This window comes from Beta vulgaris, chromosome 7 (genome assembly GCF_026745355.1).
Source record: "Beta vulgaris subsp. vulgaris cultivar EL10 chromosome 7, EL10.2, whole genome shotgun sequence".
NCBI lineage: Eukaryota > Viridiplantae > Streptophyta > Magnoliopsida > Caryophyllales > Amaranthaceae > Beta > Beta vulgaris.
This window is the reverse complement of record NC_079208.1, coordinates 49,525,273-49,629,088: the sequence shown is the minus strand read 5'-3', so window position 1 is coordinate 49,629,088 and position 103,816 is coordinate 49,525,273. Positions and strand designations below refer to the sequence as shown.

At 35.6% G+C, this 103,816-nt stretch overlaps 11 protein-coding genes and 1 long non-coding RNA gene across 23 annotated transcripts; 6 read left to right on the top strand and 6 right to left on the bottom strand.

Annotated features, from left to right (window-relative positions):
• Positions 1 to 7,137: 7,137 nt before the first annotated feature.
• LOC104907277 (uncharacterized) lies at positions 7,138 to 10,316 on the top strand. 3 transcript variants are annotated; one of them, XM_010696189.4, is made up of 4 exons: positions 7,140 to 7,552; positions 8,206 to 8,358; positions 9,529 to 9,795; positions 9,902 to 10,316. In XM_010696189.4, the coding sequence occupies exons 2-3, from the start codon at positions 8,211 to 8,213 to the stop codon at positions 9,792 to 9,794; spliced, it is 414 nt and encodes a 137-aa protein (XP_010694491.1). In that variant the 5' UTR covers positions 7,140 to 7,552; positions 8,206 to 8,210; the 3' UTR covers position 9,795; positions 9,902 to 10,316. The 3 variants fall into 3 exon arrangements, with proteins under 3 accessions (XP_010694492.1, XP_010694491.1, XP_010694490.1); XM_010696190.4 differs by having other exon boundaries at positions 7,138 to 7,552; positions 8,210 to 8,358; positions 9,529 to 10,316; XM_010696188.4 differs by having other exon boundaries at positions 9,529 to 10,316.
• Positions 10,317 to 15,430: 5,114 nt separating this feature from the next.
• LOC104907276 (hypothetical protein) lies at positions 15,431 to 16,415 on the top strand. The gene has a single exon (XM_010696186.4). The coding sequence runs from the start codon at positions 15,540 to 15,542 to the stop codon at positions 16,341 to 16,343; it is 804 nt and encodes a 267-aa protein (XP_010694488.2). The 5' UTR covers positions 15,431 to 15,539; the 3' UTR covers positions 16,344 to 16,415.
• A 146-nt stretch (positions 16,416 to 16,561) lies between these two features.
• LOC104907275 (DNA-dependent metalloprotease WSS1) lies at positions 16,562 to 20,183 on the bottom strand. 3 transcript variants are annotated; one of them, XM_010696184.4, is made up of 5 exons: positions 20,027 to 20,183; positions 18,433 to 18,615; positions 18,149 to 18,344; positions 17,302 to 17,736; positions 16,562 to 16,982 (listed from the first exon to the last, which is right to left on the bottom strand). In XM_010696184.4, exons 2-5 carry the CDS (start codon positions 18,591 to 18,593, stop codon positions 16,791 to 16,793), a joined length of 984 nt encoding a protein of 327 aa, XP_010694486.1. In that variant the 5' UTR covers positions 18,594 to 18,615; positions 20,027 to 20,183; the 3' UTR covers positions 16,562 to 16,790. The 3 variants fall into 3 exon arrangements, with proteins under 3 accessions (XP_010694486.1, XP_010694487.1, XP_019108113.1); XM_010696185.4 differs by having other exon boundaries at positions 18,433 to 18,602; positions 20,027 to 20,169; XM_019252568.2 differs by lacking the exon at positions 20,027 to 20,183 and having other exon boundaries at positions 18,433 to 20,004.
• Positions 20,184 to 22,475: 2,292 nt separating this feature from the next.
• Positions 22,476 to 26,262, top strand: LOC104907273 (hypothetical protein). 3 transcript variants are annotated; one of them, XM_010696182.3, is made up of 5 exons: positions 22,476 to 22,590; positions 24,430 to 24,685; positions 25,134 to 25,285; positions 25,530 to 25,666; positions 25,787 to 26,262. In XM_010696182.3, exons 2-5 carry the CDS (start codon positions 24,438 to 24,440, stop codon positions 25,952 to 25,954), a joined length of 705 nt encoding a protein of 234 aa, XP_010694484.2. In that variant the 5' UTR covers positions 22,476 to 22,590; positions 24,430 to 24,437; the 3' UTR covers positions 25,955 to 26,262. The 3 variants fall into 3 exon arrangements, with proteins under 3 accessions (XP_010694484.2, XP_048503962.1, XP_019108114.2); XM_048648005.2 differs by lacking the exon at positions 22,476 to 22,590 and adding an exon at positions 22,603 to 22,799; XM_019252569.3 differs by lacking the exon at positions 22,476 to 22,590 and having other exon boundaries at positions 22,815 to 24,685.
• Positions 26,263 to 28,421: 2,159 nt separating this feature from the next.
• LOC104907272 (uncharacterized) lies at positions 28,422 to 33,142 on the top strand. Of its 3 annotated transcripts, none has more exons than XM_010696179.4 (5): positions 28,422 to 28,847; positions 29,471 to 30,123; positions 30,961 to 31,365; positions 31,445 to 31,668; positions 32,600 to 33,142. In XM_010696179.4, exons 2-5 carry the CDS (start codon positions 29,700 to 29,702, stop codon positions 32,840 to 32,842), a joined length of 1,296 nt encoding a protein of 431 aa, XP_010694481.2. In that variant the 5' UTR covers positions 28,422 to 28,847; positions 29,471 to 29,699; the 3' UTR covers positions 32,843 to 33,142. The 3 variants fall into 3 exon arrangements, with proteins under 3 accessions (XP_010694481.2, XP_010694482.2, XP_019108112.2); XM_010696180.4 differs by having other exon boundaries at positions 28,422 to 29,045; XM_019252567.3 differs by having other exon boundaries at positions 28,424 to 29,045; positions 31,463 to 31,668.
• Positions 33,143 to 34,352: 1,210 nt separating this feature from the next.
• LOC104907271 (pumilio homolog 5) lies at positions 34,353 to 42,879 on the top strand. Of its 3 annotated transcripts, XM_010696177.4 has the most exons (10): positions 34,353 to 34,611; positions 35,724 to 36,370; positions 36,939 to 38,140; positions 38,225 to 38,366; positions 38,479 to 38,586; positions 39,581 to 39,793; positions 39,878 to 39,988; positions 40,693 to 40,887; positions 41,132 to 41,297; positions 42,485 to 42,879. In XM_010696177.4, exons 2-10 carry the CDS (start codon positions 35,792 to 35,794, stop codon positions 42,550 to 42,552), a joined length of 2,784 nt encoding a protein of 927 aa, XP_010694479.2. In that variant the 5' UTR covers positions 34,353 to 34,611; positions 35,724 to 35,791; the 3' UTR covers positions 42,553 to 42,879. The 3 variants fall into 3 exon arrangements, with proteins under 3 accessions (XP_010694479.2, XP_010694478.2, XP_057246655.1); XM_010696176.4 differs by lacking the exon at positions 34,353 to 34,611 and having other exon boundaries at positions 34,625 to 36,370; XM_057390672.1 differs by lacking the exon at positions 34,353 to 34,611 and having other exon boundaries at positions 36,227 to 36,365; positions 42,485 to 42,878.
• A 906-nt stretch (positions 42,880 to 43,785) lies between these two features.
• On the bottom strand, positions 43,786 to 49,632 carry LOC125492029 (uncharacterized). The gene is made up of 8 exons (XM_057390857.1): positions 49,431 to 49,632; positions 47,746 to 47,861; positions 47,593 to 47,596; positions 47,207 to 47,448; positions 46,890 to 47,102; positions 46,710 to 46,802; positions 44,404 to 44,508; positions 43,786 to 44,316 (listed from the first exon to the last, which is right to left on the bottom strand). Exons 1-8 carry the CDS (start codon positions 49,630 to 49,632, stop codon positions 43,786 to 43,788), a joined length of 1,506 nt encoding a protein of 501 aa, XP_057246840.1.
• A 4,177-nt stretch (positions 49,633 to 53,809) lies between these two features.
• On the top strand, positions 53,810 to 56,359 carry LOC104906411 (uncharacterized). Of its 2 annotated transcripts, none has more exons than XR_008967083.1 (4): positions 53,810 to 54,390; positions 55,700 to 55,756; positions 56,002 to 56,125; positions 56,250 to 56,359. It is a non-coding gene; the product is annotated as an uncharacterized LOC104906411 (long non-coding RNA). The 2 variants fall into 2 exon arrangements; XR_008967082.1 differs by having other exon boundaries at positions 53,814 to 54,039.
• Positions 56,360 to 58,446: 2,087 nt separating this feature from the next.
• On the bottom strand, positions 58,447 to 66,567 carry LOC130589563 (uncharacterized). The gene is made up of 3 exons (XM_057390856.1): positions 64,770 to 66,567; positions 60,378 to 60,432; positions 58,447 to 59,858 (listed from the first exon to the last, which is right to left on the bottom strand). The coding sequence occupies exons 1-3, from the start codon at positions 66,396 to 66,398 to the stop codon at positions 58,447 to 58,449; spliced, it is 3,096 nt and encodes a 1,031-aa protein (XP_057246839.1). The 5' UTR covers positions 66,399 to 66,567.
• Positions 66,568 to 79,800: 13,233 nt separating this feature from the next.
• LOC104907286 (GDSL esterase/lipase At4g10955-like) lies at positions 79,801 to 81,887 on the bottom strand. Its single transcript, XM_010696199.3, has 2 exons — positions 81,814 to 81,887; positions 79,801 to 80,858 (listed from the first exon to the last, which is right to left on the bottom strand). The coding sequence occupies exons 1-2, from the start codon at positions 81,885 to 81,887 to the stop codon at positions 79,907 to 79,909; spliced, it is 1,026 nt and encodes a 341-aa protein (XP_010694501.2). The 3' UTR covers positions 79,801 to 79,906.
• A 16,995-nt stretch (positions 81,888 to 98,882) lies between these two features.
• LOC125492026 (uncharacterized) lies at positions 98,883 to 99,490 on the bottom strand. The gene is made up of 3 exons (XM_048634120.2): positions 99,223 to 99,490; positions 99,017 to 99,140; positions 98,883 to 98,939 (listed from the first exon to the last, which is right to left on the bottom strand). The coding sequence occupies exons 1-3, from the start codon at positions 99,483 to 99,485 to the stop codon at positions 98,883 to 98,885; spliced, it is 444 nt and encodes a 147-aa protein (XP_048490077.2). The 5' UTR covers positions 99,486 to 99,490.
• A 1,247-nt stretch (positions 99,491 to 100,737) lies between these two features.
• LOC125492025 (uncharacterized) lies at positions 100,738 to 102,430 on the bottom strand. Its single transcript, XM_057390855.1, has 2 exons — positions 101,067 to 102,430; positions 100,738 to 100,987 (listed from the first exon to the last, which is right to left on the bottom strand). Exons 1-2 carry the CDS (start codon positions 102,428 to 102,430, stop codon positions 100,738 to 100,740), a joined length of 1,614 nt encoding a protein of 537 aa, XP_057246838.1.
• Positions 102,431 to 103,816: the final 1,386 nt, after the last annotated feature.

Sequence of the window (103,816 nt, the reverse complement as noted above, 5' to 3'; positions counted from 1 at the left end):
AAATTATTTTTAACAAAGATAAATTACTTGACATGATAATGAGGATCGTATTTCTCATTGCAAGTTGGTATCATAAACCCATAACTAAATGACAATAAATAAATGTTAGCTCTTATGTGTAGTTTGATAAACTAATAAAAAAAGCTGGATAAATGCTTTTAGTTAGATAAATTATTTTTAACAAGGATAAATTACTTGACATGATAATGAGGGTCGTATTTCTCATTGCAAGTTGGTATTATAAACCCATAAATAAATGACAATAAATAAATGTTAGCTATTATCTGAAAAGAAAATATAATTAATTTAACTGTTAATATGAGATCTAATTACACACAATTAATTTAAGAGCATTGTTAAACATCGCCCCCAAAATTACTTAAAATCGCCCAAAATTTATTTTATAGACCATTTTACCCTTTTCTCCTTTCCACACCACCCACCCCCTCCACCACCACCACCTACCCAAACAACAACAACAACAGCAGATCCACCAACAAGAACAACAGATCCACCAACAACAGCATTTTAAAAGACAAAAATTATTACCATGCTCTGTAAGGTGAAAATTCCTCCTTATCAGCAAAAGAATTTGTTTATGCAAATAGGTGACTTGATATTCATGGCTCGAAGATGGCATATATCTTCCTTTCTATTAAATTCTCAAGCTTGTTTATCATAGGTAATAAAGTATTCACCCTTCTTTTGGAATTTACTGTGCTGTAGATAAACTCACATGTAGGCTCCGTTTGGTAGGGCGTAAAATATTTTCAGTGTAAAATGATTTTCATGGAAAATAATTTACAATGGAAAACACAATTCCAAATTTAGTTTTCCGTTGTTTGGTTCGATGTAAAAAAAATGATGAAATGAAAGGAAAATGAAAGGGAAAGTAAGAAGGTAGTGAGAGGAATGTACAAGAGAAAGAAGGAAAATAGTTTTCCCTTCATTTTGAAAGGAAAATGGTTTTCCATCCTTGGGAGAGTAATTTTACCCCAAGGGAAAATGGTTTTACACTCTTTTGCCAACCAAACAATGTAAAACTGAAAATAGAGGAAAACAGTTTTCCGGGAAAACGTTTTACGCCCTACCAAACGGAGCCGTAGATTCATTATCAAAGCCTTGGGCAACCATCTATCATGACTAAACTTGGAGCATAAATCTTGAGATAATCAAAACTTCTTTCACCCCTTCTTTCCCACGTATTCCCAATGATAAACAAGTTATAAAGTATAAACCAAACACAAACACCATAGATAGCAGCCATTGTTGGGGAGAACAGGCAGGTGAAATTTTTTTATGCCATGGGCGATCGTCCGTGGTGGACGTTCCACCCATGGACCGAACGTCTGGCCTGGACGTTCAGGCCATGGGTGGAACGTCCACCACGGACGATCGCCCCATAGCCCGAACGTCCAAGCCAGACGTTCGGGCCATGGGTGGAACGTCCACCGCGGACGTTCGCCCATGGCATAAAAAAATTTCGCCTGCATTTGCGCGACCAAAGCAGCGGTGGTGGAGGCAGATTGTGGTGGTGGCAGCTTGGCAGGAGGTGGGTGGTGGTGGCAGCCTGGCATGAGGTGAGTGGTGGTGGTAGCTTGACAGGAGGGGATGGTGGTGATTTAAGGGAAAAAAAGAAAAGGTTATAAGTGTAATTTCATTTTTTTTTGGGCGATTTTAAGTAATTATGGGGCGATGTATAGAAGTTCAGTTAATTTAACTGTTAATATAATTTCGCACGCATAGCGTGCATATAAGACTAGTATAGAATAGAGATAATCTAGGAAGGGTAAAATAGGGCTTTCATTATTTTGGTGTCCCCCTCTCTTCCCATATAGAATAGAGATATAGTCAACAGTAACTTTTTTAGTTTTGTAATAACTAGATTACTAAAAATGTAATACAAATCAATATTTCAATGAAACTGATATTTTTTGGTTGATCCATGAGTACGAACTTGTATAAAGATTGAGAATGAATTATGTTAACCTATCTAGGTTAACCTTGATATATATAGGTTTACTACATACCTAAGACTAATATAATATCTTTCTATCGTATGTACCTAGAATATAACAATAATAAAACTATTAAAAAAATATCAACATTCTTTCTAAAAATTTGTCTTTTTCCTTTTTTTTCATATTGTTCAAACTACTGGATGTTCTTTTTTTATGTCAGGTGTTTGTTATTTTTAATTTCATATCATGTTCTTTGAAATCTCCATTATAATTACACCCTAATTGCTACCGTGACTCTACTATTAAGAAGAAAAATAGGAAACATTTAGTTAGCTAGTTATGTTAAGTGAGATCCATTAAAATAAAAAGGTAAAAACATTAAAACCTAATTACTAACCTAACTAGGTAAACTCATTTACTCTCCTCTTCATTGTTACTGCTCAAAATACGAAAACAAAACAAAAACCCATCGAAAATCCTCTTCTTTCTCCTTTGTTTTGTTTTCTTGGTTGGTCTGGGACTATTCTGCACCACCATCGAAGACCAACAAGTATACATTTTATCCCCTTTAGGATCTTTAGAGTCACAAAGTAAACAACTCTATTTAATTCTCTTTGAATCACCAAACAAAGCAATGTTAGATTCTAAGTAAAATTCTAATTTAATGCTTTAGTATTTGTGTTTTGGCAATTGTTGTGATTATGGAAATTGTATTTCCAGAATACTCCGTTTCTATATTTTCCGTTTTCATGTTATATGGGTTTTGATTTTAGATGTGATCGATTTCTTTTAATACTGTTTTCACTATGATTTACTTTTAATGTTCATAAGTGCTACAGTTTCATATTTTTTGGCAGAAGGACAGTAGTAGTCACCTGAAAGATATTGATTTCTTTGCACTATTTGGAAGTTATAACTTATAGTTCCAAAGCTTGTGGTGCCTTTTCAGCTAATTAAGGTCATATCTTTCTTGTTGCATGAAGTTTTACTGTTGAGTCTAAGTGGATGTCACTCAAAGAGAGATTTAATGGATGTCACTCAAAGGAAGATTCAATTTGACTTATGTCAATTAGATAAAGCTCATAATCTTGACAGTAGGCTAAATATGTTTTAGATTTTTGAGGGAAGAACACATTTAAAAGGAACGAATGTGAAATGAGGGAGGGAAGTTAGTTTATTAGTTAAACTAAGCTAACTTAACATTTTCTAACTTCTTGCTAACAGTTAATCGCTGTTTCTTTTATAATATTACTTTGTATTGATACAACTTAAATTTGCTTATTTGCTGCAGCACATCTTCCTGAGCCATACATAGCCCCACATCGAAGAACGCCTCAATCTTCCCTTCATTCTGCAACTACTTTTCATTCTCGTCACCGTCTTCTCCGTCCTTCACTACCTCTTTCTCAACCTCAACCACCACCTCAACCACCATCTCAAGCACCCTCTCCAGCACCCTCTCCAGCACCACCTACACCACCACCTCACCTCAACCACCACTTCAACCACCTCCTTCGTATCTTGAGAAGTTGAACACTTCAATTAATGGAAGTATGTTGATGTTTACAATTGCCGGCGTCATCTTATCAAGCTTTTCATACCATCAAGAAGTTGTGATTTTTGTTTGGACCTTTATTTTAGTAGCCTTAGGTACATTTTTTTTACATTTTTTTGGCTTTTTCAGTAGTTAGTCACGCTAAGGATATTAATCTATTACGTTTGTTAAGAAACCATACTTATTTTCTAAAAAAGTCAGTAAAACTCTTTTTTGCTTAACTTTGAAAAAATGTTTTGTTTTAAAACTTCAATTTTGAAAATTAAGAAAGGAGGGGTTTTCATAATAATTTTGGTTTGAAAAATATATTAGTGAAGATTTAAAATGGAAAGAAGAAAAAAAAAACAAAAACAGAGGAATTAGTGGAGGGAGAAGAAGGAAAGAAAGAAAAAGAAGAGAGAAAGACATTTAACTATATTACGTACCATCAACCACAAATCATTCAAGGTTCATAAACCCTCTAACATTCTAATATAGTGGGGTTCTTAGAATGTGATTTTAACAAGTGGCTCGAAGTCAAAAGTTACAAATAAGCCGCAAATGTTTGAGATTTTTTTCTGGGTCCTGTTCAAAACAAGGAGAAAAATAGTAATATTTTGATAGGGGTTTATTGGTATAAATGAAATCGTGAAAGTAGTAAATCAAGAAATTGCAGGCAAGAACAACGAATTATATACACCAATTTAATTGCTAAAAACTGAGATAATATAATTCTCTAAAAAAAACTGATAATAGAAGACATATCTATGTATATTATTATGGAGGCTATGGATGAACTGAGGTGAGAGAAGATAAAATGGTTATTATATACTGTGTAATTTTTTGGGGGGAGAATTATATGTGAGAGGGAGAAAATAACTTAATGGAGGGAAGTAAAATTTGGGAAAAGATAAATCAATTTTTAATTAATTATCTCTTTCCTCTCAAATTCCTCCAGTTTTGGGAGGAAAGATAAGGGGAGATTTATAAGGTTTTCTTTCCCCCACTTCCTTTTCTATTAAATCCCTTGTTATTTTTTTTTTACCAAACATAGATAAGTCTTTTTTTTTTCTTTCTAGTTCCTTTCTTTTCCATCCAATTCCTCTATACCAAACACACTGTTAAAAAATTTCGTTATATAAAACATAGATATAAGATGAGTAGATATAAATTGTGAAGTTTGACACATTATGTTATGTAGAAAAAAAATACTATGTCACAAAATGGAAATTTCATCATACATGATAAACTAATGTGAGAAAGACTAATTACGTAAAAAATAAAAAATAAACGATCACTATGATAGATATTAACTGTATACTATAACTTCAATTTTTTTAAAAAACTACTATAGAGTATGGACCCCATAACAATTGTCAGAGAATTTCAAACAAGAAAAGTTCTAAAACTAGATAATACCCAATCAAAGCGCAAATTAGATCCTACACCGAGGTGTAGGATGATCATCCTACACCTTGTCCATGTGGCTGACTTTTGGCAGTATTTTTGAAAGTGGGCCAGCTCTTTCTCTCTCATCACGTGAAACAATTTTTTTAATGTACAGATGCATATGGTTTGGTGTACAATAATCTACGAGTGTACATTTGGGAATTTTCAGTGATCGAAGCAATGACCATCAATGTACATTGTGATTTTATTGAATTTCGGTATGAGATTGTAATTGTACATATTGAATTTCATTAGTGAACAAACATCAAACACACCAGTGTACAAAGAATGGAAATTACTCACTTGACATATTTCGGTATGGGACTGTAATTGTACATATTGAATTTCATTACTGAACAGACATCAACACACCCAGTGTACAAAGATTGCAAATTACTCACTTGACATCAACTTCATGAATTGGGTTACTTTCAGCTGGAGGGTTGTCATTGTATATTTTGATTTTATTAATGAACAACCACGAAGCGAAGGATGTACAAGGAGGTTGAGTGTGGAAAAGAGAGAAGTGGTGAATTTTCGTATGAGACTGTAATTGTACATATTGAATTGCATTAGTGAACAAACATCAACACACCCAGTGTACAAAGATTGCAAATTAACTCATTGAAGCTTCAGGAATTGGGTTACTTTCAGCTGGGGGGCAGTCATTGTACATTTTGATTTTGTTAATGAACAACCACGAAGCCAAGAATGTACAAGGAGGTCGAGTGTGGAAAAGAGAGAAGTGGTGAACAATATATGGGGGGACATCAAATCAGTTATTAAATGGTGAACAGTAACTGTCAATATCAGTTATTTTTGTATTTTTGACATGTACACTGGATGTAATGGAAATGTACATTAGCTGTCAAATCAATTATTTTTTGCATGTTGAATGGTGTGTTTCATTCTTATTGTCTTGCGTTTTGGAGCTGGTGTAGGATGCTCATCCTACACCTTGGTCCATGATCTACTAATTGCAGTCAAAGTGGTTAAATGAAACTTCATAGATAAGACTAGTTAGGGATTAAAAAGACTACGAAAAATCTCATTGCAGTGATGATAATAGTAGTTAATTAGCTAGTATGCTTAAAAGATGATATTTTTGAAACTGTTATTGTTAGGTTGACATAAATGAGTAGTAAAAAATACAAACAAAGAGCTTTTCGAGAAACAACACTATATCTTCAGTGAAGCGTAGGATGAATTTTGATCCTAATGGAATGCGCATATTCTTAAATAAAAACAGAAACATTGAGGTATTTTTTTTGAGAAGGTATTGTGTCACAATATAACTGGTCAGACCACTTCAGTTAGAAACACTTGGGTTTCAGTTGGTCTTCATTTTTTTTAGTTAGTTTCTAATTTTTTTCAGTTAGTCTTCATTTTTTTTCCAGTTAGAGTATGGTGATGGAATATACGGAGGCGAACCCCTGTTTCTTCCCAGGGATGCAAATTCCTAGAGAGAAGATGATGGGTATATATACTCGCATTCGTGCACGATGAAATCAATTGGGAATCAGAGCTGATTGTTAATGCAATCACTTTAGAGTTGGTTGCAACTGTGAAGCTGCCTTCAAGAGTTCCATATGGTTTTCATGGTACTTTCATCAATGCTAAAGATTTAATGGCACAAGCTTAGAAATGCTGCAGTCATACACAGCAGTAAATTATAGGTGAAAATATTTACCAGTTGCAGTAATTTACCCTTAGTGAAGATGTCTACCAGAGGGATAGTTGCAGATATGTCCCCGGAGAATATTCCTCCTTTGCTAAGAGCTATAATTCTTTTTTTATAAGGAATTTTAAGCTCCTCTTTTTTTTCATTTAGTTGATGTTTTTCAGTTGGTTATTGTTTTTGTTTCAGTTAGAAGTACTTGAGTTTCAGTTAGTCTTCGTTTTTGTTAAGTTGGTTTCAAATCTTAAGCTGAAAGAATTTAGACACCAACTGAAAGAACACAGAAGGCCAAATGAAAAAAAAACAACACAAACTGAAAGAATTTAAACACCAACTGAAAGAACACAAAAGACCAAATGAAAGAAAAACAACACAAGCTGAAAGAATTTACACACCAACTGAAAGAACACAGAAGACAAATGAAAAAAAAACAACACAAGCTAAAAGAATTTAAACACCAACTAAAAAAACACAGGAAACCAAATGAAAGAAAAATCGTATAACAAGAAGAAAAGTATTATCTTCTTCTGATTACTCATTCTCTCTCTCCTCCTTCCAAAAACCCAAGATTGCAAATTTCACAGCAAAAACCTTGTCGTTGGAGGGAAGTTCTCAAATATTTTCTTTTGAGTGGAATTCTTGAATTTAACAAACAGATAAGGAGAAAATAAAAAGAAAATACCCGTCCAAAGCAAGAAACAAAATAAACGTCGTATCTAAACCCTAACCCTCGATTACGATTTACAACTTTCTTTAGATTCGTTCATTTCAGCTTTCCATCTGATAATTTAACGAATTATCACACAAATTTCCGATTTTCCAGCATCAAATTACCGAGGTAACTGATAAGAACAGTGAGAGAAAAAGATTGCGCGCAAATAAAACTTTTTTCGACGAAACCGGAATCTTGGATCTTCCGATAATTTGGAGGTTTGTTTTAGGATTAGTTCTAATATAAGTTTTAAGATTTCAATTGTTTATCTTATTCATATTTGAGCAGAATTCAGAATTTATTTATACATCTTAGTTTTTGCATTGATGGAGGGTAATGAACCCCCAAATTTAGGGTTTCCAGTTGAATTCTTTTTGGGTTTTATCTAGGTCATAGTTGATGAGATTTGACCATCATAATCCAATGTGCTAATGAAATTAAGGAAGTATGACGACAATTATGTAGAGATGGATTTTATTTTTGTTTTGAGAAGTGCTGTAAATGTATTCCATTGAGTGTTGGATGACTGGTGTTTAATAGATATTAGATACTTTTTGGTTCTCTTTCTTGCTGGTGGTTTTGTCGATATGTAAAGCTCATTGATTCGTCTCTTAGTTGGATAGGTGATATTTTGGTATGAATTATTTCTTTTGTGCTGTGTGAAGTATGGACTAAGGAGTCTGTGACGTATGTGATTGCGAGCGAGAAATAAAGATAGTTATAGTGTTTAGATTCCAACAGCTACTAGTTTGCAGATCTGATGCAATGTTTCTACATTGTCTCATTATGGATACTTTCGACAAAAACATAGGTTTTTTTTAAAAAAAAATTTTGAATGCTTGAATTTGATGTATGGCTGACCTGCTTTCAGATAGAATGTCAGCATATGACAATGTAGTTGGTGGTAAGCTGAAACTGAAAGGAAAAGCCTTGGATGTGAAGAGTGGAGGTGTAAAGAAGAAGAAGAAACAAAAGAAACAGTTTGATGAAGTTTCAGAAACAAAAGAAGAGGAGAAGTTTGATGGTTAGTTGATATTCTAGTATAGAACATATTGCTTATGTTTGTGATTTGTTTGACGTCTTGAATTATGCAATTCATGTATGTAAAAGATCATTGCCTTTGCAGCTATTTTAGTTAGGAGCTGTATGATACTTTTGTGTCATTCATTTGAATCTGAGATATCTTGTGTTGCATATAGTTGCCCACTTTTTGCAGTAATGTGATATTCACAGTGTGTAACATTTACGTGCCTTCTTTTTAAAATTACAAATTTACAAGGCTGAAATTGTCATAGCAGATATCTCTCATGCTAAATTTGAAGTAGCCACTAACTAGTTTATCTGTTTGTTTAGTTCCATCCTTTAATGTAGGAGGGGTTTTCACTTCAACTTTCCATTCATCCTATATGGTTGTGGCCTTTGTTAATTGCTAACTTCTTAAATGCTGCTTGGGACTGTATTCTTGTTGTCCGATTCAGAGCCTAGTACCATGTCCTGCAATGATACCCTGAGAGCTGCCTTTCCAATAATTGTCCTATTGCTATAGGCAAGATACGATTACTCAGTCATATCCACATCACAACCGTCTCGTAAAGGTTTTTGAGCTTGCCATTAGACTGAGTCAGATGCATACCACACCCGCATGACCTATGAAAGTCGTTAGTGAACATCATCCCGATGAATACCACATCCGAGATGTGAAATCTTGGCTGCTGTTCGAAACCTAGCAGTATAGTAACTTGTTTCGATAAAGATAAACAAGCTCTGCAACTTAGTTGGGTATGTTGATCATGTCCTTGGCCTTACTTTGGCAGTGGCCTTTTGTTTTGAGATGCCATTTGTCTATTAGTTTTTCTGGTTCTGTTGTGTGTATTGGCTGGGTAACAGTTTGTTGACTGCTATTATTCTGAGTTCTTTAATGGCTTCTGATTATCTGTTTTGAGTAACAAGACAAATCAGTTTATGAGACTGTTCAATTACCTCCTGCCTATAAAAATCTTGAAGTGAACCCTTCATAATTGTTACATCACAAACTTTCTCAGAACTTCCTGCATATAAATATCTTGAGTGTACTGCAGCTTCCACAATTGTTGACATAATTTTCCATCTTCTATTTATGATTAAGCTTTAGTGATTTGTGCGATTGGAGAAATTATTCATGGATTTTATCAACTTAATTTGGCTGTTGGTGTAGGTGAAAATTTAGAATCATCAACTCTTGCTAATGAAGAAGACAACAACAATGAATCAGACAAGTCAAGTAGGAAAGGGAAGGCCCCAAACTTTGCTGATCATCTGACACCAGCTGAAAAACGATACATAGAGCAGAGAGAGCAGCTTGATGTCCATAAGTATGCAAAAATGTCCAAGAATTCTCACCGTGATCGTCTAGATGATTTCAATCAGTACCTAGCCGACTTAAGTGAGCATTATGACATTCCAAAAGTTGGCCCTGGCTAAGGTCAAGTAACCTTAAGACTCTCACAGCAGTTAATTGTTGAGTCTTTGTACACTTGTCAGTTAATCTTTTCAGATTTCTGGTCACGAAGGTATTGCGTTTCTTTCAGGAATCCGAATTCACAATTGTCCTATAACCCGAGCTTGTAGGTTTGTACCATATCTTGTCAGGAATTCTACTCCTGTTATTACTCTCATTATTCTACTGTAATACTGTATCGTTATTCTATGGATATGAGACCATGATCCAGAACCAGAACCATTAGAAATTTCGAACATACAGCTAAAAACTTTGATCAAATTAGTTCCATTGTTAGGTGTTTCGGAACATTGCATTGCATCTTGGATGATCTTAGGATTTCTGTTCCCATATGCGCAAGAACTACGGGTGATGGATATGAGGCTTTTCAACTTAGGATTTGCCATGATTTACATTATTTTGTTTGTAAGGGAAGGGTAATGTGTAAACAAAGTTCTATATTTAGGGTTTGAAGATCTCTAAAATTAGTTTGCAGACTTGTAGTACTGCATCCGTCCTCAATATTATTGTAGACTTGTAGTACTCCATCCGTTCTCAATGTTTTTGTATTAACTCTGTATGGTTTGATTTGATCAATGTCATCTAATTCATTCAAAGAATTTGTTTACATGCGTACATTCATGTGCGTGTTCAATGTCAATAGAATAGCAAAAAAAAACCTGTTAAAAACGCTATAAAATGCAATTACAGTTTTCTGATCAGTAACAACCCAACTACCCACTATTGGCGATGGAGAAAATACACAAAATTTCCTTAAGGATTGAACATATGTCTCTGGTACTGATTTGGATGTATCACTTCAAAAAGCGGAACCAACTAATTTAGAAGATAACATTAAATATTTCATTGTCTCTACCGTCCTAGTTGCTACAAAATTGACAAATTTTAAGCATTCATTAGATTTTTAGTTCGATGTTCCCCAATTCAATAGGCAAAGCAATCAACAAAACCTTTTTGTCATAGATATATCATCGAAAAGCCAATGAGCAGTGATGGAAGCAGGATCTATCTTCCTTACTCAACTCAACACCCTAAATTATCTTAAACAATTTCAATCCTTGTAAGTTGGAATTGCGTATATGCATCATTCAACTATAATAGAGATAAGATGACAATGCAAATATAGAACTTCATAATACATTCTAAGCATGAGGTTCAAATAAGCAGTTTCTTACACTTTACCGCGCCGTCAAACAAAAATAGAAAAGCCTCCTTGGACTTTTGAGCATACAATTAGTGTAATTTTACATGCCAAAATTATATATCTTAATTATATTTGGATCCCTAATTTAATTAGGATTGACTATTGTATTTTCTCATTATGTGCACGTTAGGAATCATATTATCCTCATATGCTTCATATATATATATTTTCGTATTTCCTTATTATGTTTGGATTGCTAATTTAATTAGGATTGACTATGTGTAATCCTAGTATATATAGATCAATTTTTAACTCTCCAGTCGAGGAATTACACAATCTGTAACATTAATATCTAGCAATTCAAAAATTAAGAACAAAATCAATGGATGTTCAATGGAGCAGAAAAGAAAATCAAGAGATAAAAATCGACCAAGAAGAAGAAAGGCAAAAGTGAACTGAAGAAATTAGTCATCATATATTCAATAAGTTACCTCTCAAATCTCTTGCTCATTGCAAGTTAACATGCAAGACATGAAATTCTTTAATAATCTCGGATTCTCAATTCATGCAACGACATCCTTAAGCGTGTGTTAGAAGATAATCACCTAATCTTCCTCGAACCGAAAACCCTAAAGTTTTATACGCGCACCTGTGATCATCATCACATACACAATAATGAAACAGTGATTAGGCAAACTCATAATCCTCCTTCAAAAGTAATTAGTCGATCTATACTCATTGGCTCATGCAATGGTTTGGTAGCCTTACTATATGATTATCGAATATATATTTTGTGAAACCCTTTGACGGGTTACCATAGTACTCCCTCCGTCCCAAAATATAGTTCCCATTTTCCTTTTTTCATGGTAATTTATGCAAGTAGAATCTAAGAGAGATAGTAAAGATTTTTTGTTTATTTAAATAAATGTTGTATGGGAAAAGATGATTTTAGGAGAGAGAAGGGAGAATAATTGGTGAAAGAGCATTAATTGTAACACTTGGATTGAATCAACAAAGCAAAAAACCAAATTCAAGAAACAAATAAATGATGGGACACGGTATCCTAGACAAATTATGGAAAAATGTGGAACTAAATATGAAAATGGGAACTATATTTTGGGACACCCAAAATGGAAATGGTAACTATATTTTGGGACGGAGGGAGTACTATATTTGGGGATCGGGCTCACTATCTTGAAGATCTTAAAAATTTAAAAGTTGGACTTTGTTATGATGCATCTTGTGATTAATACACCACGGTAGTAGGTTACAATCAATTTGTTGAGATCATAAACTTTAAGGATGGAACGTGTAGTTCAAATTATTCTCCTAAACTTCTTGCCAAAGGAGTAGGGAAGATTGTACATGATGTCCCACATTGGATGAATACGAAGAGATCAAAGAGGGGATTATTTACTTCGATTTGAAACAGAAGAAATTTAAGGGAACCGAATGACCAAATCGTACTAATACCAATGAATTTTTCGGTTTGACAGCTATGGACGGACCACATCAACTTGGTATAGTTCTTTTCCATATTTTTTCATTATCTTTGGAGATTTGGGTGATGGAAAAGTATATGGATTTTGGATAATGCACTAAGCTGTTTATAATTCCATACAAGAATAGTGTAGCAAGTATAGGTTTATAGGATATGGATGTGTTGGGAGGCATGCCAACTACGGAAATTTTAATTAATACGAGATTTGAAAGATTATGGGCATGTGATCTTCAATAGAAAAGTTTAAGGCCAATTTAATTTATTTTGAAGCCCACTCCACATTATTCTGTTACTACCATATTTGAGCATAATCTAACTTAATTACCACCTATATCCAAAAGAAAAAAAAAAAAAGAACAAGAGAACCAAGAATTGAAGATTGTAATAAAGTGATTGTATAGACGATAATTTTATACTCTATTATAATGTTATAGTTACCAAAAACACACATGAATAAAGTAGTGATTTAATTTGTTAATTATTAGTTTTAGATTTGAAACAAAGGAGTTCAGTGGATTTGCATTGGCTTCTGTAGATTAGTAGTAACAAGCTAAGGGCGCTTTCTCTTCACCTAGCCAAAATAATTTCGATATGATAAGTTTAGATAAGATTAGTTCCAATAATTATAGATTAGTTTTTGTAAAATATAACACCATATCAACTAAGTTTTAATAAGCTCATATAAGTTGTACAATTTAAGGAAGCAAAAGCAATCTAATTCTAATGTGTAGACTTATTTCTAAGATTTTTAATGTTTCCAGTTTGAACTAATGGTTGCATCCGATTAATTGTAATGGCAAATCATTTAAAAAGTAGACTTAGTTTATTTGTAAGATCGGAAACTTGTAAATTTTTATATGATAGGTTTGTTGGCCACATAGTTTTTACTTCCTCAGTTCCGAATTAAATACAACAATTCCATTTTTTCACTATTCACACTTTTGACTTTGACTAAGGTTTGTGACTTGTACATAAGGAAAAACATAATGAAGTGGGACATTGTTAGATTCGTCTCGTGACATACTTTCATAAAATGTAATTTTTATAATTTTTTACTTTTGTGTAATTATAAATATTTGTGGTCAAAATTATGTCCCAGCATGCGTAAAAGTAAATTTGTTGCATTTAATACGAAATGGAGGAAGTATAAGGTGGGAGTTACTGAACATCTTCCGAATCCATTTTGGATCCGACTAATCCGGATTCGAGGCGGGTCAGGTCCCAATTGGGGGGAAAGCTCTCCCAACACACACTGCTGCCTTCCCAGGACTCGAACCCGAGACCTCTGGTTAAGCTAGAAGCTCTCCCTGTGTTATTTGATGGTCAAAATGCTTATAGTGAAAATCATTGTCCTGTGCGACTTTGTATCATTATAAAACAATTTTTTTTGAGTTGTAAAACTTTTTTTTTGACATCGCGAAAGCTTACAATAAAGTAACAAAATAACAAATTAACTAGAAACAAACAATCGGAAGTTGCCCCCGTCGGACATGAGTAGCAAGATCATGGACCAGCTGAACTTGCGAACGATTAACCTTTGTGATCTAACACCATTGAAATTGTCGTCCGAGTGATAGAATGTCATTGATGGTCCATGTAATAGAAAAGGGTTGTGTCGCCGGGTTAAGTAAACTCCGTACCACAAGCTCAGAATCAGTACTAACCGCTATTCGATGATAGCCTTGGCCGTTTGCCCAGACCATGGCCCCCATGCATGCTTGAGCTTCGGCCAGTAGTGCTGATTGTGCAGGAATGCATTTACCCTGCCCTTCCCTAGCCTTGGTGATGACATGTTCAGCCACCCAGGCAATACCAGCCAGTGGAGAGGTATCCTTCCATGAACCATCCACTTGTATATGTACCTGAGGAACACCGCAAAATGAGGAACCAAGATGTGCCATAAGAATCCCTGGGGGCGCCGGGGGCTCTCTCAAAAGTCGAGGGTAGGGAGGGGGACTGGCTAGAAACGTGACATGTTGCTGAATGAATTGCTGCGCAAGAGAGCGAATGAGTTCATGATCCGGTGTTATATTGTTGAAAATCTTGTTATTCCGACACCGTCAAATAGCCCATAAGGTGGCAATAAAAAGAGGTAGACGATCTCAAGTGAACCCATCCTGTCGGTAAAAGTAAAAAATCCAGACAATGAGCCAAATTGGTTAAGTAAACTTTTCATATCAATTTTACATTGCTAAAGTTATCTTTGAGAAGTCTTTTACATATGGTTTGTCATTTACTTCTTTATCCAAAAAAATTGGTTAAGTATGATATTTATAAGTGAAGAAATTGTTATCATTAAATGGAGTAAAATATTGTGACAATTTAACAGAAATCATGGACCACTTAAATTTAAGACAGAGAGATGACTGGTAAAATTAAGTTGTAATTTTAGTTAGGGTTTTTCTAACCTATGCACCTAGAATAAAAGTTAAGCCTTATCTATTCAATAATTTAATTAACTAAAAATATAATATCCTTCCCAAAATTATGCTAAATATATATAATATATTAATGATAATTTTGATTTGATTAAAAGAAAAAATAAAATATATATCGATAAGGAAACTAACTATTTAACATAATTATAGAGAAGATATTCTATTTTAATTAATCAATTTGTTTAATAGATAAGGTTTAACCTTTACACTAGGTGCATAGGTTAGAAAAACCTCTTTAGTTATACAGGTTTACACAATACGACTTTTAGTTTTTCACATAGTGAATTAATAATAGAACATATCTATTTTTACGATGATACATTAACATAAATAGAAATATCGGTAAAATCAACAAGGTTTTATCACAAAAGTCAATTTTTGTTTTTAGAAAAGAGAGGAAAATAAAAGGCACATTTGAAAAGGTGTCATGGTACAAAAATTGCAAGTGGGTGTTTATAATAGACAATGAATTTGGTCTTTGCCCTTTGGAACTGCTGAAACTTGAAATTGCATTAAAAAAAATTGTCTTGATGTTGCCTAAGGAGTAAGGATAAGGCATCCAACAAGTATTACCCACTTTCTCAGGCCCCCAACACACAGCTCTCTCTATCTTCACTCTCTCAACATGACTTCTTTCCTAGGAAACAACTCACTGCATACATTTCTCAGCTCTTCTAAGCTGCCAAACTCTCAAAACTCAAAATGCTTAAGATACAAAGTCACCTATGCATCACTTCCAGCAAGAGACAAAACCATAGACTTTGGAAAATACAAGGGCAGAATGCTAGGAACACTGCCCTCAACTTACTTAAAATGGGTGTCCAGCAACCTTAGAGCCAGGGACTTTGAAGAGTGGGCTCAACTAGCTGATCAAGTCCTCGAAGACCCGGTTTATAAAGACCGTATGGAGTGGGAGTCAGCTCAAAAACTCCTCAACGGCGATGTTTTGAATGTTAACTCTAAGCCTGAAGGTGTGGTTGCTGAGCTGCTAGAGGTGAGCCAGAGGTTTGGATGGGATAATGAAGATAAAGTTGGGTGGAGTAAGATTGATTTTCAGCTGCTTGGGACTTCTAAAGGTGGGAGAATACCAAGGGTGAAGGAGAAGCGAGGTGAGGAGTTGGCAAGCATGAAGAGAGTTGAGGTTGAAGAGCGCGAAAGATGGAGGGACGAGAGGAGTGAAGGTGGCAGTGGCAAGGTTGGAGTAAGAGAGCGGCGAGATGAGAGAAGAGACAGGTTGAGAATGAAGAGAGGGATGCTCAACATGAATAAGAATAACAGGTTTGGCAATGCAGTTGAGGAAGAGAATGAAGGGAATAAGTATAGGAGGAACAAAGAGAGTTCTGATTCAAATGGTGCAGACGTTTACAGTCCATTTCCTGGAAGAGAGACGCTATTAAATAAGGTTCTCAATCGGAGAAGGGTTGTGTAGTTATTTTTACTTCAGTCTGTTGTATCATGTATGGATGTTCAAAGTTCAAATGATAAATTTTGACTGAGACAAGCTATAATCTTCCAAAATTTTCTGTATAGAGCATGATTTCAGAATACAGTACTCAAAACTCACAGATATTTATAAAATTAACATAACCATTGGCCAGAATAGCTACATGTCTGATAGAGCTGAAAATTTGGGTTAATGGGTTCGGGTTGGTTCCAGTACGTGCTCATATAATATATGAAATTCAATGAGAAATGCTATATTATTACAAAATACGATAAGTGGGTGAAATTCAGGTTTCTGGCCGGATAATCTAATCGGGTTAAAGATTGCCTGCCCTAATTTTTGTAGTGTTACAAATTGGTTCTGTACAACGGATAGTATTTTGTACTACATGTATAATGTATTAACTTTCCTGCAAGAATCAGAGCCCTCATATCAAGTGCCAACATGAGGTGTATAACCGCTAGCAGGAGGGCCATATGAATATCTCCATTCCCCACAAGCTGAACATTTTTCTAGTCCGCTGTCATTGATCAGGGTACAAAATTTACAGGACCAGTTTCTGAACGTCGACTCAACTTCCTTGCTTCTTAGCGTTTGGCATGCTTCACATGCAAGAGCTAGTGGCTGCAAATCATAGTCATCAACAATGGATGAGTTTCTGTAAATCTAGTGTAATTATATAATACTTCTGCAAGCTAATAGAAGAGATTGCAAATATAACTCAATTTAGTTTTCTCAGGAGAGAGAATATATACTTCTATATCAAATTCCAACTTTAGCAATTTAGACTTTTAGAGCCAACTCACTCTCATCTCTTTTTGCCTTTTTCTAAATAATCTTCCTCCTACCTTTATTGGTAAAAAGAAGATTTCCCCTTTTACACTCCCTATTTCACCATATGGACCAAAAAGGAGGAAAGAAGTGGGATTCAGAGGTTGTTTACCTTATTGATCAAAGTACAGATAGAGCATTGCCATGTGTCCTGACTTTCTATTTTCCCATGAGGTGGCTGAAATTGTACACTCGAAATGGGCATTCGAGAGTCCATTGAGGAGGATGCATTGTTGTTTGCTCTTTCTCCATGGGTTCCTAAGGTTTGGGACCCACACCATACATCATCATGGAGTCTTCTTTCTGCAGCCATCGCAGCAGCTTGAGTTGGGCTTAGAGCAGTCTTGATACTACCATCACCACCTATGTACCTAGGCCCTGCTGGCATCAAAGTTCCACGCTGTGCTCTTCTTTCAGCAGCAGCCAATGCACTTTGGCGGAGCAGCGGCAAAGGTGCCGGCTGTGAGAACCCACCTAAACGTCTTCCTGGTACATCAAATCCTCTCCCAGTGCCTGTAATTCCTTTAGCCATTAATTCTTCACACTCCTTAAGATACACAAGATTTGAGAGTCAGTCACTTGGTAAAGTAGAAAAATATCTTTTTGTCAGATATCAATCATGGTAGTAACCCGGGCACTTAGGATGCAGTCTCTTCACCATAAAAAGAAAAAAAAAGTAAGTTTCAGGAAATATAAGTTCAGACAGGCTCAGTAAGTTGAGAAAACTTCAGATAAGTTCCAAAAGTTATAAAAATAAGCAATAAATGTTCAAATAAGTTTCAATAAATTCGGATAAGTTGAATAAATTCAGCAAAATTCAGGTGCTGAGAATGCACCCTTAGATGTGAGTATATACCATGTCAGCAGAAAAGCTCTTCACAAAATAAACAAAAGCCAGAGAAACAGCAGATAGTTTTGCTCTAATGTGGGAAGAACAAGAAGGTAGCAAAGTTACTAACCAGTCTAAGTTCATCCAAGAGTTTGTAGAAATCAGCATTATGCGGACCATGCTGGTTGTGGCACAATTCATGCAGCATAGTATCGAGAATCTGCTCATAGGGAAAGAAATCCCACTGTCTTTCTGGTCTCCTCAATCTTATCTTAATCTCAGAGCCGCCTCCTATGTTCAATCCCATGAGGGATGGATTAGATGGACTGTGAAGGGAACATTATCAATTTCATCAGCAGATATTTACATAAACGGTTTGGAAACGAAAACTAGTTAAATTTATGAAATTCATACCAGAATTCAGATAGGACCTGAACTTTCCATTTATGCTTATGCATGATTGGCTGCACCTGTTTCGCTACGTTGTCCAGAATTTTCCGAGCCTCATTTTCACCGGTCATCTTGAGAGGCTTAACTTCCCAGACCTTGTTAAAATCACTTAGGTCCATCTGCATGTCTCAGAACTACAGCAAGCAGCTGATAGAGTTTTGTTAGCCACAGACATCAAAGTCGAAACAGTAATGAGGTTTGAGTAAACAAAATTTCCCGATCTACAATCACAATTGACCAAACTAATTCCCAAATTAATATGTATGTGTAATAAAGAGCCAAAAAGCAGTAGATCATCTAATTACCTAAACACTGACCATGTCTCATAAAAGTCATCTGATTGTTTAGGCGGATAGGAACTACCAAAAGTATAATAGGGCTCGTAACTACAACTAACAACTGCAACTGCAACTGCAAGCATGTACTATAAGTCTATAACTCAAGCACCGGTGCAAATGGACGTAATATAACCAGCAAGTTTAGCGGATTGGATCAATAGCGAAGCTTCCTTATACCATATGAATCACCTAATTTAGAGCACCCACTATCCACAACACAACTGAACATGAGCTAATTCTTCAATGACTGATTAGACTATTCATCTGAAAATGTCCGCTGATGCAAAGAAACACTCGAGGTTCCCAAATTACTGTACAGCAACTCAAGAGAGTTACAGGCAGAAACTCATATATATGTATAAATAAGTGGTGCCAAGAAGGGATTCTCTGATGTAGAAAAACATCTCCAACTACAGATGTTTCTCTTCACCCAATTTTCACTTATAATAAACTAATCTAGACTAGTTTGAACTTATGTTAACTTATCATCTTTGAACTTATATGAACTTATTGGCCTTGAAATTCACCCATCTAAACTTACTTTACCTAAAAAAAGCGAAATAAGGTGCAGAGAACAAAGCCTAACGTCACAAACTTCCGATGCTTATTAAAAAAAATGAGGGGAAGCACCAAAATACTTCAGACGAATTTCTCTAAAGACACTATTGGGAGGTTGGCCTTTCTTTTCGATTTTCTTTGCAGCAATCATCATATAGTTCAAGTTTGAAACCACATAAAAACTCCATAATAATATTTTTCTTCAAATTCTCAATTTTCCTGCATTTTCTTCTGGAACAGCCAATTAAATCAAGTAAATTTGGAAACACCAGCATCGCACTCTTAAAATACCAGCTTCAGAAACATCTATTAAAATCCCCAAATGTTTCAGTAAATGATCATATTAAGCAGAAACAAATGGTGATTAACAACCAAATTCTACTGTGATTTCATATCAAATCATGATTTTGAACAATCCCCAAATTAAATATATAAACTAAATGGTCAACCCAATTCAATTATGCTTTTGATATATGTAAAGTTTGTTTCTTTAACATAGGAAATTGTGAGTTAAATTTCATTGATAAATTAGGCGAAATATAGTAAACTAAAAACGCTACTTTCATAGCTAAAGAAAAACAAGATTTTATGATATAAAAGTCAGTTAATAGACATGGAGGAAGCAGGGGAGGAGGAGAGAGAAAGGTAGCGTGCATACATACCTGAAGAAGAAGAAGCAAATAGAAAGCAGAGGAAGTATCAATGATATTGACGAATCCCCTTTAAATGGAACCATTGAACATTTGAATTTGATGCCTTTTTTCACTAATCTTACCAAACAAGAAAGTGAATTTTGTTTTAGACTTTTGGCCTTTGGGCTATGATTACGAGCCCAAAAGAGGAATTAAGGCAAACGAACTCTTTACACGAAACTGTTGTGTTCTCAATTCCTATATTTCCCCCGTCTCATTTTAAATGCAACAAATGAGTATTGTGTGTGAGATATAAAATATTCATCTGTTGCATTTAAAACGAAATAGAAGAAGTATAACTTTGCCAGAGATGAAGTACAACCTTTGTTAGGTTATTAGCTTATAAAGCACACCAGTTCATGAGTTCGGTATAAAGTCAACATCCTAAAAACCGATAGGCTTAAAAATTCGTTGCCACCATAAAAGGAAAATTCTCCAATTTCATGTTGAAATGAGAATTCAGACTCTAGATAATGCCCTAAAATTCAAGGTGGTGCTTCACTAACTTACCACCTCTTCCTCTCCGATATGACAAATGACAACTTTAAGCAGCGATTTCTATATATATATACTTCCTCCGTTTCAAAATAGATGCTACATTGTTGACTTTTCCACTATTCATGAATGAGGTTTGACCATGCATTATTTACTATTAGGTAAAATCAAATGTTATAATGTAATATGTTGTTGGATTTGTCTTAATGTATATTTTCAGAAAATCAAAATTTTATACTTTACTCTAATGCATAATTAAAGATATTAGTAGTCAAAGTAGTGCATCGACAAGCGTTTTAGTCAACAATGTAGCATCTATTTTGAAACGGACGAAGTATAATTATTCGGAAAAAATGAATTGTTCGAGCCTATGTGCCCGAGCCTTTGTAATGTATTTTATAGAGACGGATAAAAGAAAATTTATATGACTGTGTTTTATAATATATTACAAACATCGCATTTTTATAAGTTATATAATATATTATCTAAGATATTTATGACATAACACGTGCATATTAAATATTAAAGAAAAGAAACAAGAATATATATTTGGAACAGGAGGGATACCATTTTCTAACAAACATAACATTATAGAATTTCAAGAAACAAAGTTGAAAACGGTTATGGCCAGGTGACTCAGGTCCAAACACTTTGACCCGAAAAACCGATCGCACAGTACTAATTATGTTGGGTATTCAATGTTTTTTCTCACCTCTCCAGGTACAAGACTTTTGTTGCCCCTTTGCATTTTGATATGTAGAAAGTACTCCCTCCGTCTCTAAATAGATTGTCCATTTCTTTTAGGCACAAGTATTAAGAAGAAATAATGTGTCGGATCTTAGTTGTATTAAGAGATAATTAAATATAGAAGTTAGTATACGTTTTATGAATTGTTTATTAAAGAGAGAGAAATATGGGTCATATGGGGAATTGGATGATATTATAAAAATTAAAAACAAAATAATATAATATTCGGTTTTTTAACCAGGTACCCCGTACCCCTAAGGTTTCTTAATATTCACCCGCTACCCTCGCGTTTTTCAAAATTCACCAGGTATCCTGTGGTTTGGAAAAATCATCAGAATACCCTTAATGACTAATGGCCATCAACTCCGTTAGTCATTAAGGCTAAATCAACGAAATTAACCCCTAACTAACCTATTTAATCCTTATTAACTCTAACTAAATCTAGTTAATATTTTTGAACCCTAATCAACCTATCTCTCTCCCTAACCCCTAATCCCTAACCCCTAGCCCCACCACTTTCCCCCACCTCACCCCTAATGTCCTAACCGCCCAAAACCCACCATCCCACCAACCCTGCCCCTTCCCATCGCGCAGCGCCTCCCTCCACCCCACCCTTCGCAACCCCTCCCTCCACCCCATGAGTTGATTTCCTCTTTCCCTTTTCGAATTTCGCGCAGCGCCTCCCCTGAGTCGATTTTGACATTTTTAATGCTCCCTTTATCTTGCAATAATTGAAATAACTTTTACAAGGGGTAGGGTGGGGTGGGGTGGGGCGAGGGGAGGCGTTGCGTGAGGGGTGGGGGTGGGGCTGCGGTGGTGAGGGGCAGGGGTGGTGGGAGGGTTTAGGATTAGGGTTAGGGGTTAGGGTTGGAAGTTAGGGTTAATTAAGTTTTTTAGGGTTATATTTAACAGAAAGTTGACGGTATGATCATGTCAGTTATTTTTCCAAACCACATGGGTACCTGTTGAATTTTGGAAAACGCGAGTGTACCAGGTGAATGTTAACAAACTTCAGGAGTACCTAGTGAAAAAACCGTATAATAATTTAATGGGTGGATCCCTATCAAATAAGGAAATGAGATTTGTAGATAGGACAAACATAAATAGAAAAATGACACTTTATTTAGAAACAGATGAAATATTAATTAATTATATTCTGCTTTCTTTTTAGGTCCACGTCGTCTTACAGTAGTAGCCTAGTAGGAATCTAATCAGCTGTGCGGAAGAGAAGACCTCCCACCTAACTGCTTATAATTCTTTACCAGACATTCTCCTTCTGCTCTCCTAAACAGGTATAGTATAATTCCTCTTTTTTTCTTACTAGAACTTTTAATCTTTTGCTTATAATCTGCTTAAATTTCTGCAAATTTTTTCAGTTTATTTGTGATGTCAATTTGTATGGATTCTTGAAGAGTGGCAATTCAATTGGTTGTTTGAACTTAAATTCTATCTGAATTTTGCTCTTGCATTCGTAATTATGTCGTGTATTCGAGCCAAAAAGGTGATTTCTTTGGTTAATTGAACATTTTAATGAGAAACCAATAAAGATAGGTTTTATACATGGATGTTTAAGTTTAACCCCTGAAAAAATTGTATCTACAGATACTTTATAATGAACAAAATTACAATTTCATGCTCTCTTCAATTTTCCGTGTACATACCGTTGTTCTTGCTTGAATTGTAATCAAGGCTTAGGAAATTTGGCAGCTTGGGTAAAGGGTTTTTCACTTAGGGTCCATTTAATAGGGCGTAAAACATTTTCCTCGGAAATTGTTTTCCTCTATTTTCAATTTTACATCCTTTGGTTCGCAAAGGAGTGTAAAACCATTTTCTCTTGAAGTAAATTACTCTTCCAATGATGGAAAACCATTTTCCTTTCCAAATGAAGAGAAAACTATTTTCCTTCATTTTCCTTATTTCTCTTGTACACTCCTCTAATTACCTCATTACTTTCCATTTCATTTTTCTTTCACGTCATCATTTATCTTACATATAACCAAACAACGGAAAACTAATTTTGGAATTGTATTTTTCATTGTAAATTGTTTTCCACTGTAAATGTTCTACGCCCAACCAAACGGAGCCTTAGATTGCCAAGTTGTTAGTTTTTATAAATTTTGAACTTATTGGAGTGTTCTATGTGAGCATTGACTTATTTCTAATCGTTATAAGTTATAACTAGGGATTTTCGGAACAAACTTAGGGGGACAAATAGGGGTTTTTGGAAAAAAGGGTAAGAAATGTGAATGTTTGTATATGTTATAACTTATAGTAGTTATAAATTATGAGTTTATTGTCCTATGCTGATGCATTCTTTGTGAAATCATAAAGAGGAGAATAGAGTACTACGGTTTTGGTTTATGTCGAAAATTGGTGGGAATCATAGACTTGGATTCTAGATAGAGGCATTAGGGAGTCATTTTTGTAAATCTTGTCACGTTATCGTAATTGTTAGGCAAATGTAGTTTTTTCATCGTAGTTGTTAGTTGCCATAGAAGCTGTAAAATCTGTTCTTGGGTGAACTATTATCTTACCTCAAAAACTACCTCTACTGGAAATGTAGTTCTTTCAAAACACTACATCATCTACTGAAAGCTACCATAGAACTTTACTTCACCAAACACACTCACCCCACGAGCATTAGTATAGTTGTGCATTGGTCAAACCTCTAAAAGCTGCTTGAAAAGCGGTTGCCTCACATACCCAGAAGCTTCAACTTAAAGTGGTGGAGGTAAGCGGGAACTTTGAGCATTGTCTGACCATAGATTGATACATGTTTCTAATTGCTAAGGTATAAAGTACAATATACATGTATTTGCACTTTAGTCTCTTTTTTCCTTGGAAAACGGCAACCAAGACAACAAAGATCTCCAAAACTATTCATGACCGTTATGGAAATATGGCCACTGAAGGGAAGGCATATATATCTCAGACCAATAGTCCCTGGTTCTACCTTCTGGTGCTTCATTTATATTAGTTCTGGTTCTGAATTTCAAACTTTTAACTGGTCCTTTTGTTGAGTGATGATCTTTCTTTTAAGTACTTCCCCTTCATTCTTTCTCTTCAATATTTCTACTCGTGTGCTCCTATTTTTATACATCATTGGCCTCTTGATGTTGACTCTTCTGCAGAAATACCAATGACGAATGCTTGCGAAATTGCAACGTCATACGATAATCCACTTGGGAAGCTTCCTGATCATTTGCTAGTTGAGATATTTATTCGAGTTCCTGTGACTGACTGGGCGAAAGTATCTTGCGTTAAGAAACACTGGGCTGATTTGTTTAAAGAAGAGTGTCTGTGGCATGCTGCTCTTGTGAAAACATATCCTTTTGCTGGTCTTGCAAAAAGATGGCCGGGACCAATTCCTCGAGGAATAAGTAAAAGGTATCCATCTCTATAGGATAATTGACTATGAAATTAGTTTCAGTCATCAGGCATACGGTGTATTTGTCTGCAGACATAAAGCTCTAGGTGCCAAATTACAGCTTAATATCTTTGAATAACTAACCTTCAACTAAAGGACTTGTAAAGTATCTTATGTTTGTAAATTACTTATCCAGTTATTCTGAGGCTGCATCCTATCGATATGACATCTTGAGCTTAAATTGAGACCTTAGAATTGAGAAGGAGAGTTTCTCTCTAGTCCTTTTTGGAGTGAGAGAGAAACATTTTTGGCCTTTCATTTTGGAAATGGCCTTAGCGAGGAATTTCTTGTTGATATCAAGATGCTATATTTTATAGCATATTTTGGTGTGGCAAGTTGGCAACTCTTGCAAGTATGATAGTAATGGCATCATATGTTATCTTTTATTGATTCAGCTTACATGTGCAGGCGATTCACATCTTTGTATATCAGTAGACACATCTTTGTTCTTGACGATGGGATGGATGAGATTGTGGGTCATACGTACCTTTTCCTGAAGGAACAACTTGAAATTTCTACTATGCCACCCCCGTCTACAATACTTCACGGGACAATAATAGGTGCACATCGGAATTTGGAGCATTATCTTTCTTTTAGTTCATAGTCAAGTTTTTTATTTGTCCGATATTATAAGGTCAACGATCTCCGGTTTAAGATTAAAAGCCTGTACATAACTAAGCTCTTTCAAAGTAGACTAACTGTTGGTAGGTTGATGTAATTGGGTCTTATGTGCTAAAAAAGTTTATGAACTTGACTGTCGATATGCGCTGACTATGTAAAACTCTCTTGTTAATACCTCACCAGACCAGTTCATAGCTTGCGGGAAATCAAGGGAAAGGGCACATGAGCTAGCTTCTTTGATCTGGCTTGCTGTCATTGATAATTTAGAGGAAGACGAGAGGACATTTCATCTATTGAAGCGCTTGGCTCTAGAAGGAAATGTAAGAAATCACCTCTACTCAATGTTCCAAATCTATATCCTTAATTTTTGTAACATGGACAAATTAACTCCCTGCGATGAAATATTCTGTTTATCAATTCCACTTTTATTCTACGTCCAGGTATTTCTTCCATTCCCATATTCGAGGTCAAGCAAGGTGCTCTGGAGGATATTTGAGAAGCTTTTCACAGATTTTCGTGACTGCTTGAATCATGTCGACTACTATGACCTTGTGGCAAGTGCTAAGTCCAGATTTCAGCCTATACCATCTACTTGGTTAGGTTACTAATCCCTGCTTTACCTGATTAGAAGTTAGAAGTGTATATGTAGATACACTTGTCTCATTTGGGGCCTTTCCGTGGCTATACCGCCGATGTTGTTGCTTTTACATAAAGGAAATGTATATTTTCATGTTAATATGAAGTTACTGGGTAATCACTATTCACAGGTCATAAAGTCACCATATTGATAGGATTGTAAAATAGACGCTCTTGAATCTTGATGTCTCCATATTAATGTAATTCTTACAGGTGCCAGCAAAATTATGAAAATGTGAGCCCATGGTATGTGATGATCAGTTCATGGAATTTGGCTAAATTCATCTTTTTGTGGAGTTGGCACATCAATATTGTGTTTTCCTCAACGTTTGTGAAGACATGTTTTCTGAGAATTCCGTTTAGTTCCATCCTACATAGTTGAGCTTGGGCACATGATAAAACAATAGGACTCACGAGGTAACATGACCAAATAATGTAGGGATCGACCCACATCACTTGTTTGATTCTTTTGTCAATAATTATATGGACTCAAATTTTGGTCATGTTGATGTTGCTGCACTACTTATATAAGTGTGATTCCCGGTGGTAGAGGTGGTAAGTGGGCGACCAATGAACTAGACTCGACTTGAAAATGTTTCGTCTCAAATTCGATCAATGGCTTGATTTGAACTAAAAAAGACATGATTTAAAACTTATTGTGTTTAAACATCTTCGACTAACCTTTCTAATGGAAAGATTGATGACCCAAGTTCCTAAAAGAATTTCTAACTGAGTCAAATTATTATTCGAGTTTGAGATTGAGTTGAGTTTTGAAGTTTGAGTAACTAGTTTATTTGTTTGGTTGATTAAACATACTTGGCAAATTGAAACTTACAATGAATAATTATCTATAAGGTCATTTTTTAAACTAGTGCAAAAAATGCTTCAGTTTTCTTGTAGTAAGTGATTAAAATCCAACCTTTTCTTTGCATAACGGGTCGTTATGTAACGAATGTTGGATTTGTTGTTATGTGAGGCTCTGTTACATAATGTTACAATAAAATCACGTCCTTCTCATTATGTCATCCCTCACTTATGTAACAACATGGAAATATAGTGTTTTCCTTATATTCTTAAATATCGTCAAACATTTTAGATAAAACAAGACCATAATGACAAAAATCAGATCAATTAATAAATTTAGACACGAGTTTGTTTTGTTCAATTTTTTTTTTTTAGTTTATGTTTGTTTTATAATATTTCTTCCTATCTAATTTTCTAAAACTAATTCTACGTTGGTTTACATGTAAGATAAAATATATAGATTATGTTAAGAAATAAAAGATAGTACTTCGATAAAGAAAACGAAGTGACATCTATTTAACTATTTTACTGAGAGCATTCACAATGTAAGCTACAACCATTTGTAGCTTGTTGTGTCGCATTAGATTTTCAAACTACAACAATTTCAAGCCGCAACTTCTCAAATGTAAAACCACAAGCACTTGTACCTTTTAATTTGTAGGTCATACTTGCCAAAATGTGTCCAAACAATAGTAATAAAAAATATATGTATATCTATACAATATATTAAAAGGCGTGCGCAAACAAGAAACGGTGCCACGTGGCGCTCTCCTTAAGGGAGTTTTACTCCATGTAATCCACAACAATAAAAAAGATTGGGAATTTCATAGTATACGATTTGATCTCGAGACCTCAATAACATATACTTAAGTCTTAACCACTAGACCAAATGACATTTATTGTTATCATCTTAAATTATAATATTAATAAATGGATTTTTTTCTTACCGGGGCGTAGCCCGGGCATAATAACTAGTATTATTGTGAAACGATGTAGATTTGCGCTACTACAAGGTTATTCCAAATTAAAACCGCTTACTCCATCTTTTATATATTTGCAAGCTGATCCCTCCCTTCCACTATTATAGATGCACTAAAATTTAACTTTAGAATCTTACTGAAGATTACATCTTCTATTACACTTTTTTCCTTCTTCAATTAGATCCCAAACCTCAAAAGTGAATCACGCTACAAAGGAGGACAATTATGATGCTTGCATATGAGAAGGTGACATAAAGCACTGTGAGATTTGTGAACTCATTATTCATTAACCTTCACATTCATATGCAATCTTTTTGTGTTAGAGAAATAGATTTGACTACTTTGACCATCATAAATACTCCCATATTACAATAACAAAATTTTGGGATCTAAGATGTGGGTCCCATCTCTCACACACTCAGATCAGAAATTCAGAAAATAAATGGGATCCAAAGTAACCAATTTTTATTATTTTAAAAAATGGTTACACATCCACTAAATTCCAAAATTCATGCATGGTACTACATCACTCAATATAAAAAATGAATAAAATTTCCAAACATGTCTAACAAGGGTAGAAATGTAATTTCACTAGTTCCTTACTCGAAAAACCTCTGCTTTCGCGGCCTTTCTGTATCAACAGTAGCATTGGTTTCTCTGACAATATTCCCTGCACTTCATGATAGAGAGATAAACTAGAGAGATAAAGTTGAAAGATAATGGCATTGATTGTTTCTTAATTCTAGGGTTTCTCAATAAAATGTCAAAATCTTACTCTTTTTTCAAAAAAAATTCACAGTTTTAAGCTTCCAAAACATCAAACAAACAACATTAGTAATAAGTCAATTAGAAAGAAATTAACTAGAAAAAAACACATTAGTTGAGTACAAAAAAGGGTTTATAACTAGAAACAAAGTTCTTGTACTTGTTAAGTTATACTACTACACTACATTTTTCACGAGAAAATTGAGAAAAAAAAGTGAAGAAAAAAGTTAAATGAGAGAAATTGGGAAATGGGTTTAAATTGTAACTTTTAATGCTTCATCTATCTAAGTTACCCACCAAGTTGCTCACACATTTGGTACTTGCTCAACTTCTTTCTCTCTGTTTTCTTTCTCTCTCCTCTTTCTTAATATCAAACACAGTACTGTAGATTTTAGGGTTTTGTTTGAGCTTTCTGGGTGTCTCAGATTTTGGTGATTTCATGTTGTTTTACTTTTGTGCAACATGAATGTTGGGTTTTTTGTGCAGTTTCTGGGTTTGATCTTCTGATTACTATGTAAGTTCTTTGCTGTTTAAGTGTTTTTTTGCCCTTAGTTATGTTACTTTTTCAAAATGTAGCACATTTTGTTTGTTAGTTTTGAACTTCTATATCTTTTGTGGGTTTCTAGTTTCTAAAGTTTTGTTCTTGAAGTAGCAAAATTTTATTTCTGGGTAGTTTAAAGATGGAATCTTTACTGTCAGTTTCCCTGTATCTCTATGTGAAACTTGTTCTTATTTTTTTGTTTTTGTTTTGGGTGCCATTGCCCATTTTAAAACTTTTTGATGAGTAATAATTAGTATTTGATGTTTGTTTGTAAGGATATGGGTGGAGAAACATATATGTTTGATAGATCTTCAACATTTTCTTGTTTTAGTTAAAATTTATGTTGGGAATGTGTACTGATTCAATGGTATTTGTTTTTTTTTTGTTTTTTTTTGTAGTGTTCAAACCAAGTGAGCTGCAGTTATGAGTATTGAGTACTGAGTATCTGTGATTGGAAGTTGATATACATATTGGATAACCTATGCATTGTGATTAAGTACATGTATTTCAGAGATCACTCTCTACAGGATTTTATGGGATAGGAAATTTGGTTGCTTTTTAAGTTGAGAGTCTTGTTGTTGCCGTTGAAAGAGGGACCATCTTGTGATTGTTGTTGTATCATTGGTTATGGATTTCTTTAAAGTAAGAAGGTTTAAGAAAGCTCGTAAGCCGAAATCACAGGAAGATCTAGAGGAGAAGCCGATTCCCCACCCAGAGGAACCGAACAATGAGAGTAATAATGTTTCTGGAAAATCAGTTGCTATGGATGCTCCGACAGATATAGACGATGACGATGATGATTTCATCACAAATGAGGTGAAGAGGAGATTGAAAGAATTGAGGAGAAACAGCTTTATGGTGCTCATACCAGAAGAGGATGGTGCTGAAGAAGAGGAGGAAGAGGAAGGTGAGACAAGCTCAAGTGAGGGAAGAGACATTGGAACTCAAGTTGAACATTTATATTGTGATTTTGAATCTATATTTGAAAAGTATTGTGAGCGGATGCTGTTCTTTGATCGAATGAGTGCTCAGCAGCTGAATGAAACTGGTGGTATGTGGTGTTATTTGTTGCTTGATTCCTTTTTCCTTTGCAAGGGTTCCATCAAGAGCTTTTTGACTGTTTGTCATGTTTTCAGAGTGTCTTTGGTGTCTTATACTATTATCTTAGCTGAAAGTTTAAACACAACGTTGTATTGCCCACTATATTACTCAGACTTTTCATTTTACCTCACGTACCTTTGTTTGATCCTTTATACTCCAACATGACATGCATGCACAATTTGGTACTTCATTTTGGGCCAAATTATGAAGTATGTTCATATATTTGTCGAGTTGGACCCTTGGACGTGTACATGTATCCGACCCGAGTATCCAAGTTCAAGTAACGTTTACCTACCAAAACAAATATCAGAAATTTCCTTTCTGCACGATTATGTTGCTGGAAACCGATTGGATATAGATTGAACTCTGAAATGTAAGATCATGCTATAAATCATGTTGGGTTTGAGTTGACACGGATATTAAGGCCTTAAGGCGTTCAATGCTGTCTCAAAAGATTGGTATTAGTTCCATTTTACCTTCTAACCTGTTTTAAGAGGGAGTTATCTGAGCTGCAGGAGGAAGTAAACCCTTTTTTGCCCAGTGTAACTAGTAATGACATGAAATTGAGTAATTAGATTCCCACTGACTATGCATATAATATTCCTGCAATTAAGTTTGTGGCTTCTGTGCTTGCTATCGTCTAACCTTGTTGGGAATTTCTAGTTAAAACCTTGCCCTTGTATATGACATGGATAAAAACTCTGTTTCAACTTTTTGAAGTTTTTACCTGAAGTATTAGCTCTATAACCAAAGGCTGAACTGGACTCATGCTGTTCTTGTGATGTAGGGCCCATGAGTCCTTCAACACCATCTCCAAGAGCTGCATCTAGGAAGTTTGTATCTTCTTTCCGATGTCTCTCGATGAAAAAGATTGAAGAACCTGATAGTGAAACTGAGCAACTGCAGCAACCAGATGAAAGTCCTTGTCTGGACCTCGAAACAGCATATGTAGCTCACATTTGTTTGACGTGGGAAGCTCTTCACAGCCAATACACCCAGTTGAGCCAGAAGATATCCTGTCAGCCTGAGAATTCTACTTGTTATAACCAGTGTGCACAGCAATATCAGCAGTTTGAGGTGTTATTGCAGAGATTTATCGAAAATGAGCCTTTTCAGCAAGGTTCAAGAGTCGAAAAATATGCTCGAAGCAGAAATTCTTTGTCGAAATTACTACAAGTTCCAAAGGTGCAAGGTAAGATCTTGTTTGATAGAATCTGGATATGTCATTTCTTGCCTTTATATGTGTTTATATGATTTATAATCAGATATAGTCATGCTGAATGGTTCAGGTGCCTATGAGAATGTGGTCGATGCTGAGGAATCAGATTACAAGATTCTTGCCCCTGATCTTCTCAAGTTGATTGAGACATCAATCTTAACTTTCTACACGTTCTTGAGGCTGGATAAGAAAAAATTTGGTGGGGTACGCAACTTGTTCGGAAGCCAGAATCATATGGCTACACCTCTTCAACATGTTCAGTTAGTTGCCGAAAAGGTATTGGTTCTTATCTCAAATTCAGTCCTTTCCCAGCATGCAGTGAAAGCATATATAGTTAAGTTGTAGATATGCAATGTCCCTTTTACCAAAAATTAAAACAATATTTGCAATGTCCATTGAGTATTGGGCCTAACCAAACCTGGAACATACATCGTTTTCTAGATTGATTAAACTTGGATATTCTTCCGTGCTTGATATGACTTAAATGAATCAATCTGAAGAAAGACATAATATGCGAGGTTTTGATAAAGCTAATGAACCACACATAGTTTCTTCCACTTGATTCCATATGTCATTATGCATTTAGGGTGTGCTCGATTGAACTGAATTTGACTAATTTGAAGGTAGCATAGTTTCTTCCACTTGATTCCATATATCATTATGCATTTAGGGTGTGCTCAATTGAACTGAATTTGACTAATTTGAAGATATCTGAACTTACTGAAAATAATTGTAGTTGTAGATTGAACTTATCTGAACTTTGACTAGAATAAGTTAAAATAAGCTGAAAAAGTCACATCTTTAGTATGCATCTCTAGCACACATCTCCTTTCTCAATTTGATCCTGGCCTGTGGCCATGATTGAGTTTGCTTTATGACACAAGTGATGTAGAAATATAACCTTATAGGGCTTTGTTTGATTAAGTCATTTTTCAGGGAAAAAATAGAAACACCTATATATTTTTTTTCTCAAGTTTTGAAGAGGAATCAAATAAAGAAAAATCAAGTTTGAAAACCTGACTTCTAATGAAATATACTTTCCTCTATGAACATAATTAGCTAAAAGTGTTTTCCATTTGAACCAAACACAGCCTTTATAGAAATTCTTCGTCTATTTTAGGGTGGGTGAGGGGAGTGTCGAAAGTACATTATAGGTTGAAGGAAAAAAAGTTAACCTAAAGCATTATCATTGGTACTTTCATTGCAGAAAGGGATAAAACTGAAGGAATTGCGCAAGAAGAAAAGCTTGAAAAAGAAGTCATGGCCTTCTACACACGAAGAAGTGGACATGCTTTTAAGCCTCATCGATGCTAAAGTTGTATCCAGGGTACTAAAAATGGTTAAGATCACCAAAGACCAATTGCTCTGGTGCGAAGATAAGTTGAGAAAACTTGCTTTGACAGAAGGAAAGCTTCATAGAGACCCATCTCCCATTCTCTTTCCTTGTTGATGGCTCCATTCTTCCTTCGCCAATATGTTCGTATATAGCCTAGCCTCTTTCAATTCCTTCGACACACAATGAGGTGGAGATTTTGTCGAATGCTGCAAGTCGTGACTAAGTTAGAAGTTATGTTCTACCGGTCATTGTGAAGCTGATTAATTCTGTGGTGTGTGAAAAATAATGGCTGAAAAACATTGCTTTCTGACTTGTCATATGTTTGAAAAGCCATTAATATATGCCACCCTTGACTAATTATGTATCCGGGCAAAACAATATTTGGTGATTAGCTACTTGCAATTTCAGAATTAATGGCTATGATCTCTTCACTTCTTAAAGCGTTGACAGGTTCTTGAGTGTATGGATTGCAGTTTTGGAGTGGAGGACTTCAACCTTTTAATTTTATTTTTTAAAGAATACATATCCAAATTGAGATATGAGAAATTTTAATTTCTAGTAGCAATCTAGGAGTAGTTTGGTTCAGATTGTTGCATAATTAATAGTTCATACCAACCAAAAGGTTATACTTTACCCCTTCTAAAATAAATGAAATATTTGTCATTTTAGTCCGTTTCAAAATAAATGGAACGTTATTAGATTTGGTAATTTTCTCCATTCTCTTAATCACATCAATCCTTTTTCTTTCTCTTTTATCTTTCTCGTCTCCTAAATACCTGTGCCAAGACTCTACATTTCATTTAAAACAAAACGGAGGAAGTATGTAGAATCAAGCAATCTATATATATATATATGTGATCTTATGCAATGCACCTCTAAAAACTATATTTTATAACAATATATCATCATTCATTTGTTCTTATTTTATCACTCTAAAGTCTCACAAAAGTCTTTACACATAAAATAGTATGCTAAAGTAACCTTCATGATGTTTCTTCAATCTTTGAAATAACCTATTACAATACTTTTGCCTCAAAGTATTCCGTGCTAGACAACTTTGAACATCGTTTGAACTACTCATTAGTTGGATGTGATAAATTTGTCTTAATATTGTGAATTAATACACTAAACCGTTAAAAATGCTATTATCAAAGAAAATGATGAGAAATTGAGAATCTCAACTCAACGATTACGCACAATCCTTGTAAAGTGAGGAAAAAAATAAAGAGAATCCCAACTCGACGATGTAATTATGTTTCGTAATTACCAGGAATCAAGGATTTAGTAGGTAAATGACCCCTTTTTGTCTCTTAGCGTGAACAACTGAAAAAGGCACAAATGAGTTTTGCATACGACGACAGTATACAAGATTTTATTATTTGGAAATTAATGTATAACATGGGCCTAGTCGGGCCAATTCTACATCAAGAGAAAAAGCTTTTGTAGTACGATGCGACAAACAATATGTTGACATTTTGATTTATGATCATTTCTTCTTCTTCTTTTGCCCTTTTTTCCATCAAAAATAATAATAATATTAATACCAATGGCAATGCTGCAATTTCGTGACGTGAAAGACTTGAAGAATAAATTACTAATAGTACTACTCTTCTACTCTTCAAATATAAATTTATAATCTAATATTTTAATTAATTTTTATTGCACCTACCTGCAAAAGTGTTGATAATCTATGATTCTTTCTCAAACAACATTTGGATATTGATCAGAAATATTCAGAATTCATTTCCAACTTCTTATGCTTATATTCTGTTATCTGATACAAAAACCCAGGTGCTCTTCTTTACAAAATTCCCAGAAAGTTGGGATTTTTGACAGTCTGTTAAAAGGGTTTTACTTTCTGCCTCTTTCTTTTTAGTGTGCAGGTAAAGTTTCTTTCTTTCTTTTGTCAACCCTTTTTTTTTTAACAAATTTTAAGCTTACATTTTTGGAAAAAAAGGGGTTGACAAAAAAACCTGAAAATAATTGCCAGTTCTTCATTTATGTTCTTGTTTGTTGTGTAATTTTGAAGTGTTCTTCAATTTTTTTTTTTTCATGTAATAATTGGATTATTGTGGATGTATGTGCTTAATTTTTGCTTGTTGATGATAAAAAGAGATAGTACCCTTTTTCTTTTTTCCTACCATATAACTCTGATTGTTGGTTTTCTCTGTATTTTTCCTTGGGTGGTTGTTTTGATGTTGGATATTAGCTTAAAAAGAAAAAAAGCATGGACTAAAATGTATCTTTGGTGCTATAAAAGCATGGGGCTAAAATGTATGGTGTTGGTACTAAAATTTTTGAGTCAAAAGAAGGTGTATAGCTACTTTTGAATCATTTAGAATGGGGCTATGAATGGAAATAATTCTGGGTCCAATGGCTTTGAAAGAACCAAAGAGGGGATTGAAGAATGGCAAAGTTAGGAACCTAGATTTATTATTAAAGCATATATGTAATAATTATGGATGGCCCATAATCAATTGGGGAAATTATTTTGGGGGTGATTATTGCAAACTTTTTTCATGTATAAATTGAGAAGTTTGCATCTGTCAATTGTAATTAGTCCCTGCTTTCTGAATTCGCAACGATCAATCATCTTTATTTGGTCTTTCGCCTTGCTGTTTAGGGCATCACAATCTTTATGCTGTTGATAAAGCACTACCTTCGTTTTTTTAGTTGCAATGTTTTGAATTTTGTAGTATCATATATTGATATTAGAACAAATATTAGTATGTACAATGTTGTTGGATTTATCTCAATGTATTGTTTTAGAACATCAGCTTTTAGTGACTTTTACTAATAGATAATTAAGGATATTAATGGTCAAAGTTTTGTGCTGACAAGCGTGAAAAGCAAAGTGTTGCCAACTAATAGAAGTTGGAAAGAGTATTTTTCATACTTATGATGCAAAATTTTGTCACATACAGTTCATAGTTTGATAAATATCTAACTACTTATATGTTAACCTTTTGTGCTCTGGTGAAATGTGGCCATAAAGAGGCAGGCTGCATTATTGGAATTGGAGTTTCCAAGGGCTGAGGAAGCTGCTCGTTTAGTTTGGGAAGGATGGCAACCGAGAGTCCAATTAGAATGTTAGAGAGTGATGAGTCCAAAAAGTGGCTACCTTCTATGGATTCTATGTTGTTTTCTTCACCTTTCAGTAACGTTTCTGGTCAAGAAGGAGTAAGCAAAGTTTTAAAAGACAGTTTTGTCCTCGACGAACAAACTCGTATGGTGCCTAATAGAAGTGGTAGTGCTCCACCTACTATTGAGGGTTCCATTGCTGCCTTTCGGTCTTTTATGGACCAGAGGCACTCTTCTTCAACTATCTCTAGCAATGAGTTTTTGGACAGTCATGAGTCTGAAGAACAGATGCGAACTGATCCATCATACATTGCATATTACTATGCTAATGTTAACATGAATCCAAGGCTTCCTCCTCCTCTAATCTCACGAGAGAATCGTCATCTAGTGCGACTTATGGGAGTTTTTTCTGGTAAAAAGAATTCTGTTACTGAAGGTTTGCTGGGTACTCATAAGGAAGAACCTGAAGAAGCTGTGTCACCACGTGAAACTTATGGTGATCAGAAGGAAATTTTTCTGCATGGTACAACAACATTTTTAGCGGGAAATAATGGAAGTAAGGTAATGGAGCTCTGTTACTTGTGTCTTGGTCATGCTTGTAGAAATTGATTTGAACAAAATTTGTGCTATATGCTCTGTTTTGTTGGACAGGAATTTCAATGGTTTCCAAAGGAAAACACAAGTGCAAATTAGTTTTCTTTTGTTTCGTTCTTTGCAAGAATAGTTAAAGACAAAAAGAAAAATGAATGAGGGGAGGGGGTCAATGTCAAAAGAGAAAAAATAAGGTATGGAATAGGGAGAAAAATAAGGCATTCCGTATTCCATCTTTGGGAAAACTGCTTACCATCCTCAGGAAAACTATTTCATTCCCTTCACGAGCCAAACAAAGATAACTGGGATAACACTTCTCCAGGAAAATGTTTTCCTTCCAACCGAACACTCTCTTATGATGTTAAAATTATTAACTATTATTAATGTTGCACATTTACTGTTTACATATTTCAACAGTTGTTATACTTATATTGGGTCATGGTTTTCTAGAGCTTCTTCATTTACAATTTTAGCTAGCATCTTTCGTGCATGTTTTCATGCATGGCTCATGGTTTCCTTCTTTTTCTTGGTGCTTTAGGGAGACCTCATTCAGGTTCCATCTTCTGTATCTAGTGCAGCTTTCGAAGGAGAAAAAGATCATGACTTTGGCACAGTTTCAACAACTGATCACATTAAAATGCAGGAGTCATGCTTAGGTTCGGTTGGCACCAATTCTTCCATATCAACTGCTTCTTACTACAGAAAAACTGATGTAGAGGATTTTGCATCTAACCAGAGTAATATTGGCTCAGATACTTCGGTAGTAGAATCTAGAATGAAATTATTGGATGTTTCAAGCGAATTAATCAGAGAGGATGACCAAAAGAGACATGGCAATCTATACTTGCATGATGAGAATAGGCTTCTTCCTCATCCTTCACAAGACCGGACTTATCAGATGCCTGGGTTCCAAACTTATGCTATTCCCCGAGGAATGTATGCTGTCCACCAGAAGCTGTTACCCGTACATCAGCCATTTATGCCTAATGCAGGACTTGTACCACCATTATATGCGTCAACAGCTGCTCAAATGAATTCAGGAAACCTTTTTTATCCAGGTGTACCACCAGGCTTCCCTAGTCCACAACATTCTCTAGGTGGATATAGTGTAAATTCAGTTTTTCATCCTCATTTTGGCGGATTTCTTCACGACAATGCATTTCCATTACCAATTAATGCATATCCCAAAGCAGCCTTAAATTTATCTGGTGATATGAACCCGTATACTAGTCAAATTCTACGGCCTTCTTTTGGCGGTCCTCTTCAAGGGCAATGCTTTCAACCACTGTATGAAGATGCTCAAAGAAGAGTTGTTCAGCATCAACTGGGTGTTCTTGCATCACGAAACTCTGATGCAACTTCTTTGTTAGGTGATATGGAACTTAATCATCCTGGAATAGACAAAGCAAGCATATCCTCTCCAATAAGTGGGACTCGCGTTAGTGCTACCTTCTATGGATATCCTCCTAGCTTAGGGGAGTCACAATTTGCAGCCCCATCACCTTTATTACCAGGATCTTCCTTATCTAGGAATATTCATCAAGGGCTAGGCAATGATTTGAGTCCTTCACAACAATCACCAAAAAGTACAGCTGCATCTTATGGATGGAAAGGACAAAGAGGAGCTGAGAATATTGATACTCATATTCCTAAAAGGCATTCTTTTCTTGAATTACTCAAATCCTACAGTTCCAGGATGCTCGAACTGTCAGATATTTCAGGCCAGATTGTCGAGTTTAGGTAGTTTCATAGAACCTCTTTCCCCATTATGTAGGTACTTTTTAAAATATTTATTTATTGATGTTGTTAACTGGTCACCTGCAGCACTGATCAACATGGTAGTCGATTCATTCAACAAAAGTTGGAGAACTGTGGCAGTGATGAGAAGGAATCTGTTTTCAATGAAGTTCTTCCACAAGCTTCAAAGTTGATGACTGATGTCTTTGGAAATTATGTAGTTCAAAAGGTGCAGTTTCAATATCCCAGGTTCTATGTTTTATGAGACGAGTTATTGGTATTTGAATTGATTTTCGTTGGATATTGTGAACTGCTGAATTGTGTTACATCTGTCATTATAGTTCTTTGAGCATGGAACTGCTGAACAGAGGAGAAAACTTGCCCAGCAACTTACTGGACAGGTTTTGACCTTAAGTTTGCAAATGTATGGCTGTCGCGTGATCCAAAAGGTATATTATTTCATATTGTTTATATAGTGTTCATAAGTACTGAAGCATCCTATTCGGACAATGATAAATAGATTGGCAATTCCAATACTATGAAGGAACCAACACTTTGTTCTTCTAGACCAGTCTCTGACGAAGAGTGACATACATTATACTCCCTCCGTCCTTTATTAGTTTACTCCTTTTGACTTTTCACATTTATCGATGAAAAACTTTGAGTGATAATATCTCTAATTATGTATTTGTAAAAATTATAAAAATTTAATATTCCAAAACTAAATATTGAGACGAATCAAACAATATCACACATGATTATATTTTCCTTACATATAAAGTACAAATGACGGTCAAAGTAATAAAGATGAATAGTGTTATAAGTCAAAGTGGGTAAACTAATAAAGGACGGAGGTAGTATATGGATCTCTTAAGCCTGATAGTTGGAAATTTGGAATTGCATGTAACCTTTTCCTTCTAATAAGTACAAGCCTTTCATAAATGTAAATTTGGTCAAATTAAAACCCGACTCTGTTTGGTTGGACGGAAAATCCTTTTCCATTATAGGGAAAAACAATTATAAATTAGTTATCTGGTTCTAAGGTAGAAGGAAGAATGCAAATGGTAGGGAGATGATGTATGAAAGGATGGTAAAGATAAGAAGAAAATTATGGAATTCTTTCCTTCAAAGAGGAAAATGTTTTTCACTGTCTTTCAAAAAGCAAGAATCATGAGGCTTATGTAGATTACATCAACTGACAAGACCTTTATGATGAAAAAAGTGCATATAATCTGTTTCACAGGGAAACCCAAAAAATTCTGTAGATTCGCAGGACTTGTAGTAGATTGCTGGGTCATAAGCCCGCTAATATTGCTTTTGTTGTACGAGTACTTATAACTTGATCAATAACTATACTGGGAAACTGTTTCTACAATCTTTCTTGTTGACCAGAGAGCTAATTGAGCGGCCATTTTTGCATATTAACTCTATTCATGGCTGTAGGCACTTGAGGTCATTAAGCTTGATCAGAAGGTGGAGCTTGTAAAGGAGCTTGATGGGCATGTTTTGAGATGTGTGCATGACCAAAATGGAAACCATGTGATACAGAAATGTATTGAATCTATCCCGACAGAGAAAATTAAATTTATCATTTCTTCGTTTTCTGGTCACATTGCAACTCTTTCTTGTCACCCATATGGTTGTCGTGTCATTCAGGTATCTCTGAACTTCAGCTATGTGAATTTTATCTTGATTCGTCATTTTTTTCCTCCCTAAAAAGATCTTAATTCATTTGTGTAGAGAGTTTTGGAGCATTGTTCAGAAGAACAGATAAGTCAGAGGATAGTTGATGAAATCCTTGAATCTACGTCTACTCTTGCTCAAGACCCGTATGGTAACTATGTTACTCAGGTATTGATGCCTACCACTATTAGGAATCTGTCCTTGCTGCTTGTTTTCAATTTTTGTGTTTGGGAGATTGTAGAGCTGGGCACAGGTTGCGCTGTATGGGACAGTAGGCCTTGTACTTGCCAAGTTTCCAAAAGAGGGACCGATGCCTGGCCCCTATAGAACTAGCTCCTCTTTTGGATTAAAAATGAGCGAGTTGGCCCATCGTGCTCATGCCAGACTCAAATATTCATGCATGGATCGCGTGCCTCTGATGTTGGCCTGGCTGAAACAACTTTTGCAAGTAGTACTTATAGAGGCGGGACAACCACTGATGGATAACATGACGCTCTCTTCGGGGGTCGTGGGCGGTGGGGCGTGGCGAACATGTTCCAAAATCTCTTTTAATTCGGTTATTTTTCTATATGTGCTTCAATGTGACCACAAGTACATTCATACTCTTGGAAGATACAAATCTTCTAGTACTACTGAATATTGATACTGAATTTTCTCCATTATTATTGTTTCCTGTCTAAAGAATTTGGCTTTTCAGTTAATTGTAAATATGCCAAAGGATGAATTATTTTCCAAGATTGTCCGGGTTTCATATGTGGCTTCTACTCTATTTCAGGATTTGGGGTATCTAAATCTCTATGTTTATTAATTGAAAATCATCCTCTTCAATCTTCTGTTATTATATCACTCAGATTAACTTGGTTTCCTTGCAGCATATTATGGAGATGGGGAAGCCCCATCAAAGAAGCCAAATCATTCACAAGTTAGCTGGTCAATTTGTACGGTTAAGTCAGCATAAATTTGCATCCAATGTTATTGAAAAATGCATAAAATACAGCAATGCTTTGGAACGAGATCTAATAATCCAGGAAATCCTTGCACAATCTGGTAACAATGAAGCAATATTGGTAAGTTGGTGAAGATACTTATCTATAATTCAGAAATTAATGCTCCTTGCAATTTGCACAGAATTGGTATACTACTGTAAGATTCACATACCTTGTTTGCCAAATTTTTTCTCGTTTGATGCATCAAATTTGCACATCACGAGATAGAGAGCGTAAATGTATGAGTGTTTATAAGAATGTTTCATGGAAATTTGGCTTCCTGTAGCTCCTTTCTTTACTCTTCTCTTGAACTATGTTATTTCAGATGATGATGAAGGACCAATATGCAAATTATGTAGTCCAAAAGATTTTTGAGATTGGTTCTGAGAAGCAAAAGGATACATTACGAAATTGTGTGCAATTACATCTTCCTGATTTGAAAAAGGTCTCTTATGCAAAGCACATTGTGTCTCGCTATGAGCAATTAGCAGGTGGAGTTCCTCTGTCTCTAGTTCTTGGCTTTTTAAGTGGTTCAATGCTTCATATTTCTAAGCATATGCATTTATTGTTTTTTACCAAGGATGTTTTGGCCTAGTGGTTAAGATTGAGGTGCTGTGAACGATAGGTCACAGGTTCGAATCCCCCCTCTCCTTCTTTGTACTGCCTTCGTGGCTCATATGGATACAAAAAAAAAAAACAATTGTTTTTCTTCTACTAATTATTATGTTGTCACACTACTGTCCCAGGCCAGTAATGTGTTCTGAAAAAATATTTACATATGTTAATCTACACAAAATATCTGATATAGCTCAATCTGTAAGATGTTGAAGTAGGACATTAACTAATGAAACATGATACAGTAAAATATTAAATACTCTTTAAATGCTTTGGTTACTCGTACATTGTTATGGTGTACATAGTAACTAAAAGCTATCTCATTCGGACTCTTCATATCACGTCAAGTATCCGTGTAGGATCTTTTCGACACTCGGACATGGGTAGGACACTTAAACACTTCATTTTGGGCCAAAATCATGAAATTGTTTCAAAAATAGACAAGTCGAATTTTTGGACATGTACCAGAGTCCGAGTAGCTTAGATAAAAGTGTGCATATTTATTTTGGATCCCACGAGATAATCCTCAATTGTCAACCTTCTATCAGAGCAAAGTGTAAGCTAGAAATTGTCAGAAGCACAGGTAGCTCAAGTGCTCAACTTAGATGGGGTACATTGCATCTTATGTTCAATGAGGCATTTACTTTAGAGTTTGGTTGGATGGAAAACATTTTCCCGACAAACTGGTTTGCTCATTTTCGTTGAAAGTTTGTAATAATGGAAAATGGTTTTCTAAATGGTGGAAATTATAATAGCTCTCATATGGGTGGAAAAGATTTTCCTTCATAAATGAAGATCATAGTTTTCTTCCTATTCTTCACCTCTGTTTCCCTTCCTCCCATCTACGTTCCCCCGCCTTTTACATTTTTCATCGTTCCTCTCTTTTCATGCAAAGAACCAAACAAAGAAAACTAATTAATCTATTACTGTGCTTATCCTTGGAAATGTCATTACATGGAATATACATCCACTGGAAATGTATTCTATCCAACAGATGGATTCTTACTAACGATTCGATTCCTGTTAGTCTTGCGTCATGTTAGCCTCGATTTTTGAATTGCAGAGGACTCTGAACAGGAGCGGAAACAGTGTGCGAAGATGGCGGACAGCATACCGAGCACCTCTGGATGAGCTACTTATATCTCATATGCTAACTTAATTGAGACGGAAGCCCTTGATCATATCTTCTGGTGCTAACATAATGCATAGGATCCATGATTTTCGTCAAGTAAAGATACTAATGTTGTTTGATTAATGTACAGAGTACATCCAACCATTTTTTTTCTTTCTGATTTTCTTCTTTAACCTCCAGACCTGTATCTATTTTCAATCGCCTATCCTAACTCGTTCTATTTCTTTCGAACTTTCCATCATTGTAAAATTATTCTTGCCAACCACAGTGTATAATTTATAAACTAGTGAGTGTCCCGGGCGATGCTCCGGATTGTTTCTTTTCGTAATTTTTTGTCTTGTGAGGAAAAAATTGACGTCATAATTTGAAGAATACAAGAAATTGGAGTAAGAGTTTATGTCTACTATCATTACCATCACTACTAGAAAAAGAGTGTTTTCTCAACGCTTTTCCTCAATATTCTAGACGGAAAAATGCGTTGAGAAATTGATTCTCAACGCTTTGCAAAAGCGTCGAGATTTTAGGCGTGGAGAATTCTCGACGCTTTCTTGCGTTGAGATTCTCAACGCAAAGACGCGTCCAGAATGACTTGCGACGCTTTTTTGTGTTGAGTTTCTCAACGCTTTTCTGCGACTTGAAATGTGTGTGACGCTGTCTTGTGTTGGGTTTCTCAACGCTTTTTTGCGTCGCGCAATATGCTCTAGACACATTCTAACGTCAAGATTATTTTACCTCCACAAATAAATTTTTAGAGCCAAAATAACTCTTAACACGAAAAAGTGTCGAGATTTTAGCCTAGAAAAAACATCTAATAATAATAACCATTATTTAATTGGATATGGATCAAATATAATATATTATAAGCAATTTTCCAATAAAAAATACTTAAGTAGAAATGACCAATAATATATATAATAATATTAATATCTGTCTTAATTAACTAATACACACTAAAATATTTTGTTCGATCACAAATAAGTCAATTAGATAATGTCTACTATATAAACTTCTTAAAACCTTACAAAAAAAACATAACAAAAGAAATATATCTTTTACAAGACCTTTTCAAATCATTAATAACTTTACGAGTTGTACTACTTTAATGGATCCTTGGCTTCTTTTCCTTCACCATCATCTTGATCCTTGAAAAAAAAACAAAGAATGACATAATAAGTAATCTTATATAATGTGATATATTATAGTGATGGTCAATTATAAAAGATGTAAAAAAGTTAGTTAATGACAAAAGAAAAGAATAGGTAACTAGATGGTGCAACTTGATTTTGATAATTCAAATGAAACAATGAATGATAATAATATAACAATACCTCTCTAGTAATCAAATGCATAGCTGACTTTGCAGCATCTATAAGTTGAGTAGAAGCTTTTCCATCACGCACCGCATCCAACACTAGAGAAAAATGTGTAGCAACGGTCTTCATCATCTTAGTATGCTCATCAAATTTGTTAGTCATCTCTTTGTTTTGTTTTTCAAGTTCCTCATTTCTCTTCTTCAATAAAGATGTTTCCACAATGTTTTCAAGTTCCACATGTCTCCTTTTAAGTTTTTCATAACCTTCTTTTCTAAGTTCACCACGCACCCCATAAATATCACTTTTTTTCACCCCAAATCCATATCTCTGGGGTCGTTCAGGTACTTCATCTCCATTCATGACAGCTTGAAAGGCTTCATTTTCAACGTCAACACGAGACATAGTAGGATTACAAAGTTTTAATGAATCAACCTTTGCCTTTGCATCCTCCTGCACAATTTTTTAGGGAATAAATTATGTAAATCTGATGATAGAAAAATAGAATGCAAAAATAGACTAATGTGTTAGACCAAGTACCAAAAAGTCCGAAGTGTCTGTGCCTTCAAGATAGGTTCCATCCTTCCTCTTATGAGTTGCTTCACAAAGTTCAATCAAGCTCATTTCTTCTCCATGCTCATCTTCCTATAAATAATTAGTTACCTTGTAGTAAGTCTAAAATAAGCATGCAACTTAATATTATAGTTCTCGTTAATCTAAAATTTAGGTAGACACACTATAGGGCATGGAGTTACACAGTTCTGGTAAAGCAAACCCAAAAAGTACAGAAGGGTACTAAATTTTCAAACTGAAGTAGAAGTGCTTAGCCACCTTTACATTATAGTCAAATTGACACAATTCACCTATGCGACACTAGCAGAAGCGAGCAAGGTAAAGCAAATGTCCAGATCTTTGATGTAGACATCAGTCGAAGGAAACAAAACAATTGAATTTTACATAGTCATGGGAAACACAATGAGCAAACGCAATTACCTCTTTCCTGACAAGTTGGAAATTTGTAATTATATGACAGGTATCACAATTGTAGTCAACATTTTTGTAAAAGGAAGAGCTAGAAACAACTTAGGGTGCGTTCTATTCAACTTATTGGACCTGAATTTATTGGAACTTATCTGAACTGAACTTATTGAACCTGAACTGAACTTATTGGAACTTATTAAACCTGATTGGACCTGATTGCACCTGATTCAACTTATTGGACCTGATTGAACCTGATTGGAACTTATTGGACCTGATTGACCTTATTGGACCTTATTGGAACTTATTGACCCTGATTGAAACTTATTAGACCTTATTGTACATGATTGAAACTTATTAGACCTTATTGAACCTGATTGAAAATTATTTGACCTTATTAGACAAAAACATTGACCATGAATAACATAAATATTACCACTAACGTAAATACTACCCCTCAAAATTTTTTATGGAATAATAATTATTATAATTCGTCCTTTAAAAATAATGATTATTAATTATCTCTTATGATAATTAATTTAACAAAAAAATTACTATTTATATATTTGCCTATACATAACTTTTATCACTAATATATCTAATAGTGTTGTTTTAATTTTATAAAACACTAGTAGAAAATCAAAAAATTAATAATCATTATTATTATTGTTAACCTTAATTATTATTATTATTATTATTATTATTATTATTATTATTATTTATTATTATTATTATTATTATTATTATTATATTATTATTATTATTATTATTATTATTATTATTATTATTATTATTATATTGTTAACCTTAATTATTTGACCATGATTATAATTATTGTTAACCTTAATTATTATTATGTAATTATTATTATTATTATTATTATTATTATTATTATTATTATTATTATATGTAATTATTATCATTATTATTAACCTTAATTATTTGACCATGATTATAATATTATTCAATAGCAATATGAATAATCAAATAATAGACAATAATACAAGTATAATACTATACATTGTGGTACTTTAATAAAAAATTCTAATAATAACATAATCAGCTAATAGTAATATGAATAATAAAATAATAGACATAATACAAATAAATAATAAAATAATAGACATAATACAAATAAATAATAAAATAATAGACACTAATACAAGTATAATACTATATAATCATTGTGGTACTTTAATTATAATTCTAATAATAACATAATCCGCTAATAGTGATATGAAATTATGAATAACAAAATAGTGGACAATAATACAAATGTTTATTAAACATTGACTATTTGGACCTTATTGGACCTTATTAGACCTGATTGGAACTTATTGAACCTTATTAGACCTGATTGGAACTTATTGCACCTGATTGGAACTTATTGGACCTTATTAGACCTTATTGGAACTTATTGCACTTGTTAGACCTTATTGCAACTTATCTGAACTTATCTGAACGTATCTGAACTTATCTGAACTTATTGGACCTGAAACTTAATTTTTTAAGTTGAACAGAACGCACCCTTAGTCAAGCAAAACTCGAGCATTTCATGCATATGAGATAATAATACAAATAGAAAATGATAATAATGAACTCGTTACTAGTCTATGCTGACAGAAGATCCCAGAAGTTTGTCCCACTAATGAGTCTGACAAATGAAGTTAGACCACTGACAGGAGAAGAATGCATACTAAAAAAAAAAAAAGACCATGAAAAGCCAGATTCAAATCAAGCATATGCAATAAGCTCCATGACTGATGCAGGTTTCATAATACAGATACAAACGTCTTAATAACGAATCTTGATCACTAAAGATAAAATAAACTTGATTTTGAAACTTTGAGTGAAAATTTATTCCTTACATAATCAACTCGTATATTAGCGTAACTAGTAGAACCCAATGTATGAACTTGATTTTGAGCTGCTCGTGCCGCTTTTCCAAGTTGAGACAATTGCTACACTCGCAATGGAAGTTTTAGTTAATATTGTAGAAGTAAGATGTATCACACATTATAATAATAAATCGAAAAAAAGAGAAGTACCTGTCCTTTGTGTGAGAACCAATACTGAACCAATGGTTTCCATTCAGAACGAGTATGTCCACTAGGCACAATATCATAATGTTCTTCCTCTGTGAGCTTATCGGGTTTGAAGAATGTCAATTTAAGTGAGTGTTTATAGTGCCTCCAACATTTGTCAACACGTTGCAGAGCTAATGTATTATAGACCTCATCCTCAGGAATCACAAAATGTTCCTTCAACGAAAAAAGAAAAAAATAATGCAAGATCAATAAGACATAGCTAATAAGAAACATATATATATATTTATAACAATTTTAGTTTGAACTTGTATGCATACTCTCATCTTCATAACAATCTTAGTTTTGAGTTTCACGTCAACATGATGCCAATTCTTTTCTCCAATTGGACAATAGGTCCCATCCTTTGCTACACTTCCTAGAAATCGCACCAAGATATGCCCACCTTTCCTAATTGGTTGGTTGAACTCATTAAATTGCACATGGTACCTAACACCACGACTGTGCCAAACGTCTATGGGCTGAATTGAACCGCTCATCAACTGAAGTTCACCCTTAGAATCTGCCAAAGAATATATGAAACCATGAAAAAATGGGATAAAGGAGTCAATTCTTTTATAAGCTATGCCTTAATTGAAGCTTTAACATAGTCATAATTGGTTACATATTCTCGTATACAAGCTAAATTTGATTAACTATTTTCTACCTGCCTGCAACATTATTAGCTTACACACATAGAAAGAGTTGATAAATCAAACATATAGCTATGCATTCTGCCTTAGTAAAGAACATGAAAGATAGGATCAGAGATAAGGTTAATGCAGCTATACGACAGTTTATCCTCCCTGAAAAGACTCACTTGTAAGTACCAATCATTTTCCAGATCCTGTACAAGGGAAGTAGGAACACCATGATGCTCAAATTTTAGTTCAAAATGCAGTGCCTTATTCTTTTCCTCATTTTCTTTTTCATTTTCTGTTGATTTTTTAGGAACACAGCTCATTTACCAGACTAACTTCACCTTAAATGCAGATCCTGGTGATTTTTTGTGGGCCTCAGCTGGTCAAGGTGAACACAATACGTGGAATTGGAGCTCAGATTGTTAACAGAGAAAGTTTGAGTGGCTTAATACTGGTATTGCAAAGTAAAATAACAAATCAAGCTCAGAAATATGTTGATCTATTCCAATTTAAAGTTGAGATATTTCAAGTAAGTTTGTTTTCTCCGTGCTCTATATGCTTTTCTGCTGCATGTAATCTCGTTAGCAGAGGTTCTTAATAGAAAATAATAATGCTATATGCGAGTTTTCACCCTTTGAGTGTCTTCATAACAGGAGTTAGACTAAGGTAGAAACACTCTTCACTTTGGCAGTAGCTAGGGGTTGGCAGAAAGGGGGAGGGGGCAGCAGCTAGCAGGGTTGGCGGAAAGAGGGAGGGGAGGTACAGGCGGAGGGTAGTATCTAGGACACATACTCTTGCATCTTTTCAATAATGATCCCTCTACACATAGAAGTCACTTGTAAACTGTGTACAGTTCTATTTTTCTCAATAATTATAGGTCATATTTTGATATGAAAATAAGATGAACAGAGAATGTAATCCTGCTCCACCCTTCAACCATGTAATCACATTCTAATAACCAGGGTGCCCCAAGAGCAGATCAGAGACCCAAAATAGCAAACCATGCACCACAACTAATATTAAACAAGGTGAATGGACAAACACTAATAGCACATATTGAAAGAGAAGTAAGAAGAACAATGTGCATCCCAGCAAGATTATAATTATTTTCCTGATGTAAAGCTCGCTGATTGGTTTTCAACAGCAGAAAAGTTCCATATAAAACACAAGATCAAAATGTGCAGGTCCTGCATCCTGAGTTCCAAACTCCCGTCATCAAAATTTAGAGAAAATTCAGCCATTCATTGAGCTACCTCCTTTTAACCCCGTAATACATAATTAACATACTGAACTAAAGCTGGAAAACAAGAGTAGGATTCTTGTCTTAACTTTCAAACAAATAACCACAGGACAAAACAGGGCAAGAAAATTAGGGGAAAGAAAACAGAAATGCTATGCACTGTTCCTAAGCAAATATTTTGTGCACCCAACTCATTTAATACTACACGAAGGTCTCAATAGCAAGAGTATTATGCATAGTTCACAGCAATGCAACAACAACATCAAAACCTTAATCTTGATATCATGGGATTGTTTCGTGAGTCAATTTTTATCTCTACCATAGTCCATATAAATCCTATGCCTCTACTCAACATTGTCAAGTGCTAAATGTGCAGAGGGATCATTATTGAAAAGTATGGGCAGGTTGGCAGTAGCTAGGGGTTGGCAGAAAGGGGGAGGGGGGCAGCAGCTAGCAGGGTTGCCAGAAAGAGGGAGGGGAGGTAAGGGGAGGGCAGTACCTAGGAGAGGGGTGGCAGTAGCCATAACAATACTCTATTCAGATGACATGAGAATCCAAAACACCATAACTTGATGAGAATCATTGATAGAAAAGAGTCACATAATAAAATTCATGAGTTCATACCTGTGATTAGAACCTCCTCCTTTGCATCAAATTTCACATTGGTTGGCCATCCCGAGTCGGAATTGGGAAGTCGAGATTTAGCCGAATTTGTTTTGTTTGAAATATTATGGATACTCCTTTTTTGCTCCACATGCTTGTTTTGATCAAGCTCAATATTCCTATTCTTTTTTTTCCCTTGACAAGCTTTCGGTTTGAACATCATCGTGTTCGTTTGAGTGATTCACAACTGGAGTACCAACGGGGTTATTTACGAATCGGGTTTAGGTAGTTGTCTCTCAGCTCTAACACTAGCCTTGTTCACATCTTTAGCATTAGGACGATGAAGTTGTTGTGATGACTCAGATTGCAAGTTTTTATGCGGAAGAAAGATAGGAGGGGTTTTCCATATCCCACTATCACCACTTACTTTTGTTGAAGGTTTTGGTAATGCTGCACTAGTTGGCGGACCAAATGGTCCCCATTTACTTGGATTTTGAGATGCTGATGATGGTCTTATAAGTGAAGGGTTTGAAGGAAGCTCTGATGCATTGGTACCTTGTGCTCTGTTTTGGAGTACAGAGTCAATCACAGTAGGTCTTGAAGATTGTGAGGATATGTGAGATTGTGGCCTTTTGCATGACTTCACTACATTATGACCCATGGGGTTAATTTTAGGTACCTTACTAGTAGTCTTTGACTGTAGAATAATAAGAGGATGAGTCTTTTTTGCAGCTTCTGGGGTATTCGAACCCATGGGTTTTAGTGGAGGTAACATCTCACATGCTAAAGGATCTTTCTGAGGTAGAGTAGAAGTTGCTCCTCTTGACTGTGGAATCATGGCAGCAGATGCTAAAAGTTTTTGCCGAGATATAGTACAAGTTGTAGCTCTTGACTGTGGAATCGTGGCTGGAGGAAATGAAGCAGATGCTGAAGGTTTGTGTTGAGGTAGAGTAGTAGTTGTACTTGAATGTGGAGTAATAGTGGGTTGAAGTGTTTGTCCTGCTTGTGAGTTATTCAAACCCATAGGCTTCATCTCAGGTATCATGGCAGGAGAACGTGAAGTAGTTGCTGCAGCGGCATCTGAAGCAACATCATTAGATACTGAAGCAGCAGCAACTCGTGTCCTTTTGCTACGATAGGTCATAATAACACTGTCACAATTCCTACAAAACAAAACATATAAATACTTTTCGATCACATAAAAAAGCCAAAGTACACAGATTTTAAATCCATCTTACACAGATTCGATGATATTACTTCTCTTACGAATCAATTATTTTGATATCCACATCTAAAATGAGCTTAACTTGCAAACAATGCAGGTTCACCATGATTTAGTGTTGCAGGGTGATTTGAAGTGCAAAGGCGCGAATAAGAAGTTAGGTCGGTCGCAAAGGAATAGAGGGATGGTTCTTTTTCGAGTTTCATAAGAGAATATTAGTTATGAATCTTGTTTAGATTGAGACTTTGTATTAGGGGATAATAGAAAAAAGCAGAAGAGAGAGTACCGGTAGACTCCTAGCAGGGAATAATATTATATGTAGGAACGCCTCACTACGACCAAAAGCAGATGGGCCTAAAAGTACTCCTCCCTGTTAAATCAAGACAAAAATGACATTGAAATCTCACTGTCAGTTGAAGATTACACTATAAAAGTTCAAATTAGCCATTTATCACATCTAGTTTTATAATATAAGTATGCACACTTTACGTATTTATTTCCCTCCATCATATTTGCAGTTACAGCATAAATCACAAACTTCGGCAACAGCATATCTTGAGTGCAGATGCAAGCAATACCATGGAAGAGGTTAAAGTGTATTATTAAAAATTTGCTTCCAAATCTCTGTGGTGCATCAAGTGTTCTGTTTACATCACAAATAGTGCTGTTTTGTGCAGTCGCATGAGATTTATGCATTCTGCAGATTGTAATCCTACACTTAGTTATATGCTGTTGAAGTGTTTATTGTTGCATCTTTCGAGGTGGTTTACCTTGGTGCGCTTTGTGTTTAGCTGTGACTAACATGGGCCCATATGGAAGACATCAAAATAGGTAGTTTTGAAAGATGACATGTAAAAGGTATAATGGTACGTACAATTAACTAAGAGCAATAGCACTTTTATAAACACTTCTCGATCACATGAAAAAAGCCAAAGTACAAAGAATCTCGTTTTTTGTATGATAGAAAAATTTGCAAACTCTACTAGAAAAACATAACAACAAACTAATTAAGCCCATCATAGCCTACTTCAAACAAGTCCCTAGGCTTGGTTCTAATAACATGAAACCATCCTTTTTGCATCTCATCCTCAACATAAAATACTTGTTTTGCTTGAGATGAGAAAAATAAATGGATCGTCATACAAATACCGACCAGTATGCATCAACTTAGAGAAGTTCACACACACACTTCCATTTGCATTTGTCTTTAAACCCCTGTGAATGTCTACCCAATCACAACGAAATATTACAACCTTGTAGGAACCATAGTAATTCAACTCATAAATTGCTTTCAGCTTTCCAAAGTACTCTTGGCCTTCAGCTTCAACCATAATTCCAGAATTTTGTGTCTTTCGATGTCGTTCACGATCCATGACATCAAATTTACAACCACTAATTAGAAAACCTTTCACCCTTTTCACACGATTTAATGGACCACGTGCTAAAGAGCTCTTCTCACCTTTCCTTGTATACTACTATCATCTATATTGTGAACCTATGAATAAAAATAGTATAGGTTAAATGATGTAGGTCATAACTTAAAAAAGGAATACAATGATCAAATTTAGAAGGCTTAAAACCTGGTTTTGCAACCATTATGAGAATTCATAGATTATCCATTCATTTTGAAGGGTGTCGTTCGACTGATTTTCCGTAATTTGAGTCTCTTCTCGCTTTTGACGTACAAATTCATTAAAAACAAGCCAAGATGCAATGTTATCTGACGATTTTTATGAATTTGATGAACTCTTATAATATAACTCATTATGCTACTTACTGAATGACAGGTTTCATCTCATCTGAGTGAAGCAAGACATAACGATGTGCTTGCCTTAAACTTCTATCATCAAGACGAACATTTTGTGTCATCCCAATAACACGACCCCAGAGTTATAAAGATATGCATCTAAGTCTAGAATGCCATCATCATTCCTTTTAGGTCTATTTAATACGGTCTCCACACCTTCCAAGTATCTCGAACAAAATGTAAGAGTCTCCCTCAGCAAGTATCCTTCAGCAATTGACCCCTCGGGCTGGGCCTTATTACTTACGTGAGATTTCAGATAGGCTAAGTACCTTCAAGTAATGTAATTATGTTAGTGTAACAGGGAAAAAAATTGTCTAAAAACAATTTTTGAAAATACCGACCTTTCAATGGGATACATCCATCTATAATGAACGGGTCCACCGAGTTTGACCTCTTCACCCAAATGAATTAGTAGATGAACCATTATTGTGAAAAAAGTTGGCAAAAACTCCTTCTCCATCTTACAAAGAGTAAGTTCTACCTTCGATTGAACGTCATCTAATTCATCTGGATCAAGCACATTGGAGCATAATTTCTTGAAGAAGTAAGATAACTCGTCAAGCAAATCGATCACTTTTGTAGCCTTCGCTGCTCTTAACGCAACGGGAAGGATATCTTGCATCATGACATGATTGTCATGACTTTTCATATTAATAAGCTTCCGTTGTTTCACATTGACACACCTGTACAAGTTTGATCCATATCCGTCAGGAACTTTCAGCTTTTTCAGAACTCTTAAAAATCGATCTTTCTCTATTAAAGACATGGTGTATGAAGCTGGAGGCATGTACGATACTCTATTCGCATGAGGTTGAAGCCAAAGATGTGGCCTTATCCCCAACTCTTTAAGAGCTTTTCTAGCATTTTCATCATCTCTCCTCTTATCCATGTCTAAAAGAGTTCCCAATAGATTATCACACACATTCTTTTCAATATGCATGACATCTAAGCTATGCCTTAAAAGAGTGTGCTCCCAATACTCCAAGTCAAAAAATGCGCTTCTTTTACTCCAAAGAACTTCATTAACATCATCCTCACAAGGACCATCGTTAACTTCATCAGCAGACGCGCCAACTTGTCCTCTCCCTCTTTTTTTCCGACTCTTCTTAGAAGATATGTTAGTCTTTCCGTAAACATGTATGATCCCTTCTTGTTGCTTCCACAACAAGAATCCGCGCTTTTAGCGTCTGAATTTACCATCCGGCCTCATCAGACGCAACTTAGCGTCCGTTATTGTAAAATTAGTGTCCGTTTTGAACGGACGCTAATTAGCGTCCATTTTTGTAAAATTAGCGTCCGTCTTCGGAGCGGACTCTAATTAGCGTCCGTTTTTCAAGTTTATCGTCTAACTTGACGTTAATTAAAAAAACACGACCCTTCCAACCCCATCTCTATCTATCCTTATTGCTTATTCTCTCACCTCACAACCGTCCTCTTTCTTCTTCTTTCTCTCACCTCACATCACAACGGGATTCAATGGACGGTATTTTTTTCTCTCTCACCGTCGACGGTATTCAATGCTCCGCTACCACACTTTCTCTGATGTGAAGGAGGTTCGATCGATTTCTGAGCCAATCACCGTCGCAGGTTTTCGTTTTAGGGTTAGTGATTTTTTGGGGTTTTTTATGTGGGTTGTTTCAGATCTAGTTTTTTTTTGTTAATTTCTCAATTCTCCTTCAAAACCTTTTTTCGATTTTTATTTGCGAATCCTTTTTTCGTATATTTTTTTCGTTTTCTCGATTTTTGTTTCAGATCTGGTTTTTTCTTATTTTTTCGTCGGGTTTTTGTCCTAATTATTTCGAGGTTTTTTCTTCTTCTCATCAGATGTGTGGTTTTTTGGGGATTATATATGATTTTGTGTCGAATTTTTAATCTGGTGTTTTGATATGTTGCCTTTTTCTTATCTGAAAGTTAGTTTCAGTTTTTCTGGCGTGCGATAATTTTTCACTTTGGTGAGTTTTGATTTTCACTTCACTTTCCTACCGTTTCCAGTATTTCTTGCCTTCCTCTTTCTATGAATTGGTAGCTTTCTTTAGTTGTCACCCAAATCAAGATGCTTCCAATGTTCTTTTGATTGCATGCTCAGCAGGTTTATCATGATTTTCTTGTTGATTTTGATGTAGTGGACGAATACATGATATATTATGAGTTTGGTATGTTTAGTTTGGTAACATCTCACAGTATATCAAACACAGTATATCAGACACTTCAAGATAGTATGTATGGTAGCTCTTAGTTAGTATCTAGCTGAGAGAATTAATAAAGGTCATATATGAGAGGTGACGATTAGCATGATTCATATGGTTTTTGCTAAACAGCTTTAAGACTTTCTCCTTTGCTGATCGTTTTAGTTTAGCTTGTATATACAGTAACGAGATAAACTTTGCATGTATAATCAAATTCGATAGAGCGTGTTGTGATCACCTTGCTGCCTTGACTATTGTTATTATCATCAGGCTAATCATGCCTTATGATTCTGCTATAGAGTTGGCAGTGAATAGGGGTGAGTGAAGGAGTTTTTCTAGAGTGAACACTTTACCTGCAGAGAAGTTAAATTCTGATAAACTAGAGCCTGATTTGATCAATCCTAAGTTGGATCATAAACCTGAAGTGTGATTCATTATTCTTTCTAATAATTAACATTAGTCTAAGTGTTACTGATTTCCTAGTAATTTGTGCTTTTAATGTAAACTCTGATCTGGTTTACATCTAATATAAACCTGAACACTTTAATGTTAAGAGCAGTCGAGGACTCGAGGTGGACTAAGGATTACATGGATAAAAGGATTAAAGAGGATAGGTAATAATTGGGTATACAGGTTCATATTGCAGTGAATAGGGGTGAGTGAAGGAAGATGATTTATGCGAATGACTGATGGGGTGACATGTGGAGAGAATGCTCTTGCTGGTTGTTGATCATCTGTTATATTTCTTACTTGTGATCACTAATCTAATTGGTGTTTCCTATGGAGACCATTTTTGTTTATAGCTGTTGGTCCGGTGCATTGAGCCTTGTGCAGCCACTTTGTGCATAATGCGTTTTGGTTGTGGTGCTATGATCTGTACTATCTAGTAGAAGTCAAAATGTGGGGATTTTAAAAACTTGGTTGCCCTTTAGTACCAAGTTTCACCATATCCCTTTCCTTTTATTTTATTTTTGTCTGTCATGAGTGTTTTAATTGGTAGTGTTTTAATTAGTACCAAATTTGTGCTTTTGTTCACAACCAAACATTGAGGTCTCGTTTCTTTGTCTTTGTGTAGGATCATTGTTGCTGTACTTTCAGTATGTGAGAGGTTTGGAGATATATTCATTTCTTGGTAAGTACAAATCTCTCATCACAGATTTTATAGACCACATTTTACGGAGAGCTGAAGTTGGCATTTATCATCTACCTTTGGTATCCACAAACAAATGTGATTATGTAATGCGGTCTATAAAATGGTTCTATATCTTGGCCGAGTTGTCTGTTATTGCTGTTTTAATGCATTTGTTTTTGGAACAAAGGTTTTGTGTAGTTGAAATTAAACAAGCTTGTGCTTTGTATGTTCTCACTTGGCTTCAGGACAGAAAGAAGGAGATGAGCTGAAGAGGAATGCAGATGTAGCAGAGATTTTGAAAGGCATGCAATTCCCAAAGATATGCAAGAACTCTGACAAAAAGGCACCTGAGAAGATCATTGATCATGAGTATGCTTGTATTCATCTTCTTATAATCAAAAGCAATTTAACTTAATCTATAGTCTGTATTAGCTCATTCACCATTTTTGTTGATCTAATATGTAATAATATAATTACTCTGATTTAATGGCAGCCGAGTCCTTTGGTTTGGAGATCTTAATTATCGTGTTTCTTTGCCTTATGAAGAAGCTAGGTTACTGCTAGAGGAAAATGATTGGGATACCCTCCTTGAGAAAGATCAGGTTTGTGATCCTCTCATCTAATTTTAGGCACTGGTTGCAGCAAAATCTTGTACAATATTAGTGCCTGTCTCACAAAGTTCGGTAATCTTGTGTTTGTTTTAATAATTGGGCCTACGAAAATGAAAAAAAAATTCAGATTTCATGATATAACTCATGCCAAATTTACTAGTTAAAGGTTTAATGAACACTTAGCAATATTGTAATGGAGAGAAGAAAGTAACGCGTTTATAACTTTAAACACCTTATTAGACGACTCTGTATAAGATGATCTCAACGCCATAGCTTCTATGATTACTGACTTTTAACATTTACAACATCTTTGTATATTTTTGATTAGGTCATTTTTGTGTAAAGAGAGACATACAGTAGCAGTAGTAGCAATCTACAGTTTTGGTATAGTAACTATATGACTACATTAAGTGTTACCTCATCAGTGCTAGCTTCTCAGTAAGCCTGACAGAAAAATTACGGAACTTTCTGGACTTGTTATCTGTCATTAAATTTTTAATTTCCTATGACAGCTTTGAATTAATCTAGCTTGTAATCCTGGAAAATTGAGTATTCTCTCCCTGGTGAGTAATACTGAAACTATTGAGTATTGACCACCTATTTTGTTCAACAAGAGGGGCTTCGGAGCGGTTTTGGGAGCCATATCTCGCAATCTTGCAGATCTTCAGGACCACCAAGAAAGCTATGTATCGATATATGATCAACCGGTTCTTCATCTCCAGGTCTCACACGGACATCTAAACTTAAGTGTTTTCATTGTTTCTTGTTTTTCAACATTCTTTGAACTATTAATTTCATGAATTATTTGTAATTATATAGAATCATCCTGATTGCCATGGTTTAAATTTTTTTTATTTGTTAGCTTTGAAACATTTACTAGAACTCCTTTCATGCATATTTGCATGCACTTTATGTGCACTTGTTTAGTTTACTTAAACTGCAGGCAGTGCAACAACAGAAGAAATATTCACAAGGAGAAAGAAGAGAAGAATTCAAGCAACGGAAGCTTAGTTGAAGTGAGCAGTGACGAGGATGATTCACAAGGGGTACACTGGTTTGATACTTATAGAGGCAGCCAGAGGAGGGAAGAAGCCCCTATGGAAGTGGAGCAGAAATAATGACTTCGGTATCACATTAGTCTTGTTTCTTGGGTATATCTTATTACTCGTGAACTCTAAATCTTGATTCATCAAAGATGTTGTGATTGTGATTGAGATCAAGTTCAGTTCATTGAGGAACCCTATCCTAGCTAAAAGATCAATTCACTTTGATTAGTAGAGTGACTAATCTATGTGGGCTGCATTTCTAAAGTCTTTGGTGACTCAAAATATTTAGTTTAAATTAGTGTACATGTAATTATATGAGATTTGTATTACATTTTGTTCCAAGTATACTAGAATTTAGTTCTCGAATTATTTTTTCACTTGTATCTACATTTATTATCAATATAATTGATTATTATATAATTTGTTGCCTTATAAAAGAAGTATGGTATTCGCATATATTTTATATCTTATTACATTATTATCAATTAATTAAAAGGAAAAAGCTTCCAAGAATAGGGTCTAGGAAAAACGGTAGCTAATTAGCGACCACCAAGGACATTAGCGACGGCTTAAAACGGTCGCTAATTAGCGACTGCCTAAGCGGTCGCTAATGAGCGTCTGTCTTTGGCGGTCGCTAATTTGCGTCTCCGGTGAAGCGGTCGCTAAATTTCAAATATCGGACGCTAAATATTTAGCGTCCGCTTTGCGGACGCTATTTGGAGAATTAGCGACCAAGGGTTTTGCATCAGCCGTTTAGCGTCCGTCGGCGGACGCTAATATATTTAGCGTCTGATTCCGTGTTTTTAGCGTCTGATTTTGGCGGACGCTAAAGTCTGACATTCTTGTTGTGTTCAAGACCTCCGATCCACTTTCACGAACTGGAGCAATACCATATTCCGGTTTACCATCAAATAAAGCAGCTTCACTGCGATAAAGATGATCAACAGGTAACCATTTCTAAAACCCGGGGTAACAAATCTTACCTCCAAATATGTATGAGTTAGTAGAATGGGTGCATATAGAGCAAGCCTTATCATAACATTTTTGTACTCCATCCAGATAACATGGCATATGCCGGAAAGTCACTAATAGTAGAGTGCAGGGCTGCTCGGAGCTTAAAATTTTTCCCACTATAAGCATCAAAAGCATCAACACCTTCCCATAACATTTTTAACTCATGAATTAGTGGCTGCAGGTACACATCAATATCTATCCCCGGACCAGATTTCCCAGGTTTAATTAAAGATAAAATAAAAGATGATGATTTCATAGAAAGCCATGGCGGTAGATTATAAGGAATCAAGACCACCGGCCATGTGCTATGATTGGTATTCATTAAACGATAAGGGTTAAAACCATCACTTGCTAAACCCAATCTAACACTACGAGGATCTCCGGCGAATTCATGATATTTTTCATCAAATTTTTTCCAAGCCAAAGCATCTGCTAGGTGCCTTAACATACCATCATTGTCACGATCATCTTTGTGCCATCTCATGTCTTTTGCTGTTTTTGATGACATGTAAATTCTCTTTAACCTAGGAATAAGAGGAAAATATCGCATAACCTTAGCTGGCTCACCTTTCTTACAGGCTTCTTTACCTTTCTCACTTATATCACCCTCCTTACCTTTAGCTGCCTTCCACCTCGACGTATGACAGATTTGGCACTCATCTTTTTCCGCTGAGTCACCCCAATACAACATGCAATTATTAGGACAAGCATCAATTTTCTCATAACCTAGACCCAAATCCTTAATTACCTTCTTTCCCTCATAACAGGATGACGGAAATTCCATTATTTGAGGAAATGCATCTATCAGAAGTTCAAGCAATTTTGTGAATGACTCGGCAGACCAATGAAACATACACTTAAGATGAAATAGATGCAAAAGAAATGATAGCTTTGAAAATGTAGTACACCCCTCATAAAGCACCTCATCAGAAGCTTCAATTAGTCTTTTATATTTGATTTCTTCTTCTTTGGTATTGAAGGATGGAAGTTCAGTATCTACCTCAGAAGGGAAATCATCCTCCTCATGCATGTCGCCTAATACTTCCTCCTCCAAATGTGGTTCCTCAAAAGATTGATCTTGAGGTTGAGAAGTGGATGGTGGAATGCTAACACTAAATGCATCATTTAGCAAGCCCCGAATATCGTCTCGACCTACTATCGTTTCTTGGCTACTAAGAGGTCCTTGGGTACTACTTGTTTCATCATTTTTACGGTGAAAGATCCAATTCCTATACTCCTTGTGAAAACCGTTAAACAAAATATGTCCCCCTACATCGTCCGTAGTATACCATTTACGCAACTTGCACTTACTACATGGACATCGAGTTCTTCCTTCTATAAGAGTGTCTTTAGCTAGCTCAATGAAATTCATGCAACCTTTATAAAAAGCCGGATCATCATTTCGTAAATTAATCCAACTCGTATCCATGGCTACACAAAACAATAATATGAAGAATCATAAAAACGAAAAGTTCATGTTAGATTAAATACTATCATCATTTTGAAGGTGTGAGCTTATCCCCTATCTTTTATACCACTATATCATACATAAATTCTAACTCTAATTATATATAAGCTTTGTCATAGGTATGTCTACATTAAAAAAAACAAGGGAAAAAAAAATTAGATTATCTATTCAATGCAAACCGAAACTATCATATAAGAATGTAGTTCCCATTCATAACTACGAGGGCAACAAAAGTACCATTATATACTCATGAATAATATGGTTATAAAGTATCAAGAATTTCACAGAGAGTATAATCAAATCATACATAGAATAACTTTATCATAGAGTTATTGAATAGATGTAATCATGTTTGTAAGAGTACCCACAACAAGACTTATAATTCAACATGTGTAAGTATTTAAGTGCCTAGAATCAAATATTATAATATACTACACATGTAAATATAACATCATATGTTAAGAGTAAAAAGATGCACTCACCTTGCACAATCACACAAACACTCAATGCAGATCCAATCCAACTATTCTGGGACAACTGAAATATAGCACTCGCGAGCAATCAACACCTATGAGGCCATGTCACTCTAGGAACACTGAACAAATTAAAGACATGATTAGATACAATAAGATGTGTGTAATAAAAGCCAATCACGTAGCACTTACCCAGTAGCAAAGATGAACTTAACATAATGGTACAAAGGAAGAATAAAAAACTCAGCACCAAAGGAAACTAAAACAAAACAGTTGTAGGTCTAATATCAGCTAAACTAATAATTAATGTTCTAACCTTTCAACATTTCATACATATATGCACACAAAGGAAATTAACTTATATGCACGCGATATGTGCGAAAGCATATAGAAAATTAAATTAATTTCATAATTATATCTAATATGAAATTAATTTTAAGGGCTATGTTTTTCCGTTTATCTTTTTTTCGTCTATATATTTTTTGTCTATCTTTTTTTCTAAATAATTTATGTGCTGTTTTAGAGCAATACCATGCTACTGGACGCTCCATTTCTGCAGAGAAGAAAGTAGAAAATGTTAAGGAGTCTACTGATTTATCTCCCAAAAGCTCTGAAAAACTATATGTGATGTTTATACCTTACACATTTACTCCTAGCTGAACCATACTAACCTAATTCTATTCTCTGACTCCATAATTTATCAGATCAAAGAAAAGACATGAATATACAAGCCAATCATACAACATACATAACGACAGACTTCTTCCAGCTTCTAAGCCCTCTACTGATCTTACTTGCTCATCAGAATTCTAGGTCAGAAGGTGGAAAATGTGTAAAGTTACTCGGTCATCACCCAGCAGCCAAAATCATATTCAATACCGCTATAGTTTTCAATATTCTTGAGCAGTTCATACTCATAAATTCATAATGATATAACTTTCATAAATTTAGCAAAATCTCCTTTGTTTAGATATATGACATAAAATTTGACATCAGAAACAAAGGGAGAAACCAGAAACAAGATTTAGTAAAATCAAAAGTGGTTCAGAAAATGAATATTGATTAAAACAGAAAGATCCTATCATTGCTTGATTTTACTAGCAAAGGAAAACCCTCAAAAGTCAGCTTTCTGCATATGAAGAAGCCAGAAGTACAGAATTTAAAAGAGGGAAATTTAAGATCACCTATAAGGCCATAATTACGCAAGAAATTAGTTGTTGTTGCTGCATCCTAGTCATACCTAACAACAATAACTTTGTTCAGACATCAAGCAAATCAAGAAATAGAGACTGCCGTTTTATGGTGGAAGAACATACTGATGCTTGGTAGGCTCCTGGGGTTTTGGTTCAATAAGAAAAGTTCCTGTAAGAAAGAATACAATTAGAAGACACCAGGGAAAACAAATAAAAAACAGTGATGGAGTAAATACAAGACATGAATACAACAATAAAGAACTTTTAACTAGCTCACTTCCATTTACTAAAAGAACTTGCTTCTCTAGTTTTCCTACTTCAATTATTAAGTACAGGTGAGAAGTTCAAAATTTGAATAAAATTTGGCATATGGCTTACCTACCATTCTTTAACAGATCAACAAGCACCAAATATATGGATAATTTGTAGGAACTTAGATGCATAATGCGGAAAATCAAGTATCAAATACTTGTACATCTATCCCAAGATCATTGCATAAATTAGTATGAATCAAACATTAGTATAGAATTATACCTTTGATGCGTATGTTCCTCTTTCACCAAACTTCTAGTGGAGATCACCTTAGAACGTCAAGCGCCGTTCCTCTAATGTTGGTCCACGAACAACACTTGGATCACCACGTATGCTAGTACGGAAGAGAGAAAAGCACTCTCTTACTTTTGTGGTGAGGGCCGAAAATGAGTGTGAAAAGACTAAGGGAAAAATCAGATTTTTCACTCTAGAAGTTGTAAAGTATATGACACCTTTGTAACCCCATATCAATATATAAGGTGGTTACAAAAGAGGTGTTTCATGAGGCTTTATTTTGCCTCATAATGTCATACATTATGAGCCTAATAAACTCATGAGTTACAACTCTTCCCATCCATCATCAAACCGCGCAACCCATTTCACAAATGGATTTGGATAAATATCCAAGTGTCATTACTTGTGTGACCTCATAGGACTCAATGATATTAGTAGTTGGCCCTAATCATATTAGTCCAACAAACCACAATTAGCTTCTAGCAAAACGTTGTGATCATCTAATATTATTGAATATATTATCTCCATAACTTATCCTAATATTATTTAGTTTATTACACTTGATCGAGGACAAAATCCTTCAATCTCCCACTTGTCTAAGAACAAGTGTGTAACCTTCAAACTCCTTAAGTCGCTTAATGTCTAACTTGATGATATGATAACATCATATGTTCATCATACCAATATTCAAGTCGTTCCTTGAAATCTGAGTTCGAACTGTCAAACAAATGATTAACTTCTTAATCTATTTGAGCACGGCCATGCATTTTCAGTTCTCACTCTTCAAGAGGCCAAGACACCAATCCTAACTCTTAGGAGGACTTATCCAATCTTGTATGACCAAACTCCCACTAATTCATAGCAGTTCCGATCGCTGCTTTTATGACCTCCTTTTACGGCACGGCGTTTTGCAGCGTCAAGAACATACTAATCCTTAAGTAAGAACAGTTTCATACTCATGTCAAAGGAATCCACTAAATATATTAATAAGAGTCTCATAAACCTTTTAGAGAACTCCCACTAGGTCTGCCCAGCGTGTATCAACTATACAAGCCTATGCAAATGACTAGACATCTCCATGTCCCTATAGCCCATGAAACTGCGCTATCAATCAACTTGCAATCTAGTCCATGAAATTGAATCATTTACGTTCAACTTAATGATTCGAACTAGGGACTAAGGTATATTATAACTCCTGTTCACTGGATAGAGTTCCATTTGTCAAATCACGTATTTGACAATTCTATCAAACGTTATAAAATACTTTGAACGTTTTATTTAATACTAAACCAAGATTAAATAAGAACAAAACTTTTATTGATAAACATAAACATAACATATCAAAGCGAGTAATTATAACTGTGAACTAATTAAAAGTAAATAGTACACAATTAAACCCACTCTCCTATATGCTTAAGCCCTATAGCCCTAGTATGACTCTCATGCTTGGGCTGTGGCAAAGGTTTAGTCAAAGGATCAGCGACATTGCTATCCGTATGAACCTTGCAAACTATTACATCCTTTCTCTCAACGATTTCTCGAATGAGATGAAACTTTCTAAGTACATGTTTACATCTTTGATGTGATCTTGGTTCCTTAGACTGAGCTATGGCACCATTGTTATCACAATGTAAAACAATACCATCTCCAACACTAGGCACTACTCCTAGCTCCAGAATGAACTTCTTCATCCAAACGGCTTCCTTTGCTGCATCTGCTGCAGCAATATACTCAGCTTCTGTTGTAGAATCAGCGACAGTGCTTTGCTTTGAACTTTTCCAGCTCACTGCCCCTCCATTTAGACAAAAGATGAAACCAGATTGGGATCGGAAATCATCTTTGTCAGTTTGGAAGCTCGCATCTGTGTAACCCTCAACAATTAACTTACTTTCACCTCCATACACTAAGAAATTATCCTTAGTCCTTCTCAAGTACTTTAGGATATTCTTAGCTGCACTCCAGTGTGCGTCACCTGGATTTGATTGGAATCTGCTACACATGCTCAAGGCATATGAAACATCTGGGCGAGTACAAATCATGGAGTACATAATGGACCCTATAGCTGACGCATAAGGAACATTACTCATTCGCTTAATCTCATCAGGCCCAGAAGGACACTGAGTCTTGCTAAGCGACACTCCATGTTGCATGGGTAGGAAGCCTCTCTTAGAGTTTTCCATGTTGAACTTAGTGACGATCTTATCTATATAAGTTCGTTGGCTAAGTCCGATCATCCTCTTAGACCTATCCCTATAGATCTTGATCCCCTCATACTCGCGTTTCCAAGGTCTTTCATAGAAAAACAACTTTTTAACCATTCCTTGACTGACTCAAGCATGGGAATGTTGTTTCCTATGAGAAGTATGTCATCTACATACAAGACCAAGAAGACTATGTTACTCCCACTTTCCTTCTTGTAAACACAAGACTCTTCTCCATTTTTAAGAAAACCAAACTTTTGATTGCCTCATCAAAACGAAGATTCCAACTCCGTGATGCTTGCTTCAATCCATAAATGGATTTTTGAAGCTTACATACCTCCTAGGATTTTCTGGATCCACAAAACCCTCCGGCTGTGTCATATACACATCCTCTTTCAAGAACCCATTCAAGAAAGCGGTTTTGACATCCATTTGCCAAATCTCGTAATCATAAAGGCGGCGATCGCTAGGAGTATCCGAACGGATTTAAGCATGGCTACCGGTGAAAAGGTTTCGTCATAGTCTATACCATGAACTTGCTTGAACCCTTTTGCAACCAACCTTGCTTTGTAAACCTGAATATTACCATCCTTGTCTGTTTTCACTTTGAAAACCCATTTGCAACCAATAGGTGTGATCCCATCGGGCAAATCTACCAAGTCCCATACTTGATTTTCAGACATGGATGCCATTTCGGACCTCATGGCTTCGAGCCATTTTTCGGAGTCTTCACTCATCAAAGCTTGCTTGTAAGTAGTAGGTTCCTCAAATTCTAAAATCATTATCTCAGAATTTTCAGTTAACAAGAAATCAACAAACCTCTTGGTTGGTATTCTTGTTCTACTAGACTTACGAGGGGCTGCAACAGGAGAAATTTTCTTCTCAACAATTTGAGAATTTTCGCACGAATTAGATTCGAGTGGGACAATAGGAGGTTCGTGTACGGGATGCACGTCCTCCAACACTTGGTCAGTTATGGGAGAAGATTCCTCCAAAGGAGGAACTACTTCAAGCCCAACATCTGGCTCTTGTGTCGTTGTCTCTAACATAGGATGAACTATGTCCATTTGTTGCTCTTCTCGAACTTCTTCGAGAAATACATTACTCCCACTTGCCTTTTTGGAAATAAAATCTTTTTCCAAAAAGACACCACGACGAGCAACAAACACTTTGCCCTCAGTGCGATTGTAGAAGTAATAGCCCTTGGTTTCCTTGGGATAACCCACAAAGAAACACTTATCTGATTTAGGGGCGAGTTTATCTGAAAGTAAACGCTTTACATAAACCTCACATCCCCAAATACGTAGAAAAGACAAGTTTGGAACTTTTCCACTCCATATCTCATATGGTGTCTTATCTACTGCCTTTGATGGAGTTCTATTAAGTGTGAAAGTAGCAGTTTCGAGAGCATATCCCCAGAAGGATATTGGAAGATCAGCAAAACTCATCATAGACCGAACCATATCAAGTAGAGTTCGATTCCTCCTTTCCGAAACACCATTCAACTGAGGTGTTCCAGGCGGAGTGAGTTGTGAAAGAATTCCACAACTCTTCAAGTGATCATTAAACTCTTGGCTCAAATATTCACCACCACGATCGGATCGCAGTGCTTTGATTGTTTTGCCAAGCTGGTTTTGGACTTCATTCTGGAATTCTTTGAACTTTTCAAATGATTCCGACTTATGCTTCATTAAATAGACATATCCATATCTACTTAAATCGTCCGTAAAAGTAATGAAGTATCCAAACCCTCCCCTAGCTTTTGTGCTCATTGGTCCACATACATCAGTATGTATTAGGCCCAATAGATCACTGGCTCTTTCACCCTTTCCAGTAAAAGGTGACTTTGTCATTTTACCCATTAAACATGATTCACACACATCAAATGGCTCAAAGTCAAAAGATGTTAGAAGTCCATCTTTATGCAACTTCTGAATGCGTTTCGCGTTTATGTGTCCTAAACGACAATGCCATAAGTAAGTAGGATTAGTATCGCTTGATCTATGTTTTTTGCTGTCTATGTTAAGGACATCTTTGTCTAAGTCTAGGTAATATAGACCATTAGACCTCTTAGCAGTGGCATAAAACATTGAATTCAAATAAACAGAGAAACAACCTTTCTCAATTGTAAATGAAAACCCTTCATTATCCAAAACAGGAATAGAAATAATGTTTTTGGTAATAGCAGGAACGTAATAACAATTATTAAGCTCTAATATTAATCCAGAAGGCAAAGGTAGACTATAAGTCCCAACTGCAACGGCGCAACTCTTGCACCATTTCCAACTCGCAGTTCCACCTCTCCTTTAGCCAAGGTTCTACTCCTTCTTAGTCCCTGCACATTCGAAGTAATGTGAGAAACACAACCGGTATCAAATACCCAAGAAGTAGAGGTTGCTAAATTAATGTCAATGACATAGATACCTGAAGAAGAAGCCCCAGACTTCTTATCCTTCAAGTACTTTGGGCAGTTACGCTTCCAATGACCTATTTGATCACAATAGAAGCACTTGGCATTTGCGGCCACCTTTGGCTTTGCCTTTGCCTGTGGCTTAATAGCAGTCTTAGTGGCAACTTGCTTGCCCTTATCTTGCTTTTTCTTGCCAGCCCATTCCTTCTTAAAACCCTTTTCCTTTTGAACCATAAGAACTTCCTTCTTAGGTGCAATAGTGATGTTTTGCTCGGCAGTCATGAGCATCCCATGTAACTCAGCAAGGGTTTTCGACACCCCGTTCATATTGAAATTCAATCGAAACGTATTGAACCCCTTATGAAGTGAGTGCAGAATGATGTCAGTAGCCAACTCTTGGCTATAAGGAAAGCCCAACCTCTCCATGGCTTCGAAATAACCAATCATTTCGAAGACATGAGTGGCGACCGGCTTGCCTTCAACTAACGAACACTCAAGAATAGCCTTGTGAGTTTCATACCTCTCTATCCGAGCTTGTTGTTGAAACATGGTTTTCAACTGTCGGATAATGCTATAGGCATCCAAGCTTGCAAACCTCTTTTGAAGGCTTGGTTCCATAGCCGCTAGCATAAGGCAAGTAACAATTACTGACCTTTCTGCAACGGCCTTATGGGCCTCTTTCTCAGCATCAGTAGAGGTAGTAGTTAAAACTGGGATCGGGGTTTCAAGAACATCCTCTCGACCTTCGGACCTAAGAACAATTCTTAGATTCCTTTCCCAATCAAGGAAGTTGTTCCCGTTCAATTTATCCTTCTCAAGGATTGAACGTAAGTTAAAAGGTGAATTATTGTTGTTACCAGACATGATATCTACATAGAAGATGCAAAAAGTATAAGTATGTTTATCATAATAGCTTTTAACAAATTTTAAACACTTTAAAATAAAAGCTATGCACTTGACCAATTTTAATGTGTCCCTTTTGAATCAAGTGGTTCTAAGATCCTATCAAACATGATTTATAAGTGGACTTTGGCCTCAACTTAAAACCAAGTTTAAAAGGTAAGTAAACTCCTTTACTAATTACAACAATTGTAACTCTTAGTTAATGGGTGATTGCTAAGGTGATTACGCTCCCAGGTAAGGAAGTTACCCACAACGTTGGGGAGAGCCTTCCTAATCCTAGACAGAGCATGTCACCCAAACACAAAACCCATAAACTTTGCTACAAAATCCAAAACCGTTTTGATGATTTTGTTGGGCCAAACCAAAATAAACTTGCAAATTTCGGAAATTTACTCTACTTAGCCCAAGATTGAAAGTAATACTCTGCTTTGGCAGAACCTATTACTAACGATCAAGTTTTAGTAGGTGTTTATTTGGAATAGCAAAAACCCAATATTTTATTTAAGGGACCTAAGTAAATTATTATGTTGATTTAATTATTAGTGAACATTTAAATAATTAAATCACAAGCATAATAAACTTAGAAAGCATTTAAAAGCAAATTTAAATGCATAAATTAAAAGTGATCCTAGTATGGCCCCTAAACCTAAAGACTACTCTTTAAGGCTCCCTTGTTGAATCACCATGGATCTCCATCCTTGTGCTTCATAGGATAAGATTGAATCACCATTCTTCTTATTAATACTTGAATAAATATTTTTGGAATTATAAACTAAAATATTACAAAAATACCAACGATGCGTAGATCGTATTTAGATTACAAAAATACATTAACGATACGCAGATCGTATTTTCTATCCAAGTTTTGGGCCATACTAGTCACCGCATGCATTCATAATATCAATATATAAAACATGCATTTTAATCAACTATTAAAATAAATTATCATGTTTTAACAACTTTAAAACATAATAACACCATGAAGATTTAATCACACATTAAATCCTATGGTTGGTACCTTAAGACAAAATTTAATCATATTAGAATTTCGTCTCACAAAGGCTTTAAAATATTAATCTAACAAATTTAATCATATTAAACTTAAAGAAAAATTAAAGCAATTGTAGGCACCACATATAATTTAATCATATTAAAAACAAAAACTTAACATGATGACTTAACCACATAAAAGGGGCATGAAAGAATTAATCAACTATTAATACTAACAATCCTAACATGAATTAACATCATAAAAAAATAATAATAATGTAGTTACTAACTCCTTAGTAACCCCTTTAAAATTAACTAGTCAATTATCACATATAATTAACTAATAAAATTAAAGCTCATTATTTTAATTCAATTATGACTTAAATAAAAAATTAATCACCATTAATTAATTTATTTGCAAATTGGAATATACTCAAAAAAAAAAAAATTTTTTTTTTTTATAATAAAGCTGCCAAGGCAGCAGTGTGCAAGCACCACTGCCACCTCAGCAGCCGGACCACAGCAACCACCAGCAACGACCGACGCGCGCAACAGGTCCGGTCACCACCGGCGGTGCTGGCGGCCACGACATTGCGCTGGCAGCAGCAGCAATCTGCGCGGCAGCAGCAGCGTCAAGTCGCACGAAGCAACCCGCGCGCCACCACCACGCCGGCCACATTCCGGCGGCGCCTCTGCCACCACGCCGGGCGACCACCGGCAATCCTTCCCCCTTCCCTTTCAATTATCAACAACCCTTGTGCATAATTTGAATGGAAGTTACAACAAATTGATTTGGGGAAAAAATTAGGGTTCATATCAATTTTGTTTAACAAAAGCTCAAAAAGGATATAAACTAATACACAAAATCTGATATTTTGTGATGTGAGATTTCAATTTTGAGTATAATATATATTTATATATACATAAAAATCCAATTTTATGTTTCCAATCAATTAATATCATAATATCAATTATGCAAATAAATTCATATATAAAGCCCTCCCGTAATTGAATTAAAAAATGAAATAAAACATGCATCAACATGATCATATTAATCTATGCAATAGGCTAACTGATACCACTGTAGGAACTTAGATGCATAATGCGGAAAATCAAGTATCAAATACTTGTACATCTATCCCAAGATCATTGCATAAATTAGTATGAATCAAACATTAGTATAGAATTATACCTTTGATGCGTATGTTCCTCTTTTACCAAACTTCTAGTGGAGATCACCTTAGAACGTCAAGCGCCGTTCCTCTAATGTTGGTCCACGAACAACACTTGGATCACCACGTATGCTAGTACGGAAGAGAGAAAAGCACTCTCTTACTTTTGTGGTAGGGCCGAAAATGAGTGTGAAAAGACTAAGGGAAAAATCAGATTTTTCACTCTAGAAGTTGTAAAGTATATGCACTTTGTAACCCCATATCAATATATAAGGTGGTTACAAAAGAGGTGTTTCATGAGGCTTTATTTTGCCTCATAATGTCATACATTATGAGTCTAATAAACTCATGAGTTACAACTCTTCCCATCCATCATCAAACCGCGCAACCCATTTCACAAATGGATTTGGATAAATATCCAAGTGTCATTACTTGTGTGACCTCATAGGACTCAATGATATTAGTAGTTGGCCCTAATCATATTAGTCCAACAAACCACAATTAGCTTCTAGCAAAACGTTGTGATCATATAATATTATTGAATATATTATCTCCATAACTTATCCTAATATTATTTAGTTTATTACACTTGATCGAGGACAAAATCCTTCATAATTCTACTGCAACCACATGCAGATTTAAAGCACAGCGGCTAAACAGAAAGGTTCATCTTAGTTAGTGCATTCATGAAGGAATTCCAACTATGTGTCTCGGAATTTAATTTAGAATAATTTTTCTTGCTGTAATGTGCAAGCTACTGTGCTTCCATTTTCTAGGAGAACTACACAACATCTGCCAGATCTTAATGAGGCATCGATGTCTTAGCCACTTATCCATCCCCTTGCTCACCTTCTAATGTTTGTCTGTAATTTTGGATGCTGTCTTAATCTATAATGACTAATTGTTGTTTGTATTGCTCAATAGGCATGGAGTGACTTAGAAAATAATACATACTGGTTCTTCATGTGAGAAGTACAATGACTCCAATCTAATGATGAAGCAGCAAACCATAATTCAGCTACTAATGCAGTAGGCATCACATATTTCAGATGCCTTGTCAGACAAACCACCATCTAGTTAGCAAAACCATCACACAAAGTGTCAACAATCTTACAATCAATGCATTTCTACAGAAATGCGACAGACATAGGAGAGAAAACCATGAAAATTTCAGCCAAGGCAACCACCAATAAAGAAGAATATTCAGTTTCATGATTCGGAAACATATTTCAATGCACAAACTACAAACTTAGATGATGCAGAGTTGATTGTGCCAATATCCTACTGCAGCCTTATGGTTCCCAAATTCCCATAACTATTTCAGCAGCTTCACAACAATGATGCATAGGCAAATTATGAGTTGGCTCTGAAAGACCAGTCTACACAACCAAAAGTTTATTTTAAGAGAATGGTCTTAGTAGATTTATATCCCCATCAACAATCCCAAAACCTTAATTTCAAGAACTTCTGGAATCCCAAATTTATATATATATATATATATTTATATTATATATATTATATATTATAATTATATATTAATATATATATAATATATATAATAATATAATAATATATAATATTATATTATATATATAATATATATATATATATATATATATATATATATATTTTATATGAAATTGGAGGATTTTGGTCAGTCCTTTTAGCAAATTCGATGATATAACACAAGCCCAAATACAAATCTATTGCAAATACAACCTAGAAAACAAAAAATAACATAAATTCACAGAAAGCCCATTGAATTTCAACAAAATTCCCAAGAATTTCACTTAGGTGTTGCGTGGACAAAAGAAGATATGGAAATTAGCGAATTTACGACTTCGTCGGAACTAATTGAATGAGAGTTTGGATTAATTTGGAGCTTTTTTCGTTTCATAAACAACAAAGAATGAAGAATAATCTCAAAATCACTGACCTTGAGTAATTTGCAGAACAAAATCAACGAGTATGGCGTTTGCGTCAATTACCAGCTTTAATTTACAGAATTTGTCACCTGAAATTTGCAGAATTTGCGTCAAATATCAGCTTGAATTAACCTTGAATATGAAGAATTTGCTCGTAAAGCATTAACCTCGAATATGAAGATCAATTTGCTCATCCAATTGAGCAAGTTCAAGAACGCTGCAAATAAACTATGAGATTACGGTTGAGATTTGCGTGAGTACTCCACTACTATTAGGTGGTTAGTGGTTACCGCCTACTAATACGCGGTTAAGAGATCACTTGATTATTTTCTTATCAAAAAGTTTGAAAATAGCGGGGTAATATGTTTTTGTCGCCAAAAAAAAAAGCGGGGTTTAGGACTTTAGGTTGACATGTGGTGGGCACATGGTAATAATTCGCGACGCTTTTCTGTGATGAGAAATACTGCAACACATAAGAGCGTTGAGAAAATAAGCGCTTTATTGATTGTATTTAACACTTAAGTAAAGTGTTGAGACAATTGTGTTGAGAAAATACTCTATTTCTAGTAGTGCATTAATGTGTTAGGTATCCAACTACTTGTGTATTCTTTTAATGAGATATAATTACAAGACCTTATTATATTTTATTTTGAAATATTAAACAATGATGTTATGTTGGATCAATGGTTAAGCTTTCACTTTCTGTTTCAAAGGTCACGTGTTCGATACCTTCTAACCACACGACATATTTTTTTTAGTTGAGGGGTTTGACATGAAAATAGAGTATTTGCATTAGAACCTTAGAGGAGAGTGCCACATGGCATATAGACATTCTTATGAACGCCAATTAATATATTAGTATAGATATATCAACTCAAACTATAATCCATTTAAGTTTTGTACTCTCGTGCGTTCGCATATATCTTGACATGCTTTTTTGGTATATTAGTGAATGGCATGTTTGATGCCCTATGTTGTTGATGTTTTGTGCTGTTGCGTGTTAAACATTGACGAGCGATGAACAATCATCATGATCAATTTATATGTGTGTGTTGTTAATTTATTATGGAAATATATAACTTAAAACATGTATGTAATTCATTCTATTAATTTTGTTCATTCAATTTTTGCAATTTGAACGCTTGGTTATTATTGACAAGAAAAGCAATGAGAATGTATGGGATTGTTGAATAAGGATTTTCCATCCTTACTTGAGGTCAATGGTTAAAGCCTTACCTGTGGATCTAGTGGATCCGGATCTGGGTATTGCCTTTTGAGATCCGTAGGATCCAGTCCGGATATGGGTCTAGGCTCAAAAAAGGGATCCGGATCTGGTACCACCAAGAATCGGTCTAGATTCGGGCCGTTGCCATCCCTACACCCAACCACCGCCAGCCGCTACCATCCCGCCGCCACCACCACCAGAACCACCCTGCCAACACCACCACCAGAACTACCTCGCCAACACCACCGCCATAACCACCCCGCCAATACCACCACCACAACAATCTCGCTACCACCATAACCACCCCGCCACCATCTTCCATTTCACGAAAATTCACAAAAAATTATCAAGATCTTCATCTTCTATGTGAGCAAATTAAAAAAACAGATTTAATCTAACCAAATTATAGAAAGATCTAACCACATTACAGATCTAACCAAAAACAGATCAAAGACGAAGGAAGAATAAGGAGATCGAAGGAGAGAGAAAGAAGGAGAACAAAGGAGAGAGAAAGAAGAAGAAAGGTCACATTCGTCTTTGCAGTGGTGGTGGATTCAGCTCCACCTCGTCAATGCTTAGATCTGCTCGACTTCGTCTTCACGTTTGTCGTTCGTCAGTGCTTCGCAACGGTTGTCGACTTTGTAGTGGTGGTGGAAGCAGGCTCGACTTTGCAGCGTGAAGGAGGAGAGAGAGTGGCGTGAGGGAGGAGAGAGAGAGAGACATCGAGTGGTATAAGGGAAGAGAAAAAGGACGTGAGGGAGGAGAGAGAATGGAGGTGTGTAATCAATACTTATTTTATAAAGTAAAGGAATTTAAGTAATTTCACCCTCCTAACTTTCTAAAAAAGGAAAGAAAAAAAGTGTTGCAAATATTTTAAAACATCCTGATATAGAAAGTGTTGCAAATATTATGATACGGAGGAAGTATCATTAATTATCTTTTTTGTAAAAATTGTAAATATTTGACCTCTTGAAAAATTGTATTGACACTGATTGAAAAATATTCTACATAAATAATTTGGTTCTTCTATATACGGATCTGAGAAAAAATATGATCGAATTTATTATATAAACTAGTTGTTGCCTTGAGCGATGCTCGAATCATTTACTAATGTGAATTTGAAGTCTTAAATCAAACACTTAAGAGAAGTGGAAAGAAATTATGCTCAGGAAATGATCTTCCGGCCATATCCTTTTAAATTTTCTACATTAGAAAAATATAATATAAATTGTTTATTAATACAACCTCAGCCTCCAGAAAATACATATACATACATATATATATAATTACTTACTAAGAATATGATATAATCTTGCATTGTTTTCGAAATTTAAGATAATGTGTAATAATATAACGGATAATATTGAATGGTGTAGTAGTGTTAGTTAAGGAGGTTATAATAATTTGATTTTTTTTAATATAAGAATACTAAAAGGTAGGACATGATATTATTAGTATTTGCTTAATAAGTTGTAATATATATTTGTATTTAATTGTTTTAAAAGTATAAATATTTTACCTTGTCTTTAAATATTTTTTTTCCTGCAAAGACCAACATAAAGATTGTAGAATACTTGGTTAGTGCATTTTTATCTCAAATGAGAGGTTATGGGACTGATTCTTAATTAAAACATACATTTTTATTATTTAACTAGTATTTGGCTCAAGCAACGACACGAGTGGTACTTTTTCCGAGCTTTATAAGCATATTTTTCATTCACATTAAACATAATTAAAAAAACTCAATATTTAAAAGGTACAAATATAATAATATGGACATCTAAAGTATAATTAAAAGTTAGTTGAGATGATAATCGTGTTATGTATAATTGCAAGATGTCATGACTCATGGGTTCAAATCTTGTTGCAAGCCAATTTATTTTGTTAGTTGACATGTCATATTTACACATCGGACAATTTTAGTGGAGTAAGAGAGGTGCCACGTGGCGTGTATACGTTGTCAGTCAAGTCTTTTAATATATTAGTGTAGGCCAAATTCTTTTTAAAAAAGGTCTCACGTTAGTCTTAACGTGAGACCTACCTTAGTCCAAGAGATATATGTTTTTAGAAACACGGACCACGTCTCACAAATACTCACGATAATATTTTTGGCACATTAGTTAAGTATTTTAGCATAATAGTTTCGAACTGGTAATCTATATGTAGACTTACATTATTTTTTAGTTAACATATCCAGTATATTAATTAGTGTTGTTATATAACTAGTTAATTAAGATCTATTGAACATTATTTATTTTTCAATATAAACGAAGAAATAACTTTTTTTATAAATCTAGAATGTCAAATACAACAGACAACCTGAAAAAGAACTTAATATAACCTAGCACTTAGAGTAATTGTACCAATTTCAGTTTCATTTTTGGAATTTGTTATTTTAGTCTTCTCAAAATGACTTTTCTCCTTGCACCCCTTCCCTTTATTTTTGCACGAACTGAGTCTAAAATAATCAATGTATTTGTACTTGATAAGCATCTATAAAAATATATTAAAAGGCGTGCGAAAACAAGAAACTGTGCCACATGGCACTCTCCCTAGGGAGTTTTAGTTCATGTAATCCATGTACAATAAAAAGCTTAAGAAATTACATATATAAGGTTTGATCCCGGACCTCAAGTATGTATACTAAAGTTCTAACCACTAGGCTAAATTGTATTTAGTGTTATTATCATAAAGTATTATATTAATAAATGAAATTTTTTCTTACCCGGAGCATAGCCCGTGCATAATAACTAGTTATTCTTCTACAATAGGTTTTGTAGTTAAGAGTTTGTTTATACTTGCAATAGTACTTTCATAGACTTCTTACAGTACCTTTTTACATGTACAATATCTTGACTTTTGATGATTCTAGAACTTTCTACTATTTCATATTGTCATGGTTAAGATGTTTGTAACTACTCCAAAGATTTCTCTATCAATTTATCTTTTCCACACTTCACTCTTTGCAAATCTAGTTCACCTTTTGCACGTGTATCTATGTGGTATTGTTGTGATTGAATACATGTGCATGATTCTCAAGACATGAAAACATAACAATCATGACATGTAACTTTTACATCATGTTATTTAACTATTACGAATAAATTAGTAACTAATAATATTTAGGTATAACTAGTTTTTGTTTCATATAAAAAGATAAACTTTCAATGCAAAAGTTAAAGTTTTCGGTACCAAAAGTGATGACCTGTTTCTTTAAAGTTTTTGCAAGTGCAAGTTATCGTCTTATACTGCGTAGTAAATATTTCCCTTTGTGATGAATTTGTGTCAAACACTTCTTTCACTTCAACATAATAGATGTATTATCAGCTGAAACAACAACAAAGTAAGTGTTTGTGGACCTTGCCATTGCAAACGAGCTCGTGCGCAAATATTTTACGTACATTCAAATTAAACAACAAATTCAGGCAGAGAATGGAGGAGAAAAACAATGTCGGTTTTAAGGCATCCCCATGGATTAGAGAAGAAAGATAGAATTATTTAAGCTTGATAATGAAATTAGGGCCAATAGAATGCGTTATAATCTGGTTTCTATTATATGTAACTAACACACTTTAGCGCTTAACCAATATATACCAGCGATTAACTAATTTATCCAAAAGCAATTTAAGGCTAGCATAACTAATAGGTCCAAGCGCATAACTAATTTTGCTACTGGGTTAATGCACGAGCGTGATGTCAGCATGACATCAACAGGACTTACAGTAACGCTAATGTGGGACCGTCTCTTTAAAATCGGACTCTTATAATTAGTATATAGAAACAAAAATCATACCAGCAAAATTCACTTGAGAATTGTTATTCTGTTGCATCATCTTCATAACTCCTTGAAAAACATCCTCAATCATTTCTTGATTGACAGAAAAAGAGATGATTGATTGAAAGAAGAATCATCAATACAATCAAGAGGAGTACTGCCAACAGTTTCAATTGTTTTAATAACATTTGCAGACAGTTTGTGAGAATTCTAATGATTCTTCTTCTTAAGAGCAACAAACCATTCAGGTTCACCATGAAGCCGGAAGCATTGATCTGGTGCGACCTTTAAACTTGCAATAGTCACGGAATTTGTCTGATTTATCAGACCTGAGCCTCTTAAAATCTCTTTTCTGAGTACCGTAAGAAGAAGAAGGTTTGAAATAAGGTTGGTTAGTACTCATTAGAGCACTGAATTTAGTTTTCTGTTGTGAAATGGAATTTTGGCGTTCAACTTGTTGTTATATATGATAGTCTTTAAGAACTCCAGGAAGAGGATCCATACTTAATATGTTCAATTTAGTTTGACCATATTTCAGATTTAAACCAGAAAGAAACTAAATAAGTTTCTTGAGTTGACCAGCCTCAAGAACTCGTTTAAGCAGATTGCAAGAACAAGATTGCATAGCACCACAAGTACAAGAAGGAATTTCATCAAATGCTTGAATCTCATCCCATATTTTCTTCAATTTTGCGTAATAAGCAGCAATTGATAAAGATCCTTGTTCAACAGATGAAAGACTCTTGTAAAGGTCAAATAGAAGAGGAGCATTAGATCTTCCATACCTCTCCTTGATTTCTTCCCAAAGGTTGTGAGCAGTAGCAGCAAAAGCAAAACTCTTACTAAGAATAGGCTTCATGGATTGCAGAATCCAAGAAGTGACCAAATAGTCATTTCTAATACATTTTTGGCAATACGCAGAAGTTTAAGCAGATTTCTTGAGTGTTCCATCAATGAAACACTTTTTATTTTTAGCTCCAAGAGCTAAAATCACAGCTCTACTCCAATTAACGTAGTTATCACCATTGAAGAGTTGTATTCCAATATTTTGTGTACTACTATCTCCATTTGAAATGAAGTATGGATCATTGCAATTTACAGCATTATTTACTGAAGTATTATTTGCGGAATTTGATTGATTTTCTGAACTCATTGTCAGAGAATAACAGAAAACAAAATTTGATATGAAATTAGATCAAATTAGAAGAAGAAATGATCAGTATTTAGATCAAGATTGTAGAAAAACGCAAGAATTTTCCAGGAATAATCAAGCACAAAGCTCTGATACCATGTGAAGAACCTGTGTTATTACACAGTTCTTAGAGATAAAATCAGGGAGAATTTAGCAGAGAAGATACTTATTGTATTAATCTCCAGTATTCATCCTTACAATCAGTATATATACAAGTCACTGTAAGTTCTATTGACTATCAATCTTAGAATAATAGCAAACAATAATAGAATATCAAATAATAAAGCAGGAAAGAACACATCAGAACTTTTACGTGGAAACCCAAGAACTTGGAGAAAAACCAAGAATATGCACTAGGAATCGATGAATATTAAAGATTACAAAAAGCACTCCAAGAACTCTCTCGATCTATTGCTTTTTCTCTCTCTAATATGTGAATAATGATGAATAATACAATAAAAGGCGTATTAGGGCACCTATATATACCCCCTCGAGAAAACCGCGTTTTTGGATCGAAAACGGCCCAAAACAGACCCCGCCCGATTAGGTCGGGCGAGACCCTCCCGATCAGGTCGGGCGAGACCCTCCCGATCGGGCGCTTAACGCTCGAAGAATTTTGCCCCCGGGACCGATCGGGCAGCAAACGCCCATGTCGTAATTCGGCCTGCCGCCCGATCGGGTGAGCCACAAACACACGCTGCCATGTAAATCGTTGCGGGCCCGATCGGGCTCCCTCGCCCAACCCGATCGGGCGAGACTTAAAACAGCCGTAACTTCTTCGTTTCTTATCGGAATTGGACATATGACCTATCATTGGAAAGCTCTCGGAACAAGCTATCACCTCCATTTTGAATCACCTCAAAATCATTTATAGATTGAAAGATATGTCCATTCAAAGTTAGCCTTATGTCCCAAATGACGTTTTCCTTCTACGCAACCTCATCTCCACACCCATACACCTCCATGAGCTTCATATACTACCATATACCCAACAGTCACAAGAAAAGCTTGTAAGAAAATTTATTTAACAGAATTAAAACTAACTCTAACAAACTCTAACAAACTAGAACACGTGTCATATAAATATCTAAGATGATGCATCATGCTGATTGGTGATATCAACCTCTTTACATTACAAGAAAACGACCGCTTACCAATCTTTGTCTTTTATACAAGGTTGCTACCAAAAACTTAGGAGATACCTGTACTAGAAATTTAAATTACTAGTTTGTAAATAAGACCAACATGATACAAATATATACATTACTCTATAGCTATATACGCCATTACTTGATATATTATTGGTACGTATTAGGCATGATCACATGACATTACACCGATGAACGTCTCATCTTCAACAAATGCTATATAACATATAGAGAACATTACAATCTAATCTTTTCTGTTGCAGTACTATTGCAAGAATAACAAACAAATTCGAAAATTGATCATACTACCTTATTAAATATATATTCTGAAATTTATGCTAATTTTCATGTCTGCCAAACGTGTTTTTCTTGATAAATTTGCATTGCGAATTGCCATTCATCATGATCTAGATGTGTAATTGAGTGATGAAAAGAAAACAAGCTAAGTGCCCGAAATCACTTGTTTAATTATGATTGATGAGATTTCATTAATTTTCATAATGATTGATGATATTTCATTAATTATCATAGTGATGAGCAGGAATTTCCTTTACGAGTTACTCCGTCCGATCCATTTACAAATAATGTTACACTTACACTTTTCACGTATGTCAATGCGAAATTTTGAGAACTAAAATCTCTAGCTTTGTATATTTATAAAAATTATAAAAAGTACATATTGATAAAATACACATCGAGACGAATCTGACAAGATCACACATGACTATGTTTTTCTTCAGGTATAAATCACAAACGATGTTCAAAATTTATGGTTAACGTCAAATTGTAACAATTAAAAAACATGGAGATACAGATACTCATACTACACATGCTTTCATTTCCTCCTAAAAAGTTGTATCAAGTACTATATTGGTGACGCTTAGACACCCAGTTAGAGTGTTGTTCCCACCACTGACAAAGGCGATGAGCTACTAATAAACCAGGTTCCTTAACTGTCACATTCTTCATATTCGCAGTAACAATAGCTGATGGAATTAGATGTGCAGTCTCACCATCTCTCCCTAATGCATCCGACACCAATCCCACAACAGAGTTTTTGGTTGCAATTTTTTCAATCTCACCAACACCCCATCTTTCCATCTTCTCTCGATGCTCGAAATATCCCAAATACTCGCAACAAATCATGTCTCTCGGATTCACAAATAAGTATGGGATCCAAGATTGTAGTAAAGTGAAAGGATCACCATCTTTTGTTTTCTTAAAAGCAATCGAAAGACCAGCCTTTACAACACTACGTGTAATACGTGCTCCGTTCTTAATATGTCGATTATTGACTATATCAACTGGTAATCTTAGAAATGGAGGATTAAAAAGATAAGTTTCAAGGTAATAACCTCTTTTAACCATGTCTCTTCCTGTTTGTAATGCTATAGATGACCCTAAAGAATGCCCTGCCAACCATACATTTGTAGGGTGTGCGCATCCTATCATGCCTTCTACTGCATCCAATGCAATTCCGCAACGAAAACTGCGACTTAGCTCGTTTAGGAAAATCTTTGCATCCAAATAGATGTCTTGTATCCCGGTTTTTGGACTGATCATCGTTCCTCGAATTGCAATTACATACTTAGGAGATGCATATTGTGGAGCCATATACTCGAAAATGGCCCCGAAAATGGAGTTATCGATTTTGTCTTCAAGGAATTTGATGCATTTGAAATGAAAAGACTCCCACCAAGCTGGGGCTAATGCATTTTTTCCTGTTCTTTTTTGTTGTCTATCTCTTTCTGTAATGTACACTCCTTGAACCAAACTAGCCATAATTGATCTCCTATGCTCTTGAATTCTCCTGCAATAAAGTTCTTGTAGATAAGTGAACAATGTTCAAAGCACTTCCTTGGAGTTTTTAACACCTCAGAGTTAAGAGAAAGTGGCAAAACAAGGTAAAATTGGGCAAGTTACATGAAAGGTTTCTAACGTACAAAAATTATATTAAAGAAAGGTGGTTGCCAGTCATTACTAGCATTTTGTTCCTAACGCAAATTATGATAGTAGATTAAATTTGATCGTCGCATCAGGTAATCCATTCATTTCAAATAAGGCATGTAAATCACTTTTACGAATTTTAAGAATCTAGTTTGTTCTAGTTAGAATTACATAGATAATAAGAATTAACATTAAATAACCTATAATCTTATCTTGATAGTATAAAGTTGCATATGAATTTTACATTAGTAATGTAAAATGCCTTACATTTTGAAACTAAAACTTTTAACTAAAATGCCTTATAATGTAAAACAAAGGGAGTATTAGTTAAGCAAAAATAGATCAAAGTTGAACCATAAGAAAGTCATACAAAAACCTTAAAAAATTGAAAAAAAAAATTAAATCACATGATTATATATAAGTTCAGCAAAATACGCAAAAAGTTAATTAGTTTGACCATTAAATTGTGGTCAGACTATCTAACAGAAAAGGGTTCTATATTCCTAATTATGGCCAGTATTTTGCTGCATATATAGGGATATAATAGAGACATAAACCTATAACTTGACTTGTATCCGATAACTCCATATGAATTATAACCTATGAGAAATTTACATGACTTAAATTGAAATCGAGTACCCAATACCTCAATTAACTCGAAAATACCAAATCCACCCAATATTATACCAAATAACTCATCCTACAAAATTGACACAAACTGCATAGACCCAAAACAGAACTAACCCTAACAAGATCACTTTGCCACCTCTCCATAAAAGTAGAACTAAAAGAGCAAAAAGATGGTCTAAAATGTTTACCAATCAACACATGAAGTGAGGTAAAGAGGACCGCAGAACTCGAAAACTTCGCTTTGACAGGGCTTTGACGACATTTCTTCCTGATATCCTTCGAGAACACCCAAGATAAAAATTATCAAGAAGAGGAGAGCTAGCGCTAAGAACATGCGAGATATAGTCAAGTAGAGCTTACTCTTTGTGATAATTATAAACTCGGGTATCACGTACGGGACTATATAAGGACAGAGTTTTGATCCTACCTATACATTACTGCCCAAATTGTCATAAGAAAAATAAATTAATTCCTTGAGCAGTTGACTTAATCTGTGCTTCCATTTTTATTTCGTATCTTAATAAAAGTCAATAAATCACATATATATGCCACTTGATTTTCCAGCCATCTTAAACACTTAAACAGACAGACAATGTCATAAAAAACTAAGAGGACTAGCTCTATGAACTATATATAATCGCAACAGTTGTATGAGAAAACTTCCGAGACACTATTATTAGTTTACTCCCTCCGGTCTTTATTAGTTCTTGATAATTATAATATACTCCCTCCGGTCTTTATTAGTTTACCCTTTTTTTTCACAGAGTTTTAGAAGAAAATAATGTTGTGGGTCATAGAAAGAAAAACTATTATTTTATATTAAAGTTGAATGTACGTGTGATGAAACAAAAGAAAGGAGTTAACTAATAAGGGACATTCCAAAAAAAATACGGGTATAGTAATAAAGACTAGAGACTATAATTTTATTATACTATATAATGAAGAGAAGAGTGAGAACTACTATGTAGTAGTATTTAGGGTGAAATGTGACTTGGCATCAAAGGGATAAAGGTGGAGCAAGTCTTCAAACCTGTCTTATATTATTGGAAGCTTAGCTTGTTGATTAAATCAAATATTCAACAATTTGCTTATATAGTGTGTGTTTATTTAACATTAAAAGAGATATAATAATGTTTCAAGTTAATATATATATATATATATATATATATATAATATATATATATAATAATATTATATATATGTATAGAGGCAAGATCACATGAGAATGCTCCTTACATGAGAAATGAGAATGAATCTCAACCACACGATTGGTTTAGAGTTACAACACTTATTCATTAGAGTTATATCCCTCTAAAAAATTTTGAATTCAAATTTTTTTTTGTTTTTTTTGAATTTTTTTTCCAAATATTTTGTTTTTGGAGTTACATCACTTTTTTATTAGAGTTACATCACTTATTCATAAGAGTTATATCGCATAAAATTCATTCTCATTTCTCATATAAGTATGCATTCTCATATGAACTCACTTCTATATATATATATATATATATATATATATATATATATATATATATAACATTAACTACAAAATATGAATCAAGTAGGTACGGTTTCTAATAAAAAATTCTAAGGACGAATGATATGTAATCATGTCTTGATCGCTGAGCTACTAATTCTAAGAGTGGTGTAGATGTAGATCTAACTATCAATTAAGGAAATTGAAGATGCACCAAGTCAAGTCATATAGTTCCGAAACAGAATAAATTAAGCACCTACTTGATGAAAAAAATAAGAGTACGAATTAGTGCAAGCTGTTAAGGTAAAAATAAACTAATATTAACATTTCACTCAAAGACAATGTATGACTTTTTCACACATTTCACTCAAAGACAATGTATGACTTTTTCACTAGCTAGCGCTAGGGCCTCCCCCCAATTGGGTAGAGACTTGAGACTAACTAATAATAATGTCTCAAGGTGCTCATCTAAATATTCAAGAATGGATTAAGAACTTTCTCAATCTATTCAAAAAAAGGAAAAAAGAGGAAGGAGAAGAAATGGAAATAGATGTTATCTCTACTTTATGGGGCATTTGGTTACATAGAAACGAGGTCATATTCCAAAGATCAAAGCCAAATCCTGGAAGAATCTTGGAGATTATCAAGGAAAGTGCCAACAGAGCTAGAAATAAGAGGAATATGAGGGTTCCTCCTCTTAAGAGCCGAGTAGAGAATATATCAAGGGGCCTAGAGTGGACGTGGGGTACAAGTGTTTCGAATTTAGTCCAGACATTGGCTGTAGATGGTGCGTGGAAAAGGAATGTTAAGTCGACTAACTGGGAAGCAGCTATTGCTTGGAAAAACCTCAACAATGACCCAAGGGAGGAGTTCGCGGGGAAAATCTTTGCAATCTCAGCAGAACAGGCAGAAGCGTACGCAGTCTTGAAGGCAATAACTGACATGGAATGGAGATGTTCGGAGCTGATAATCAAAACCGATAATCAGGAAATCATACGGGCCTTCAACAGCTCAACAAAGATCAATCAGGACTTGGATCACATAACTAAGGACATTAAGAATATTGCAAAGAGTTTTAATTTTGTCTGCTGTAAGAAAGTTAAAAGGGAGGAGGTCATTTTAGCTCATAACCTAGCTATAGCAGCTAGGAAAAGCTAATTCTCTCCTTCCTCTACTGCTTTTACCCATTGTCAAAAAAAAAAAAAAAAAAAAAAAAAAAAAAAAAAAAAAAACTAATAATAATGGAGGCAAATGTTATAGTAGTAGTTTGAATTTTAATAACACCATATAATACATGTTTTATGTGGAATGTTTGATCATTATTTGTCATGTTTTCTTTATACTTCAATCATTTAAGTTAAATCAGATTTAGGATTTTGAATTTGGGGGAATCTAATTAAATTACTCAAATAGATAATAATCGTAATACATAAATGAGAAGTTAATTTTAACGATAAAAAAACCAAAAAGTTGATATAAATTTAGTAAAATGTAAATAGTTACAAATCCAAAGTTTTACATTAGAAAATTTATTTTAGTAACTTATAAATAAATTTTGGTCATATGAAAACAGAAGGAGAATTGATCATTATATAAAAAAATGGTTAAAATTAGGCTAAAAATTGGAGAGATGGATACTATTGAATATATTGAAATGAAGATCCAAAATAGAAATGAAAAGATGATAAAATAGAAAAGAGAGAGCAAAAAGTTAAAAAAAAAGTATTTAAAAAATTAAAAACAAGGTACCGAGCAAAAGAAAATTTGAGGCTGGAATTGAATACAGTGCGTCAAACCCGCGCCACATGCAAGAAATTATTAGTGAGAGCAGTGAAGCAAGTTGCATTATATGAATGAATATCGCGCTTATATCAATTTTAAACTATTGTGAACTTTGTTTGACATTTTAAAAAAGAAATTGATTTTTTGGTGGGGCCGTGGCACCCAAAATATAGAGATGGTCAGTGGTGCGGGTTGGACGGGCTGGTTCATGGGTCCTGCTACTAGGTCAGGTTGAGATTTTACGGCTCAGGACCGGACTGTTTAGCACAAGAGAATATTGGAGAAAACGGCTTAACCTTGTATTGATCGTCACACCAGTATATATACGTACAATCCAAGGAAACCTAAAACTCCTAAAAGATATACTCCTAAAAGATAGGATATACATTCCAAATATACAATATATACCAAATATACAAACCCAACTCATAATACTCCCCCTCAAGTTGGAGCATGTAAATCACGAATGCCCAACTTGCGTAAGAGAAAACCAAACTGCTGTCGGCCAAGAGCCTTCGTAAGAATATCCGCCAGTTGATGATTCGTCGAGACATAGGAAGTGGAGACATTACCCTTCAACAACTCATCTCGAACAAAATGACAGTCGACCTCAATATGTTTTGTACGATCATGGAACACCGGATTCTTGGCAATATGAAGAGCCGACTGACTGTCACAAAACAACTGCATATAGGTTTAGAGTGACCAATGCCAAGAGAACACAGTAGAGCTTTCAACCATTTCAACTCACAAGTAGTGACAGCCATAGAACGGTACTCGGCCTCAGCTGAAGACCGAGAGACGGTGGGTTGTTTCTTAGTCTTCCAAGAAACAGGAAAAGGACCCAAGAAAACAAGATAGACTGTCAAAGAGCGCCGAGTCAATGAGCAGGCGGCCCAATCACTGTCACCAAAAGCAGTCAACCGTAAATCTGTCACAGGTCGTAACAAAATGCCTTGACCCGGACTACCCTTAAGGTAACGCAAAACACGCAGGGCGGCATCCCAATGTGAGACCTGGGGATCACTCAAGAATTGTGCCAAAACATGCACCGAGTAACCCAACTCAGGCCGAGTTACAGAGAGGTAAACCAACCGACCAACCAACCGACGATATTGATCTGGATATGCAAACGGCTCCCCTGAAATAAGAGCTAGCGAGACAATGATGCTGCTCCATCGGAGTATCAATCGGTTTGCATCCCAACATGCCGGCCTCAGTCAGGATATCCAACGAGTACTTGCGTTGAGGGAGAAAAATACCCTCCGACTACGAGCAATCTCAACACCTAAGAAGTACTTAAGCACACCCAAATCCTTCATGAAAAAACACTGAAACAGATATGACTTAAACCGGATAATTGCATCATTAGAAGACCCGACAATAATCAAATCATCTACATAGACAAGGACATGCAACGAAACACTGCCCTGGACATAGCTGAACAAAGAGTAATCAGCATAGGAATTCTTAAAGCCAAAATTCCGCAGAGCAATAGACAATTTTGAGAACCATTGTCTGGGTGCCTGTTTCAAACCATATAAAGACTTCCGTAGCCTGCAAACCTTGCCAGGAGAAGGAGTACCATAACCCGGAGGAAAATGCATATAAACTTCTTCATCCAAATCACCATGAAGAAAGACATTATGAACATCCATCTGATGCAATTCCCAATTCAAAGAAACAGCAACAGCAAGAAAAAGACGTACCGTACACATCTTAGCTACGGGAGCAAATGTCTCGTTATAATCAACACCTTCAACCCGACGATTGCCACGGACGACCACCGTGCCTTGAAACGCACCACCGTGGACTTGTCGGTGTATTTAATTTTATAAACCCAACGACTACCAATCGCCTTCTTACCAGGAGGAAGGTCTACAATAGTCCAAGTACCATTACGCTCAAGAGCATCAAGTTCAGCTTGCATTGCCTGACGCCAAGCCTCGTGTTTAACCGCCTCTTTGAAAGAAGACGGCTCCTTTCCCTTGGTAATCGCCATCAAAAAACATCTGTGTCTCATAGAAAAATTATTATATTCAACATGACAAGCTATAGGGAAAGGTTTACTTGAAGAACGAGATGGAGGAGGAGCAACAGTTGATGGAGAGGGGTCTATATTTGCCGTAAGAACAATATTTATTACATAATGGCGATGCCACGAAGGAGGACGTTTCTCACGATCACCACGACGAGGACCCTCTGACGAACTCCCCCTCAAATCTGATGACCCGATAGGATCGTCAACAACACCAACTGAAGGAACATCAGTAGGACTGAAACCGGGTTGTCCAAGGGCAGGAGAGGCACCATCGGACAGCCGCACAGGAGGGCTGGCAGCAGCGCCAGGCACCTCAGCAGGAGGCTCCGCGACCGAGCTGCAGTGGGGAGCTGTGGACCGCGGGTGAGCCGCGGAAGCTGCTGGATGACGCAGCGAAGAAGAAGGTGTAGCAGGGGGGTCTGCGGGTAGGTCGCGGTGTGTCGCAGGAGACCGCGGCTGGGCTGCGGAGCGGGCTGTGGGTGACGTATCCGGCCCACGGTCCACACCCAAAGTAACATAATCATCATGAGCATCCTCCCAAACCGGTGGTGAAGCAAAATAAGCTTCCCAAAGAGCTCGTTTCTTATCCAGAAGTGAGTTAAGATATGGGAACTTGTCTTCGAAAAATTGAACATCTCTACTTACAAAAAATTCATTCGTCTCCAAGTCAAACAAACGCTACCCTTTTTTGCCATTGGGATAACCGATAAAAATGCACTTTCGAGACCGGGAATCAAATTTGTCCTTGATACGAGGACGATTTGCAGCATAACAAAGACACCCAAAAACGCGTATATTATCATACGATGGAGCTTGACCAAATAAACACTCATACAGAGTTTTACCATTAAGAAGAGGTGTAGGAGTTTTATTAATCAAATAAACAGCAGAAAGAACACACTCACCCCAAAAATACTTGGGAAGCTTGGCTTGAAACCGAAGGGCGCGAGCCACATTCAAAATATGACGATGTTTACGCTCCACCCTGCCATTTTGTTGCGCCGTGTCAACACACGACGTTTGATGCAAAATGCCCTTGGTAGCAAAAAATATCCCCAACCTGAGAAACTCTTGTCCATTATCACTCCGCACCACTTTAACCGTGCGGTGAAATTGCGTCTCAACCATAGCACAAAACTCACGAATCAATGGAGCAGTATTTACCAATCATCAAAAAAACCCTGGTAGCACGAGAAAAATCATCAACAATGGTTAAGAAATAACGTGCATCACAACTAGACGCAATTTTATTCGAACCCCAAATATCACAATGTATCAAGTCAAAAATATCAGATGCTTTATTGGAACTTAATGGAAAGGAGTTTCGGGGTTGCTTCCCCATAAATCAAATGTCACAATCAAACAAACAACTAGAACCAGAAGTACTATGATGACTACTAGTAACACCGGGAAGAGAACGAACAACTTGCATTGACGGATGCCCGAGCCGCCTATGCCACAGCAAACTAGCATCTGAAATAACTACTCTATGTGCCTGCAGATTCCGAGCACGAACTGGACGAAAAATATAGACCCCATCACACTGCTCCCCCGCTCCAATTAGGTTCCTCAAATTGCGGTCCTGAATGATGCATAGCTTGTCAGTGAACATAATAAAATAAGATTGTTTTTCTAATAATTGAGACACAGACAATAAATTGCATTGAAGAGTAGGGACATAAAGAACATTATCAAGAGTTAAACCATCAGACAAAATAACTCTTCCTTCTTTTGTAGCAGTCATGCTTTTGTCGTTAGGCAAACCAACAGGCGAAGAAATATCAGACAAACAAGTAAATAAATCAATGTTGAAGCGTCGGTGTCAATGAGCCACTCAACAGAGTTAAACGTACCAAGTTTAGTGTTATCTGAAGCAGAACCTGTCTTGGAACCCTTTAAGGCAGCCAGGAGCTCCTTCCATTGAGTATCAAAAAAGCGTAGGGACACTCCCACGATCAGAATCAGAAACGTGCTCATTGGCGCCACGAGCAGTAATACCAACTGAACCAACAAAATCACCCCTCCCCTTACCAGTCGAGCGGCCACCACGACCGCTTCGACCACCACGGCCACCACGGCCCCCATCAGGAAAGCCATGAAGTGAATAACAATGGTCTTTATCGTGACCAACCCGTTTACAATGACTACATTCCAGGCGATCCGAAGACCGACCAGAAGCAGAACCAGTAGCACTAAAACCAACAGAGGTAGCAGAAGTGGCCTCATGAGCCGCAGACACAGACTGCTTACGCTCATCAGCAATAATTTTAGCATAAGCAGCATTCATAGTAGGCAAAGGATCACTCATCAACAATGTAAACACAACAGGCCCAAACTTATGAGAATCCAAACCAATACAAAACTGATGCAACATCGCAGTTTCATGCATTCTAGCATATTCAGCAGTAGCGGAGCAAGTACAAGCAGGCAATTTCAAGTAACTAGACAACAAGTTTTGCAGTTTATTTAATTCACGATAATACATTGCAACAGAACGACCTCGTTGTTTACAATCAGCAATAGCATGCTTAATCTCAAGAATGCGGGGACCGTTACCAAGAGAATAACGATCCCGCAAATCATCCCACAATATTTTTGCATCATCAGGAATAATTATAGTAGAACGAATACTAGAATCAAGAGTATTAAAAATCCAGGCAACAATAGTAGAGTTAACAATACCCCACTGACGATAATCCGGAGATGTGACAACAGGCTTAGAATTAGTACCATCCACGAAGCCGAGCTTGCTCTTGGAGCGAAGGTTATTGCGAATGGATCGAGACCACTCTTCATAATTGTCCACGGTAAGCAACACGAGACAAATAACCAAATGGGAACCCTCACTAGGATGAAGATAATAATCCGTGAAAGGCTCATACTTTGATGGAGTAACGTCACCCTTTGATGGAGTAGCGTCACCCATCACACCTCAAAAACCACGTAGAGAAAAGAAAAAAAAATGGCAGCAAAATAAAACAAGCCAAAGAGCAAGAGGTCACACCAACGAACGTTCCACAACACGAACGACACGCCCACCAAACCAACAACAGCAGCACTGAACACCGGCACAGCACCGGAACAGCCGTGAAACAACCACGATCACCGACACAAAAACCCGACGCAAGGTTGTGGGAAGAAAACCAACGAGGCAAAGAAAACCGAAAGAAAAAAAAATATGTGAAGCTGTAATCTCGTTGTGCGGAAGAAACAAAGAGAAGCGAAATTCAAGAACAAACAGGATCGAGAAAAAAAATCTCTAATTTAGAGAGGCTGTGATACCATGTTAAGCACAAGAGAATATTGGAGAAAACGACTTAACCTTGTATTAATCATCACACCAGTATATATACGTACAATCCAAGGAAACCTAAAACTCCTAAAAGATATACTCCTAAAAGATAGGATATACATTCCAAATATACAAGATATACCAAATATACAAACCCAACTCATTATACGGACCGTGAAATTCACAGTTCGGGTGGGTTCGTCCATAGGCTGAAAAATCTTGGCCCACACCGGTTTGTTATCGATTTTCACGATTTCAAAAGCGGTTTGTGGGTCTAGGAGGCCGGCATGAGAATTTTTTTTCAAAGTTATATAATCATTTATTATTGTTACATAAAACTTTTAAAATTAATTAAAATATATACAATTTGATTAAAATATATACAATTGTTAATATTAATGAATAATTTCATTATTTTTGAATTTGATTGAATTATAATATATACAATTTGATTAATATGTACACAATTTGGTTGAAGAATTACTTGGGCTGAGTTGGACTGGTTTCATGGACCGGGCTGGGGGGTTTTAGTAGATGGCTTTCGTGGGTTGGGCTCAAAAAATCTAGTCCACAGCCCATCCACCAATTTTGCAGTTCGAGTTGGGCTGGACCGGACTTTTCGCGAGCTCATCCCACACGGCCCACGAGGCGGGCTGGACTGGATGGGCTAGATTGGCTCGCATTGTTGGCCATCTCTACCAAGATGCTTAACAGGCCCGTCCCTGTATTTGATCGTTGTTATTCTTTGAATCAGATACTCCTTCTCTTATGTGTAGTTTTCTCTATTCTTTAGGGAACCGGTCGAGTCTTCAGCTTGTATTATATGGTGATGCTTAATTCATCTATTTTTAGATGCATTAGTAAAAAATGTTATGATCTGGTTATAAATACCTTTTGGATCAGACTATAACGAATCCTTTGGAAATTGAGTTCAAGATGGATGGCCATTAGATTTAGTGCCAATGATGTTAATTATTTTTTGTTGCCGCAAAATTTGGGCTATGGTCGAGGTTATTTACTGCGTGTCTGGATCCTTTAGAGTTGTAAATAACTCTACAGGGTACAGTTTGAGCAATATCAACCATTGAATAAAAAATCAATGACTCATATATTTTCTTTTCAAAATCCTTCTTATATTTCTCATTATAATCCACCCCCTAATTTTCCCCTCTCACCAATATGAGCCTTAATTTTAATATGTATGATTTGGAGGGTTGGGTACAAAGCTTTGTCGGAAGACACCGTCTTACATCATGATGTTGTGGTTAGGATAATTAAGTAAGATGTGATTAGTAAACGCTTCATCTCCTCTGCTCAGTCATGGAACCCTAACTCACGCTTCATCTCCTCTGTTTTCGCTTTCCCAACTCCCCCTGCGGCGGCGCCAACCGCGTGTATCTCTCCGGCGTGCGTTGCCGCAGTGGCCTCCACCCTTCCCAATGCTTCTCTTTCACCTCTTTCACTCCCTTTTCTATTTTCTCTTTCTTTTAATTTTCAGAAATCCTCTTTAAATCAGTTTTTTCCCAATTAATCTTCTCTAGGTTTGGTCTCTGTTTGTTTCCCTTCTCCAGGTTGTTTTGCTGTGTTGTGGTTTTGCTGTTTGACAGATTGCAAGTTTTGTTTTTTTGGTGGGCGTCCAACAAAGGTGGTCAAGTGAAAGTTCGAAGATGAGAATCCAAATCAAAGGTAAATCTTTTCAATTGGAATTGAGTAATGGTTTCTTAAAAATTGTTGAGTTCTATAATAATCGAAAACGGTGGATAAATTTTCCGATTAAGTTGATTGAATGGGTTTCCAATGTTCTTAATGGTTGCTCAAAGTTGATTGAATTTGAACATTCTAGACGATTTGGTTGCCTTTGGTGGAAAATTCAATCTGGTTGTAATCGTTGGGGGTGGTTTTTGAAGTTAAGTGTGAAGATTAAGGGTATATGGTATTCAATTCTTGTCCCTGCATTAGGCAGTGTTAATCCTTGGAGGAATTTTGTCCATGCTTTTCTTCATGTTTCTCAAGAGGGTTCGAGTCTGGTTGCTGCTATGGTTAGTGAATGCAGGGATATCGGTTCAGATTCTTGTGCGTTTCTTCAACAAGAAAGTTCGCCCCTCTCTCACGATAGTGATCTCAAGTTAGAAGTCGATGCTCTGCTAAAATGGGAAAATCTGCAGTTTGACTCTAGTCATCCTAAGCTAGAGCGCATGATTCACCATGTTAAGGAATCAAATATCACTTGTGATGCAATGTGCTTGTTGAACAATGAATCTTTCAAAAACAACAGTGTCAACAAGGAAAAAATGTCCACAGAAAATGGTAGTTTATGTGGCAATGGAAGTGCCCTTTCTTTTGCAAATGAAGTGTGTATCAAAGGAAGTTTAGTCTATGTTGATGGTGATGAAGTCTCTACTTGTGGTAATGGAAATGGTCGAAATGCAGTTTCAATTGGTGATCTTAGTGTTGATTCATTATTGTCGCCTGATTCTAATATGAGCAATGTTGTGCCAATTCCTACTTTACAAAGGCCATTTAAGAAAAATCAATGTCAATTGCTTAATCACCTTGGGTTCCATCGCAATATGGAGAAGAATCATCAATCTCAAGTTCTTCGCCAGATTAAGGTGAAGAAAAAGGGAGTTCAAGTTGCAAGGAAAATGGGTGTAGTGAGGAGTATCCCAATGGCTAAATGGGTTTCCCTACTTCAATATTTAAGGAGTTCATGAGTTTCTTTGTTACTTTGTTTTGATCTTGTTGCCTTAGTTTGGTTTTTTCAGTCGGTAAGTTTAGGTGTTGTTTCTAGGTTTCTCAATTTGGAAGTTGTTGATACTCTAGCTTGGTCTAGTGGTTTCTTGTTGTTTTCGAGTAGTTGTTTTGGTGCTTATGGTGTTTGTCTCATCGCTCAAGGGGGGTAGTTTGGTATTTCAATGTATGCCTTGTACTCTTTTATGAGTATTAATGAAATGAGTTAAATTAAAAAAAAAAAAAAAAAAAAGTAAGATGTGATTAGTAGAATTCAGAGTAGGGCATCTGATATATGGACCGCTGATTGGAGCATATCAGATGGGTAGGTAGTCCTAGAAGTCAAATCTAATATTGATTTGTTATTCAAATAAGGACACTATAAGAGAGTGTGAACTGATCACCAAAAAGAAAAATATAACATCGATCTAAAAAAAGCATTAGGTAAATTTTACAAGTATTGTTCTTTGTGTAACAAGTTAATCATGGGATTTGAAGAAACCAAGAGAAGTTTGATTCTTAAAGACTTGATAATATTGTTGAAGTGAAGTTCCCAAGATCATGCGGATGTTCCTAGGAACTTCTGTAAGGATATCACAATAACCGGAAACAAGTGTTTGTTTCTTGAGATTAAGAACATATATAGCAGTTTCTAAGTTATGAGAATAGCATCCAGATAGGCTGAACTATTACTTGGCGCGTTTGATAAAGGAACACCTAGAAAATATAATACGATTTCTAGTTTTTTGCTAGAGCATAGTTAGAGTTTTAAGCTTGAAAAGATTTTATCTTTGTTAATAAATAAGAAAAAAATCTTATCTTTATCTTTTGAGTAGTTTTACTTAATATGTTAATTTTAGCGTCGGGAAAAATTATCTTTTCTTGTTAGCGAGTTTTTTCTCGATCTTATCTTCTAGTTAGTTAAACTCGATTTTACACAAAAGGCTTGTACAAGTGTGGGGAATAATTATGTTAACCTGATTAGGTTAACCTTGGCATTCAATATATATAGTGTTTACATTACAGATCTACGACTAGTAAAAGACCATTCTATCTTTTACATATAATGTTACTCTAATACACCCCCTCAATCTTTACGGAGTGAAACAACGGATAGATTGGTACGATGTTTAGTAAACAAGTCAGTAGAGAGACCCTTAGTAAAAATATCGGCAACCTGTGACTGCATAGGAACATGTCAAACAATAAGACCTCCCTTGGCAACCATTTCTCGAACAAAATGATAATCGATATCAATATGCTTGCTACGATCATGATATCAATATGATAATCGAAATTTTATTCGTTTCTGGGTTCGGAAATTTTGTTTCTAGGTTCGGAAATTTTGTTTCTGGGTTTGAGTATGGGCCAAATTTGGTTCGATTTTGGGGAAATTTTGGGTCGAATTTTGGGCAAACTTTGGTTCAATTTTGGGCAAAATTTGGTTCGAATTTTGGGCGAAATTTGTTTCAAATTTTGGACGAAATTTGGTTCGAATTTTGGGCAAATTTTGGTTCGAATTTCGGGGCAACTTTGGTTCGAATTTTGGGGCGATTTCCGTTAACATTTTTTGGGAAAATAGTTTTGGGAAATCAGGTTTGAATTTCAATTGCATAAAACTTTCGAAATTTTATTTGATTCTAGGGTTTTGTTTATTTTTGTAACAAATATTGCTACTTCGTTTGCTGCTAGTTTTTGCTTAATTTTTAGTTCCAGACTTTGTTACTTCGTACTATTTTAACTTGTGATTTTTTGCAGGTTGAATATGGTGTAGAAGTCCTTTTTGCAAGTTTATGTATTTACTTGGATTCTAGGTTTATGTAAATTATGTAATTCATTTTTTTAAGAAGTTAGATTGTGTAATTTTTGTAAGCAAATATGTTGATGTAATATTTTGCAATTTGATAAATAAAAAATTTATTTATGTTTATTTATATTACATGGTACTTGGTTGTTTAATTTCTGTATATTTATTACATATTTGAACTTGTAATCGCTGAATTAAAAAAAAACTACCACGCTTAAATCTTTTTTTAATTTTGTTTTTAATTTTAATAAATCCGTCGATAAAATTAAAAAAATTCAACAATTTACCGACGGTTAATGGTGTCACTACAAGAAAAGGCCCAGTCAACGACCGCTTCAAGCCGTCGCTGATTCTCAAAAAGCCGTCGCTAATATAGATACCGACGGCCAACGGTCGCTAACCAACTGACGTTGCAGTATTGGTCGTTGAATTAGCAAATAGCGACCGTTTGGCCGTCGGTGATGGATCAGCGACTGTGTTCTACGTCTGATTGGCTAGCCGTCGTTAAGAATTTAGCACCTACGGTTTGGAGCCGTCGGTGTATCAACGACGGTGTGGGACCGTCGGTGAGTAGACGACTCTTTGAAGCTGTCGTTGTTCACGACGGCTGTTAACCGTCGCTAATATCCTTAAGCCGTCGTTGCTCTGTACTTCCTTGGCAGTCATTCTCTCCTGTTCAACGACTGCTAAGCCGTCGTTGGTTCAAGTTTAGCCGTCGTTCGTTTTATTAATTATATTAAATAATTTAATAATGTTTTCCAAAATTATACTTAAACCTGTACTGCACGCCAACATCGACATATACTACATTAAACATGTTCCTGCGTCGCCTCCATCGCATTCTATATTTTAAACTAAAGAAATATGCAACTTAAAAATGAAATAGATTAGATTTATGTACACAAAATACATCCCAATGTCGGGAAATTTAGACACATGTCTATAGTTAAACAAACTACCTTAATACGCAAAATAAATCCCAGTGTCAGGAAATCGAGTAAAAGTGGAGTTCCAAAAAAATATACCGAGACACCTAAAAACAAAACTAGATATATGCCGATAAATATAAACACTAAGTGCATATATAAAATTAGACTAAGTATGAACAAACTATGAGTTAGTAATCTAGCTAGTTGTCAAAACCAAACAAACTACACTGTGGTTGGTGTCTGTGTAGTGCCGCCACCACCAAACCCCGGGTCATCCTCTGGTCTGCGTTGTGGAGAGGGTCCTGTGTTGCAACCTGAGAACAAGTGACCAAAATTAGTCATGTTCCGCATCATTTCCTGCACGAGGGCCCGGTTTGACTCTTCCAGACGTGCTGCAACCTTTGCCTCCACTTCTACCATCCGTGCAGCGACCTTGGCCTCCACCTGCGCCTCTAGCTGAGAAATAATCGATGGCTCATATGGTTGTGAAGAGCCATCTCCTCCTCGCCTAGATGAAGAGTTGTAGTACAAAAATCTCCCTGACCTAACCCCTGCACTTTTCCTCTGTTCCTCCCACCAACTGTCTCCCAATACAACAAATCAGGGTTTGGCTGTGACCCTTGAGTGCTACAATCATCCAGCTTCTTGTTGTAGTCTCCTGCATTTGGTTAAATAATATACTCTTATCACGCATATTCAAACAATAAAATGAGCAAAAACAACTTATATTTGGTTCTAACTTGCCTATATTTTGTTCTTTCAATAAAAACTACAATCAAACACATTTAACTAAGTATATATAGGATGTTTGAGGTGTTTATGATTCAAACTAAGTTAAAACTACTCAAGTTCATTCATTTTCAAGCAATAGGGCCTAAATGAGCTAAATGACCTATATTTGGTTCTAGCTTGCCTAATTTTTGTTTTTCAATAAAAACTACAACCTTACACATTTAACTAAGTATATATAGGATGTTTGATCGAGGTGTTTATGATTCAAACTAAGTTAAAACTACTCAAGTTCATTCATTTTCAAACAATAGGGCCTAAAATGAGCTAAATGACCTATATTCGGTTCTAACTTGCCTATATTTTGTTATTTCAATAAAAACTACAACTAACACATTTAACTAAGTATATATAGGATGTTTGAGGTGTTTATGATTCAAACTAAGTTAAAACTACTCAAGTTCATTCATTTTCAAGCAATTGGGCCTAAAATGAGCTAAATGACCTATACTTGGTTCTAACTTGCCTATATTTTGTTTTTCAATAAAAACTACAACTTACACATTTAACTAAGTATATATAGGATGTTTGAGGTGTTTATGATTCAAACTAAGTTAAAACTACTCAAGTTCATTCATTTTCAAGCAATTGGCCTAAAATGAGCTAAATGACCTATATTTGGTTCTAACTTGCCTATATTTTGTTATTTCAATAAAAACTACAACCTAACACATTTAACTAAGTATATATAGGATGTTTGAGGTGTTTATGATTCAAACTAAGTTAAAACTACTCAAGTTCATTCATTTTCAAGCAATAGGGCCTAAAATGAGCTAAATGACCTATATTTGGTTCTAACTTGCCTATATTTTGTTATTTCAATAAAAACTACAACCTAACACATTTAACTAAGTATATATAGGATGTTTGAGGTGTTTATGATTCAAACTAAGTTAAAACTACTCAAGTTCATTCATTTTCAAGCAATATGGCCTAAAATGAGCTAAATGACCTATATTTGGTTCTAACTTGCCTATATTTTGTTTTTCAATAAAAACTACAACCTAACACATTTAACTAAGTATATATAGGATGTTTGAGGTGTTTATGATTCAAACTAAGTTAAAACTACTCAAGTTCATTCATTTTCAAGCAATAGGGCCTAAAATGAGCTAAATGACCTATATTTGGTTCTAACTTGCCTATATTTTGTTCTTTCAATAAAAACTACAACCTTACACATTTAACTAAGTATATATAGGATATTTTAGGTGTTTATGATTCAAACTAAGTTAAAACTACTCAAGTTCATTCATTTTCAAACAATAGGGCCTAAAATGAGCTAAATGACCTATATTTGGTTCTAACTTGCCTATATTTTGTTATTTTCAATAAAAACTACAACCTAACACATTTAACTAAGTATATATAGGATGTTTGAGGTGTTTATGATTCAAACTAAGTTAAAACTACTCAAGTTCATTCATTTTCAAGCAATAGGGCCTAAAATGAGCTAAATGACCTATATTGGTTCTAACTTGCCTATATTTTGTATTTCAATAAAACTACAAACTAACACATTTAACTAAGTATATATAGATGTTTGAGTGTTTATGATTCAAACTAAGTTAAAACTACTCAAGTTCATTCATTTTCAAGCAATATGGCCTAAAATGAGCTAAATACCTATATTTGGTTCTAACTTGCCTATATTTTGTTATTTCATAAAAAACTACAACTAACACATTTAACTAAGTATATATAGGATGTTTGAGGTGTTTATGATTCAAACTAAGTTAAAACTACTCAAGTTCATTCATTTTCAAGCAATATGGCCTAAAATGAGCTAAATGACCTATATTTGGTTCTAACTTGCCTATATTTTGTTATTTCAATAAAACTACAACTTAACACATTTAACTAAGTATATATAGGATGTTTGAGGTGTTTATGATTCAAACTAAGTTAAAACTACTCAAGTTCATTCATTTAATAAGCAATAGGGCCTAAAATGAGCTAAATGTACCGAAATTTGTTTTGCTCTCTTGTTTGCTGCAATTTCTCCTTTTCCAGCAACAGTTTTGAAATGAGTCTTCAAGAACAACTCGGGGGCGGTAGGGAGTACTCCTCCTCTACTCTTTGCCTGTACACATTGTTGAACATAGACTTTATTTTTTACATATACAGAAAAAATCATGAAATTCAAACTAAGTAATACATATGAAACATTCTTACCATCTTTTTAGCATGTTGTGCCGCCGAGATGGAACCCTGAAAGTGCGACGGCTCAACTGGATTAGAGAGGAGCCACCTCTTCGGTTCTTCTTTGCCTTCTCAGATTTCTCGAGGAATGCGGGCTCCTGACTTTTCTTTTTCATAGTTTCATAAATGGTTTTCCCCAACCATTTTGGCCTTTCTTTAGCTTCGTTGAGCACCCAATACCGCAAATCTCTCAAACGAGTTCCAGCTTTCATAGGTATGGTTTTCTCACTTGGCCATCTAACTCAGGAGCCCATTCGTAAAGACCCTTTAACAAACATTAAAACAAGTTGTTAATAAACTAATATAATAAATTTAATTCTTCATAATTTGATTCATACATACCGTGAATGAGTTCCACCAATGCGTCTTTGTTGCATCGTCCACCTCACGGTAGTTAAACCAAGGTTCTCGGAAATGACCCTGGAAAATGTCAGTGATGGACCCGCTAACTTTGTTATCATCAAACCTGAATTCAAAAAAAACACTTAAATTGTCAATATCATGGAAAATATAAATATTATGAATCATATATTAATTTAGAAATTTACCACAATCCAGTAGGGCTCAAAACCCTTTTTGATGCACGGTTTGACCCTTCAGCTTCCTCCCTCTGGCTGCTCGGCGTCTCCGGTACATGGTCACCAATGTCACGTGCCTGTGAATCATCTCGTTGTGTCTCAGAGCCAAGGTTCGGGCTTTCTGGAGCTCCTGGTGACTCAAAAAGCTCCCTGCGAATCAATTTCCCACGACCTTGGCTTCCACCTAAGCCATCTCGACCTCCGCGCTCCTTAGGATTAGACATGCTTACCATATAAAACAACAAATTTATAAATCATGGTGGATAATTAATCGTTAGTCTATCATCATAACAAAATATCGTCTACCATCAAAGTGAAGAAAAATCTAGCATCATTACAAAATAACAAGTAATCTTCAACAAATCATTACAAAAGTCACGAATTTTAATATAAATGGTGTTCTTAATACAAGTTATGATATACTAAAACAAATCAAAGTGGATTCCCATCCTCGCTTAGTTCATCATCACTATCGTCATCCCAAAAACCATCATCTTCATCGTCATCATCCTCGCTATCTCCAGACTCGAAACTAGACTCTTCTTCATCATACCTGAGGGGACTTCGAATAAAATATCTTCATCATCTGCTTGAACACACTCAACATCATTACCCTCTTCATAATCGGGAATATCACTTGGATCAGAAAGAGTTGGAGTCCCAACACTTGTCTCCTGAAGGAAGTCGAAGTCAACAGGAGCATCAATCACAGACCTTGCCTTTGTCCTAAACACAGCCCACCATTGAGCACGATCTCTTTTCAAGCTTGGGTACGGTGCGAAGTATACTTGGCTAACCTGGTATGATAGCACAAAGGGATCAAACTTGGGGTATTTCTTGGTATGGTTGACTTCAACTAGCTTGTATTGATCGATGTTCATTCCCCTGACATTGTCCATCCAATTGCACTTGAATAAAATTGTGTTATATTGCCTAAGTGCACCAGTAAACTTCAATTCTATAACATCATCTAGAATCCCAAAGAAATCACTCCCTCCGTCATTAGACACACACACTCCATAATTCATGGTGGACTTGTGTTTGCTTGATCCTTGTGTTTGGAAATTGTATCCATTAACATAGTATCCATTCCAAGTGCGAACTAATGTCGAAGGACCCATTGCTAAAGCAAACATACATCATCATTTGGTTTGTCTTGAATAACCTATTAAAATAATTCATATGTTAGATACAACTTTGTATCAATCGAGTTTAATAGTTACACAAACTCACTTTCGATCTAAACCAATCAAGGTATTCTGCTTCATGTTGCACCCACACATCTTCTGCACGTAAAGTAGGTCGAATTTGAAGAATGTGGTCCTCGAAACCCCTTACAATCATAACAATTGTCAATGTCTAAATTGAAATAAAATTCAAATTTGTAAATAGTATGATTAATAACAAGTGTTTTACTTTTCAAATTCTTGTAAGATGCCTGTATTTGCTAACACATATAGGTGTGCACGTGAAGTTCTGCTTCAGTTAAAAATCGTTTTCCACCGCGTTTGACGGCCGACCACAATCAACTCTAAATAATTCTGGGACATTTTCATCGAGCATCCTATCAACTTCATTAGTGACATTACGGCCTAAATCTCGTGTCTTAGTATCCACTCCTTGCTGAAAATAGTTGGAACAGAAGTTTGCAATCTCTTCGCACAAGTACGCATTACAAATAGAACCCTCCACACGAGCCTTGTTACCAATTTTGCGTTTTAAATGATTAAGGAACCTAATAAAGTGGTTATGAAAAGAGTTACATAATTGCGAAGAACAATAAAAAGGATATATGAAAATGAAAGATAAGGTACCTTTCAAAGGGATACATCCAACGGTATTGTACGGGACCACATAGCCTAGCTTCGCGTGGAAGGTGAACCGGTAAGTGTTCCATGGAATTGAAGAATGATGGTGGGAAAATCTTTTCAAGTTTACAAATGATCTCGGCTATGTTCTTTTCCAATCTTTCCATGTCTCTTACTGTGATGGTGGAGCAACACAAATCACGAAAAAAGAGGCTGATCTCAGTAACAGCTTTCCACACATGAACCGGGAGCAACTCCTTTAATGCTATCGGTAACAATCTTTCCATGAAGACATGACAGTCATGACTTTTCATACTGTGCAGCTTACCGGACTGCATGTCCACACATCTTGTTAAGTCGGACGCATAACCATCTGGAAATTTTAAATCTCTCACCCAGTTGCATAATACTTTCCTTTGGGCTATGTCCAGTGCGAAAGGCGCTTTTGGTGGAGTTTCTTTTCCGTTCGCATCCTTGGTAACATGAAGTTGAGGCCTTTTACACAATTTAGCAATGTCTTTTCTGGATGCAACAGTGTCTGATGTCTGTTTTTTCACATCCATAATTGTGTGAATTAGTTGGTCGAAAAAGTTTTTCTCAATGTGCATGACGTCAAGGTTGTTACGAAGATGGAGAGATTTCCAGTATGGGAGCTCCCAAAGACAGCTTTGTTTGAACCACCCTTTTTTCAACTTTTTCAAAGTATTAAGTGCTTCGGGCCCATCTGTAGCCTTTGGCAAGTCTTTAACACAGGACCACAACTCTTCCCCAGACATGATGTGTGGCGGAGATCCTTTTTCAACCTTATTTCTGCAAAAAGCTACTTTGTTGTTACGAAAAGGATGATCTAGGGGTAGGAATTGACGGTGACAATCAAACCAAGAAACTTTACCCCCATGGTCGAGCCAAAAAGCTTTAGATTTGTCCAAACAGTAAGGACATGCCTTTTTCCCAGCTGTAGCCCAACCAGATAGCATACCGTACGCAGGAAAATCACTTATTGTCCAAAGAATGGCAGCACGCATATTGAAATTTTGTTTCCTAGAAATATCATAAGTAGTTGCTCCAACATCCCATAATTGCTTCAATTCCTCGATTAAGGGTTGCATGTACACATCCAAGTTCCCCTTCGGATTTTTAGGACCAGGAACGAGCAACGAAAGGAACATGAAGGGTTTCTTCATGCACATCGATGGCGGCAAGTTGTAGGGGTTAAGATGACCGGCCAACATGAATACTGACCCCAAACTTTCCATGTGGACCAAACCATCGGTACACAAACCGAGCCGAACATTCCTAGGCTCAGATGCAAATTCGTCAAAGGATCTATCCAAATGCTTCCAAGCTTCACTATCGCTAGGGTGAGCCATTTTTTCTTCGGCTCTCGGATTTTTGGCATGCCATGTCATTTCTTCAGCAACATTTTTTGTTGCATACAACCTTTGCAATCTCGGTGAATTGGGAAATAAATCAGAACTTTCATTGGAACTAAAGACCCCTTAGAAGTCCTTTTGTATCTGTCGCTATCGCACACTGTACATCTGTCCAAGTGTGCATCAGTTCTCCAAAATAACATACAACCTTTGGGGCACGCATGAATCCTCTCGTGGGGAAGCTCTAATCCCTCCAAAATCTTCTTCGTATCGTAAAATGTGTTACTCATGTTGTTGTTGTTAGGTATTGCTTCTTTCACTAATGAAGCAAACGCATCAACACACCTATGTGGCAAATTATACTCACATTTCAGAGATACTATTCTAGATGCCATTTCCAACACGGACATGGAGCTCCCTTCGTACAATGGTTCCTCAGAAGCCTTTAATAGGTCAAGAAACACCTTTGCTTGAGGATTAGGCTCCTCGTCCATTCCACCAGGCTCTTCAACATTGGACGGTTCTGAGTTATTCCCAAGAGCATCGAAAATCATTTCACGGTATGGATTAGATGGCTCATGTGCGGATCGAGGTAACTCTTCACCATGAGAATACCAATCGTAGTAATCAGGTATAAATCCCTTTCTATACACGTGCACTTTAACCGTGTCTGCGTCATGCATACGTCTGTTCTTGCATTTCGGACACGGGCATCTAACTTCATCCAAACCTGGGCTTCAGGATTTGCTTTGCAAAATTCAATGAATTCATCAACCCCCTCAAGAATCGGGCCTCAAGTTACGCCCATTGTCATATCTATCATACATCCACCAACGCTCCTTCCGTTCATGGTGCCTAATTCTACAATTCTAAATCATTTCAATCACAATAGTCATTAACAACCCACATACGTACAATTCTACAATTCTAAATACATGATGATGCAAAACATATTTATTTAAATACTTAAATTAAAATTTATAACATTATCCAAAGTTTTTTCCACGAAAAAAAATATGTCAAAAAAAATATAATATTTCAAATAGTGTAACAAATAAAGGAATGTGCAATAAATTAATTATTGTGATAATAATATAGTTTTTTAAATTTTGTAACATTTAATAAAGAAACCATCAATAATTATTGTGATAATTAATACACTAACTTAAACTTCAAAGTATTATAAACTAATAAATTAAACATACCTAGAGGCAGCCGGGCAGTCCAACGGCAAGGACACAGTAGAGAGACGATACTGTCTGACGGCAAGGAGACAGTTGAGTGTGGTCACCTACATTCACAAAGCAAACACTCACTTAAACGGAATTAGATAAATGATTCCATCTAAAAAAAATCAATGATTCTCTTTCCTCTCATGAAATC

What these genes read in the sequence shown, in the direction of transcription:
- LOC104907277 (XM_010696190.4), top strand. Translation starts at nt 8,211, where the DNA reads ATGTCAGCATATGACAATGTAGTTGGTGGTAAGCTGAAACTGAAAGGA. An exon ending in AGAAGAGGAGAAGTTTGATG is followed by an intron (nt 8,359 to 9,528) that starts GTTAGTTGATAT and finishes CTGTTGGTGTAG; the next exon opens with GTGAAAATTTAGAATCATCA.
- LOC104907276 (XM_010696186.4), top strand. Translation starts at nt 15,540, where the DNA reads ATGACTTCTTTCCTAGGAAACAACTCACTGCATACATTTCTCAGCTCT.
- LOC104907275 (XM_010696184.4), bottom strand. Translation starts at nt 18,593, where the DNA reads ATGCAGATGGACCTAAGTGATTTTAACAAGGTCTGGGAAGTTAAGCCT. An exon ending in TCTTGGATGAACTTAGACTG is followed by an intron (nt 17,737 to 18,148) that starts GTTAGTAACTTT and finishes GTGTATCTTAAG; the next exon opens with GAGTGTGAAGAATTAATGGC. An exon ending in TCTGTACTTTGATCAATAAG is followed by an intron (nt 16,983 to 17,301) that starts GTAAACAACCTC and finishes TATGATTTGCAG; the next exon opens with CCACTAGCTCTTGCATGTGA.
- LOC104907273 (XM_010696182.3), top strand. Translation starts at nt 24,438, where the DNA reads ATGACGAATGCTTGCGAAATTGCAACGTCATACGATAATCCACTTGGG. An exon ending in ACTTCACGGGACAATAATAG is followed by an intron (nt 25,286 to 25,529) that starts GTGCACATCGGA and finishes ATACCTCACCAG; the next exon opens with ACCAGTTCATAGCTTGCGGG. An exon ending in GCTTGGCTCTAGAAGGAAAT is followed by an intron (nt 25,667 to 25,786) that starts GTAAGAAATCAC and finishes TTCTACGTCCAG; the next exon opens with GTATTTCTTCCATTCCCATA.
- LOC104907272 (XM_010696179.4), top strand. Translation starts at nt 29,700, where the DNA reads ATGGATTTCTTTAAAGTAAGAAGGTTTAAGAAAGCTCGTAAGCCGAAA. An exon ending in GCAGCTGAATGAAACTGGTG is followed by an intron (nt 30,124 to 30,960) that starts GTATGTGGTGTT and finishes CTTGTGATGTAG; the next exon opens with GGCCCATGAGTCCTTCAACA. An exon ending in ACAAGTTCCAAAGGTGCAAG is followed by an intron (nt 31,366 to 31,444) that starts GTAAGATCTTGT and finishes AATCAGATATAG; the next exon opens with TCATGCTGAATGGTTCAGGT.
- LOC104907271 (XM_010696177.4), top strand. Translation starts at nt 35,792, where the DNA reads ATGGCAACCGAGAGTCCAATTAGAATGTTAGAGAGTGATGAGTCCAAA. An exon ending in ATGGTTGTCGTGTCATTCAG is followed by an intron (nt 39,794 to 39,877) that starts GTATCTCTGAAC and finishes TCATTTGTGTAG; the next exon opens with AGAGTTTTGGAGCATTGTTC. An exon ending in ATGGTAACTATGTTACTCAG is followed by an intron (nt 39,989 to 40,692) that starts GTATTGATGCCT and finishes GTTTCCTTGCAG; the next exon opens with CATATTATGGAGATGGGGAA.
- LOC125492029 (XM_057390857.1), bottom strand. Translation starts at nt 49,632, where the DNA reads ATGATGTTCAAACCGAAAGCTTGTCAAGGGAAAAAAAAGAATAGGAAT. An exon ending in GGTTCTCACACAAAGGACAG is followed by an intron (nt 46,803 to 46,889) that starts GTACTTCTCTTT and finishes TTGCGAGTGTAG; the next exon opens with CAATTGTCTCAACTTGGAAA. An exon ending in CAGACACTTCGGACTTTTTG is followed by an intron (nt 44,317 to 44,403) that starts GTACTTGGTCTA and finishes AAAATTGTGCAG; the next exon opens with GAGGATGCAAAGGCAAAGGT.
- LOC130589563 (XM_057390856.1), bottom strand. Translation starts at nt 66,398, where the DNA reads ATGTTTTATGCCACTGCTAAGAGGTCTAATGGTCTATATTACCTAGAC. An exon ending in TTCGGATACTCCTAGCGATC is followed by an intron (nt 60,433 to 64,769) that starts GCCGCCTTTATG and finishes GCTATATTTCAG; the next exon opens with TTGTCCCAGAATAGTTGGAT. An exon ending in TGTTTGTGTGATTGTGCAAG is followed by an intron (nt 59,859 to 60,377) that starts GTGAGTGCATCT and finishes TGTTTTGTGTAG; the next exon opens with CCATGGATACGAGTTGGATT.
- LOC104907286 (XM_010696199.3), bottom strand. Translation starts at nt 81,887, where the DNA reads ATGTCGTCAAAGCCCTGTCAAAGCGAAGTTTTCGAGTTCTGCGGTCCT. An exon ending in CTCACTTCATGTGTTGATTG is followed by an intron (nt 80,859 to 81,813) that starts GTAAACATTTTA and finishes ACTTTATTGCAG; the next exon opens with GAGAATTCAAGAGCATAGGA.
- LOC125492026 (XM_048634120.2), bottom strand. Translation starts at nt 99,485, where the DNA reads ATGGTAAGCATGTCTAATCCTAAGGAGCGCGGAGGTCGAGATGGCTTA. An exon ending in TTGAGCCCTACTGGATTGTG is followed by an intron (nt 99,141 to 99,222) that starts GTAAATTTCTAA and finishes TTTTGAATTCAG; the next exon opens with GTTTGATGATAACAAAGTTA. An exon ending in ATTGGTGGAACTCATTCACG is followed by an intron (nt 98,940 to 99,016) that starts GTATGTATGAAT and finishes TGTTTGTTAAAG; the next exon opens with GGTCTTTACGAATGGGCTCC.
- LOC125492025 (XM_057390855.1), bottom strand. Translation starts at nt 102,430, where the DNA reads ATGGCTCACCCTAGCGATAGTGAAGCTTGGAAGCATTTGGATAGATCC. An exon ending in TGGATGTATCCCTTTGAAAG is followed by an intron (nt 100,988 to 101,066) that starts GTACCTTATCTT and finishes CCACTTTATTAG; the next exon opens with GTTCCTTAATCATTTAAAAC.